General features: G+C 39.5%; 2 protein-coding genes and 1 pseudogene across 4 annotated transcripts in view; 1 reads left to right on the forward strand and 2 right to left on the reverse strand.

The window, feature by feature from the left end:
• Positions 1-2,278: 2,278 nt before the first annotated feature.
• Positions 2,279-110,585, reverse strand: JHY (junctional cadherin complex regulator). 2 transcript variants are annotated; one of them, XM_081037731.1, is made up of 9 exons: positions 110,504-110,585; positions 107,727-108,142; positions 93,906-94,422; positions 69,390-69,503; positions 31,952-32,607; positions 16,949-17,243; positions 9,377-9,457; positions 8,466-8,591; positions 2,279-2,744 (listed from the first exon to the last, which is right to left on the reverse strand). In XM_081037731.1, the coding sequence occupies exons 2-9, from the start codon at positions 108,050-108,052 to the stop codon at positions 2,547-2,549; spliced, it is 2,313 nt and encodes a 770-aa protein (XP_080893857.1). In that variant the 5' UTR covers positions 108,053-108,142; positions 110,504-110,585; the 3' UTR covers positions 2,279-2,546. The 2 variants fall into 2 exon arrangements, with proteins under 2 accessions (XP_080893857.1, XP_080893858.1); XM_081037732.1 differs by lacking the exon at positions 69,390-69,503.
• On the forward strand, positions 84,917-85,403 carry LOC308492569 (transcription factor BTF3-like; annotated as a pseudogene). The gene has a single exon. The product of its transcript is annotated as a transcription factor BTF3-like (transcript).
• A 17,691-nt stretch (positions 110,586-128,276) lies between the features above and the next one.
• Positions 128,277-144,179, reverse strand: part of CRTAM (cytotoxic and regulatory T cell molecule) — a 17,882-nt gene continuing 1,979 nt past the window's right edge. Inside the window, exons 2-5 of the mRNA XM_081037777.1 lie at positions 143,865-143,945; positions 141,976-142,122; positions 139,756-139,842; positions 128,277-130,129 (exon numbers count right to left, since the gene is read on the reverse strand). Coding sequence (XP_080893903.1) covers positions 129,999-130,129; positions 139,756-139,842; positions 141,976-142,122; positions 143,865-143,945 — 446 coding nt within the window. The 3' untranslated portion in view covers positions 128,277-129,998. The remainder of the gene's footprint in view (positions 130,130-139,755; positions 139,843-141,975; positions 142,123-143,864; positions 143,946-144,179) is intronic.

Below are 144,179 nucleotides of genomic sequence, written 5' to 3' on the forward strand. Positions count from 1 at the left end.
TTATTTCCTCCAGCTGACAGCGATTAGGCAGATTAGGCACTGTATCTTTCCGTGGCATGTGTAACATGCGGTCCAACCCAGACCCTCCAGCACTACATCACTCAAGTTTAAAGTCCTTGCTGTCTTATAGGTAGGTTGTTTTTACTTAAATATCTGAAACAGAAATACTACAAAAATTGATCACTGATCCAGTTGGGTCTATAAAAGATCAATACTATTGTTACTCATACAATTTAAAGGAGGAGCAAAAAAGTGTCTGTCATTCATTGTTTCGGCAGAATCTCTACCCTGCCTTAGTATCGTGGTAGCTTAGTGACATTCTGCTGGATCTTACCATTGTTATTTGACTGGGAGTTAGGTGAAGGCTTAATTTGATCCATTTTTAAATTTCAATCCTAAACTTTGTTTTTTAGCCAAAGTCAATTTAGATGCCACTTGTCACTCTCAGTGTTTGTGTACAAAGAACTTTGATGTTCTATAGTTTTATAGACTGGATGGTAAAGACTTCCGTTGGGAGTGAAGATCCTGTGAAATGTTATTTGACATCAACTGAATTATTTAACCTGTTTCAACTAAGTATGGCTTCTTGATAGTATGTGTGAAAGCACCTGAGGGTTTAACAATGCTTAGGCTAACAGAGAAATAGTTATGGGAAGGTTTTCAAATGTTCTGAAAAAAAAAGAAATAAAAACTGTCTCTTTTATTGGGCAACATCTAAGTTGCTATATATATCTCATAACTTTATGTAGTAATGAAGTAATGAAGTGTAGTAATGAAGTTGCCAGATTGTACATATTAAAAATATGACAAGGCACATAGTAATGCATATTTGTGAATATGGAACTTAATTATGGAAGTTCAGGTCCAAAATTGCAATTCATTACAACTACATGCTCCTTGCCCACACAGTAAAACAAAATACTTCTTCCCACAAACAAATAATCAAACAGTGCTGTCCTTGGTGTGGAAATATCGGAGTTTAGACCTGGCTACTCTCCTATTACTATCAGTAGGACTGACAGACTTCAGAGTCACTTATCCTTTTTTGATCTCCATTTTCTCCTCTAAAAAATTGTCAGGTGAGCAAGATAACCCCGTGCCTGGTTTTAAATTCTTTTAAGATACTCTAACAAAAGTAGAATATTTAAAAATTCACCTTGTCTCTAAATGCATTGTTTTATCTTCCAGAGTAAGTTTACATTTAAGATCATTAAAAACATCATGCCACACGTTTCTTTTAAAAGTCTTCACCATGTGCTCTGAAAGTTCCTCTTCTTTTACAAATGTATTTTAGTAGCAGCTTGAGCTGTGATTTTCCCGAGCTAATTCCTCATGCACGATATGATTTTCCAAATATCACTGAAGCATTATTCATCAGTTTACTATTTTATCTTCAGATACCTGTCGTCTTTCCAGAGTTGCAATTCTAATTGCTTCCAGTTTTAAGAGAAAGTCATGTACAGGCAGCTTTTATACCACAATATGGCATATGTAAAATGTATAAAACATAAGAGTAAATCTCCAAAGCTAGTCCTTATGACACCTGTGTAGATAAATAGATATGCCCTAAATTGTTTGTAAAATTGTCCATTTCTGGGTATGGCCACCTAAGTAAGGATGCAATGCCCATCTATTACTGGCAAGTAAGGAAAAAAAAATCATCCAGTATTATTTAAAGACCTGAGAATTTTATACTGTTCATTCAATTTCAAAAGATTTAAAAAATTAAAAAAAAATTAATGTTGAAATTCTGTGGTAAATTATGGAATGCTTTTGTCTTACCTAAAATTATTTTGTGTGTGACAGCATACACTCAATAATATTTTAAGATATTTGTGATGGCAAGATGCCCAGCAAATTTATATCCTTAGAATAAGTAGCTTTGAGAAAGTGTGGCTCTCAGAGTTGCTTAAGTTGGATGTTTCTGGACTTAAAGGGTTTCTAATTAATGTCTTGATGATCTGTTAGAAGAGTACTGGGATTTGTTCTGTTTGAGTAAGCACATCTAAATGTACCCTCATTTCTTTCAGTTTTACATATAAATTCTTTGGCTAAATTTTTAAATTTTAGAGATATTTTGGAATTGGTATCTCTAAGTGATTAGTGAATAGTCCAATTTGAGTTAATTATAGTAGAAACTGAAGTGTTTATACTTTTTTTTTCTTATCAAAAAGGTGAGGTAGAAAAACACAAGTTGATAAACTTATTTCTGGGTAACTTCAAGGTTTTCATTATGTAAGTTTAAAAAGGGCAGAGATCGTTTAAGAAACCAAAAGATGCAATATTACACCAAAATACTTTATTCCATAGTTCTTATTTAGCCCAAATTCTAACTGATTTGAAACTAAATAATCCAAAAGAATTCTTCCTAGAAAGTAAAATATGATGCCATAATGTAATAGAGCCCCCTGTTTTAAATCCTGTAGAAAGCAAACATGGACTCCAGTTCAATGATGACATTAGTTCATCACCCTCAATGCAGAGAGGTTGCTTGAAGTTTCTTTTCTCCATGTCCACCCTGGGTGTTTCCAGTCCCCTACCTGTGTCTATACAATATGAAGGCCTCTGAAAGCAGCCACAGCTTGTTTTTCCCTTTCGTGTCTGCTCTGCAATATTTCCAGCAGTGGGATTTCAGGTAAAGTGGCTTCTTTTCCAGCATAGGTTGACTTTTTCTTTTCTGTTGACACTTGATCAGTTAAACTGGAAGGTTTGGGTTTTGGGATGGTCTTTGCATATTCCAAAGCCTGAAAGCATACAGATAAACTCTTATTTGTAATAGGAAGTCAGCCCTGGGGTCCTTAATTCAATCTACTTTTAGGAAATGATTATTGTTAATGCAAGTGAAGAATATTGCTACAATAATGTATTAAGACATGGATGGAAATGGAGATCAAATGGAAAAGGCAAATAATGTAGCATAACACACAGTTTAAACAAAATAAATTAGCCACATAAGAATTAGCTGTGAAAAAAGAGTTGAAAACTGATGCATAGAGTTTTGCCTTTGGATGTTTTCTCTATAAAACAAAATTTTATTCAAGTGTTTGACAATAGATTTCCCATGTGTTTGATCTATTTAGCTTCTGGCAGTCTTATTAAAACCAAACTTATAATAAGGAGATATTAACAGATCTTTCTATCCAAAGGGGACTTGTTACATAACTTGAGACCAAAGTTATCACTGTAGTTGGTATAAAATTGAGCCTCCATTATTACAGCAACTATTCTTTTTCTAAAACTTTTTTTATTAGTTTCAGGTGCACAAAACAATGCAATAGTTAGACATTTATCATTTATATCCCTCACACAGTGACAATCCCCCGCCCCCTATCCACTACCCCTCTGACATTGCATACAGCCATTACATTTCCACTGTCTCTATACAACAACTATTCTTGTTCCTAAGCTCTTGGAACTCTAGCAAGTATTTATTAGAGATTAAAAGTTTTTTTTTTCTTTTCCTTAGTATACCTATATAAACCTGGATACTGAAAAATGTCAGTCTATTTTTTTCTGAGTGATGTCAGTTCTGAAAACCATTACAATAAAAATGAGATCACTAAAATACGATTTCTAAATCTGCTTTTATATCAGTTTTATATTTTAATAAGAGTTTCTTGATGGCTAAAATGAAAATGCATGGTATATTTAGGTCCTAGACGGGGAAAATCCCTTCAAAACAGAAAAACTCGACTCTCAGTATGTGTAGGTCACTTCTGTAGGAATTTCTAGTTACAGACTTGTTGCCTTGAATCTCTTCATGGAAAAATAATGGACTGGAGAAAAAAAGAAAAAGTTGCACCATGGAAACTCAATCAAGTGAATTGAGGTCTTCAAGATCTGAGGGAGAAAGGCAATAAATCAATGATATAATGATCTGCGAAAGAGAACATTAAGTACAAATTCCTACAGGCACCAAAGGGTCACTTGTCCTTCGTGCCAAGAGACCCATGCCCTTACTGGGGCTGAGGCAGAAACTTGCACTGCAAAGCTCTGTGTCTCCATAGAACATATTTCGTTCACATCATGACTTACAGTTCGATGATTATGACTCGGAGGGAGAACATTTTTTATCTTACGAAACAATTTTTTTTTGGATAGAGGAAGCTATATATTATAACCCCTTAGGAAAAATGTAGGGGAATGAACTTGAGAGAAACAATTGAGGACTTTTCTTTGACAAAGGCACCCACAAACAGCAAGAAAACACTAATTGCCTTTAAACTTATTTAATGGTAGAGAACGAAACAGATAGGAGAAATTATCAATCCTGATTAACTAAGAAATAGCGTTATTATTCAATTTTTATGTGTGATGAACTTGAAATACTATACTTGGAAGAAAACGTGGAGAGGACTAAAGACAATAACAAAGTTCAGAAAAAGAAAAAGCTATAGGGATATCATTGACAGCTATGGATAGATCATCCAAACTGAAAATAAATAAGATTTGATGTCATCAAAATGGCGGCGTGAGGTGAGCCTCTGTAAAGCTCCCCTAGAATTTACAACTAATCGAACAACAATAACTTCACAAAGGACTCCCTGCACAGAAGACAGGCAAACAAAGAGGCCCACTACTGAATTCACTTAAAGGTGGGAGAATCCCGCGAGCGGGGAAGTAGAGAAGGGAGAAGTGCGGAGACGGAGCCCCGCGGGCGCAGGATGCAGACCTAGCTCAGTGCTCTGAGCTCGCTGCATGCCAGAACTACCACAGCTGCCGGAGAGGAAAGAACTCTGACTCCTAGGGCTCCGCCTATGGCCCACAGGCCTGAGGGGGCAGCATATAACACGGCTGAACCCAATGCTCATGGCAGAGACCTCGGAGAAAAGACAGAGCGAAGAAGGCTGAAAACAGTGGTTTAAGCCCTCACTGCCGAGCAGAGAACGGAAGCCTTAGGTACTAAGACTAGCTGCCCACTTCCTACCCTCCCAGAGCTCGCCCCGCCCCCACTTGCCCGATGCTAGAAGCGGAAAAGTAGCAGTGTCAGATAAAAATAACAGAATATTTGCTGTTCTGAGAACTGTGGACCGCAGACACAGATTCCCAGCTCAACTAGTTCCGGCAAAGGAGAGGGAGCTGAGGAAGCGGGACCAGCTGTGGTGGTGGTCGCTGCCATCGCTCTGGGCCATCTCTCACAACTCACCTGGTCTCTGGCCCCACCTATCTGGGCGGATCCCTGCGGGAGTAAACAGAACTGCTGAAACATACGGGCTCTGAATCTGGTGCAGAAAGAGCTTTGGAACTTCAAAAGCCCTCGCATCCCCACAGTAACGTGGAGCCGTATGACCCAGGCAAACTGTTAACAGAGGAGAAGCCCGTCTCCCAGGGAATCCCCCCATTGTGTAAGAAGCTGGAATAGTGCAGAGAAAACATAGCACTACTGTGTGAGAGGGAAAAAAAAGGCTGCAGTCGGAGAGAAAAATAAAACATTCTACCAACAAGTATTGGAAAACAAAAGAAAGACCTCTTCCTATCAACCTGTTGCGGAACCCACTCCTGTAGATGTCTAGGAAGAAAAATAATAAATCAGGAATTGCCATGAATAACCAAGACAACAAAACAGCTCAGAAAGAAAGTGAAAAGTCTCCAGAAAAGGAACTTAAAGATAGGAAATATGTGACTTAAATGACAGAGAATTCAAGATTGCAGTTCTGAAAAAACTCAGCGAGATGCAAGAAAACACAGAAAGGCAATTTAATGAACCCAGAAACGTAATCAAAGAACATGAGCATTTTACGAAAGAGACTGAAATTTTAAAAGGAACCAAATGGAATTTCTGGAGAGTAAGAACTCAATAGAAGAAATTAAGAATGAAATAACCAGCTTAGGTAGTAGAGTTGACCAGATGGAGGAAAGAATCAGTGACATTGAAGATAGAAACCTGAAATTACACAGATGGAAGAAGAAAGAGACTTGAGATTTAAAAGAAATGAAAGAACTCTACAAGAACTTTCTGACTTATCAGAAATAGCAATATAAAAATAATGGGCATACCAGAAGGAGAACAAAGAGAGAAGGGAACAGAGAATATATTCAAACACATTGTTGATGAGAACTTCCCAAACATGAAGACAGAACCGGATCCTCAAATTTTAGAGCCCTTTGCTCTATGTACAGGAACATGACAGGGCTGTCCCCTATCACCTCTGCTTTTCAACATAGTGTTGGAAAGCCTTGCCAGAGCAATCAGGCAAGAGAAAGAAATAATAGGCATCCTAATTGGGAATGAAGAAGTTAAATTATCACTCTTTGCAGATGACATGATATTATATATAGAAAACCCTAAAGACTCCACCAAAAAGGTTTTAGAAAAAATCAATGAATCCAGTAAAGTTGCTGGGTACAAAATAAACGTACAAAAGTCCGTTGCATTCCTATATACTAACAATGAAATCTCAGAAAAAGAAATACAAAAAACAATTCCTTTTGCAATTGTAGCAAAAAGAATAAAATACTTAGGAATAAACTTAACCAAGGATGTGAAGGACCTATATGCTAAAAACTATAAGACGTTTTTGAAAGAAATTGAAGAAGACACAAAGAAATGGAAAGACATTCCGTGCTCATGGATTGGAAGAATCAACATAGTTAAAATGGCCATATTACCCAAAGCAATATACAGATTTAATGCAATCCCCATCAAAATACCAATGGCATATTTTAAAGAAATAGAACAAAAAAATCATCAGATTTGTTTGGAACCACAAAAGACCCCGAATAGCCAAAGCAATCTTTAAAAAAAAAGAACAATACTGGAGGTATCACACTCCCTGACTTTAGCTTGTACTACAGGGCTACAATAATCAAAACAGCATGGTGTTGGCAGAAAAACAGACACATAGACCAATAGAATAGAATTGAGAACCCAGAAACAAAACCACATAATTATGGACAGATAATTTTTGACAAAAATGCAAAAACATACAGTAGAGGAAAGACAGCCTCTTCAATAAATGGTGCTGGGAGAATTGGATAGCCACGTGCAAAACAATGAAACTGGACTGCTATATGTCATCATGTACCAAAATTAATTCAAAGTGGATCAAAGGCTTAGGCATAAGACCTGACACAATAAACTGCGTAGAAGAAAACATAGGTACTAAACTTATGGACCTTGGGTTCAAAGAGCATTTTATGAATTTGACTCCAAAGGCAAGGGAAGTAAAAGCTAAAATAAGCAAATGGGAGGATAGGAAACTAAGAATCTTCTGCACAGCAAAAGAAACCATTGACAAAATAAAGAGGCAATCAACTGAATGGGAGAAGAGTTTTTCAAACATTGCCTCCAATAAAGGGATAATATCCAAGATATACAAGGAACTCATGAAACTCAACAAGAAAAAAACAAACAACCCAATTGATAAATGGGCAGACAACCTGAAGAGACATTTCTCCAAAGAGGACATACAAATGGCAAATATACATATGAAAAAATGCTCAACATCGCTAATCATCAGAGAAATGCACATAAAAACCACAAAGAGATATCACCTCACCCCAGTCAGAATGGCTATCATCAACAAGACAAATAGTAACAAGTGTTGGAGAGGCTGTGGAGAAAAAGGAACCCTCATCTACTGTTGGTGGGAATGCAGACTGGTGCAGCGGCTATGGAAGGCAGTGTGGAGGTTCCTCAAAAAATTACGAATAGAATTACCATATGACCCAGCAATCCTTCTCCTGGGTATCTACCCCAAAAATCTGAAAACATTTATCCATAAAGACACGTGTGCTCCAATGTTCATTGCAGCTTTGTTTACGGTGACCAAGACATGGAAACAACCAAAATGTCCTTCGATAGATGAATGGATAAAGAAGTTTTGGTATATATACACAATGGAATACAATTCGGCGGTAAGAAAAGATGAAATAGGATCATTTGTGACAACATGGATGGATCTTGAGAGTATAATGCTAAGTGAAATAAGTCAGACAGAAAAAGCAGAGAACCCTATGAGTTTACTAATATGTGGTATATAAACCAAAAACAACAAAAGAACAAGAGAAACAAATGAGAAACAAAAACTCATAGACACATACAGTAGTTTAGTGGTTACCATAGTGTAAAGGGGGTGGGGGGTGGTAGATGAAGGTAAGGGGGGTGAAATATATGGTGATGGAAGGAGAACTGACTCTGGGTGGTGAACACACAATGGGATTTATAGATGATGTAATACAGAATTGTACACCTGAAATCTATGTAATTTTACTAACAATTGTCACCCCAATAAATTAAAAAAAAAAAAAGAAGAAAGCTAACCTTGTAGCATCATATGTATGTATCTATGACATTTTTACATCCACATCTGTGAATGATGGGTAGCTGCAGGAATGGTATTAGCTAAAACATCCAGTGTGTTCAAAAATTGTGGGGGAATTTATTGTTATAAGGTAACAGAAGTTTCCTTTTAATTCTAATTGAAAATATAACTATGTCAGAATAGTTTGTCAGAATTTTTTACCTTCTGCCGAGGGATGGCAGATTTATTCTCAGTTTTTGTTTGCGGTTTGGACAGAATGGATAGTGCCTTCTTGTTGTACTCCTTAACTTGTTTTGCATATTCCTTTTGTTGTATTAATTTCTGCATCTGTTTAGAAAAACAAAGTTACAGTGACTTGCAGGGCCTGCTAGATGTCTCTGTTCTCTATTTAAAGTGACACTTATGTTAGTGAGCTAGGCATGATCTATCAGCAGCACAGGGGGAAATGGGATTACTATCGGTAAGGTGACAGCAGTGAAATGGTTAACTTGATATTTCTCCTAGAAATAGCCTGTCTCTGAGGGGGAACATCACTGCAATAACACACCCAGTGTTCCCTTAACAGTGGCTAAATCACATTCAGCCTCTTCTTTGTTGCATTTACCCAATTTATTTTCATTTTTCTTCCAACTTTGAACTATACTCTTTTTTATGCCTTGAGTGCAACTGCAGTTAAAACACATTAAATGAAGATCTCCTTTCACTAGAGGAAAGAGAATAAAGTGGATGCACTTTTCATGGGTTGGGAAACTCTTACCCTAAGTGTCTTCTCTGTAGCTACTCTTCAAAATTATCAAGATAAGTCTATTGGGAAAGACCTACAACCACATCACATACACATCTCTTTTTCATGTGCATGTGTCCCACTTTTCTGCTCGGGCCTTCAAAACTAACGAAAAGGCAGATACGTAAAACAACATTGGCTAAGTAATTTTATTTTACAGTAAAAGAAATGCCTGGATCTCTATTACCAGTGCTATTTCAGAAGTGTCTCTATTCAGAGTGAGCCATTTGAATTAGGACTTGGTTCTGGGTGGGCATCTTCTACAGTTTTGCTAAAAGACAGCTGGGCAAATCCAAGCCTGAAAACACTATATTCACATCACACTCACTTTGTTTCTGATGGACTCAAGGTCAGGTCCAAGGCCTCCAAGCTTCACGTCTGTTTTCTGATAACCTTTCAGTTTGGAACTCTAAAAATACAATCATAGGGACAGTTTCTTTTAAGGACTTGTATGTTCTCCAAAGTTGTCACAACCACCACATAAGAAAGGGAAAAAGGAAAATGGAAGCCTGTGTGGGCTGCTGGACGGTGGGTGCATTTCCTGAGAAGTCTTCAATTTTAAAGGTAGTTATTGATAATAGTTTCTTTGGTAATTTGCAGCTGGTTAGCTAACATGTTTTGACTTTTCCATTTCTGTAATTAAAAAATTTTAAATTCTGAACATTATAAATAAAAAATTTCAAGTGAGTAAAGTACTGCTTTGTTAACATTTTTAATATTTACATTACCATTTTGCTCCTGCTGCTATTATGTCTAGGCTTGTATAGTTCAAAGAACCAAATGATTTCCCTGAAAGAGACAATCTAAATGAATCAGGTAAGCACATTACTTCAAAAAGAGAATACCTTGCCTAAGGATGTCATAATATTCAAAGGAAAGTAAACATTTAAGGGTTAAAAGTCTAGGCAAAATCTGCTGAGAAACTCATTTTATTCAGTGTGATTTGGATATTTTGACAGGTACAAATAATTTTATATAACTCTTACTAGTATTTCATCTTTAAAGGGACGGAGTAACATAATGTGGCAATGAGGCCATTTGCTTAATAGATTATGACACTTGAACATAGTGCTTTTCTGATTTTAGGATAGATTACGATATTCTTCAAACTGCTGCTTTTGACATCAAAATTGACATCCTACTTGGAGCAGATGCCCTTGTGGGGAAACCACAACCTTTTTCCTTTGAGTGTGTCAGTTCGTTTGGTTTCCTTCTTTGAGAAGGGTAAGAAGGACAAGACTAAAGGTTTGGATGGCAGTAATTAGCTCAGGGCACATCTAGGTTGGTGCTTAGAATGGTAGAATAGAGAAAGAATAGCCACACTGAAGAGGTGGCAGTGCTGGGCTAACTGTGTGTGACAGCACCTGTCTATATAATGAAGGCACAATATTTTTCTAAATTTTGAAAGCTTCTGTCAATTATTAAGTCCCAATATATACAATATATCTAAAGTGCCCTTTTCTAAGATAGAATTTGGCAGAGATAGTTCAAAAACTTAAAAAAAAAACCCAAACCATTTCATCATATTAGTTACTGCGTATAACTCCCAAACTTTAACAGTGAACTTATGTCCCCATATTGTACCAGCCATTACAAGAATGTGTTCTACTCTCAGTGGCCTATTGACTGACTACCCAGAGGTCATAGTAATGAGGTTCTCCATTGCCATTTCCCGCTGTAGAGGCTCGGAGCCAGATAGTCTTTTCCCCAGACTCATCCCAAGCACTGAGCTCTGCCCCATGAGGTATAAGTGAAAGTTTGCTGGGTTAGATAGACGGTGCAGCTTACAAAGCTTTTATTCGGACTGATGCAGCCCTTCCCCCTTTCCCTTTATCTTGCCTAGTATGTGGATGCGATACCTGAAGTTACAGGTGCAGGGGCAATCTTGTAGCCGGGAAAGAGAAAAAGAACAAGAGAATCAAACAAATACTGGTTCTGATGTTTTGAGATATAAAACCACCATGCTAGCAACTACTTACTTGTAGATTAATTGTAAGAAAAATGAGCCTCTAATTTTGAAGTTGCTGTAAATAGTAATTCTGTGACTTATAGCTGAAGGCAATATTTCTATGGCACCACAAAATTTCTATTGTACATCTCAGTGCTTCAAAGGCCAAAATCTTGTGTCATATAGGCAACACTTCCACACTGCAAGGATTAAAAGTTCTATAAGTAGAATTTGCCCAACTAGAATGTTAAACACTTATAGTCAAAACTCTTTCAGTGCATCTAATTCTAAGAGGTGAAAGAAGATCCTTTCGTAAAGAACCCTTTGAACTAATATCAGTAAAAATTAATAACATTAAAGTATATAGAAAAACTATTGTTCATTGAAGGCACTTGAAAACCATAAATCTCCTTTAAGAAAACAGTCATTACCCAGCAAAACTGCTACCAGCTGTTTCTGCCCTTTAGATCTATTTGTTCATACTTTTATAAAATTGTCCCTATGCTACAATTTACTTTGTTATTTTTTTCACTAAGCCATTAGTATTACACTGTATTTCCCATCACTAAATTGTTTTCAAAAATGTGATTTTTATGCGTAACATTCTATTGTCTAGTTACAGTTGGATTATTTAGCTATATTTTTTAAATGTTGCACATTTAAGATGTCCTAGGGATGAGTATTGTTTGTGGGCCACTCTGATGATTTATTTGAGAAAAATTAAGAGAAGTGAGATATGGAGATAAAATCATGAACATACTTAAGGTAATTAATGAATAATTACAATAACAATGTATGGGAATGCTCTTTTTGTCCAAACCTGGATTACACGGTATTATCACATTGTAAAATTTTTGCTAATTTTTAGGTGAATGAGCTCAGATATCTTATATTTTGCAATTGCAAATTTGTTCTTTATCTGAAATATGCCATCTGTACCATTGTTTTGCCATCATTAAGTTACTATCTATTTGCCAAACTAAACTAATAACAAAAAAGGAGAGAAGCCCATTCATATCCAAGTCATAAATCCAATTTGTCCAAAACTGATGAGAAAGAAATGATCAGTGACCAGAAATCACATCCTTAGTATGAAGCAGCTTAACTTTAATCATTGCACTGACTCACAAAAGATACATTGTGGAGCATGAATAATTGCTCAGGGCTCCCCAGTTGCAGTTCTATCACCTTGAATAAAAATCTTGGCTGTCATAGAAAAACAGAGCCAGGGTCTAGCATTACATATTGACATGAAGGAAACCGTGTGGCCCAAAGGGACTATCTCCAAATGACATTGACCTCTTTACAGGATAAACTGCTTCCAGCAAAGAGATATTTCTCAAGGGAGAGCGATGGCTCCTACCACTTTATTCTGGATGACTGGTAATTAAAAAATCCTGGATTTACTTAATTTTGGCTCAAGTAATCTTGACTGGTTCACAGCACTACAAGTTTGTTTGATCTCTTTCCATCAAAAATCTTTTTAACAGCTTGACTGAGATAGTTCACATGCCACAAAACTCTCCCATTTGAAGTTGTACAATTCCATGGTTATTTGGTACATTCACCGAGTTGTGCAAACATCACCACAATCCAATTTTAGAGCATGTTCCTCACCCTAAAAAGACATCCCATCCCATGCCCATTAGCAGTCACTCCTCTCTCCCCTTCCACTTCCAGCCCTAGGCAACCACTAATCTACTTTCTGTCTCTTCAAAAGGCTTTTAAAGTAAATTAATCTCTAGAATTTACTTTGATTTACCTCTCCTTGGCTGCTACAAGACTAAAAGGTCACAATAATACAATGTCAAAAAAAATCAACAAGGATAGTCCTGTTAGGTCTCCAAACACAGTAGGGAAATATAAGCATGTTCTCAACAAATCCCTGATGATTTGCAGCTAGTCTTTGTATTAGATGCATACAAATTGATATCAGTCAACCTTGCCTCTAGCTGATGATTGCTGAGACCTGACCTGCTCCTCTGAATTGGCATTTGCCATTGATCTCTTTAGCAAAGGATGGCATAGGACTTTACTGATGGACGGTTTCTGCCAGTAATTAATAATGCCAGAAGAGTGATTTTTATTGTGAACTTGGGGTAACGTATGTCCAAACTGAAAATGACATTGACTGTGTAAGAGGATGTGTTTCTACTCTGAAATGTGCCCTGCTATGGGGGACACTGTAGGGCTTTTCTCTGAAACATTCCTCTATGTGTAAATGTGAGAAAATTACTGAAAAACAGTACAAACAAGCAAACAAACAAAAAACCAATGTCTCGAATACTGGGGAATAGCAAGTGAAGGAAACTGGCTAAACTTAATCCAAATAAACCTCTTCTTAGAAGCAGTCAAGCATCAATACCCAGATTGTCTGTGACAACAAACACATGAGTTAATCACTGCAGCTCAGCTCAACAGAGTCAGCTGTCAGAGAATGCCTTAAGCAGTTATTTTGTGGTAGGTTGCGATAGATATTTTTATACTGTTTGTCATCCTTTGCACTGTGTTAATCTGTTATTGCCTGACGTCTGGATTTAATGGCATGGACAATGCTTAGTATTCATAGATCAGTCACAATAGAACTGCAAGGAGAAGAGATATGGTGTCTGGGTCTATTATCTTTACAAATCTTCAAAATTTTAATGTGATTCAAATCGATTCTCTTGGAAATCACAAGATTTGCTGACTAGTAAATGGGCATGACCTGGATAATGATTCCTTCTATCTGGTGCCCCAGCTACCTGCTGTCCTATACAAACAGCTCAGTTCTACATAATTTTAGTTTCTGGAATAGCTTAAAGGACAAAGGGGAGTTCTGTGTATTTGTCAGATGTAGGCTAAAGGTGTTGGATGAAGAAAACGGATGTGCATGGGTTGTAACATTCCTGAAAGAAGGCAGGAAGGGTGGGATTTTCCAAGTTGAAAAGAAAGTTTGGGAAGCAGTAACTGGAAGTTCTCTTTCTTCCTCTTGCTTACCCTTCCATGCTCTTAGATTTCTGGTGATATAAACTGTCACCAGGGTACTTTACCTTTTCTCAGTAAAACACGAATTCCAATTACTAAGAGAAGGAGTAAGGGAAAGGAAACGCATATTTACTTGATGTCTGTACTTTGCTAGGGACTAAGCTAAGGTTTTAATACATTATTTCAATTCATTATCATACCAAATCTACAAAAAGAACAATTCTGTTTATGCATATGAGGAAATAGGGGCTCAGGTGAATTAATGACTTGCCCAAATCATGGAGATATTAGGTGATAAAGTGGAGATGAGAATTTAGGAATGACTGCGTCCATGACTTCCACTAAATCCTGCTCACTAAGTATTGAATTGAAAAGCTTACAGTTTCGACAATAATCCATGGTTGGCAAGAACCCTAACTCAGAAGGTTTCTTCTGAGGTAGTGTGTTTGGGCTATATTTTAGGCCCTGGCAACATGTAAGCTCCAGAGTGAGCAAGTCATTCTCATCTTTGAGAATTTGTTGGTACCAAAGCTCTGGATACATTTCACTATAGAAATAATAATATGCACGGTGTCTGCCTTCTTAGTCTAGTCTACAAAACCTATATTATTTATGAAGTATTTGAAAACTAATGGTATCTCAGAACTTACCATGTAATGATGTTTTTGTGGGAAGAGAAGTTACTTGTGATCCCAGAAACACATTTCTTATTTACAATGAAACTGGAGATTATCCCAGGTCCACCCACTAACAGTGGTTTCCACAGCCTGGGCCTGGATTAGGGACCCCAGCAGAATAGAGGATATGAGGGAGTGAAATCAGAATGAGGAGTTGAAGAAGCCCTTAGGTGCGGTGTGTGAAGGAGCTGAGGTAAGGACTCCAGGGTTGTGAGTGAGCCAAAGACCCGGACTGCACAGTCCTCCAGAGTGGGAGCTACAGGAGTAGGCTGGGTGTTTCATATCCATCAGCTTCCGAGGTCATATCTCACCACAAGCCAGTCCTCCTTCTTTCTCTTTAATAGTCCAGCTTCCCTTTCTTCTTTTCAAGACCATCCTTTTCTTTTTCTCTGAGGCTCCCAGGTGAGCATCTGGTGATTTCATAATCTCCTAACTTTCTGGAATGCTTTGCATTTGCCCTGCATGCAAATCTAATTTTGATTAACATTCTTTAGTTGTGTGTCCACCCTTCCCCACAGAATAAAGTCCTCCTTCTTCAAATGATGAACAATATCTAAGCCCCTATCTACTTCTCCACGTCCCTCAACACTCTGTGCCTCCCAGTTTCAGTGAAGGCAACACTGAAATGCTGTCAGTTTCCAGCATGTTGTCTCAAGCTTCCTCATGCTGGTCTCTCTGCTTGAAACGCTCTTTCAGTCTTTTTCCTTTTGTTAACTCTCAATCATCCTCTAAGACTCAGCTCACAATTGTCTCCTGAAGCTCTGCTTGACCTCCAGGTTGGGATGTGTCCTTCTTTGTGTTCCCCAGGCATCTCTCTCCCTATTAAAAATTGTTTAAAAACAATATTATACCGAAGCCATTTATATGTGTTGTCTTCCCCAGTTTCATGTAACTGTAAACTTCTGCTGGGGCAGGGTCATGGCTCATTCTCTTTACATCCTAGCACCTACCATAATTCCTAGCTGGAATTCAACAAATATATGTTAAATTGAAGTGAGGATGATTCCCTAAATCTGTCTTATAGTGGACGCCTCTCTGGACCAAGGCCCTCATTCCCGCAGTTGCTGGAGTACTGTCTGCTATGGCTCATAGCTGAGTCCCTCCCTACGAACTGCCGTCGGTCAAATGGAGCTGCTATGCCCAAAGTTACAACCCTTCCCCAGGGGCAGCCAATAGCCAGTGCCTGGTCCATGTGGGGCACAGAAGCCTGGGTCCCTTGCCTTTGAGGGCCAACCCAACTTCAGAACCTCATGGGTTTGGCTGAGGCACCTGTTTCTCTTGTATCACAGTGCATCTTCTCCCTTGGCCTAGCCCTGCCCTGTTCACTGTTCAATAACAGGAAGCACTCCTCAATAACCCTCATGCATGCAAAGCTCCATTTTAGTGTCTGTTTCCAGGGCACCCAACTCAAAACAGGCCTATTGTTTCCAACCAGGTCTTTCCCTTTTGCCCTGTAAAACAGAATGCATTTTATAGCTATTTCCTTACTATATGACACTGGAAGCAAGTGATCTTTCCTGAGGGGATTTTATTGCCTTTAACAGTGGAGAAATAAACATAAAGGGCATAAAAAGGCTCCTTCAATGCGCCTTCAATTCTTCCTGGAAACATTCTACTTTGCTACCCTCATCCCCCAATTTCCCTTATTTAACAATATAGGCCCAGTTGGAAAGGTTTTAGTGCACGAAGGTGCTGGTAATGGTGAATCTTTCTGCAAAAACTCAGCAAAGATTAGCAAATATTTCAGAAAAAAGTGCAGTCATTGGCCATCCTAAGTATTTTACTGCAGGAGCTGAGGTGATATTAGGGCCAAGAAGAGTTCTCAGGGGGTAGGGGGTGGGGGACAGCAGTGAAAGGGTGGGGAGATGCAGTGCGGAGATTTAGTGGCTTTCACTCACTAAATCCTATTTTCTCTTCTTCTCGGATATGAGAATGTACCTGGAGACTCAGCCTGGACTAGGGGGTGAGGTGGGTGTGGGGAGCTTTCCTGAGGGTGTGATATTTAAGCTCGTGCCAAAGGAGGATTATTATCCCTCTGCAAATATAGACCATTCCCTGAGATGAGGCAAAAAGGAGGTGGAAATGGACATCCCTGACAGCAACAGCTTCCAGGAAGAAGGGGAGGAAAATTTCAGGAAGTAGCAAGGCCTTGGTTCTTTACCAAGTTCCTCAGGACTAGGGCCACCTGGTGGTGGCAGCAGCTGAGTAGTGACCATCGCTACTTCAGGGCTATAATAATGGGAAAGAAAATCAATCTCCATCCATATTATCAAAATTAAAAGGTTACTTGGTAAAAGGCTTCTATTACCTTCATGCTGCTTCTTTTCCTATGCTTTTTTCCTTTTTCCTGTTGAAGCAGACAGCCTTCAGAATTGTTACGACTAATTTTCATTTGGTTTCTTTGGCTTCTCTCTGAACTGAGTTGGGATTCACTTTTTACCCTCGACAATATGGGTGGAAAAGTGACACTGGATAAGGCCCCTTCACTGGGCTGCACCTCGGTCAGTTGCATTAAAGCTTGCTGATGCTGCTCCATGATCTGAGCAAGCCGTGAATCTGGAGACGGTCTAACAGGTTCCCCATCGGAGGAAGAATGGAATTTCCTGAATGGAAAAGAAAGCACAAATCTGTTAAAACAAACAAACAAACAAACAAACAAACAAAAACCAAAAAAAAAAACCACACCCCAAACCTGTGTACATAAGACTTCTAGAACAGAACTCTTTATGAACCATTAATTTGATGTACATGTATTTACTACTCCCTAAATCAAATCAATGCCCATTACCTTAATATTTTCATATATTAATTTTCTCATCTTAAAATGCTCCTATTTTATGGTGAAAAACTGAAGCCCTTTGCTCTACGTTCAGGAACATGACAGGGCTGTCCCATAGCAACCCTGCTTTTCAACATAATGTTGGAAGTCCTCACCAGAGCAATCAGGTAAGAGAAAGAAATAAAAGGCATCCAAATTGGGAATGAAGAAGTTAAATTGTCACTCTTTCCAGATGACATGATGCTGTATATAGAAAACCCTAAAGACTCCACCAAAAAGCTATTAGAAATAATCAATGAATACAGTAAAGTTACTGGCTACAAAATCAACGTACAAAAGTCCATTGCATTCCTATATACTAACAATGAAATCTCAGAAAAAGAAATACAAAAAGAATTCCTTTTGCAATTGCAGCAAAAAGAATAAAATACTTAGGAATAAACTTAACCAAGGATGTGAAGGACCTATATGCTGAAAACTGTAAGACATTTTTGAAAGAAATTGAAGAAGACACAAAGAAATGGAAAGACATTCCGTGCTCATGGATTGGAAGAATCAACATAGTTAAAATGGCCATATTACCCAAAGCAATATACAGATTTAATGCAATCCCCATCAAAATCCCAATGGCATTTTTTAAAGAAATAGAACAAAAAATCATCAGATTTGTTTGGAACCACAAAAGACCCCAAATAGCCAAAGCAATCTTAAGAAAAAAGAACAATACTGGAGGTATCACACTCCCTGACTTTAGCTTGTACTATAGGGCTACAATAATCAGAACAGCATGTTATTGGCAGAAAAACAGACACATAGACCAATGGAATAGAATTGAGAACCCAGAAATAAAACCACATAAATATGGACAGATGATTTTTGACAAAAAAGCTAAAAACATACAATGGAGAAAAGACAGCCTCTTAAATAAAAGGTGTTGGCAGAATTGGATAGCCATATTCAACAGAATGAAACTGGACTGGTATCTGTCACCATGTACCAAAATTAATTCAAAATGGATTAAAGACTTAAGCATAAGACCTGACACAATAAACTGCATAGAAGAAAACATAGGTACTAAATTTATGGACCTTGGGTTCAAAGAGCATTTTATGAATTTGACTCCAAAGGCAAGGGAAGTAAAAGCTAAAATAGACAAATGGGACTATATGAAACTTAAAAGCTTCTGCACAGCAAAAGAAACCATCAACAAAATAAAGAGGCAACCACCTGAATGGGAGAAGAGTTTTGCAAACAGTGCCTCTGATAAGGGAATAATATCCAAAATATACAAGGAACTCATGCAACTCAACAACAAAAAACAAACAACCCAATTGAAAAATGGGCAGACGACCTGAAGAGACATTTCTCCAAAGAGGACATACAAATGGCAAATAGACATATGAAAAAATGCTCAACATCACTAATCATCAGAGAAATGCAAATAAAAACCACAATGAGGTATCACCTCACCCCAGTCAGAATGGCTATCATCAACAAGACAAATAGTAACAAGTGTTGGAGAGGCTGTGGAGAAAAAGGAACCTTCATACACTGTTGGTGGGAATGCAGACTGGTGCAGCCACTATGGAAGGCAGTGTGGAGGTTCCTCAAGAAATTACGAATAGAATTACCATATGACCCAGCAATCCCTCTCCCGGGTATCAAACCAAAATATCTGAAAACATTTGCCCATAAAGACATGTGTGCTCCAATGTTCATTGCAGCTTTATTTACGGTGGCCAAGACATGGAAACAACCAAAATGTCCTTCAATAGATGAATGGATAAAGATGTTGTGGTATATATACACAATGGAATACTATTCGGCGTTAAGGAAAGATGAAATAGGAGCATTTGTGACAACATGGATGGATCTTGAGAGTATAATGCTAAGCGAAATAAGTCAGATAGAAAAAGCAGAGAACCATATGATTTCGCTGATATGTGGTATATAAACCAAAGACAACAAAAGAACAAGACAAACAAATGAGAAACAAAAACTCATAGACACAGACTATATAGTTTAGTGGTCATCAGAGAGTAAGGGGGATCAAATATATGGTGATGGAAGGAGAACTGACTCTGGGTGATGAACACACAGTGGGATTTATAGATGATGTAATACAGAATTGTACACCTGAAATGTATGTAATCTTACTAACAATTGTCACCCCAATAAACTTTAAAAAAATGCTCCTATTTTGAACAAGATCAACAAACAAAAAAACAAAAACTCATAGACACAGACGTTTTAATGGTTATCAGATGATAAGTGGGAAGGGGTAGTGGTAGAAGAGGGTAAAAGGGGTCAAATATATGGTGATAAAAGGAGAAAGACTCCGGGTGGTGAGCACACGATGTGACGTATAGATGATGTAATATAGAAATGTATACTTAAAACCTACGTAATTTTACTAACCACTATCACCCCAATAAATTTAATTTTAAAATAATGCTCCTATTTTTCCTTTAAGATGTTCTAGCTCCTATTTAGAACTTTCATTTAGCCCATTCAAAATAGAAAAAAACACCATTTTGAAAAATCAAAGAACTTCGCACTCCAAAATACCTGAAAATGTTGGATCACATTTTTAAAAATTCTTTTAAATATGTAGTTGAATCTGTAAAAGGCAGAGACTCTTCAAAGACCTAAACCTGAAAACAAACAAACAAACAAAACCCTAAAACTAAAACAGATTTTGGATAAGGTGAAGCTATGGCATTCTTGGTGGGAGTTTTGGACCTAAGAGCTTGAGTTTTAACATTTACCACTGATATGAGACATATGAGATCTTGGACCCATGTGGGACAGGGAATCAGAATTGAGATGACTGCATGGAGTCTGTAACCTTTAAAGAGCCACATCCTCAACAAAAAGTGGATTAGTGAAAAACTCATTCAACAGCTTTGAGAAACAATGAAGAAGCCTATTTTCCTTGGTGTAGCTCTGAATAGAAAAGAAACAAAACAAAAAACAACCCTGTGAATTACCATGGGATGATATTTGGGTTTCAAATTTACCTTACCCACATAATCATGGAAATCCAACACCAAGAAGTTAACATAAAAATTATCCCAGAGGAAAACCTCTGTAGTATATGGTAGAAACAAATATAAAAGTTCTCTGGAGGGATGCACTCCCACCCAAGCCTGCCTAAATACTGTGTTTCCCTGAAAATAAGACCTAGCTGAACCATCAGCTCTAATGTGTCTTTTGGAGCAAAAATTAATGTAAGACCTGGTATTGTATTAATTATATTATATTATATTATACTATGTTACATGAGATCTGGTCTTATATTATAGTAAAATAAGACTGGGTCTTATATTAATTTTTGCTCTAAAAGACACATTGGAGCTGATGGTTTGGCTAGGTCTTATTTTCGGGGAAACATGGTATCTACAGACCAGATGGCTAAACATAAGTTCACAACCCAAAATCCTAGGACATATGAAGAAATAATCTACCAAGTATGAGAGTCAGCAGACAAACATGCACACATATCTGAAGTTCTTAGTATATTTCAGATAATAGAATATTAGATACCATTCATAAAGTAAGCATGTTTAAAAATATTAAAGACATAAAAGAATAAATCAGAACTCTGAGAAACATATTTGGAAAAAAGAACAAGTTTTTAATCAGATCCAAATGAAAATTCTAGTCATGAAAAATATCATTGTTGAGATTTACAACTCAATGGATACATTAAAGAGCATATTGGACACAGCTGAAGAGAGTTATTGCACTGGAAAACTTATCAAAGGAAATTTCTCAGAAAGAAGCACAGAAAGGTAAAAGCTGGAAAATAAGAAACAGTTAAAAAGACATGGAGTCTAGAGTAAAAGAAGCTAACATACATCTATTTGGTGTTCTTAGAGGAAAAATAGAGCAAATATGGAAAACATAATATTCAAAGGGGAAAATGGGTGGTTATTTTCCAGCATTTATAAAAGAGTTGAATCCTCAGATTTAGGAATCACAGAAGAATAACAAGTAGGACTAAAAATTTCATACCTAGAGAAATCACAGTGAAACTTCAGAACACTAAAAATAGAGGTCTTAAAACCAATAAAAGGAAAAAAGATAAATTCAAAACAAAGGGAATGATGATCATACTGACAAAAGATTTTCAAAAGTAACACAGAAACCAGGAGATAGAAAAATAATGTTTTAAAGGTTTAATTCTTTATCAGGTGAAACTATAATTCAAGATAGAGTATAAAGTAATTTCAGGTAAGTTTACCAGTGACACACACTTGCTGAAAGAACTTCTAAAGAATCTACTTCAGTAAGAAAGAACAAAATAGAAGAAAGAATATGAAGGGGGCCAGCTCAGTGGCTCAGGCGGTTAGAGCTCCATGCTCCTAACTCCGAAGGCTGCCGGTTCGATTCCCACATGGGCCAGTGGGCTCTCAACCACAAGGTTGCCAGTTCAATTCCTCCAGTCCCGCAAGGGATGGTGGGCAGCGCCCCCTGCAACTAAGATTGAACACGGCACCTTGAGCTGAGCTGCCGCTGAGCTCCCAGATGGCTCAGTTGCTTGGAGCATGGGCTCTCAACCACAAGGTTGCTGGTTCAACTCCCGCAAAAGATGGCGGGCTGTGCCCCCTGCAACTAGCAACGGCAACTGGACCTGGAGCTGAGCTGCGCCCTCCACAACTAAGACTGAAAGGACAACTTGACTTGGAAAAAAGGCTTGGAAGTACACACTGTTCCCCAATAAAGTCCTGTTTCCCTTCCCCAGTAAAATCTAAAAAATAAAAAAGAACATGAAGCAAACACATGAACAAACAATTAGTTAAATCTAAAACAGCATTGACTCTAGATGCTGAACAAAAATAATATGGCAGAAAGAATGATTGGATAACAACAATCCAATGATTATGTGTATGTTCTGGAGGAGAAAATAAATATTAACTAGTTAAGTATGTATGGTAGAAGAAAAAAAGAATAGAAAGAATATAGATTTCCAAATGAATAAAGGGAAAACGTAACAAAGAATATTCTATCAGTACAACAGAAGATATAAAAAGAAGACACACAGAAGAAAAGGTAGATTAGAAATGACAAATTAAAATGGCAGAAATAAATCCAAATATGTGAATATCACTATAAATGTAAGTAGCTTAAAGTTGAAAACCTGCCCACAAATGACAACAAAACAAAGCCAAACACAAAATACACATGACCTAAATAGTTTTACCAGAAAATTCTATAAAACCTCCAAGTAACAGATAATTTCAATTGTAGATTAAGTATCCCAGAGGATGTAAAATGTGGGAATATTCCCCAACTCATTTTATAAGGCTGATATAATCTTTTTTAAATTAAATTTATTGGGATGACATTGGTTTGTAAAACTATACAGGTTTCAAGTGAAGGCTGGTATAATATTGATAACACATCCAGATAGGGTCAGTGGCAGATGGAAAAATTTTAAGCCAATCTCACTTCTTGCATGTGAATGTTACCTCCTAAAGAGAATGCTAACAAACCAAATCAAGCAACTTGCTGAAAATACGGTATGACAAGTTGGGTTAATCCTAGGAATGAAAGGATAGTGTAACATTAGAAAATGTTAAGAATTGGTTTGGGGAGGGGGATAGGAGTCAGCACTTTTTAAAAGCTTTTCAGATGATTCTTTGTAGAGCCAGGTTGAGAAATACAGGAATCAAAAATAGTAAATATTTTTGGATACAAAGAAAAGCACAAGAATTCATTAATATTCAAGACCTACGTCTCTTCTATCTGGGTGCTTAGTTCCAACCAGTTTCCTATGTGACTACATCTGCTAAGGAAAGGAAGATGGAGGCTTAATCTTTATCCTGGAGTTGCCAGAAGCAGCTAATGAGTGAGAGGACACAAGGGTAGAATGTTTTCCTTAATACCAGAAAATGGACTGCAAGTGAATGAAGAAACTAAGGGATCTGCCTGAGATATCACTCATGGGTGCAGAAGGGAGATCCAAAAGAGAACAGCTAAGAGACTCCTAAGAGACTCGTGGAAGGATTACTTGAAGGTGCGCAAATTGGGCGAGCAGGGGAAGAAGGAAGGGAGCAGAGTGGAAATGCGCGGTCTCGTGGTGGAATCAGGCTGGCGGCGGCTGCGGCAGCGGCGGTAAACCGCAGCTCTAAAGACACAGGGAGATATAGAACACTGAGGAGTCGTTTGCTCATCACACAGAACAGCGGGGAGACTCGTGGAGGAATTACCTGAAGGTGAGCGTGGCCGGTGGCGACTGCCGCCGCGGCGCCCAGGACGGAGCGCAGACTCGTGGAAGGTTTGCTTTGGGGTGCACTAGTTGGGCAAGCGGGGGAGGAGAGAGAGGCGCAAAGTGGAAACGCGTCCCCCCTCCACGGCGGAGCCCAGGCCTGATGGCGACCACTGCGTGAATCCCAGGACGGAGCAGAGACTCATGGAAGGTTTGCTTTGGGGTGCGCTAGCTGGGCAAGCTGGGGAGGAGCGAGGAGGGCAAGAGGAATGTGCCAGGCTCTCCTCACCCCCCACGGTAGAGCCTCAGCCCTGTAGCGTGCCCACAAAAGCAGCAGTAGGCAGCACCCGGGGCTCTAGAGTCCCACGGGAGCCCAGGGTGCAGCGGAGAGCGCAGGGTCCAGGAGGTGGGCTCTTTCCCTGCGTCCCACAGCTGATCGCTCCCGCCGGGGCGGGCAGCTCGTGGGCCCTAGGGCAGACAAAGAACTCAGACGCCACACCTGGGCAACTTACCCCACTTTTCGAATCCTCCCCCTGCCCTTCCAGAGACTTAAACTGACCCCTGAACTGAGGAGTAGTGTCAGATTACAGAGGGACGTCTGTGCTCAGGCGCTGGGAAGATTGGCAGCCAGCTCTGACCTTTGGAAGATGCTGGGAGGAGGGAATTTTCGCTGGAGGAAGAGAGAGGAGACTCCCACACCCCCAGCCACCACCTTTTCGGGCCTGCGGGAGGAGTGTGACGTGGCTGGCCTGGGAGAGAGAAGACCCCTCCATCCCCAGCCCCCACCCTTTCTGGCTGGCCTGGGGCGGGGCAAGGGCAACCGCGGAAGCACTCCCTGAGTTTAGCAGTAAGCGGCAGACGCAGCTCCCAGCTTTCAGCAGCTTAGAGATCTCCCACCCGCCCCCTCCCACACACCCACGGAAGGAGGGCCCTAAGACTCAGGAGTACTGGGCACAGGGCTGGTGGAGCTACTCTCAACGTGCATTTGTGCAGGAAAGGACAGAAACTACACGGTCTCTCTGAAAACTGTCATCCAGACCCGTCAGCCCCTCGCATTTATATCTACACTCCCAAATTCACTCTGGGCACCACGTGACCAGCGCTGCCTACGCAATAGGCAGGGAACTCTTTGGCACAGCGGAGGACAACCTGGAGATTACTTGGTGGGCTTAAGCCAAGACCGGTGCTGCTTTCTGTTTTGCTTTGCTTGGTGTTTTTTTTTTCTTTCTGCTTGTTGTGATTTGCTTTGTTCTGCCTTTATTTCTGATATCTTTGCCTATGTTGAGTGGGGATTGTCGGTTGTATTTTACATGTGAATGTACTTGATTTGTTTGTTTTTTTTGTTGTTGTTGTTGTTGTACTTGGTAACTTGATTTGTGCTGAAACTGCCCTAACAGGGCCCAGCTTAAGAGGCACAAGATTCAACATATCCAGAAGCCAACTCTGGACCAAACCAGAGTACTACTAAGTTTGACCTAAAAGTCACACACCCAGAGGGAATTCTCTGAAGGGACAAGAGCCCATAGAGGCCAAACGTCATTTAAGTGGCCAACCCTCACCCAGCAGAACACCCTGCAGTGGGCAGAGCCAAGTTTCACAACTAGACGGCCTAGGAGTTAAATCCACCTACTCACAAGCAAAAAGCAATTAAAGTTCTTCTTGAACAGGACAATATACTAAACACACGAGCCACCTGTGGAGCACATGCAGAGGAGAAGAACGAAGTAGTCCAAGTCAAATATAAAGGACACATACTACATAAGATAACCCAGCAAGAACTAAGAGCTCTAGGGGATCTTCCTAATACATCAAAGCAAACACAGAGAGTCAGTCAGAATGGGGAGACAAAGAAACATGTCCCAAATAAAAGAACAGAAGAAACCTCCACAACTGGAACCAAATGAAGCAGAGGTAACCAACCTGTCAGAGACAGAGTTCAGCACACTGGTGATAAGAATTTTTAAGGAGCTTAGAGAAGACATAAAGAAGAATATAGAAATCATAAAGAACAACCAGTTAGAACTAAAAAAGGATGTAGAAATCTTAACGAACAACCAGCTAGAACTAAAGGACACAATTACCGAAATTAAGAACTCACTTGAAGGAATGACCAGCAGGTTAGATGAAGCAGAGGATCGAATCAGCGACTTAGAAGACAAGTTAGCAGAGATCACTCAAACTGAACAACAGAAAGAAAAAAGAATAAAAAACAATGAAGATGGGTTAAGAGACCTCTGGGATAACATCAAGCGCAACAACATGCGCATCATAGGAATACCAGAAGGTGAAGAGAGGAAGCAAGGGATTGAGAACATATTTGAGGTAATAATGTCTGAAAACTTCCCTAACCTGATGAAGGAAACCAACATACAAGCCCAGGAAGTGCAGAGAGTTCCAACCAGGATAAACCCAAACAGGCCCACACCAAGACACATTATAGTTAAAATGGCAAAGCTTAAAGACAAAGAGAGAATCTTAAAAGCAGCAAGAGAAAGTCAGAAGGTTACGTACAAGGGAACTCCCATAAGGCTATCAAATGACTTTTCTACAGAAACATTGAAGGCCAGGAGGGAGTGGCAGGAGATACTCAAAGTGATAGCACACAAAGGCCTACAACCTAGATTGCTTTATCCAGCAAGGCTATCATTTAAAGTTGATGGAGAGATAAAGAGCTTCCCAGAAAAGAACAAACTGAAAGAATTTATGACAACCAAGCCAGCATTGCAAGAAATACTAAAAGGACTTCTGTAAATAGAAGAAAGATGAAAACAATTTACTACAAATTTAAAAACGGCAATAACTATGTACCTATCAATAATCACTTTAAATGTAAACGGATTAACTGCTCCAATCAAGAGACATAGGGTGGCTGAGTGGATAAGGAAGCAAGACCCTTGTATATGCTGTAGACAAGAGACTCATCTCAGATCAAAAGACACACACAGGCTGAAAGTGAAAGGTTGGAGTAAGATATTTCATGCAAATGGAAGTGAGAAAAAAGCTGGAGTTGCAATACTTATATCTGACAAAATAGACTTTAAAATGAAAGTATTAAAAGACAAAGATGGGCACTATATAATAATAAAGGGATCAATCCGACAAGAGGACATAACCCTAGTAAACATCTATGCACCTAACATAGGAGCACCTAAATATATAAAACAGGTACTGATGGACATAAAGACAGAGATCAACAGCAACACTATCATAGTAGGGGACTTCAACACACCTCTGACAACAAGGAACAGGTCCTCCAGACAGAAAATCAATATGGAAACAACAGCCTTAAATGATACTTTGGAGCAGTTGGATTTAATTGATGTTTTCAGAGCATTTCACCCCAATGCTGCAGAATACACGTTCTTCTCAAGTGCACATGGAACATTTTCCAAGATAGATCATATGTTAGGACACAAAACAAGCCTTGATAAATTTAAGAAAATTGAAATCATACCAATTGTCTTCTCTGACCACAGTGCTATGAAATTAGAAATGAACTACAGGGAAAAAAAACCAGGAAGACACACCAATTCATGGAAGCTGAATAACATGTTACTAAATAATGAATGGGTCAAGCAGCAGATCAAAGAAGAAATCAAAAGATATCTCAAGACAAATGAGAATGAGAACACGACGACCCAAAATCTATGGGATGCTGCGAAAGCAGTCCTAAGAGGGAAGTTCATAGCACTGCAGGCCTACCTAAAGAAACAAGAAACATCACTAATTGACAGTTTATCTTCACACTTAAAGGATCTGGAAAAAGAACAGCAAAATAAGCCCAAAGGGAGCACAAGGAAGGAGATAATAAGGATCAGAGCAGAAATAAATGAAATAGAAACCAGAAAAACAATACAAAAGATCAATGAATCCAAGAGTTGGTTCTTAGAGAAGATAAACAAAATTGACAAACCTTTAGCCAGACTCATTTTAAAAAGGAGAGAAAGGACCCAAATTAATAAAATCAGAAATGAAAGAGGAGAAGTGACAACAGACACCACAGAAACACAAAAAATTTTAAGAAATTACTATGAGCAACTATATGCCAACAAATTTGACAATCTGGAAGAAATGGGCAATTTTCTAGAGGCGCACAACCTTCCAAGGCTAACTCAAGAAGAAACAGAAACCCTGAACAGTATGATTACCACCAGGGAAATTGAATCTGTAATCAATAATCTCCCAACAAACAAAAGCCCTGGACCAGATGGCTTTACAGGTGAATTTTTCAAAACGTTCAAAAAAGAATTATCACCTATTCTCCTCAAGCTCTTCCAAAAAATCCAGAAGGAAGGAAGACTCCCAAACACTTTTTACGAAGCCACTATCACCCTGATCCCAAAATCAGACAAAGACACCACAAAAAAAGAAAACTACAGGCTGATATCTCTAATGAACATAGATGCAAAAATCCTCAACAAAATATCAGCGAACAGAATTCAGCAATACATTAAAAAGATCATACACCAGGATCAAGTGGGATTCATCCCTGGTATGCAGGGGTGGTTCAACATCCGCAAATCAATTAATGTGATACACCACATTAACAAAATGAAAAATAAAAATCACATGATCATATCAATAGATGCAGAAAAAGCATTTGATAAAATACAGCAACCTTTTATGATAAAAACCCTAAGAAAGTGGGAATAGAGGGATCATATCTTAACATAATGAAGGCCTCATATGACAAACCCACATCTAACATCATACTCAATGGGGAAAAGCTAAAACCATTCCCCCTAAGATCAGGAACAAGACAAGGTTGCCCACTTTCTCCACTTCTATTCAACATAGTGCTGGAAGTTCTAGCCACAGCAATCAGACAAGAGAAAGAAATAAAAGGCATCCAAATTGGTAAGGAGGAAGTAAAATTATCACTATATGCAGATGATATGATACTATATAGAGAGAACCCTAAAGACTCCACCAAGAAACTATTAGAACTGATAGATGAATTTAGTAAAGTAGCAGGATATAAAATTAATATTCGGAAATCAGTTGCATTTGTATATATCAATGATAAAATATCAGAAGGAGAAATTAAAAAAAACAATTCCATTTACAATTGCTCCAAAGACTATAAAATATCTGGGAATAAATCTAACCAAAGATGTAAAAGATCTGTACTCAGAAAATTATACGACACTGAAGAAAGAAATGAAAGAAGACATAAATAGATGGAAACACATTCCATGTTCATGGATAGGAAGAATTAATATAGTTAAAATGTCCATACTGCCTAAGGCAATATACATATTCAACGCAATTCCTATCAAACTACCAACGACGTTTTTCACAGAAATAGAACATATAATCCTGAAATTTATATGGGACCATAAAAGACCCTGGATAGCCTCAGCAATCTTGAGAAATAAGAACAAAGTGGGAGGTATAACGATACCTGATTTCAAACTATACTACAAGGCTACAGTAATCAAAACAGTATGGTACTGGCATAAAAATAGACACATAGATCAATGGAACAGAATAGAGAGTCCAGAAGTAAAACCATGCCTATATGCCCATCCAATCTACGACAATGGAAGCAAGAATGTACGATGGGGTAACGATAGCCTGTTCAATAAGTGGTGTTGGGAAACCTGGACAGACACATGCAAGAAAATGAAGCTGGACCACCTCCTTACACCATATACAAAAATAAATTCAAAATGGCTTAAAGACTTAAATGTAAGATCTGAAACCATAAAATATCTAGAAGAAAATATAGGAAGAAACTTCATGGACATTACCCGGAGTAAGATTTTCAGTGATATATCCCCTCGCGCGAGGGAAGTAAAAGAAAAAATAAACATGTGAAATTCCATCAAACTAAAAAGTTTTTTCACAGCAAAGGAAACCATCAATAAAACAAAAAGGGATCCTACTGAATGGGAAAAGATATTTGTCAATGATATATCTGATAAGGGATTATATCACAAATCTATAAAAAGCTTACTCAACTCAACTCCAAAAAAACAAACAACCCAATTAAAAAATGGGCAGAGTACTTGAGGAGACATTTTTCTAAAAAGGACATACAGAAGGCAAAAAGACATATGAAGAAATGCTCAACCTCACTAACCATCAGAGAAATGCAAATAAAAACCACAATGAGATACCACCTCACTCCAGTCAAAATGGCTATCATCAATAAATCAACAAACAACAAATGCTGGCGCGGATGTGGAGAAAAGGGAACGCTAGTGCACTGTTGGTGGGATTGCAGATTAGTGCAGCCACTATGGAAAACAGTATGGAGGTATCTCAGGAATCTGAAAATGGAACTACCCTATGATCCAGTAATTCCACTCCTAGGTATCTACCCGGAGAAATCCAAAACTCCAATTCAAAAATCAGTATGCACACCTATGTTTATTGCAGCACTTTACACAATAGCCAAGATATGGAAACAACCGAAATGCCCATCGGTAGATGACTGGATTAAGAAGCTGTGGTACATTTATACAATGGAGTATTATGCAGCCATAAAGAAGAAAGAAATCTTATCATTTGCAACAACATGGATGGATCTAGAGAACATTATGTTAAGTGAAATAAGTCAGAAAGAGAAAGACAAGTACCATATGATCTCACTTATATGCGGAATCTAAATTAAAGAATATGTGAATGAACTAATCAGAGACAGTTTTGAGGACACAAAGAAAAAACCTAGAGTTGTTAGATGGGCGGGGGCTGGGGGGGTTGGGGATAAGGGGAAAGGTGAAGGGATTAGGAAGCAGCTGGTAACCACAAGATGGCCTCAGGGTTTTCTGAAAATTAATTTGGGGAATTTATTCAATAATGTTGTAAAGATTTTGTTGGGTATCCGATGGACATGCATCCTATTTGGGAGACCACCTCAGAGATAATGTGGATGCCTGATCATGGCATTGTACACCAGAAGCTAAACATTAATGAATGCCAACTATAATTTTATATATATAATGTGATGGCTCGGTGTGAGGTCAGAGGGATAATGGATGGGGGGAGGAGGGTTCACAGTGTGAGGGATATAAATGATGAACGTCTAAGTATTACCTTGTCTTGTACAACTGAAACTAATAAAAAAAAAATAAGAAAATGTTAATACGTTTAACCACATTAAAGGATTAAAGGAGAACATTTTTCAATTGATGCAGAAAAAGTATTTGATAAAATTAAATACGCATTTATGATAAAAGTTTTTTGCAAAAGGAATAGCAACAGGAGAAATTTCCTATCTCCCCTCCCTACCTACCAAAAGTTAAATATTATTTTAATGGTAAAAATTATAGAAGCAGTATAGTGAGGGGAAAAAAATACAAGGATGTCTACTATCTGTCACTATCTCTTCTAAGAAGCTAACTCTGAATCTTACTGTACGTTTCATACCTCCACGTGTAGCACTTAAATGTCTTCTGATCAATTCATATGTGTAGAACTGTCTCCCTGCTTTGAAGCAAGCTCTGTGAAGGTACCCACGCATCAGAACACTTTTGTGTTTTCTACAGCATTTTAGCACAATATTCAGCATATACCAGGTGTTTAATAAACACATTTGATTGAATGGCATCAAGAAATGTCCCCTGAAGTGATTTAAAAATAACTTTCCTTTTTTCTGATTATAGAACTAATACTTCTACATTGTAAGGAATTGAAGAATTCAGAAAGTATAAAGAAGAAATTGAAAATAACCCCAATCTCTCCTGCCAGAGATAACTTCTATTGACATTTTGGTGCATTTTTCTTCCATGCGCATTTTAATATAGCAAAACTTATACTCTGCAGATGTAATTTTGTACCTTACTACTTTCTTTTTATAGAAGCATTTCATTATAGCCATAATTTTAAATGGTTACATGATAGTAAATGTCACAACTTACTTAGACATTTCCTTATTGTTAGATTATTGTTGTCATTTCTGTAAATGATATTTTTGTGCATACATATTTTTCTGTATATTAGATTTTTTCTTAGGCTAGGCCATTGCAGTGTTGGATATAATTTGTTTCCTGCAAACATTATTGTAACCCTCAAAACATAATGATCTTTTTTTTTTTTTTTTTTTAACTGGGTCTTTCTGTCCTTCTCCCCTCCCTCCAACTTCTGGTTTAACTACAGAAGAAAAAGTAGAGGAGACAAGGAAAAAGAAAATAAATATGTAAAAAGTGGGCTATTTTAGGTGGAAATCAGAACCAAGGATGTTGTTAGGTGAATTTTTCCTCTCCCCTGACCATCCCCATGACCCCTCGCCCACTTCCCATTCTCTCTCCGTCTTTCTCCAGCAGTCTGTCATTTTTCCTCTAGTAAACCATTTGAGAAAAAGAAATTCTTACCATAATATTTCCAAGTTCTTGTATTTTGTCTCTGTATAAGTTTGTCTGGGTTTCTTCTTATTTTCAGTTGCTCCATTACCATTTATGTTAGAAACAAACTGAAAGCCTTTCTGGCTCAGAGGCACTTGTCTCTTAGTAAGTTCATTAAGGTAGTTCAAGTCCATATGGGATAGAGTGTTGATTTGTAGCTGCTGGTATGAAAGTCTTCTCTCTTCTTGGTCTTTGCATCCTCTTTCTCTATTAAAATTCATCTCTGTGTGATATCCAGTAGAGTTTTTATATAATACCTTGTCAAAAGGCCGCCGTGGTGGAGCAAATTTATTGGAGGTTACTTTGGGATCCTGGCTCCTAAGCGCACTTGCCTGTTGCAAATCATTGTTAGGGCCGTTCATAATCCCAATTGTTTCATGCTTTATTGAAGTATCAATAGGCTTATTTTGGTTTTGTTGCCGTCTGGGAGTGTTATTCTGGTTTCCTTGACTGACAACTATCTCTTCAGTTACCAGAGACTTCAGGCCATGATTGTGCTTCTGTTGTTTTTGAATCTTGTTCTTGGCTGCTCTTCTGGAAGATTGCTGCTGGCCATTAGTGGTTTCAGAAGATTGATCTCTTGGTACATTATTTGATTTTGCACTTTCATATTGAGACCAGTGTTCCTGGTAATTACAAAAAGATATTTTTGGTTAGTATGAAGTTAAAAGATTGGTACTCTTCAGGAATTTTGAATTAGTGTTTTTCAAACTGGGAGTTGGAATTTCTAGGTAGTTGACCATGAAATTGAAAGGAGATAAAGAGAAGGTTCAGATGGTACTTTCCTAATTTCAGGCAATGAGAGAGTGATTAGCTATGTGATTCCTCCTGGCAATTTCAGATTATGAATTTTCTAAAAAGAAATAGAAAGTTTAGAATTGGCTTTATATTAAGGACAAGTCTTTGACTTAAAATGTTGTAAAATGAGGTGTTACCAAGTGGTGGTGGAAGAAGCTTTACCTCTAAAGAGTTGTGTACAAAGAAAGTGCAAATGTACATCAAAATGTACATGCAAATTTATTTTAATTAAGATGACTATTTTTAAAAATCTTAACCAGAAAGAACATCAATGATTTGCTTTACCAACAAAGTACATGGTTAATATGAAATGCAATTCAGATTATCAGATCTTCTCACTCATATAGCTCCGAAGCTAGAAATGACCTCTTCACCAGATGAAAAAATTAGATTTTATTCAGAGGATTATAAGAGTCTGTACTGTGATAACACATCTGTGAAACCACGAGAGTTGTTTTGCTTCTGTTCTTTAATATAACCTGTACTTAGGCAATCAAACATCTGGGGGAAATATTTCAATTTCACAACAGTCTTTATGCTTTTCAAAGTCTGTCACGTAACAACAAAATGTACTCCTGATATAATAGATACACTATGTAACTATATTGTGCTAAGCCATTTAGAAATACTTTCCAAGGAAAAAAGCACCCATTCCTTTGTGAAAAACTAGCTGAATTAAGAGGCCTTTGGAAAGAATGATTAAATCCTTGCTGAAGACAGTAAGATGACTATATGCATCAGTGTGTTATATAACCGCTACATATTTCTTCCTTCCTGAACACACTATAAAATACCTCTATGGCCTATACCTACGCAATGTTAATTGAAAAACACAAGTTACCTTGAAGAAAAAAACCTTGAAGTAAATAAATCATGCTTTTGCTTAAACTGTTTTAGCTTGCTATGAAGAATGACCAATGTACTGCAATGAATTAAACCTTCATTTCACTTTTCTGATACAATGGTTAAGACTCATCCTTTTCCTGTGTAATATTAAATGGTATTCTATTTTGAATGAAATCTCATTATAACGATAAGGTTGAGATGATTTAAAACAGTAATATACAATATTACTTCTTATTTCTGATTTTAAAGGAATAATGGCTTATAATTTGACATTTATAGTATGTTCTACTTAGAATTTGAGTTTTCTGGAGGATTTGCGAGATCCTGATTAGCTCCTCTAAACGTTAAATTTTACCTGTGATGCCCTAGAAAACTTCATTTTCTGTATTTCAATTAAGAAAGGTTCTTCCTTCTATGCAGTATATTGAGCTTCTGGGAAATGTGGGCAAGATGGTTCTGTAATTAGATGCCCAAGAGCATCCTTCCATGTAGTGGACCACAAGAAAACTGTAGTTTTATAAGACCATGTTTCCCCGAAAATAAGACCGAGCCGGACAATCAGCTCTAATGCGTCTTTTGGAGCAAAAATTAATATAAGACCCGGTCTTATTTTACTATAATAAAACACTGGCTCTATGTAATAATAATATAATATAATACCCGGTCTTATATCTCATATTAATTTTTGCTCCAAAAGACACATTAGAGCTGATGTCTGGCTGTTGTGTGGGGCGGCCTGCGGGGTCTCTGGTCCTGCTCCCCACATAAGAAAGCAGGACATGGTGAGGCCAAAAAGGAACACCCATGGAGCCATAAGTAGGGGAGTCATACCACTATATTCTCACCGGCGGAATCCGCCTCTCTGCAATCCGCTCTTGCTAGCCCCCATTCCTTCTGCTAACATAGCCACAGCAGTTATATTAGTGGCCAATGGCCTACGGGTTACAGCTGACGGCCAACTGATCACAGTATATGACCATTTACTACCCAAGCCATCACCTTTCCACATGAGGTCGAGAGCCTAGAAACTGCTCTCTGGGGCTCTGTCCCCACACTCCACCCCTACAGGTTCTCGCCTCACAATCTATGCGACAAGCGTCTTCCACAAGGGGCCCTGTGCGAGGAGCCTGGAGGTGAATGCAATATCCTGGACACAGCCAGGCTCTCTGAGCACAGCCAGGGTTTCTCAGGGCACCACCAGTACTTCTGGGCACAGCCAGACTTCATGGGCTTCTTAGGGTACCACCAGTCACCCTGGGCACAGCCAGGGTTTCTCAGTGCACTGCCACTCTCTCTGGGTTCAGCCAGACTTCCTGGACTCAGCCAGGGCTCTGAGGGCACTGCCACTCTCTCTGGGCTCAGCCAGGGCTCTCAGGGCACTGCCACTCTCTCTGGGTTCAGCCAGACTTCCTGGACACAGCCAGGGCCTCTCAGGGCACTGCCACTCTCTCTGGGCACAGCCAGACTTCCTGGACTCAGCCAGGGCCTCTCAGGGCACTGCCACTCTCTCTGGGCACAGCCAGACTTCCTGGACACAGCCAGGGCCTCAGGGCACTGCCACTCTCTCTGGACACAGCCAGACTTCCTGGACTCAGCCAGGGCTCTCAGGGCACTGCCACTCTCTCTCTGGACCTCTCAGGGTACCGTGCTGGAACAACAGTGGCTCACAGTCAAGGTGCCTACATATTATCAATGGTGGCCGGTCAAGACACAAAAGCAAACATCCGCCAGTTCCACTACATGGTGGTACGTTCCCAAGTAAACAGTCAAGCGGTCTATTAAAATAGGGATAGAAGGCAATTCCCCATAGTCCATAGTCATTCACCAGGGCTGTCCTGGGGGTGAGGGATGACCTTGACCTCACCCTCATCTCCCACGGAGGACTCAGCAAACATTTCCTCCTGGGACAAGTCCCGCATCCGGGCTGCCTCAGCAAGCACTTCCCAGCCCACAGGGCGGCAACAACCTTCGCTTTCTCCGGCCTCTGCTGGTTGGGGAACCATCCACGTCTTCCCACCCCTCCACGGGAATCGAGCTCTCCGGCAGCTGCTCCTCCTGGTCTTCCTCAGACTGAGCTTTTATACGCACAAACTGCTCCACTGCACTTTGGAAAGCTTTGGCCGGCACCATATACTGCCAACTATGCCATGTGTCATGCGGGGTGGCCTGAGAGGTCTCTGGTCCCGCTCCCCACATAAGAACGCAGGATATGGTGAGGCCAAAAAGAGACACCCATGGAGCCATAGGTAGGGGAGTCATATCACTATATTCTCCCCAGCGGCATCTGCCTCTCTCCAATCCACTCTTTCTAGCCCCCATTCCTTCTGCTAGCGTAGCCACAGTAGTTATATTAGTAGCCAATGGCTTACGGGTTACAGCTGACGGCCAACTAGCCACAGTTGATGGCCATCTGATCACAGCTGATGGCCATTTACTACCCAAGCCATCACCTTTCTATGTGAGGCCAAGAGCCCGGAAACTGCTTTCTGGGGCTCTGTCCCCACAATGGCTGTCTTATTTTTGGGGAAACATGGTCTTACCGGTGTGTTCATGAAACAGCGGCTTTTTTTCATGGCTGATACCACTGTTCATGAAGGGCAAAGAAGACTCCATTAGCTATTAATGCTGATAATGTCATTCATTCCAATATTTCTTCAGCTTTTCAATTGCTAGAAAAATAAGTGACCAGAAACTCTTTTTCTGCTGCCATCCGACTGTATTTGTCCCAGTTCTTTCCCCTCATTGCAACCAAGAAAGAAAAAGAACCTATCAGCAATTTTTTTCCTAGGGTACCAGACTCGAAATCTGGGATTATCAGTTGGTTTTAATCATGTTGTACCTTTGCTGCTGACAATTCAGATTATAATATTCTTCAGAGGGTGCTTTGTCAACAAGGCCAAGGACTCATTATTTTACGAAACTTCAATTGTCTCAAGTGTTAAATCCACTGTTCACGTAAATGTAAGTGCCCAGAGATGGCATTTCAGTCCCCAGAAAGAAAGACATTTATGGGCTTGATGTGATTTCTCTCACTTTCCCAGCAGCCTACTTGAGATCTGCAGTTTACTGAAGATTTATTACCCTACAATTGAGGCATCAGGTGTCACCCTTTAGGTGGCAAGACCTGAGTTCCCTGAAGTTAATATATAAAGCTATTCTCAGGCGATTTAATCTCCATCAGCAGTGAAATCCTCTATCTCATCCTGTTCACATTGGGGTTCTTTTGTTACCAACACGCACAATCAGTCCATACTACATGCACTCAGAGTAACTGCTTAATGGCGGTAGGCTTTGCTGGCACACACAGAGCAGGGTCCTTTGGCTGGAGTGTTAGCATTGGGGAATCCTGATGCCTAATGCTGGGAGGATAATTTCTTAGTAAGACTCATACTTAGTTATTAATGTTTGTTCCTACTGTGTCATCCGAGGGAGGTTCACCCTCAACCCTGTGAATGGCAGCACCCAGCGATTTCACTTTCAGGTTTTCATTTTCACCTGGCATAAGCAGAGCAGAGAATGGATGCTCTGATCTCAACCAAGAAGTTCATCTGCTTTAAAACAAAACCCATTCTTGCTCTTAAGGCGAGCACACACAGCTTTCTACTTCTCTGGCAGTTACCCTGATCAACCCTGCAGTCCTGGGGGTTGTGTCTGACCTCCAAAATGAGCGCTGACATAGAGAAGTTTCCGTTGTGTTTATTAACGATAAAACATGAGTACTTTGAGCTTGGGTTACAAATTTCATCTGATAATAGTAAGAAAACTTAGAGCACACTGTCGTGCGGGGCGGCCTGCGGGGTCTCAGCTCCCACTTCCCACATAAGAACACAGGATACGGTGAGGCCAAAAAGGAACACCCATGGAGCCATAGATAGGGGAGTCATACCACTATATTCTCGCTGGTGGCTGGGTTGGAGACACAGGAAGCAGGAACCACACTATCTGCAACCTGCCGTCTGCTTCTCTCTGCCAACCAACCCCACTTGCTAACTGCAATCTGCACTTGCTAGCTCAGCCACCATCTTCTTGCTAGCCCCCATTTGCTGCTAGGGTAGCCACGGCAGTTATATTAGTGGCCAATGGCTCACTGGTCACTGCTGACAGCCAACTAGCCACAGCTGATGGCCATCCAATCACAGTTGATGGCCATTTACTACCCAAATGAGCACCTTTCCATGTGAGGCCGAGAGCCTGGAAACTGCACTCCTGGCTCTGCCCCCACACACACATATCAACTGACTCCAATTTTTAGCAGCTCTAAGGAAAGACTCTATGTTCAGATGAAAAAGAAGCATGGCTTTTGATATTATTGGAGGCAAACTTTGGAAAGGTGGGAAGATTACTTAGGATGCAATTACAAGGACTTTGAGATTAGTCAAAGATCATACACACCGTTCACACTATCATTCCTTTTCCCTGCCTAGAAAGTCAAGAGTAATTTAAAAGTGGCAAGAAAGAAAACATCCTAGTTCATCCTTTTGGAAGTTTACTGAATTGGGGAACTTTCTGTTTTATCGACCACATACTCCTCGCCTTGGAAGGATATTCTGATAGTGAGAGTGTGCTCCCTCGCGCTGGCCGGCAAGGCTCAGGCCCTCAGCTAAGTACTGTGTGCATTTCTGGTACACAAAGAAAGTGCGGTTTGGAAAACCTGTGAAGATTTACAGGGGAGCACAGAATGATTCAGGACAAAGGACCTGGAGAGGTAATGTGAAGAGGGATTACTTGGCTTGAAGTAAAGATCTTAAGCTTGTGTAGGATGCTTACATAGAAAATGATGATGATGCCCAGCCATTCTCAATATTTTAAAGATGAAAATACACAGGATTAAATTGTCTCAGGGACCTTGCTTCTGGCATACCTCCTTTCTTTCCTAGCCCTATCTCTAGTTTCTCATTCCTTCCAGCATGTAAATGTGTTCAAGTCTCTTCTACTACAAAAATGAGAGAATTCCCTCACATGATCTCATTCGCTGGTTAAACCTCCTCCTCTCTTAATCCACAGCCAAGCACCTTGAAAATGTAGGCTGTACTGATCTTCATTTCCTCATCTCTCGTTCAGACCTCTACACCCTCCTAGAGCATTTATTCTAAACCCCACTGAAACAGCTCGGCTCAGGCCACCCACAACCTCTTACTTGCTAAATCCTATGGGCACCTTCACCTTTTTCATTACTTTTTTCTTTTTCAAACTTACAAAATCATTTAAACTCGCACAAAAATTTACAAGGATAGCACAGAGCTCCCAAATATACTTATTAAGATTTATCAGTTTTGATCATTTTGCACATTTCATCATTCCCTCTCTGTCTCTCCATGTGTAGATACACACAAATTTACAGATATATAATTTATATTATTAATGTTTGTTATTATTAGTTTTTTCTGAATAATTTCAAAATTGCATATATGAGTTGCATATATCATTCACTTTTAAAAAATTTATTGGGGTGACAATTGTTAGTAAAATTACATAGATTTCAGGTGTACAATTCTGTATTATATCATCTATAAATCTCACTGTGTGTTCACCACCCAGAGTCAGTTCTCCTTCCATCACCATATATTTGATCCCCCTTACCCTCATCTCCCGCCGTGCCCGCCCTTACCCTCTGGTAACCACTGAACTATTGTGTGTGTCTATGAGTTTTTGTTTCTCATTTGTTTGTCTTGTTCTTTTGTTGTTTTTGGTTCATATACCACATATCAGTGAAATCATATGGTTCTCTCCTTTTTTCTATCTGACTTATTTCACCCTGAATCATAATCTCAAGAACCATCCATGTTGTCACATATGTTCCTATATCATCTTTTCTTACCGCTGAATAGTATTCCATTGTGTATATATACCACAACTTCTTTATCCATTCATCTATTAAAGGACATTTTGGTTGTTTCCATTTCTTAGCCACCGTAAATAAAGCTGCAATGAACATTGGAGCACACGTGTCTTTATGGATAAATATTTTCAGATTTTTTGGTTAGATACCCAGGAGGGGGATTGCTGGGTCATATGGTAATTGAGGAACCTCCACACTGCCTTCCATAGCAGCTGCACCAGTCTGCATTCCCAACAACAGTGTATGAGAGTTCCTTTTTCTCCATAGCCTCTCCAACACTTCTTACTATTTGTCTTGTTGATGATAGCCATTCTGACTGGGGTGAGGTGACATCTCACTGTGGTTTTTATTTGCATTTCTCTGATGATTAGTGATGTTGAACATTTTTTCATATGTCTATTTGCCATTTGTATGTCTTCTTTGGAGAAATGGCTCTTCAGATCCTCTGCCCATTTGTCAATTGGGTTCCTTGATTTTTTCTTGTTGAATTGCATGAGTTCCTTGTATATTTTGGATATTATCACCTTATCAGAGGCACTGTTTGCAAAAATCTTCTCCTGTTCAGTTGGTTGCCTCTTTATTTTGTCGATGGTTTCTTTTGCTGTGCAGAAGATTTTAAGTTTCATATAGTCCAATTCGTTTATCTTAGCTTTTACTTCCATTGCCTTTAGAATCAAATTCATAAAATGCTCTTTGAACCCAAGGTCCATAAGTTTAGTACCTATGTTTTCTTCTATGCAGTTTATTGTGTCAGGTCTTATGCTTAAGTCTTTGATCCATTTTAAATTAATTTTGGTACATGGTGACAGATAGCAGTCCAGTTTCATTCTTTTGCACATGGCTATCCAATTCTCCCAGCACCATTTATTGAAGAGGCCGTCTTTCCTCCATTGCATGTGTTTAGCTACTTTGTCAAAAATTATGTGTCCATATTTATGTGGTTTTATTTCTGGGTTCTCAATTATATTCCATTGGTCTATGTGTCTGTTTTTCTGCCAATACGATGCTGTTTTGATTATTGTAGTTCTGTAGTAAAAGCTAAAGTCAGGGAGTGTAATACCTCCGGTATTGTTTCTTTTCTTAAGATTGCTTTGGCTATTTGGGGTCTTTTGTGGTTCCAAACAAATCTGATGATTTTTTGTTCTATTTCTTTAAAAATGCCATTGGGATTTTGATGGGGATTGCATTAAATCTGTATATTGCTTTGGGTAATATGGCCATTTTAACTATGTTGATTCTTCCAATCCATGAGCACAGAATGTCTTTCCATATCTTTGTGTCTCCTTCAATTTCTTTCAAAAATGTCTTAATAGTTTTCAGCATATAGATCCTTCACACTGTTGATTAATTTTATTCTGTTTGCTGCAAAAGGAACTGCTTTTTTGTATTTCTTTTTCTGAGAGTTCATTGTTAGTATATAGGAAAACAATGGAATTTGTAGTTTGATTTTGTAGTCAGCAATTTCACTGTATTCGTTGATTGTTTCTAATAGCTTTTTGGTGGAGTCTTTAGGGTTTTCTCTATATAGCATCATGTCATCTGCAGAGTGGTAACTTACCTTCTTCATTCTCAATTTGTATGTCTTTTATTTCTTTCTCTTGCCTGATTGCTCTGACAAGGACTTCCAACACTGAGGTGATAGGGACAGCCCTATGGTGTTCCTGAACGTAGAGCAAAGGGTTTCAGTTTTTCACCATTAATTATAAGATTAGTTGAGGGCTTGTCATATATGACCTTTATTATGTTCAGGTATTTTCCTTCTATACCTATTTTATTAAGTGTTTTAATCATAAATAGATGTTGTATCTTGTCAAATGACTTTTCTGCATTAATTGATATAATCATATGAATTTTGTCTTTTATTTTGTTTATGTGATGTATCACATTGATGGATTTGCGGATGTTGAACCATCCTTGTGCCCCAGGGATGAACCCCACTTGGTCGTGATGAATAATTTTTAAATGCATTGTTGTACTCGATTGCTAGAATTTTCTTTAGGATTTTTGCATCTGTGTTCATCAGAGATATTGGTCTGTAGTTTTCTTTTTGTGTGTTGAACTTACCAGGTTTTGGTATCAGGGTAATGTTGGCCTCACAAAATGAGTTAGGGAGTACTGTCTCTTCTTCAATTTTTTGGAAGAGTTTGAGCAGGATTGATATTAGATCCTCTTTGAAGGTTTCGTAGAATTCACTAGTGAAGTCATCTGGTCCCAGACTTTTGCTGTTGGGAAGGTTTTGGATGACTGATTCAATTTCGTTACTGGTGATTGGTCTGTTTAGATTTTCCAGTTCTTCATGGTTCAGCCTTGGAAGGCTATATGTTTCTAAGAACTTGTCCATTTCTTCTAGGTTATTGAATTTGGTGGCTTCATAGTATTCTTGTATGATCCTTTATATTTTTGTGGTGTCCATGATAACGTCCCTATTTTCATTTCTGATTTTGTTAATTAGTGTCTTCTCTCTTTTTATCTTAGTGAGTCTAGCCAAGGGTTTGTCAATTTTGTTAGTCTTTTCAAAGAACCATCTCTTTGTCACATTAATTTTTTCTATTGTCTTTTTGTTCTCTATTTCATTTAGTTCTGCTCTGATTTTTGTTATTTCCTTTCTTCTGCTGACGTTGGACTTCATTTGTTCTTCTTTTTCTAGTTCTTTAAGGTGTAACATGTGGTTATTTCTTTGGGATTTTTCTTGTTTCTTGAGATAAGCCTGTAATGATATACATTTCCCTCTTAAAACTGCTTTCGCTGCATCCCCAAAATTTTGGTAGTATGTATTTTCATTGTCCTTTGTTTCTATGTATCTTTTGATCTCTCCTCTAATTTCTTCTTTGACCCAGTCGTTCTTTAAAAGTATGTTGTTTAATCTCCATGTATTTGTGTTTTTTCCTGCTTTCTTTTTGCAGTTGATATCCAATTTCAAAGCATTGTGGTCAGAGAATATGCTTGGTATGATTTCAATCTTCTTAAATTTGCTGAGGCTGATTTTGTGTCCCAATATATGGTCTATCCTTGTGAATATTCCAAGTACACTTGAAAAGACTGTATTGTCTGATGTTTTAGGATGAAGTGGTCTATATATGTCAATGATGTCCATCTCATCTAATGTGTCAATTATGGCTGCTATTTCGTTAATTTTTTTCTGTTTGGATGATCTATCCATAGCTGTCAATGATGTATTTAAGTCCCCTAGTATAATTGTGTTTTGGTCAATTTCTCCCTTTAATTCTGTTAGTAGTTGCTTGGTATATTTCAGTGCTCCCTGATTGGGGGCATAAATATTGATGACTGTAATGTCTTCTTGTTGTATATTCCCCTTTACCATTATGAAATGTCCATCATTGTCTCTTGTTATCTTTTTCACCCTGAAGTCTGTTTCGTCTGATATCATTATGGATACACCTGATTTTCTCTGGGTACCATTTGCTTAGAGTGTCAATTTCCACACTTTGTCTCTTTGAGACTATGCTTGTCCTTGTAGCATAGACTCAATGTGTCTCTTGGAGACAGTATATGATTGGGTTTAGTTTTTTGATCCAATCTGCTACTCTGTGCTTTTGTATTGGTGAGTTCAGTCCATTTACAGTTAGGGTGATTATTGATATGTGAGGATTTCCTGTCATTCTATCTTTAGTTTTCTGGTAAGGCTGTGTCTCCATTGTTTCTTTGCCTTTTTGTTGTTGTCATTCTTTCTGTGTGGTGATATTGTATGATATTTCCCTCTGTTTCTTCTTTTGTTACAGTATGTATTTCAGATCTGGATTTTTTTGAGTGGTTACCCTTAAGTTTATGTAAAAGAAACTTTGATATTTAGAGTATTCCAGTTTCTTCAGCACGCTTACTTTCTCCATTCGCATATCCGGTTCAGGCCTTTACTCTACCTCTTTTTATGTTTTGGTTGCCACAAGTTGTCCCTGTTGATGATGGCTGAATAGCCTCCTTTAGTATTTCTTGTAGTGCAGGTGGTGTATTAGAAAATTCCCTCAGCTTCTGTATGTCCAGTAAGGTCTTTATTCCTCCTTCATATCTAAAGGATATCTTTGCTGAATATATTATTCTTGGCTCATAATTTCTCTCTTTCAAAAGTTTGAATATTTGGTTGCACTCCCTCCTGGCTTGTAGAGTTTCTGCTGAAAAATCTGATGATAATCTAATGGGCTTTCCTTTGTAGGTTACCGTCTTCTTTTCCCTGGCTGCCTTGAGGATTCCTCCTTTTTGTTGATTTTAGACAGCTTCAATACGATGTGCCTTGGAGATGTCCTGTTCGGATTGAGTTAATTAGGTGTTCTATTGGGTTCTTGGATTTGAGGATCCAGTTCTGTCCACAAGTTTGGGAAATTCTCAACAACAACTTGTTTGAATATATTCTCTGGTCCCTTCTCTCTTTATTCTCCTTCTGGTATGTCCATTATTCTTATATTGCTCTTTCTGATGGAGTCAGAAAGTTCTTGTAGAGTTCTTTCATTTTTTTTAAGTCTCAAGTCTCTTTCTTCTTCCATCTGTGTTATTTCCAGGTTTCTATCTTCGATGTCACTGATTCTTTCCTTTCTCTGGTCACTTCTACTATGTAAACTGGTTATTTCATTCTTAATTTCTTCTATTGAGTTTTTAATGTCCAGAAATTCTATTTGGTTCTTTTTTAAAATTTCAATCTCTTTCATAAAATGCTCATGTTGTTCTTTAATTGTCTTTCTGAGTTCATTATAGTTCCCTTCTGTGTTTTCTTGCATCTCGCTGAGTTTTTTTCAGAACTGCAATCTTGAATTCTCTGTCATTTAAGTCACATATTTCCATATCTTTAAGTTTCTTTTCTGGAGACTTTTCACTTTCTTTCTGAGCTGTCTTGTTGCCTTGGTTATTCATTGCCATTACTGATATAATATTTCTCTTCCTAGACATCTACAGGAGTGGCTCCTACAACAGGTTGATAGGAAGAGGTCTTTCTTTTGTTTTCCACTACTTGTTGGTAGAATGTTTTATTTTCTCTCTGACTGCAGCCTTTTTTTCTCTCTCACATGGTAGTGCTATGTTTTCTCTGTATTATTTCAGCTTCTCACACAATGGTGGGATTCCCTGGGAGACAGGCTTCTCCTCTGTTAATAGTTCGCTTCGGTCATAGGGTGCAGTGTCCGTGTGGTTATGCGGGGAGCTTTTGAAGTTCCAAAGCTCTTCCTGCACCAGATTCAGAGCTTGTATGTTTCAGCAGTTCTGTTTACTCCTGCAGGGATCTACCCAGATAGGTGGGTCCAGGGGCGGGGTGAGTTGTGAGAGGTGGCCCAGAGCAATGGTGGCCACCACCACCACAGGTGGTCCTGCTTCCACAGCTCCCTCCCCTTTGCCGGAACTAGTTGGGCTGTGAATCTGTGTATGCGGTCCACAGTTCTCAGAACAGCACATATTCTGTTCTTTTGATCTGACACTGCTACTGTTCCGCTTCTAGCACCGGGCAGGTTGGGGCAGGGCAAGATTCAGGAGGGTAGGGAGGTGGCGGCTAGTCTCAGTGCCTAAGGCTTCCATTCTCTGCTGGGCAGTGAGGGCTTAAATCACCGTTTTCAGCCTTCTTGCCTTAATCTTTGCTCTGAGGTGTCTGCCGTGAGCATAGGGTTCAGCCGTGTTATATGCTTCCCCCTCAGCCCTGTGGGCCATAAGCGGAGCCCTAGCAGTTTGAGTTCTTCCCTCTCCTGCAGCTGCGCTAGTTCCGGGATGCAGAGAGCTCGGAGCACTGAGCTAGGTCTGCATCCTGCACCTGAGCCGTTCCGTCTCCGCACTTCTCCTCTCCCTTCCTTCCTTCTCCTGCTCGCGCTATTCGCCCACCTTTAGGTGAATTCAGTAGTGGGCCTCTTCATCTTGCCTGTCTGCTGTGCAGGGAGTCCTTTGTGCAATTATTGTTCTTCGAATAGTTGTAAATTCCAGGGGAGCTTACAGAGGCTCACCTCACTCCGCCATTTTGATGACGTCTTTCTTTATTCACTTTTCATGGCACCTTTTTACTTGTCTTCTCTGCAGAGTTTGACCTTGTTCACCTGACTTCTCTCTTTTGAAATCTTCATGTCTCCAGCTACATGACACTGTTTTATCCTGGTCAGGTTTCTAAATCTCTGGCAATCCCTTTGTAGTCTCTTACCTTCTGCTCTCTACCTCTGTCTCTACTCACACTTAAAATTCTGCCATTTTCTATAGTGCCCTGTTCTTGACCTTTCTTTCTTCTCCCACGACCTACAATTACTGGGGCATCTCAGCAATTCCAACAGCTTCAATCCACTAGTGAATTATGATGATGGATTGATTGGACTTGCTAATATGATGATTAGCAAATGTATGTTGCTAACTCAGATATCTCTCCTGATTCCAGATCAGATTTCCTACTGCCTACCGGCAACTCCAAACATCTGGCCCACCCCTGTCCTCATGCCTTCCCCACTTTCAGCCAGCACCAAACCCCTCCTTTTCTTCCTGAGTGATATTGGTACCACTAATCAGACACTTAGAAACATAGATTTTGCTTTCAGGTCTGGCCCTCAGCCTAGACTCAAACTTGAAACCCTTTTTTAGGTTTGGAATTTCTTTTGTCAACATCTACTTTGTGTTGTGAGCAGGATTCCAAAGAAAACTACCCAGGACCCAGACCTGATGCTAGGTGCTAGGTACCAGGAGGGACCCATTATGTCCCACTGGTTTCCCACTTCACATTGGGTGAACTTGAGTGAGTTCTCTTTTGGAATCCTGGACCTTCCTGCTTTTGTTTTCAGGTCCTGACTTTGAGTTGTTCTTAGAAAATCCTCAAGGTGGCACTAAAAGATAATGGTTGTTTGAGTTGAAATTAACCCAGGGAAAGAAGGAAGGGGTTTCTGTTTTTGTGTTTCAGTCTTTCAATTGGCATTACTCTCTGAGAGTCTGAACAAAATATCTTTGCTAGTTAAATGAGAGACTGAACTTGTTCAGCTTCAAAAAAAGGGATACCTACTCCTGCCAGCCCAAAGTTGGGGTATTCTTAGGTGGCTAAGAATTATTTTGGGGGTGTCTGGGAAATCTCAAGGCATGAAGTGTTACCACAGGGAATTCCAATACATAATAATTAAATAATTGACTGGTCTATGGATACGCACATAAGGACCGGTCATCCAGTGCTCCGAGTCCTCATGGTTGTATTAGACAGCCACAGAGAGAAATTGAGGCACATAAGAGGGTTCGAGCTACTTAGGAGGTAAAAGACCTGCAGAAGTCAACCTACAAGAAAGACACTGCAACCCACAATATAATATCTCTAGAAGCTTGTTCAGACTCTATAGATTTCAAAAGGAAACTAAGTTCAAAATGGGAAATTGTGCTTCTAAGGCCAACCAGACCTAAGATGCACAGCAACCTATTAGTACTCCTGGAGGATTTATATACAATTCACACAGAACTTTCACTTGTAAGTATTTACAGAAATGGGAAGATTTAACTAAAAATGACCTTAGCTTAACATGGCCAAAATGGGGAAATTTTGATATATCCAAATTGATCTTTCTGCATGCACAGTTGGAAAAGCCAGCTATAAATTACACTAAATAAATGGGAAGCTTACTTTGATTGGAAATCAGAAGCCTCAAGGTGAGGCACAGATAAACTGTCTTCCTTCCAGAAAGTTAACCAGAAAATTTTAGAGCCTGTCTCTGAATCAAAAAGGGCTTCCGAAACTACTCACTGCCAATGACCCACTCCTCCCCCTTCTCCAACTACACTATATCCTTTATTCTCTGAGCTCCCCTATGTGGACTTCCTTTCCCTTCCCCCTCCCATCCTGTTTCCGCTCTTCTTTTCTGTTGCCTTCACCTCCACTCACTGAAAAAGAAACTAAAAGTAGCTGAACACTAGAAAGACCAGAAATTCTGGTGGCACCCTTTAGGGAAAAGCCAATCTCAGGAAGGGGAGAACCAGCAATAATTTATATTCCTTTGTTTAGAACAGAATTAAGGTATCTAACTAAAGATTTTCCTGATCCCCTTCATAACTCCATCAGATTTGCTAAGGAATTTGAGTTAGCTATTAGAACACATGATCCTGGTTTTTTAGACCTGTTCCGACTGATATACCTATTGGTTTCTGAGAGTAAGGCAACAGAATAATTAAATAAACCTTTTTAGGAAAATCATATAGAAGCTTTTTAAGACAAAGAGAAACAGATTGGGATGAGGGCAGGGAATTAGCCCACCAATTTTACCAAGCCATTCGAGAGATTGTTTCCCCCCCAAAACAGACTGGGCTAAAATCCATCAATGTAAATGAAGACCTGATGAAACTATACTTGATTTCTTTGAATGCTTTAAGAAAATTTTCAAAAGACATTTGGGATTGACTCGAACAATTTTAATTATCATTGAAATTATCTATTGCTCAAATTGACATTTTTGGAGGGATTAGATGAAGAGCTTGTAATTCTGATTACACAGCATAAATTAAATGGCCTACTATGCATACTAATAAGCTAGCAATTCTTGCTAAAAATTACCTAAAACTATCCAAAAGAAAGAAAAGGATAAAGCTACCAAAATCATGAATTTACAGCTCCAACAATTGAACAATCAAGTCAGACCTACCCTGAGGACTTTCCAACAAGGGGGACGGAGAATCTGCACTGACTGTAAAAGCCATCTTAAGAAAGACTACAGAGAGATGTCATCGAAATGGCGGAGTGAGGTGAGCCTCTGTAAACCTCCCCTGGAATTTCCAACCAATCGAACAACAACAACTCCACAAAGGACTCCCTGCACAGAAGACAGGCAAGACGAAGAGGCCCACTACTGAATTCACCTAAAGGTGGGCGAATCACGTGATTGGGGGAGGGGGAAGTGAGAAGCGCAGAGACGGAGCAGCGCAGGTGCAGGACTCAGACCTAGCTCAGTGCTCCAAGCTCGCTGCATCCCGGAACTACTAAAGATGCAGGAGAGGGAAGACCTCAAACTGCTAGGGCTCCACTTATGGCCCACAGGGCTGAGGGGGAAGCATATAACACGGCTGAACCCAACGCTCACGGCAGACACCTAGAGCAAAAACTGAGGGAAGAAGGCTGAAAACGGAATTCAAGCCCTCACTGATGAGCAGAGAATGGAAGCCTTAGGCACTGAGACTAGCCACCCCCTTCCTACCCTCCCAGAGCTCGCCCCACCCCCACCTTCCCAGTGCTAGAAGCGGAACAATAGCAGTGTCAGATCAAAAGAACAGAATATTTGCTGTTCTGACAATTATGGACCGCAGACACAGATTCACAGCCCAACTAGTTCCAGCAAGGTGGAGGGACTGTGGAAGCAGGACCGCCTGTGGTGGTGGTGGCCACCATTGCTCTGGGCCACCTCTCACAACTCACCCCGCCCCTGGACCCACCTATCTGGGTGGATCCCTGCAGAAGTAAACAGAACTGCTGAAACATACAAGCTCCGAATCTGGTGCAGGAAGAGCTTTGGAACTTCAAAAGCTCTCCACATACCCACATGGACACTGCAACCTGTGACCCAGGCGTACGATTAACAGAGGACAAGCCTGTCTCTCAGGGAATCCCCCCATTGTGTGAGAAGCTGGTATAGTACTGAGAAAACATAGCACTACCGTGTGAGAGAGAAAAAAAAGGCTGCGGTCGGAGAGAAAATAAAACATTCTACCAACAAGTACTGGAACACAAAAGAAAGACCTCTTTCTATCAAACTGTTGCAGAAGCCACTCGTGTAGATGTCTAGGAAGAGAAATATTATATCAGTAATGGCAATGAATAACCAAGGCAACAAGACAGCTCAGAAGGAAAGTGAAAAGTCTCCAGAAAATGAACTTAGAGATATGGAAATATGTGACTAGAATGACAGAGAAGTCAAGATTGCAGTTCTGAAAAAACTCAACGAGATGCAAGAAAACACAGAAAGGCAGTTTAATGAACTCAGAAACACAATAAAGGAACAACATGAGCATTTTATGAAAGAGATTGAAATTTTAAGAAAGAACTAAATAGAATTTCTGGAGATTAAGAACTCAATAGAAGAAATTAAGAATGAAATAACCAGTTTACATAGCAGAGTTGACCAGAGAAAGGAAAGAATCAGGGACATCGAAGATAGAAACCTGGAAATGACACAGATGGAAGAAATAAGAGATTTGAAACTTAAAAGAAATAAAAGAACTCTACAAGAACTTTCTGATCCATTAGAAAAAGCCATATAAGAATAAGCGGCATACCAGAAGGAGAAGAGAGAAGGGGCCAGAGAATATATTTGTGGGGACAAAGCCCCAAAAAGCAGTTTCCAGGCTCTCGGCCTCACATAGAAAGGTGCTGGCTCGGGTAGTAAATGGCCATCAACTGTGATCAGATGGCCAGCAGCTGTGGCTAGTTGGCGGTCAGCTGTAACCCGTAAGCCATTGGCCACCAATATAACTGCTGTGGCTATGCTAGCAGAGGGGAATGCGGGCTAGCAAGAAGATGGTGGCTGGCAAGTGCTGACTGCTGTTAGGCAGATTATGTAGATCCTGCTTCCTGTGTCTCCAGCCCAGCCGCCAGCAAGAATACTTTGGTTTGATTCCCCTATCTATGGCTCCATGGGTATTCCTTTTTGGCCTTACCGTGTCCTGCGTTCTTGGGCGGGGAGTGGGAGTTGAGACCCTGCACGACAAATGGCGCGGCGAGCAGGGTCCCCTGCACGACAATATTCAAACAAGTTGTTGATGAGAACTTCTCAAACTTGTGTACAGGACTGGATCCTCGAATCCAAGAAGCAAATAGAACACTTAATTAACTCAATCCCAACAGGCCTTCTCCAAAGCACATTGTATTAAAGTTGTCTAAAATCAATGACAAAGAAAGAATACTCAAAGCAGCCAGGGAAAAGAAGACGGTAACCTACAAAGGAAAGCCCATTAGATTATCATCAAATTTTTCAGCAGAAACTCTACAAGACAGGAGGGAGTGCAACGAAATATTCAAACTATTGAAAGAGAGAAATTATGTGCCAAGAATAATATATCCAGCAAAGACATCCTTTAGCTATAAAGGAGGAATAAAGACCTTTCCAGACATACAGAAGCTGAGGGAATTCTCTAATACACCACCCGCTCTACAAGAAATATTAAAGGAGGCTATTCGACCACCATCAACAAAACAATTTGTGGCAACCAAAACATAAAAAGGGGGAGAGTAAAGGTCTGAACCGGAATATGGGAATGGAGAAAGTAAGAGTGCTGAAGAAAATGGAATACTCTAAATATCAAACTTTCTTTTACATAAACTTAAGGGTAACCACTCAAAAAAATCCAGATCTGAAATACATACTGTAACAAAAGAAGAAACAGAGGGAAACATCATAGAATACCACCACACAGAAATAATAGACAACAACAAAAAAGGCAAAGAAACAATGGAGACACAGCCTTACCAGAAAACTAAAGATAGAATGACAGGAAATCCTCACGTATCAATAATCACCCTAAATGTAAATGGACTGAACTCACCATTACAAAGGCACAGAGTAGCAGATTGAATCAAAAAAAAACCAACCATATGCTGTCTCCAAGAGACACATCTCAGTGACAAGGACAAGCATAGACTCAAAGTGAAAGGGTTGAAATTGACACTCCAAGCAAATGATACCCAGAGAAAATTAGGTGTATCCATAATGATATCAGATGAAACAGACTTCAGGGTGAAAAAGATAACAATAGAAAATGACAGACATTTCATAATGGTAAAGGGGGCTATGCAACAAGAAGACATAACAGTCATCAATATTTATGGCCCCAATAAGGGAGCACCGAAATATACCAAGCAACTACTAACAGAACTGAAGGGAGAAATTGACCAAAACACAATTACACTAGGGGACTTAAATACATCATTGACAGCTATGGATAGATCATCCAAACAGAAAATAAATAGCAAATTAGCAGCCCTAAATGACATCAGACTATACATTCTTTTCAAGTGTACATTGAGCATTCTCAAGGAGTAGACCATATATTGGGACATAAAATCAGCCTCAGCAAATTAAAGATTGAAATCATAACAAGCATATTCTCTGATCACAAGGCTTTGAAATTGGATATCAACTGCAAAAAGAAAGCAGGAAAAAAAACCAAAAACATGGAGATTAAACATCATACTTTTAAAGAACGACTGGGTCAAAGAAGAAATTAGAGGAGAGATCAAAAGATACACAGAAACAAATGACAATGAAAATACATCCTACCAAAATTTTTGGGATGCAGCGAAAGCAGTTTTAAGAGGGAAATGTATATCATTACAGGCCTATCTCAAGAAACAAGAACAATCCCAAAGAAATAACCACATGTTACACCTTAAAGAACTAGAAAAAGAAGAACAAGTGAAACCCAAGGTCAGCAGAAGAAAGGAGATAACAAAAATCAGAGCAGAACTAAATGAAATAGAGAACAAAAAGACAATAGAAAAAATTAATGTGACAAAGAGATGGTTCTTTGAAAAGACTAACAAAATTGACAAACCCTTGGCTAGACTCACTAAGACAAAAAGAGAGAAGACACTAATTAACAAAATCAGAAATGAAAAAACAGAAGTTATCACGGACATCACAGAAATACAAAGGATCATCATAGAATACTATGAAGGACTATATGCCACCAAATTCAATAACCTAGAAGAAATGGAAAAGTTCTTAGAAACATATAGCCTTCCAAGGCTGAACCATGAAGAACTGGAAAATCTAAACAGACCGATCACCAGTAACAAAATTGAATCAGTCATCCAAAACCTTCCCAACAGCAAAATTCCGGGACCAGATGGCTTCACTAGTGAATTCTACGAAACCTTCAAAGAGGATCTAATACCAATCCTGTTCAAACTCTTCCAAAAAATTGAAGAAGAGTCAGTACTCCCTAACTCATTTTATGAGGCCAACATTACCCTAATACCAAAACCTGGTAAGGACAACACAAAAAAAGAAAACTACAGACCAATATCTCTGATGAATACAGATGCTAAAATTCCTAAAGAAAATTCTAGCAAATGGAATACAACAATTCATTAAAAAGATTATCCACCACGACCAAGTGGGGTTCACCCACGGGGCACAAGGATGGTTCAACATCCGTAAATCTATCAATGTCATACATCACATAAACAAAATAAAGGACAAAAATCAGATGATTATATCAATTGATGCAGAAAAGGCATTTGACAAGATGCAACATCCATTTGTGATTAAAACACTTAATAAATTAGGTATAAAAGAAAAAACCTTAACATAATATAGGGCATATATGACAAGCCCTCAACTAATCTCATAATTAATGTGAAAAACTGAAGTCCTTTGCTCTACGTTCAGGAACACGAAAGGGCTGATCCCTATCACCTCTGCTTTTCAACATAGTGTTGGAAGTCCTTGCCAGAGCAATCAGGCAAGAGAAAGAAATAAAAAGCATCCTAACTGGTAATGAAGAAGTTAAGTTATCACTCTGCAGATGACATGATGCTATATAGAGAAAACCCTAAACACTCCACCAAAAAGCTATTAGAAACAATCAACGAATACAGTAAAGTTGCTGGCTACAAAATCAACGTACAAAAGTCCATTGCATTCCTATATACTAACAATGAAATCTCAGAAAAAGAAATACAAAAAAGCAATTCCTTTGCAATTTTAGTAAAAAGAATAAAATACCTAGGAATAAACTTAACCAAGGATGTGAAGCCCCTATATGCTGAAAACTATTAAGATATTTTTGAAAGAAATTGAAGAAGACACAAAGACATGGAAAGACATTCTGTGCTCATGAATTGGAAGAATGAACATAGTTAAAATGGCCATATTACCCAAAGCAATATACAGATTTAATGCAATCCCCATCAAAACCCCAATGGCATTTTTTAAAGAAATAGAACAAAAAATCATCAGATTTGTTTGAAACCACAAAAGATCCCGAATAGCCAAAGCAATCTTAAGAAAAAAGAACAATACTGGAGGTATCTCACTCCCTGACTTTAGCTTGTACTACAGAGCTAAAATAATCAGAACAGCATGTTATTGGCAGAAAAACAGACACATAGACCAATGGAATAGAATTGAGAACCCGTAAATAAAACCACATAAATATGGACAGATAAGTTTTGACAAAGAAGCTAAACACATACAATGGAGGAAAGACAGCCTCTTCAATAAATGGTGGTGGCAGATTTAAAAAGCCATGTTCAACAGAATGAAACTGGATTGGTATCTGTCACCATGTACCAAAATTAATTCAAAATGGATCAAAGACTTAAGCATAAGACCTGACACAATAAACTGCATAGAAGAAAACCTAGGTACTAAACTTATGGACCTTGGGTTCAAAGAGCATTTTATGAATTTGACTCCAAAGGCAAGGGAAGTAAAAGCTAAAATAAGCAAATGGGAGGATAGGAAACATAAAAGCTTCTGCACAGCAAAAGAAACCATCAAAAAAATAAAGAGCCAATCAACTGAATGGGAGATTTTTTCAAGCAGTGCCTCCAATAAGGGGTAATATCCAAAATATATAAGGAAGTCATGAAACTCAACAACAAAATAACAAAGAACCCAATTGAAAAATGGGCAAAGGACCTGAAGAGATATTTCCCCAAAGGGGACATACAAATGGCAAATAGACATATGAAAAAATGCTCAACATCACTAGTCAGCAGAGAAATACAAATAAAATCCACAATGAGATATCACCTCACCCCAGTCAGAATGGCTATCATCAACAAGACAAACAGTAACAACTTTTGGAGAGGCTGTGGAAAAAAAGGAACCCTCATACACTGTTGGTGTGAATGCAGACTGGTGCAGCACTTATGAAAGCAGTGTGGATGTTCCTCAAAAAATTACGAATAGAATTACCATATGACCCAGCAATCCCTCTCCTGGGTATCTACCCAAAAAATTCAAAAACATTTATACATAAAAACACATGTGCTCCAATGATCATTGCAGCTTTGTTTACGGTAGCCAACACATGGAAACAACCAAAATGTCCTTCGATAGATGAATGGATAAAGAAGTTGTGGTATATATACACAGTGGAATACTATTCGGCGGTAAGAAAAGATGATATAGGAACATTTGTGACAACATGGATGGATCTTGAGAATATAATGCTAAGCGAAGTAAGTCAGACAGAAAAACAGAGAACTATATGATTTCATTGATATATGGTATATAAACCAAAAAAAAACCAGAAGAACAGGACAAACAAATGAGAAACAAAAACTCATAGACACACACTAGTTTAGTTGTTACCAGAGGGTAAAGGGAGTGGGGGGTGTAAGATAAGGGTAAGGGGGGATCAAATATATGGTGATGGAAGGAGAACTGATTCTGGGTGGTGAACACACAGTGAGATTTATAGATGATGTAATACAGAATTGTACACCTGAAATCTATGTAACTTTACTAACAATTGTCACCCCAATAAATTTTTTTAAAAAAGTGTTTGCAGAAAACTGAAATGGCATTTAGAAAAAGAAAGAAAGAGAAGCAAGCATAAATCCACTCTGAGGATTATGTGAGGGTATTTCCCCTTCTCCTCATCAATACTTTAGGAGAAACTGAAATTATAAGAAAGGGGAAACCTACCAGGCCCTTATAGACATCAGCGCTACTTTATCTGTTCTCAACCATACCCAATTAAATTGCCCTCTCCCTCAGAGTAAAACTTCTATACAAATGGAAGGGATATCTAACCAATCAATGTCTGTTTTTCATTCAGAACCTGCTCCCTTCCAGCTAGAGAATGTTACTGAGCAACATATATTTTTACTAGTCAAATCTGCCCCAATTTACGTGATAGGACAAGGCATTCTTGAAACTCATCACATTCGTATATCCTTTTCTCAAAAGGGCAAAAAGTATTTAGAATTAAATGAATCAGGCATTGAATTAATTGAGAAAATAATGATTTTAAAGGAATCTCAACAAGAGAAAATTAATTTTGTTTCATTTCTGATTTTGTTTATTAGTGTTTTCTCTCTTTTTATCTTAGTGAGCCTAGTCAAGCCTTTGTCAATTTTGTTAATCTTTTCAAAGATCCATTCTTTGTCAAATTAATTTTTTCTATTATCTTTTTGTTCTCTATCCCATTTAGTTCTGCTGTGATTTTTATTATTTCCTTTCTTCTGCTGAACTTCGGTTTTATTTATCCTTCTTTTTCTAGTTCTTTAAGGTGTAACGTGAGTTATTCACTTGGGATTTTTCTTGTTTCTTGATATAGGCCTGTAATGATATAAATTTCCCTCTTAAAACTGCTTTCACGGCATCCCCAAAATTTTGGTAGTATGTCTTTTCATTGTCATTTGTTTCTACGTATCTTTTGATCTTCCTCTAATTTCTTCTTTGACCTGGTCGTTCTTTACAAGTATGTTGTTTAATCTCCATGCATTTGTGGTTTTTCCTGCTTTCTTTTTGCAGTTGATATCCAATTTCAAAGCCTTGTGATCAGAGAATATGCTTGGTATGATTTCAATCTTCTTAAATTTGCTGAAGCTGATTTTATGTCCCAATATATGGTCTATCCTTGAGAATGTTTCATGTACACTAGAAATAATGTATAGTCTGTTGTTTTAGGATGAAGTGCTCTCTATATGTCAATTGTGTCCATTTCATCTAATGTGTCATTTAGGGCTGCTATTTTGCTATTTATTTTCTGTTTGGATGATCTATCCATAGCTGTCAATGATGTATTTAAGTCCCCTAGTATAATTGTGTTTTGGTCAATTTCTCCCTTTAGTTCTCTTAGTAGTTGCTTGGTATATTTTGGTGCTCTCTGATTGGGGGCATAAATATTGATGACTGCTATGTCTTCTTGTTGTGTAGTCCCCTTTTCCATTATGAAATGTCCATCTTTGTCTCTTGTTATCTTTTTCACCCTGAAGTCTGTTTCATCTGATATCATTATGGCTACACCTGATTTTCTCTGGGTACCATTTGCATGGCGTGTCAATTTCCACCCTTTCACTTTGAGTCTATGCTTGTCCTTGTAGCTGAGATGTGTCTCTTGGAGACAGCATATGGTTGGGTTTAGTTTTTTGATCCAATCTGCTACTCTGTGCCTTTTTATTTGTGAGTTCAGTCCATTCATATTTAGGGTGATTATTGATACGTGAGGATTTCCTGTCATTCTGTCTTTAGTTTTCTGGTAAGGCTCTGTTTCCATTGTTTCTTTGCCTCTTTGTTGTTGTCTATTCTTTCTGTGTGGTGGTATTCTATGATGTTTCCCTCTGTTTCTTCTTTTGTTACAGTATGTATTTCAGTTCTGGATTTTTTTTGAGTGGTTACCCTTAAGATTATGTAAAAGAAAGTTTGATATTTAGAGTATTCCATTTTCTTCAGCATGCTTACTTTCTCTATTCCCATATTCTGGTTTAGGCCTTTACTCTCCCGTTTTTTATGTTGCCACAAATTGTCCCTGTTGATGGTGGTCGAGTAGCCTCCTTTTTTTTTTTTATTTCTTGTAGTGCAGGTCGTGTATTAGAAAATCCCTCAGCTTCTGTATGTCTGGAAAGGTCTTTATTCCTCCTTCATATCTAAAGGATATCTTTGCTGAATATATTATTCTTGGCTCATAATTTCTCTCTTTCAAAAGTTTGAATATTTGGTTGCACTTCCTCCTGGCTTTTAGAGTTTCTGCTGAAAAATCTGATGATTATCTAATGGGCTTTCCTTTGTAGGTTACCGTCTCCTTTTCCTTGGGTGCCTTGAGGATTCTTTCTTTGTCATTGATTTTAGACAGCTTCAATAAAATGTGCCTTGGAGAAGCCCTGTTGGGATTGAGGTAATTAGGTGTTCTGTTTGCTTCTTGGATTCTAGGATCCAGTTCTGTCCACAAGTTTGGGAAGTTCTCATCAACAATTTGTTTGAATATATTCTCTGTTCCCTTCTCTCTTTCTTCTCCTTCTGGTATGCCCATTATTCTTTTTCTGTATTGTTCTTTCTGATGGAGTCAGAAAGTTCTTGTAGAGTTCTTTCATTTCTTTTTAGTCTCAAGTCTCTTTTTTCTTCCATCTGTGTCATTTCCAGGTTTCTATCTTCGATGTCTCTGATTGTTTCCTCCATCTGGTCAACTCTACTACCTAAGCTGGTTATTTCATTCTTAATTTCTTATATTGCTTTCTTAATCTCCAGAAATTCTATTTGGTTCTTTTTTGAAATTTCAATCTCTTTCGTAAAATGCTCATGTTGTTCTTTGATTGTGTTTCTGAGTTCATTAAATTGCCTTTCTGTGTTTTCTTGCATCTCGCTGAGTTTTTTCAGAACTGCAATCTTGACTTCTCTGTCATTGAAGTCACATATTTCCATATCTTCAAGTTCCTTTTCTGGAGACTCTTCACTTTCTTTCTGAGCTGTATTGTTGCCTTGGTTATTCATGAATCAATTACTGATTTCTTATTTCTCTTCCTAGACATCTACACGAGTGGCTTCTGCAACAGGTTGATAGAAAGAGGTCTTTCTTTTGTTTTCCAGTACTTGTTGGTAGAATGTTTTACTTTCTTTCTGACTGCAGCCTTTTTTCCCCTCTCTCACACAGTAGTGCTATGTTTTCTCTGCACTATTCCAGCTTCTCACACAATGGGGGGATTCCCTGGGAGATGGGCTTCTCCTCTGTTAACAGTTCGCCTGGATCATAGGGCACCACGTCCCTGTGGGGATGCGGAGAGCTTTTGAAGTTCCAAAGCTCTTCTTGTAACAGATTCAGAGCTCGTGTTTCAGCAGTTCTGTTTACTCCTGCAGGGATCCGCCCAGATACGTGAGGACAGGGAAAGGGTGAGTTGTGTGAGGTGGACCCGAGCAATGGCGGTGATCACCACCACAGCTGGTCTTGCTTCCCAAGCTCCCTCCCCTTTGTCAGAACTAATTAGGCTGCAAATCTGTGTCTGCGGACCACAGTTCTCAGAACAGCAAATATTCTGTTCTTTTGATCTGACACTGCTACTGTTCCTCTTCTAGCACGGGGCAGGTGGGGCCGGAGTGAGCTTGGGAGGGTAGGGAGGGGGTGGCTAGTCTCTGTGCCTAAGGCTTCCATTCTCTGCTTGGCAGTGAGGGCTTAAACCACCATCTTCAGTCTTTGCTCCTATGTCTCTGCTATGAGTGTTGGGTCAGCCATGTTATATGCTGTCCCCTCAGCCGTGTGGGCCATAAACAGAGCCCTAGTAGTCCAAGTTCTTCCCTCTCCCACAGCTGCGGTAGTTCTGGGATGCAGCGAGCTCGGAGCAGTGATCTAGGTCTGCGTCCTACGCCCACGTGGCTCTGCCATCACACTTCTCCCTTCCCTCCTCCCCTGCTTATGCAATTTGCCCACCTTTAGGTGAATTCAGTAGTGAGCCTCTTTGTCTTGCCTGTCCCCTGTGCAGGGAGTCCTTTGTGGAGTTATAGTTTTTCAATTTGTTGTAAATTCCAGGAGAGTTTTACAGAGTCTCACATCACGCCACCATTTTGATCTAATTCTCCTGAGAAAATTAATTTTGAGATTGAACATTTCTATGGCACTCTGGGCTCTTTCCAGTGGAGATATTCGCAAGATTAAGGTAGGTACTCCTATCAAAATAACTATTGACAACAGTTTGCCTCTACCTAATATTCATCAGTATGCTTTAAGACTCAATACACTGGCTGGAATTAAGCCCATTTTATAAGATTAGTTAAATAGAGAACTTATAATTCCATGCACATATCCTGGTTATACTCCTTCCAGTAAATAAACCCTATAATGGGGAAGGATGGAGATTTGTACAAGATCTCAGAGCCACAACAAAATTGTTATTCCTAGACATCATGTGGTCCCAAATCCACATGTGTGCCATTGCTGAGCATTGCCAATATTTTTTAGTAATACATTTATGTAGTGCCTTTTTCAGCATTCTTGTAGGAGAGGACAGTCAATATCTTTTTGCCTTCACCTGGGGAAGTTGCCAATTCACTTGGACTGTAATGCCACAGGAATGTATGGAGTCCCACCTATTTCTCTCAAATATGAAAGGCTGATTTAAATGATGTTAAATTTCACAGAGATTCCACTCTGATCCAATATGTGGATGATTTACTTTTATGCTCCAGGACATTATTAGACTTCCAAAAGGATACAATTTATCCATACAACAGCCAGCCGTAAAGGGACATAACGTCTCAAAAGACAAACTTCAATTCGTTTACCCTAAGTAAAATATCTGGGCCATCTTATAGCTAAAGATGGACTACTAATTCCTGAAAGACTCAGAGGAATTCTAGCCTTTCCTCTTCCCAAAACTAAGAAAAAATAACAGCTTAAAGGATTTCTAAAGCTGACTGGATACTGTTGTAACTGGGTCCCAAATTTTTCATTAATAATTCAACCTGTATATGTATTATTAAAAGCAGATCAGCCTGATCCAATCCAATGGGACCCCCCCCCACCCCCACCACCATCCCTTAAGGGAAACAATCTATAAAAGCTCTAAAGAGAGAATTATCTAAAGGTCCCATTTTGGGACACTCTAATTATAAACTTCCTTTCTTCCTTTATATACATGCAAATAAAGGAAATGATTTAGGAGTTTTAACTCATAAACATGGAGATCATCATAGACTTATAGTGTATGATAGCCAGCAATCAGACTCAATAGCAAAAGGGCTCCCTTCTTTTTTTTTTTTTTTTTTTAATTTTTAGGGCTCCCTTCTTGATAAGGGACATCTCTGCTATAGCCATGTTACACAAACAAATATAGGACATAATTATGGGCTCTCCTTTAGCCATTTATGTTCTTCATTCTGTTGAATCTTTGCTAAACTCTCATCATACTTAGTACTTCTCTGCCAGATGACTGGCTTCTTATTGACTGTTTTCTGATCTTATATTACTTTAGCTCAGAGTAACAGTCTTAACCAAATAACTTTAATACCTTCTTTATAGAAGGAAGAGACCCATAATTGCAGCTTATTTGCTGACTACCTTCTTGCTCTTAAATGATTTACAGGGAACTCCTTTGGTAATGCTGACTTAATTTGATTTATAGTTGGATCTTAGCTAAAAGATGAACAGGGATACCACCAAGCTGGATATGCAATAACTTCCCTGGTGGACATAACTGAAAGTTCTTATTTACCTGAAATAAGATCTGTCTCAGAAAGCTGAATCAATTGCTCAAACTCAGGCTTGTCAGTTGGCCAAAGATCAAATTGCCAACATATATATATATATATATATATATATATATATATATATATATATATATATATATATATATGTATATATATTTTTTTTTTTCCTGCCTGGCCTTTTGAAAAAAAAAATAAATTTATTGGGGTGACATTGGTTAATAATATTATATAAGTTTCAAGTGTACAATTCTATAATACATCATTTGTATATTGTATTGTGTGCTCACTACCCTAAGTCTAGTCTCCCTCTGTCACCATATATTTGACCCCCTTTACCCTTTTCATCCTCCCCCCACTCCCTTTCCTCTCTGGTAACCTTCATACTGTTGTCTGTGTATATGAGTTTGTTTGTTGTTTGCTTTCTGTTTTATATTTCACATATGAGTGAAATCATATGATTCTTATCCTTTTACATCTGACTTATTTTTCTTAAAATAGCCAATGTTTATACTGATAGTCACTATGGCTTTTGTGTAGCTCATGACATTGGAATGTTATGGAAACAACAAGGCTTCTTAACTTCTTCCTCAGGGCAGCCTATAAAAAATGGAAAACAGGTTGTAGAATTATTAGATGCTATACAGCAACCAATACAATTGGTAATTACAAAAATTCCAGGATATTCTAAACCTGCCACCATGAAAGCAAAAGGGAATCACTTAATTGATGCTGCAGCTCGACAGACAGCACTAAACAATCAAATTGTCCAGACTTGGGAATGTTCCCTGCTCCCTATTAAATCAATGAAAGACTCTTTTGCTGTTCCAAAGGACAGCTATAGAAGAAGAAAAGAAGGTATGGCAACAAAAAGGGGGAACTTTCAACCCTGATAAACAAATATGGTTTGGATCCAATAAAAAGCCAATCTTATCTATAGGGGCTCAACTGCTTATACTCTAACACGCACATGAACTAACACATTGGGATCCTGAGAAAATTATTTTATGGAGTAAACAAAATTATTGGAAACCTTCTCCCACTGTAGCTTACAAAGATATAACAAATATTCTATTTGTCCAAAATATAACTCTGGAAAACTACTCCATGTGTCCCAGAGTCATTTCCCACTCCCTTTAGGCCGATTTGAGGTATGGCAATTGGATTTTATCTAAATGCCACCATCTCAAGGACACAATTATGTATTAGTTATGATTTGTATGTTTTCTCACTGGGTTCAGGCATTCCCTTGCAGGAAAGCAACAGCCTTAATGGTAAGCAAGTGATTCTTGGAAAAAAATAATTTCCAGTTGGGAAATTCTCATTGAATTACATCATAATCGAGGGACTCATTTCACTGGGCAAATAATGCAATCCATTTATAACATTTGGCCTATTCTGCAACATTTTCATTGCGCTTATCACCCCTAAGCCTCCGAATTTGTGAAACATACCAAAGGTACAATCAAAACTCAACTAGCTAAACTCTCAGAAGCCTTTAGTCTCCCTTGGCCAAAAGCTGTCCCTATCGTGCTCTTCAATCTAAGATTTACCCCTTTTTAGTAAATATAGCCTTTCTCCTTATTAAATAGTTACTGGCCACCCTATGCATTTTGATGAAGGGGGATATGAACCAGCCTTATTAAAAGGAGACACTCGTACATTATTGTCAAGGTCTCATTAGCCAACTTAAAGAAAATGATAAATTAATAATTCACTCTTTTCACAGTGTGCTCTCAGGAGCTGAAGACTTCAAAGACCATGATTTACAACAAGGAGATTTTGTCTATTGGAACAAATATAAAATAAAAGATTCCCTCCAAGTTCACTGGAAGGGAACCTGCCAGGTATTACTAACTAATCCATGTGCAGCTAAACTGAAAGGAGTTAACTCATAGATTCACATTTCTCATTTTAAAAAGGCACCTGAAAAAAACCAACAACAACAAAAGGCACATGACCCTGAATGGACATCTACATACCCCTGTCTCCGACACTCACCTATGCCTGTATGAGATATCAAAACTCCTCAAAGATGAGAAGCCACTGACAACTGAAGTAAAGAACTGTTCCCAAGAAACTGGACCAAGCCTGTATCACACCAGCCTTTACAAAGACTCTTTACTTAAATTTCTTGCCTTTATCCCTTGCTGATCTTTGATTATAAGACTAGGCTATATTACAGGGAAGACTGTGAACAAGATAACAAACCCAATTGTTCCCCTTTCCCTTGCTCTGTCATTACTCCTTCTAATGCCTGGAAAGATTATACTTAGGAAAACTCTCCCAAAGTGCTGCTAAAGGACTAATTGTTGCTGCTAAAGGACTAACTAATTGTTGGGTATGTCATCAAATTCTTAAATCAATAAGAGACCAATACCACTCATTGCTCCTGTTACCAACTTTGATACCATTCCCAATATCACTGTCTTCTCAGATCAGCTCGCATCAACTTCACCTTTAGGTAGATGTTATTCAGGAACCAGGGACATCTATGCCCTGCTTGTCCCTATCGTCTGTCATCTCCACCAAATTTGAATTTAACCTTGTCCCCTCCTCGATTTCTTCCTTACTTGATCTCTAAATGGCTACATGATAAAATTGAAAAGAAAAATGTAACCAAATTATGTAAATGTGGTCCTTCCATTGAGTACCATCCTGATGAATTCTGGAAAACATGTAAACAGTTTCATCCTTGATTGAAATTCTTGAGAATACATCCTTGATTGTATTCTCTCAGTCATACTTATGAATGAATCCATAAATAAAGCTACCTTTTATTTAGCTTTATATAAAAATAGGGGGGAGGGAGGATGGTTTGTGCCCCACCAAAATTCATTTTTATTTGTGGCATAAGAGAAGATCCCCCAAGTAAAGGATGGGCACATTGATGTTTAGACAGTTGGGAAATGGAAGGACTTTGTTTATTGGGGGAAATTTGTCATTCTTTTATCTATTAATAAGAATTTCCCCACCCTCTTTGCATAGGACAAATTACTTTAACAAAAAGCTGTTTCAACAGAACCAAGAACAGATCAAAGGCCGGCTGATTAAGATGACAGTGTTGGATAAATTATACTCAGCATACTAATCCTGAGAGCCAAAATATATATCAATAGGGATATGATTAGAAATTTATCTGCCACCATTGGACTAACAGCTGAAGAGATGGCTAAGACTATAGCTGCCACATGTAAAGTCTCAATTCTCTTGCTTGGGTGGTCCTTGACAATCGCATAGCCCTTGACTATTAGCTGGCCAAAAAAGCTGGAGTTTGTGTCATCACTTATAGTACCTATTCTACATATATAAACACCTCAGAATAAGTAGAGACTTGATTAGAAAAGGTTACTCAACAAGCTAACTGACTACAAGGAATAATAAAAGATGATCCACTACAGGATTTGTTTAGCTGGCTGCCTTAAGGGGCAGGAACGTTGTTTGGATTTCTGTTACAGGTTGCTATCATGATATTGGTAGGTTTGTTGATCCTTTTTGTGGTATTCAAACTTATAGTCTATTATCTTTCTCACTGCTTGAAATCAGCTGCTCATACTAAAATTATGGTGGCACAAAGAATAGAAATGATCCATTGAATACTACATCCATTTAATTCAGAATAATTTGAACCCTTTTTCGGCTATATATAAGTTGCTTGCATAGCCATTTGGATCAAGAAGATATAGACTAACTAGGCTCATAAGTCTGGTTGCTTTTTGCCAATTACACTTGATTTACTAATGTCTGTACCTTAACTCAACAAGGTTGAGTCTGTTATCCATGGTAATATAAATGGAATCTGAAATAAAACAATGGCCAACTATAATGGGTGCAGAAGCCAAGCCAAACACCTTTGGGCCTCTTATGGTCTGCCTGAGCTTTGGAAATTTTTAGCTGCAAAATGCAACTTACAACACTGTATTTTAACAGTTCAGTTACCTCGGCTAAATCCTAAACTAAATTTTTCAATACTTCAACTGGTTGGTATAGAAACTATTAATAACACTCTAGTACTTCCAGTGGAAAACAGATGGGCCATATTTTTTAAAAATAATCGTACATGGGAACCCATCTCATTGTCAGATTATGAAAATCAAAGACGTAAATGGTTATGCCCTCAAATGATATAAAATTTTAAATCCACCCAAAGCTGGCCTATTGTAATTACTCCAACAAACATAGGAAAGGGACATTTTTGTTGGAAAATATTAGAGAATTCCTGTTACTTTAAGTATAATAACTTCTATTATAATAACTCTAAATTTATATTAAATGCTACAGGAATATGGTACAATACTGAGGTTACTGGTAAAGTGATTTTACCTGAGGTTAATAAAACTTAAAACAATATTAACGCTGAAAATCAAATGTACTGGGAGATTGAACTCAATCCTCCCCATGAAGTTTTTTCTATGGAAACTGATTGGCCAGAAGAAAAATTAGATATATTAGATCATAAAATAGCTAAAAGTCTTTGTTCATTGCGCCAACCTATCATAAGGTACAGATGGCAGTAGACGAAGGAGGAAAACACATTATTAGTATAGTAAAATATATGATGACACATGTAAAGTGTTCTTTGGCTCGCTAGGATATTTACTCCCCTCAATTTTATCGTTACCTAGTAGCAATCGTATTATTGGACCACTGTTATTATTACTCTTCTTCTTATGTAAATGTTATATTAGATGCAGAAGGATAAAGAATAAGGTAAACAATAAAACACAGATTGTGATAGCTCACAGGTTAGAAATGATCCAGAATGTTCTTCATAATGAAGGCCCATAGGATCTGACTGCCTCCCATTTACCTGCACTTTCCCCTTTAGGGAAAATTAGGCCTTAATTAACATTGCATGGTTACTGTCTTGCCCCATCCCCAATGGTCCACCATTTCAATAAGACAAAGCTGACACTGAGACTTCCTAGGAATGAGCCTTCCTGGCACCAGGGGACCATATTATCCAACCAAATGGTTGGTCATCAGTGCATCCTTTGGATCGATTTATGACTGAAAGGGGGAATTGTAAATGAAAAGAGGGCTACCTGGCAGGCCTGACAAGCACAATAATTGAAGGGAACCACACAGGATGTTCTGATCATAAAAATTCCAAACTGAGCTGGTTATAAAGGGAAGTCACATCCTAGCCCTATATGATACATTAATCTTTACATTGAGCAAGTCCTGTCCATTGTTTTTGTGCATCTAGGATAACATATTTAAAATGCCAGAATAATCTCTTTCCCAGACCTCCAGAGATAAACACTCCAGTACCAGAGAGAGAAAACCCCAATATTCCTCGTTGTTATCTTTTACCCGCATACCTCTGTAAACTATGTATGTAATTATCCTGTACCCAACAATGTAAAAAAAATATGTACCTTTCCATTTTGCTTTTTATACAATCCTAGAAATTTCACCACTTTTCTTTCTCCTGCCTGCTTAATCAGCCAATGGATTTCATGTCACCTTCCTTACGTCTTCTCCTCTGATTCTAATGTATAAAATAAATTGCAAAAGTACTATTACTTGGAGCATTTTCCCAGTTCTCTGTGATTTTGCTTTCAGATCTGGCCCTCAGCTAAGGCTCAAATAAACTCTTTAAACCTTTCTTTATGGTTGGAATTTCTTTCATAGACAAAACCATTCTCTTTCTCTTCCATTTTACCTGTATTTAAGCAACTATTAAATTTGTTAATTTCCACTTCCTGACCATCTCTAGGCAGGGGTTGAGTGGGATCAGGTACTGTCCTGAACTGCAACAAGTTTAGTCCAGCCAATGGAATGAGATATAGCCACCCTACTGAAAAGTGAACAATGACAAACACTGAGCGAGTGCAGCACTTTTCCAGTTCTCCCATCATCTCTTGCAGAAACGACAGCAAAAGTCACCTTGCTGGTTCTGCTGTCACTGCAGTCTTCTTCCCTTCCAATCTATTCTTCAGACCACGGCCAGAATGCATTTCCTAACATGCAAACCTGATTGTGTCATTAACCTGCTTAAAATTTTCAATAGCTTCATGTTATCCACAGAATAAATTCTAAAATCTTTTGATTGACATAAAAAAAAGTCTTCATAGGCCCTAGCTAACCAGCCCAGCCCCATTTCACACCACTCCCCTGCCTCATATTTTCTTCTTTAGTTGCTGAACTATGTGTAATCTGCACGACATATTATGCTCTCTTGCACTTTCATATCTTTGCCCCCTTTTGTCTCTTGGCAAATTTTGATTCATCCTTCTAGGGTCAGCTATTTTACGGAGGCTTTTCCTGTCCTTTTAGGGCAGAATTAGGTCCTCTTTTAGTTACACAGCATTTTGCACTTACTTTTATATTATTGCATTATAATGATTTTGTAACTGTCTTCCAGCTAAAGTTTTCAGCTCCTTCAGGGTAGCGACAATTTTTAAAAAAATAAACTTTATTGGGGGACAATATGTTTCTCAGGGCCCATCAGCTCCAAGTCATTGTCCTTCAATCTAGTTGTGGAGAGCGCAGCTCAGCTCCAAGTCCGGTTGTCGTTTTCAATCTTTAGTTGCAGGGGGCGCAGCCCACCATCCCATGTGGGAATTGAACCCGCAACCTTGTTGAGAGCTCACGCTCTAACCAACTGAGCCATCCGACAGCCCCATAGGGACCATTTTTTAAAAAAGAGCTTTAGTCAAGTTTTATTTATTTTTTCGAAGATTATTTTTTACCATGTCTTTTGGGCTAAACACCTAAAACCCAGTGCCTAAATATATAAGTACTCCATAAATATTTATTCTGTGAATTATTTTGATTTCATGCAAGAATATTTCTCAGTGAGAACTATTCATTGTTAGATTAGGTTTAATGAGGAATATGTAGAATCTTTTAAAGTCATCTTTCAAAAGAAATTGTCTAAGGAGACCCATTTTCACTTGGAGCTTCACTAAATGACGTTTAAATGTTTTTTTTTTAAACAACCAGTAAATATTTATTGAGCCTTAGCTTTGTGCAAAGCATTGTGCTAGGAGATGTAGAGAAAAATACAATACTAATGTTCAAGGAGCTTATAGTTTGGTTGATACAAAAGAAACACAGGCAGCAGCAGCTAATGAGACCAAATATGAGAAGCTCTGAGGGTGTGGTCCAGCCCACTGGCACAATAAGAGCTGAGAGAGGGGGCAGAGTACAAGGGTAGGAGTGTCTGGGAAATCTTCATGGGGTGGGGGGGACAGAAAGGAGCCATCGGATTTGGGTAGTTAAAGAGGAGAAAGAAAGAAAGGCAACCTGGAGTGTTTGCACACCGAGGCAGCAGGCAGTTACAAATCTTTTCTAAATAAAGGAAAATATCCCTTGGGCCACTCTGTGTTGCTGTCAGTTTAGGTTTAACAATCTTTACATGTTTGGCTCCTCAGTGCTTTCATTCAGGAGTGGGTTATATACAAATGAGTTCTAATACACACAGAATAAACAGCGTTCTTTTGGCTTTATTCTGATTTTCTTCAATGACGTTTTTACTGCCTCAGTCTAGGGCCATGCTGTGAATCAAGCACTGTGATTTCACCTTGATTATTTTATCATTGATTGAGAAGCTTACAATTTTCCTTAGTGATACTTATGAAAGCTATAGGCTGCAGGAATCTTGCATGCTTCACATATGTTTTCTATGATAATTTAAGCAAGGTCATAGAATCATAGCATTTTGCAACTGGGATGGACCTCGTAGTTGATTTTGGCCAAAACTTCATTCAATAAAGAAGAAATTTAAGGCTTGGAGGAAGTAGAGATTTGTCCAAGTGAATGGCAGGTGAAGGCTCATCTCTGCTGACTCAGTCTATCACCCATAATGCATGGCAAGCCTTAAGGTGTTTCCTTTGTCCTCTCCATGCCACTGACCAAGCTCCCTAGGCTCTCTACCAAGTTTGGGAGTAGATCCTGTCCTTTATATCCCACTACTGGGAGACACTTCAGAGTCCATCCTCTCAACTTCTGGGTGGGTCCTCCCTGGCATCAGCTTTCAGGAAGCTCTCAGTGAAGAACTGTCTACTTCTTTTTACGCAACTCTAAGAGTGACCTGGAGGCCACTGGGGAGGAAAGATGATTTGGGTAGTCCCTCTTTTCTAAATTCTCTGAAACTGGAATGAACTTCATTATTTTCATTACTACTTTTGCCATTGCACATAGTTTTAACTGATGATGTCAACAGGGTCTATAGGCTGTGTGATTTCAAAGGGCCCATTTCTTCCTAAGCAGGGATAAAGCCCATCCACGAGTGACTGCTCCACATAACTCCACACACTGGTTCAAGGAGAAATCAGCTGCCAGTGCTTTTCCTGAGTCTTAAAGAAAAACAGTCAGTGAGGACGGTTTCACACAAATCTTCCCTGAAATCATACATGATTTCAAAGCAGGAAACACATGGCCTAAAACACATGTCAGCATGTCAAGTTACTGGTTAGTAGTGAGGCTCAGGAATCACATTTAAGGGGTCATGTTCCCCTTCACATTTGGACTCTATATAACTGTCAATTCCAAAAGGAAACAGGCTTGAGAGCAGCACAGAATAGGGCAATATTTTAGAACTGTTACTTTCTTCCCCTGCATTTCCCACATGCCTTTCTTCTCTAAAGGGTTATAACTCTGAATGCTTAGAAAGTGATGTGATGGTTTTCCTCTAGGAAATAGAACCTTTGGAAAAATGAGTAGGGTTGGCTGGCTGAGCGAGCAATGGCCCATCTGAGCAGAAGCCAGTCTCACCCATAGGAGAGTGTGTAACTATTCTCAGGGACAAGACTAACACCTTAAATGATAAGCAGTCAGTCACAAACATTACTTGTATTCAGCAATAACCCTAGAAACACATTTAAAATTCAATCCAGCAGGTAACCTTTAGCTGTTGGGCTCTTTGGTGCCATTTGTCTTCAGTATCGATAGCAACATTTTCAGTCTCTTTGGTATTCTCAGTAGACGTCTTGTCAGTTACTCTGACTGAGTAGAAGATCTAAGAGGGTAAAACATATATAGCATGTTAACTGGATTCAGTTTAGTCTTAGAGCCATGAGGCTCAAGTCTGCATACTCTAGAAAGAGGTCCTGGGGGGGGGAGGTTATTTTCAGTTCATTTCAAGGATTCATCTTAGTATTCAGAGACCTGCATTGTTCCCAAGAAAAGTGGGAATACACAATGTTTTCTTTTGCAGGCATGATTTGAGAACTGGTGCTTTGAGGTCAAACTACTCATAACTTTAAATGCTTGACACGTACTCAGGGTACCTGATTTTACCAGTTATCTGAACCAGATGCTGCAACTAATGTTTGAGTATGCCAAATGAAACAATACTACACTCCGAGATGATGACAACACAATAGAAATAACAATAGTATTTAATATACACTGAATGCTCATAGTATGCTACTATCTGTCCTAAGCACTTAGCATATGATATATCAGTTAATCCTCATAATAACCTTATGTACTATTATTACCCACTTTTGGAAATGAGAAAACTGAGGGACAGAGAGTGTGGGGACAAAGCTAGGAGTGCAGTTTCCAGGCTCTCGGCCTCATGTGGAAAGGTGCTGGCTCGGGTAGTAAATGGCCGTCAACTGTGATTGGATGGCCATCAGCTTTGGTTAGTTGGCCGTCAGCTGTAACCAGTGAGTCATTGGCCACTAATATAACTGCCATGGCTCCGCTAGCAGAAAAATGGGGGCTAGCAAGAAGATGGTGGCGGAGCTAGCAAGCGCAGATTGCAGCTAGCAAGTGAAGTTGGTTGGCAGAGAAACGGTCGGCAGGTTGCAGATCATGTGGCTCCTGCCTCCTGTATCTCCAATCCAGCCACCAGTGAGACTATAGGGATATCACTCCCCTATCTATGGCTCTGTGGGTGTTCCTTTTTGGCCTCACCATGTCCTGCATTCTTATGTGGGGAGCAGGAGCTGAGACCCTGAGTGACACCCTGCATGACACATGGCACAGCGAGCAGGGTATGGTGCCAGCCAAAGCTCTCCGAAGGGCGGTGGAGCAGTTTGAACACTCAGTCTCAGGAAGACCAGGAGGAGCAGCTGCTGGACAGCTGGACCCCCGTAGAGGGGTGGGAAGATGTGGACGGTTCCCCAACCAGCGTAGGGAAGAAAGAGTGAAGGTCGTTGCGGCCATGTGGGCTGGGAAGTGCTTGCTGGGGCCCTCACCCCCGGGTTGGGGAGGACTTGGAGCCCTCGCCCTGGGGAGAGGGCACACATTGTGAGGCTAACGCACAGCCCTGGCGAATGACTGTGGACTATGGGGAATTGCCTTCCATCCCTGATTTAATGGACTGCTTGACTGTTTGCTTGGGAACATACCACCATGCAGTGGAACTGATGGATGTTTGCTTTTGTGTCTCAACTGGCTGCCATCGAGAATACGTGAGAACCCTGGCTGAGGCCAGAGAGAGTGGCAGTGCCCTGAGAGACCCTGGCTGTGTCCACTATGTCTGGCTGTGCCCATAGAGGACGGCAGTGCTCTGAGAACCCTGGCTGAGCCCAGGAAGTCTGGCTGTGCCCAGAGAGAGTGGCAGTGCCCTGAGAGGCCCTGGCTATGTCCACTATGTCTGGCTGTGCCCAGAGAGGACGGCAGTGCTCTGAGAACCCTGGCTGAGCCCAGGAAGTCTGGCTGTGCCCAGAGAGAGTGGCAGTGCCCTGAGAGGCCCTGGCTGTGTCCACTATGTCTGGCTGTGCCCAGAGAGGACGGCAGTGCTCTGAGAGCCCTGGCTGAGCCCAGGAAGTCTGGCTGTGCCCAGAGAGAGTGGCAGTGCCCTGAGAGGCCTTGGCTGTGCCAGGGAAGACTGGTGGTACCCTAAGAAGCCCAGGAAGTCTAGCTGTGCCCAGAAGGACTGGTGGTGCCCTGAGAAACGCTAGCTGTGCCCAGAGAGCCTGGCTGTATCCAGGCTATTGCATTCACCTCCAGGCTCCTCGCACAGGGCCCCTCGCGGAAGGCGTTTGTTGTGTAGATTGTGAGGCGAGACCCTGTAGAGGTGGAGTGTGGGGACAGAGCCAGGAGTACAGTTTCCAGGCTCTCAGCCTCACGTGGAAAGGTGCTGGCTCAGGTAGTAAATGGCCGTCAACTGTGATTGGATGGCCATCAGCTGTGGCTAGTTGGCCGTCAGCTGTAACCAGTGAGTCATTGGCCACTAATATAACTGCCGTGGCTACGCTAGCAGAAAAATTGGGGCTAGCAAGAAGATGGTGGTGGAGCTAGCAAGCGCAGATTGCAGCTAGCAAGTGAGGTTGGTTGGCAGAGACAAGTGGATGGCAGGTTGCGGATCATGTGGCTCCTGCCTCCTGTGTCTCCAACCCATCCACCAGTGAGACTATAGTGGTATGACTCTCCTACCTATGGCTCCGTGGGTGCTCCTTTTCGGCCTCACCATGTCCTGTGTTCTTATGTGGGGAACGGGAGCTGAGACCCTGCATGACACCCTGCATGATAGAGAGGTTAAGCAACTTGCCCAGAATCAACAGCTAGTAAGAAGAGGAGCCAGGCAGTCTAACTCCAGAGCCTGCACATTTAACAGTTTTGCTAAACTAACTCATTAGAAATATCATCTTTGACTTACAGAATTTGTAGTTTGGCCCTCAGTTAATTTGAATGATGTAGGTCCATGGTTTTTAATTTTAGGAAGATATTACAATAACCTAGGAAGCTTTTAAAAAATCAGTGCCATAATCCCATCCAAGACTAATTAAATCAGACACTGTGGGTATGGCCCCAAATACCAATATACTTTAACCATCCACCCAAGGTGGGTCTATTCTGCAGCCAGGTTTGGGAACCACTGATAAGGGCAGCCACATAAGATTTAGATCCCCAAATTATTCATGGGTTTAGGTTCCCAAATTATGTAGGCCCTTCATTGCCTCCATTAGCTACCTTTTTTAAATAAAGAAATTAGATTGTCTGTGCTATGTGGAATTCAAGTCACCAGGTAGCATTTCAGAAAGCAAAGTTAAAGTTATACAATCTTAATATTGGAAACGATTCTAGAGGAAATCCAGTACAACCTCTGGTGCTTCTGTACCATCTCTGGTAAAATGTTCCTCCATTTGATGTCTAAATACCTGCCACCTAGTGGGAGTACCTGTTTGTCAGTATTAGTATAGTTTTAAAGATCTTCTATGAATTGAGGGAGAGAAAAGAATAGAGGGCTTGCAAATAATTCCTTTCTGTAGCAGACATGGTCCCATAGAGTGAAATGTTAGACTTCTTAATGTTTCATGGATGACGAATGTGGGGGCAGAGTCCCAGAGAGCAATTTCCAGGCTCTTGGCCTCACGTGGAAAGGTGCTGGCTCAGGTAGTAAATGACCATTGACTGTGATTGGCTGGTCGTTGGCTGTGACTGGTTGGCCGTTGGCTGTAGCCAGTTGGCCAACTGACTGCTGATGTAACTGCTGTGACTGCGTTGGTTGGTTGGCTGGTTGCCAGGCAGGGAAGCGGGCGGTGGATTGCGGATCATGTGGATCCTGCTTCGTGTGTCTCCCCCGGCCACCAGCGAGAATATGACTCCCCTATCTATGGCTCCGTTTGGCCTCACCATATCCTGCGTTCTTATGTGGGGAGCAGGAGCTGAGACCCTGCCTGACACCCTGCATGACAATGAACATATAATTCCATTACTGGGCAATCTAAATGCTATAAAGCAATTCCTTATAAGAGCAGAAATATGTCTTCCTGTAATTTCTATCTCTCTTCCCTCTAAAATAACATAGAATAAGTCGATTTCTCTTTCAGAAAACAGCCCAAAACGGTGAGAAGCTGATTATAATGTTTTTCCTAAGCCTTCTCTTCTTTGGAGGACCTATTTCTTTGCCTTTCCTCCTGCGACTGGTTATTCAGGTTGGGCTCCTTTGGTCACTCTGCTTTGTCACCTGTAAATATTAGTCTCCCTCTTTCTGAACTGATGTGATTAATTTTTAAATTTAGATTCAGAACTTATACTTGTTTTATTACATCTTCCCTGATGGGCTATGTAGTGTGAGAAGCAGGAAGGTGTAACACTGGAAGGGACATGCCATGTTTGTGTTCAAACTCTCCCTCTGCTGCTTCTACTTCATACTTATGCAGACTAGTATTCAATATGGAAAGAGGCAAAAATATTTATTAAATACTAAGTAATAAATAAGCATTTGACAATAGAGACAACCTCATTCCTTACCACTCAGTGTGGCTTCCCTGGCAAAAGAAAGACATTTTGTTTCCTTTATTTTGGGTGTAAACTTATCTCTACCTGAATGCCTACTTATCACAAATACTGTATAGGTAGATAGATAGTTAGGTAGACAAGGCAAATAGATGGTGTAGAAATTTAGATACTTAAAGGTTGATCTGAAAATGGGGAAAAAATGAAAATAAAAGCTTTCCATGCTTGAATTTTCACTGAATATAAGGAGCAAAATGTACTATTTGATGATGGAATTTTTCTAATTACAAATGGAAGTAGTCAACATGTTTTGAATGATTACTTACTCTGAAAATGGAAAACTTTACAACACCATGAAACAGCTGAAGTTGTGCTGAAATGGAAAGTTTAAAACTATAAATGCTGCTGCTTAAGGTCAGGAAATATTTCTAATATTTCCATCTCTTGGTCCCTTGCACAGTATTGGTTTAAGAAACATTGGATGACTGTAAAAAGCATTAGGCTTTACAACTTTTGTCATCGTTATTACAAAGATTTTATTCTCGTATTGCCATGATGTTAAGAAGAAACAAACACAGTTCACTTTAAAGAAAAATCAACTCTGTCCTGGGGGAGAAATGAGGGCTAAGAGAGTAAAAAAATCTAAATAGGCTGCCTAAGCAGGCAAGAAAATAATCATTTTTCAAACCTCAAACAGGTGACGTCTTGGATGAACTGTTACCCAGAGGCTGGGAGAAAGAGAAGTTGGGTTTATTCCTAGATCTGCTGCTGGGAGGTTTTATTCCCTGGCTGTTGTAAAGGGGACTGGGTTTAGTTAATTCAGTTTTTCACTGGTGATATTGACAATGATGGGATCTCTTATATAGCTTTGGTAAAAAGTGTACAAATTAAAAACATATTGTCTTATGCTTCCTTCCCCAGAGAATGTAGGATGTACGATATTTCCATCCACAGGCTGTTTTGGTGGAACTCAGTGTCTGAATCACCCCAGCGAGAGTCTCTGGGCAAGTAAAGCATACTTCTACATTATCTCTTTGAAAGTGGAATGGGACACAACCTCTGCCAGTTATTTATTTATTTTTTTTTGTGAACCATTCTATTAATACCAATCAAATCGAGAAAATGATCAAATGAAATTGCATTTTGAGCATCATAAGCTGCGTAATGTCTATTCTGTTAAATTGGGGCCTATAATTGCTTCTCTACAGAAAAGATACAACAAAGACAGCAATCATGGTATGTCATTATCCCAGACTAGAAAACCGGCCTTTGCTGGGAGGACTTCAAAGGCTTGTGGTTCTCGAATTGCATTTGGCTGCTATTGTTGAAGCACAGGCAATCTTGATTAGGTGTTTACACTGAAGTAAGGCGCAGAGCAGAGAGCCTGAGTGCCTGGGTCTAGAGCCATTAAAAAATTGTACATTATGTTCCTTGCTTTGAAGTGAGGGTTTTGTAGGTAGGAAAGCAACTCCGATTGAATACAGCTGAGTTATACTGGCCTGCTACTGCTCTCTCAAAGAAACTCACCAGGTTCTTAGAGAATCAGCAGCACAAAAAAAGTTGATGCCTTACCAAGAACTACATGTAAATTAGTGTTACCTGCATAGACACACATGGAAACGTGTTTAAGTAGCATATTGCTATTAAGGTCTGACATCACTGGAGGTTTTAGTCCTTTTTCCTTTATATTGTTTTTTATTACTTATGTTTAGATGTTGTGAGGAGCCTCACATTAATTTATTAGGTTCCTATTAATTCTCATTCCTTGATGGTGCTAACAACTGGCACGTATCCAAATTAAAATAGGCCAAAGAGTCTGATTTTTTTTAAATGTAGTATTTGCTTATCATTATTCCAATAGATCTTTTTTAAAAATAGTTTTTTTTTGATTTTCATAAATTTATTCTTTTTTTAAATTTTTTTATTGGGGAATATTGGGGATCAGTGTGTTTCTCCAGGGTCCAGCTCCATGTTATTGTCCTTCAATCTAATCGTGGAGGGAGCAGCTCAGCTCCAAGTCCAGTTGCCATTTTCAATCTTTAGTTGCAGAGGGTGCAGCCCACCATCCCACGCAGGAATTGAACTGGCAACCTTGTTATTGAGAGCTTGCGCTCTAACCACATGAGCCATCTGGCCGCCTCCCAACAGATCTGTTATTTAAGCCCTCTTTGGCGGCATAATCACTGGATTCAGTGTGCATTTTTTTTGTTAAGTTAGCTAATGAGGGATCTGCAGTATTAATTTTCTGTCCTATTTCTAATACATTTTGCTCTGTGTCAGCTTATGCCCCGTAACATCTGCACTGCTGCTGCCTGTGTTTGTATGTAGCCAGCAAAAGAGGCTAAGGCATGACAATACAGTGTACCACGGTCAGGCTCCAACATGGATATTTAGCACCACTGTTTGAATTAGCTGGGGATTTGTATTAATTATTCTGCTATTTAGAGACAAAACACCTGCAATATTTTGGCTCTGATGCTGGCCACTGTCGTGCGGGAGACCCTGCCCACTGTGCCATTTGTCGTGCAAGGCGTCAGGCAGGGTCTCTGGTCCCGCTCCCCACAGAAGAATGCAGGATATGGCTAGGCCAAAAAGGAACACCCATGGAGCCATAGGTAGGGGAGTCATACCAGTATAGTCTCACTGGAGGCTGAATCCACACGACCTGCAACCTGTTGTCCGCTTCTCTGCCTGCCACCCAAACGACTTGACTGATCAACCAGCCGTGGCAGTTATATCAGTGGCTAATTGGCTAACTGGTTACAGCTGACAGCCAATTAGCCACAGCTGACGGCCATCTACTACTCGAGCCAGCACCTTTCCACGTGAGGCCGAGAGCCTGGAAACTGCTCTCTGGGACTCTGTCCCCGCAGTCACTTTCTCCATTCCTATAGAACATTTCTTAATGTGCTCAATAAGCATTAGATGACACTAAAACCTGTGGATATATTATTTTTTACATTCATCTTCCATGTAAGGTACTCAAGCCTTTACAACCCCAAAACTAATTACGCCAGTCACCTACTTAAATACACTTCACTGCTTTTCCATTGCCCCTGATATTTAAAGATTCATAAGGCACTGCATCCTCTACTCTTCAGCCCTAGCTCCTTCCTCTCTTCCTCTTGTACTTTTTCCATTCTGCTAGTGGACCACATGCACCATTATCTCTGCGTCTGTACATAGACCATTCTTTGCCTGGAAACTCCTTTCACCTAACTTATTCTGACCAATCCCATTCACTGTTCCAGCCTTGGCTGAAATATAACTTCCTCCATGAAGCATTCCCTGATACCTTAGAGGTTAAAATAGATGCACCTGAGCACGTTGCCTCCATACTCTGTACTTTCCCTTTTGTAACAAGTATCACCTGGTAATTATGTTTGTTTCCCTTCCAGACTGTAAGTCCCATGAAGACAGGGAAAGGAGGGACTCTGTGCAGGGCTGCCGTGCTGTACAGCTCCAGGCATGCTACTCACACAAGCTATGTGGTAACTGTCAGTATACCTGGCACATACTTGCTCGATAAATGTTATTGAGTGAAAAGATCAACGTGCATTGCTCACTGAACCCTCTACTTACAGTAGAATACATATGTGGTCTGACAATTAAGTTGGTGAATTTGTTGCAACAATGTTGCTAACCTTTTTTGATATCAGAGGGATTATTCATTATGAATTTGTACCAACTGGACAAACAGTTAACCAAGTTTACTATTTGGAAGTGCTGAAAAGCCTGCGTGAAAAAGTTAGATGACCTGAACTTTTCACCAACAATTCATGGCTCTTGCATCACGACAATGCACCAGCTCACACAGCACTGTCTGTGAGGGAGTTTTTAGCCAGTAAACAAATAACTGTTTTGGAACACCTTTCCTACTCACCTGATATGGCCCCCAATGACTTCTTTCTTTACCCAAAGATAAAGGAAATATTGAAAGGAAGACATCTTAATGACATTCAGGACATCAAGGGTAATACGATGACAGCTCTGATAGCCATTCCAGAAAAAGAGTTCCAAAATTGCTTTGAAGGATGGACTAGGCACTGGCGTCATACATAACTTCACAAGGGGAGTACTTCGAAGGTGACCATAGTGATATTCAGCAATGAGGTATGTAGCACTTTTTCTAGGATGAGTTCGCGCATGTAATTGTCTGACCTCATATAATCCACTTATTTATCTGGATATATTTGTGATTTATATTAAAGCGAGGTAGCCAACTGTCAACAAAATAAGGTGGAAACTAGGATCTCAACTTCTATTCCCTTCCCTTGTTCATGTGGCCCCAGGCCCACCGCCCCATGAGCCCTTCACATTTATCATTCCCTTTTCCAGGAATGCCCTTTCCTCAAATATTTGCACGGTGAGCATTCTCAGGTCCTTTGTGAGCTATTTAAAATTGCTCTCTTCATTTCTCTGCTTCATTTCTCTCCTTAGCACTTATATCACATACTAATATACTGATTTCTCTATTTTGTCAATTGTCCATCTCGTAATAGAAGGTTAGCGTGACAAGGGCTGGGATTTTTGTCTATTTTGTTCAATGATATATTCTAATGATATAGCCAGGACAACACCTGACACATAATAAACTCTTAATAAATATATACAAATAAATGAAGCATTAACCATTTTCAAAAAAGTGAGATTTTTAGGAATGTCTTCCGTAACCTATACGAAGGTTGACTAGCCAGCAAACTGCATTCTCCATAACACAATTAAGATTATCTAAGTATGACCTCTGAATGGTCACAGTATTCAAAGTGCTCCATTACTAAAATCTGGCAATGATTCCATATCATCTAGAGGAAAGACCCAACTTGTAATGCAAGGACTCAGCTCCCGTTCCCTGCACCAGGATGCAGGATATGGTGAGGCCAAAAAGGAACACCAATAGAGCATGGATGGGGGGTTCATACCACTATATTCTAATGGCAGCTTGGTTGGATGCACAATCCGCCGTCCGCTTCTCTGCCAACCAACCCCACTTGCTAGCCACAATCTGCCATCCACTTCTCTGCCAACCAACAACCCCCTAGCATAGCCATGGAAGTTATATTTGTGGCTAATGGCTAACTGGTAACAGCTGATGGCCACCCAGCCACAGTGGATGGCCATCTGATTATAGCTGATAGCCATCTAATAACTGAGCCAGCGCCTTTCCACGTGAGGCTGACAGCCTGGAAACTGCTCTCCTGGCTCTGTCCCCACACTCCACCCCTCCAGGGTTTCGCCTCACAATCTACGCAACAAGCATTTTCCACGAGGGGCCCTGTGTCAGGAATCCAGCTCATGAGAAAAAGTTTCAGTCCAGTCCAAGTAATGTCCCAGGGGGTGTCCCTGGATTTCCACCTACTTTCTGGGCACAGCCAGGGTTTCTTAGGGTACTGCCAGTCTTTCTGGGCATAGCCAGACTTCCTGGGTACAGCCAGGGTTTTTCAGGATACCATGCTGGAAAAATAGTGGCACACAGCCAAGGTGCCCACATATTATCAATGGCGGATGGTCGAGACACAGGAAGTAAACATCCACTAGTACCCCAAAAAGAGCTCTTAGTGCACCTCAGTCTGGCTGGAGACCCGGCGAGACACAGGAAGTAAACATCCACCAGTTCCACTACATGGTGGTACGTTCCCAAGCAAACAGTCAAGCAGTCCATCAAATCAGGGATGGAAGGCACTTCCCCATAGTCCACAGTCCTTCACCAGGGATTTGCATTGGCCTCATAATGTGTGACATGGCAGAGAGGGCTCCAAGTCCTCCTCAACTCAGGGGTGAGGAACCACCTTGACCTCATGCACATCCTCCACCAAGGACTCAGCAAGTGTTTCCTCCTGGGACTACATACAAGTCTGGCATCTGGGCCACCTCAGCAAGCACTTCCCAGCCCAAATGGCCACAACGACCTTTGCTTTCTCAACCTTTGTTTTCTCTGGCCTATGTTGGTTGGAGAACCACCAATGTCTTCCCACCCCTCCATGGGCCTCCAGCTCTCCAGCAGCTGAATGGCTTTTTCTATGCTGGTTCATACACACAAACTGCTCCACCGCCTTTCGGAGAGTTTTGGCAGGCACTATATCCTGCTTACAGCACCATGTGTCATGTAGGGTCTCTGGTCCCGCTCCCTGTACAAGAATACAGGATATGGTGAGGCCAAAAAGGAACACCAATGGAGCCATGGATAGGGGGTTCGTACCACTATATTCTCGCTGGCACCTGGGTTGGAGACACAGGAAGCAGGAGCCACACGATGTGCCCTCCTCAAGTGTTGCCACAGCCAGGGCGAGTGGTTACAGTGCGACAGTACTGCCTGCCAGGAGGGCAGGAGAAGACTGGTCGTACAATATTGGAATTGGAGAAGGCACATATTGTGAGGCCAACGCACAGTCCCTTTAACTCCCCAGTATGGCCTGTAAAGAAGCCAGATGGGACCTGGCGAATGACTGTGGACTATAGGGAATTAAATAAGGTGACACCACTTTTGCACGCGGCAGTGCCTTCAATTCACGATTTGATGTCCACCTGGGAATGTATCACTATGCAGTGGACTTGGCCAGACTTTTTTCTCCATTGACATTGCACCCGAGTGTCAAGAGCAGTTTGCTTTTACTTGGGACGGGCGGCAGTGGACTTTCCAAGTCCTTCCGCAAGGATACTTGCATAGCCCCACTATCTGCCACGGGCTCGTGGCCCAGGATTTGGCACAGTGGGATCACCCGTCCTCTGTAGCCTTGTTTCATTATGTCGATGATATCTTGCTAACATCTGATTCTCTTTCAGATTTAGAGCAAGCAGCTCCCTCTATTCTCTGCCACCTGAAGTCACGTGGCTGGGCGGTGAATGAGGAAAAGGTCCAAGGCCCTGGCTTATCCGTCAAGTTTTTGGGTGTTGTGTGGTCGGGTAAGACAAAGGTCATACCTGAGGTGATTATTGACAAAATACAAGCCTTTCCCCGGCTGACCAAGGTCTCCCAACTGAAGACGTATTCAGGTCTGCTAGGATATTGGTAGGTGTTTGTACCCATTTACACACATGGTGAGGCCCTTGTATAACATGATAAAAAAGGGGGCCTCATGGGATTGGACAGAGGCTATAGAGCAAGGCTTTGTTGCCACAAAACGGGCAGTGCAGCAGGCACAGGCTCTGCAAGTGGTAGACCCTGGCTGCTCATTTGAATTTGATGTTCATGTAACCCAAGAGGGGTACGGTTGGGGCCTCTGGCAACGGCAGGAGAGTCTCCGGTTGCCAGTGAGATTTTGGTCCCAACTATGGAAAGGAGCGGAGGTCCACTATTCTCTAATAGAGAAACAGCTGGCTGCTGTGTACGCAGTCCTAGTGGCCACAGAAGCCATCACAGGAACAACACGGGTGTTGATTCAAACAAACTATCCTGTCCAGGGATGGGTCCGTACGTGGACCCAGGGACCCAAAACGTGGGTGGCACAGACCACCACCCTCGCCAAGTGGGGTGCCTACTTGGAGCAACGTAGCACCCTTAGTTCAAGCCCTTTGAGCACAGAGCTACAACAGGTCCTGGGGCCTGTGGAGCTTGTAGCCCAGGCTGAGCCAAGTGCTCTGCCTAGAGGGGAGGACTTGGAGCCCTCGCCCTACAAAGAAGGACAGTCCCCAGTACCTGAGGATGCCTGGTTTACCGATGGTTCTAGCCGAGGGGCTGCAGCTGTTTGGACGGCTATTGGTGTGCAGCCCAAAACAGACACCATTTAGTTTGATACTGGGACGGGCCAGAGTAGCCAGTGGGCTGAATTACAGGCTGTGTGGATGGTAATCAGCCAGAAGCCTGGGCCCCTGGTTATTTGTACTGACAGCTGGGCGGTGTTCCGGGGCCTAACATTGTAGCTCCCTACGTGGAAACACCAAAACTGGTTGGTAGGACACCGTCCACTGTGGGGTCAAGCCATGTGACAGGACCTCTGGGACCTAGGGCAGAGAAAGGAGGTGACCCTAATGCATGTCACAGGTCACTCCCCCTTGTGTCCCCAGGTAATGATGAAGCAGATGCCTTAGCATGGGTCCGATGGTTAGAACGGGCTCCTGCCACTGATGTGGCCCATTGGCTGCATAGGAAATTGCAGCACGCCGGAAGTCGAACTATGTGGCAGCTGGCATGATTGAACGCTACAACAGCCTTTTGAAGCAAGGCCTCCGAGTGTCAAAACACCCTCCCACAATGCGTGACTGGGCCTCGTGTCTATGGGACGTCCTGAGAGTCCTGAATGAGAGACCACGGAAGGGAGGGCCCGCACCAGTAGAAGCTCTGCTACATCGAACGGCCGCTCCCATTCAATTACAAGTTACCACCAGTGAGACTCTGTTAAAGTCAGGCTACGGCAGAAATGGAAACATTTTGCTGCCAGCACCCACATGCTTGAAAGCAGGGGAACGGCAGCAATGGACTTGGCCCTGGCAGGTCAGAAGCCCCCACTGTGGATGGTTGGGCCTGATAGCCCCATGGGGGGCTAGTTTGACCCATGATTTGCAAGTGACACCAGGAGTGGTGGCTGAGTGGCCACCGCAAGTGACTGTAGTATACGGAGGTCCTGATGCCAGGATGATTTTGCGGGGAACCTATGTGCTCTCACTATGGCCTATTATGGGGACCCCTGTTCTGTTACATGTTGAAACTACGCAAGGGACCCCAAGCACTGCCATTAAGGTCTGGTACCACAAACCGGGAAAGGTGCCAGTGACAGTGACCCTCCTTTCCCAGGACAAAAAGCTAGCGTGTATCCTCCCAGATGGAAGGGATTTGCCAGTGTTGGTTCCTAAGAATACTGTTTCCATCTGTAGGTGCCTATAGGCTAATATGGCACAGGGACCCTCACAGAAGATGCTTGTCACGTAAATTGTGAGGCGAGACCCTGTAGGTGTGGAGTGTGGGGACAGAGCCCCAGAGAGCAGTTATCAGGCTCTCGGCCTCACGTGGAAAGGTGCTGGCTCGGGTAGTAGATGGCCGTCAGCTGTGGCTAGTTGGCCATCAGCTGTAGCCGGTTAGCCAATTAGCCACTGATATAACTGCAGCGGCTGCGTTGGTTGGTCAGTCGGTCGGGTGGCAGGCAGAGAAGCGGACAACAGGTTGCAGGTCGTGTGACTCCAGCCTCCAGTGGGACTATAGTGGTGTGACTCCCCTACCTAAGGCTCCGTGGGTGTTCCTTTTTGCCCTAGCCACATCCTGTGTTCTTGTGTGGGGAGCGGGACCAGAGACCCTGCAGGTCACCTCGCACAACAAATGGCGCAGTGAGGAGGGTCTCCCGCACGACAACTTCTTAAAACACAGATTTACAGGCCTCACCCCACAATTTCTGATTCACAAGTTCTGGGATAGAGCCCAAGAATTTGCATTTTTAACGAGTTTCCAGGTGATGCGGCTGCTGCTGGTTCAGGGACCATATTCTGAGAGTCCCTGCTTTAAAATGACATACAAGGACCTATGTGAAAGGAACCTGCCAGTTTTTTAGCCTAAATACCCTCACTCCCATCCTCACAATCTAGTCATATACCGCACAGCATTATTCATCTCCTTAAATAATTTAATGGATTGAGCAACAACTTTTAGCGCTCCTTTAAGATGCCCTAACTAAATGCCCATGCTGAATGCTCATGGCTGCGTGGCTGCTCACAGCATACTTCTGTTTCCACTAGTTGAGTTGTATGTTTACCAAGAGTCTTTTACATTTGTTCCCAAACCTGTTTATTCCTATTAAATGTACAGTAGTACCTCGGTTTTTGAACATCTCCATTGACGAACATTTTGGTTTACAAACCGTAAACCCAGAAATAAGAGCTTCGGTTTTCGAACACGCCTCGGAAGTCAAACATGTCAAGTGGCTTCTGCTGAATGCAAGACCCTGAGGTCTCGCTGTCGGCTATTTTCGAACGTTTCAGACCTCCAACGGTCTTCCAGAACGGATTACGTTTGAAAACCGAGGTATCACTGTATTGTTAAAATTATGAAATTTATTTAAAGATTAGATCATTTGATGAAATCTCAGTGTATAGAGTTGTTATTTTCATGAAAACTAAGTTAAATAATTTAGAATGACCCAATAAAAGCAAATGGCAAAATAACACGTGTGTGTGTGTGTGTGTGTGTGTGTGGCGGGGAGGGGAAACTGTAAAAGTTTAGTGGAAACATTCATAAAAATCTGTAAAAATTGTGTTCTTAGATTGCTTTTAAAGGCTTTTTAAGTTTTCACTTTCCTTTCAAGAAATCAGTACAAATCGTAGATGCATTCAAACTTAAAAAAAAAAAAAAAGCACAAAACAATGCAACACACCAGTCAATAGAATATGCACTGATGGAAAAGGCCTTCGCTCCTCAGTAAAAGATTGGCTAATTCATATACATATGTATATCATATATTGTAAGCAAAAATCAAATATTTAATGTATATAGTTATCATTTTTCATATATGCTTTAAACACTTTATTTAACTAATACCATAGAGGTTTTTACTGAGCAGGCTCTACATAAACAGTGTCCTTTCATGTCTTTATACCATTGCTTATGCTCCCTTTTCCTGCAATACCTTTACTGCCCACCTCCACCTGTTACCTTCCACTTCTTTTTAAAGAATCAGTTCAATGATTGCCTCTTCTGTGAAGCCCTCTCTGACTTCCCCCGACAGACTTAGGCACTTTTTCTTCTGGGTTCCTTAGGGACCTTACATGTCTAGTTATCACTTTTACTGACTGTTTACACGTCTGCTTCCCACTTGTCAGAAGGTCCTGAAGAGCAGATACACTGACAGCTACAAAAATGACTCCAGACTCATAGTAGTCTGGGGCATTTAATAAAGAAGCAAATAATCATTCCCATCACCATGGCTCCTGATTATATTAGAACAGTGCAATACAGCCTGGGTACAATAGTGCAGAATTATCGGGTACGCTAGGCACATTTTTGAAAGCTATCCTTATAAATGATTAACTATGTTGGAGTTCTAGTTTTGGAAAGGGCATGCTTTAGTTACGTGGAAAGTATTCTTTTCATAGATCCCTTATCAGTAATGTCAAATTAATGAAGTATCACTCTGTAGATCATGCACATTGGTAGTTAAGCAACTAAGTGCTGAATAGTGCATAAAAGAAAATGCCTTAAGAAATGTATTGAAGAGCTGCCATCTTGCGCCCCCGCGTGTGTGCATTTATTCTCAGCTGGTCTGCCCAAACCCCCTGAGTGCCAGCCCTATTTCCTCTCCCACAAGATGAAAGATGAAAGAAACTAGCATGAACCAGGAGAAACTCGCCAAACTTCAGACACAAGTGTGCATTTGTGGGGAAGGAATTGCTCGCAGAAAGAAGAAGGTGATTCACAGAATAGTTACAACAGATGATAAAAAAAACTTCAGTTCTCCTTTAAAAAGTTAAGGGTAAACAATATCGCTGGTATCGAAGAGGTGAATATGTTCACAAACCAAGGAAAGTGATCCACTTTAACAACCCTGAAGTTCAAGCCTCTCTGGCAGCAAACACTTTCCCTATCACAGGCCACACTGAGACCAAGCAGCTGACAGAAATGTTACCAGGCATCTTAAACCAGCTCGGTGCAGACAGTCTGACTAGTTTAAGGAGACCAGCTGAAGCTCTGCCCAAACCATCTGCGGATGGAAAAGCACTGCTTGCCACCAGAGAGGATGATGATTAAGTTCCAGATCTTGTGGAGAATTCTGATGAGGCTTCCAAGAATGAAGCAAACTGAATTGAGTCAACTTCCGAAGAAGATAAAACTTGAAGAAGTTACTGGGAGCTGCTATTTTATATTATAACTGCTTTTTAAAATTTTGTTCATGGATCTGATAAAACCTCAATCTTTAATATTTTTAAGCCTAAGGCCCTTGGACACTGCAGCTCTTTTCAGTTTTTACTTATACACTAATTATTCTTTGCAGCTAATTAAGGTGAAGAAGCTTGGGGAAAAAAGTTTGAAATAAAGTTATTTGCCTAGTAAAAAAAAAAAGAAAGAAATGTATTGAAAATTCCATAAAGTTCAATTTGAATTATGCTGTCGTAAGTAGGTGTTCTTTTTGTGGTTGCAAAAGGGAAGAGAGAGAGAGAGAGAGAGAGAGAGAGAGAGAGAGAGAGAGAGAGAGAGAGAGAGAGAGAGAGAGAGAGAAGAGAGAGAGAGAGAGAGATCTAAAAATCAATAAACATATACAGATTACTCACTTTGTAGAATAATTTTTACAAGTATAATAGAAAAGGTGAGAACACCAGCAAATTAGAAGAATTCTATTAAAAAATTTCTGTTTCTAACCAAATATAATTAGAAAAAGATTATCATAATTAAAAAAGGTAAAGATTAATTTTATAGACAAAAGTTTCACTAAATTCAAAACTACAGAAAAGGAAAGCAATATATCACTTAGATATTAATCTAATGCAGTAGGAGATTAAATTCAAATCGAACGTTCAATAATAAATAATGACATTTATACAGGACTATACGATTACACAAAACTTTCACATACACTACTTTGGTCATCCCCATAATCCTGGATCTGTGGTAGAAGGCAAATATTTGTAACTTCACTCTAATGGAGAAAAAAAAGCCTAGCAAGATTTTGTGATTTACTAACAATAATAAAAGGCTCCAATAATAGGGTTCAAATCAGATCTTTTGATGACTAATTCCAGTATTTAAGTCAACAGCACAAGCTCCAGTTAGTCTTTCTTATTTTTTCATTTTGAAAATAATAAAATTCTGGACCAAAGAAAAAGTATTTAACAATCACATCCCTTCGTCAAAAATTTACAGAGGGTTTATTATATGACAGCCTCTGGGTCAGCCCATGCCCTTATGAGCTCAGAGTCATGTAAATACATACAGACACATTAACAAAATAGTGCAATGTAGTAGGTTCTATGGTGGATGTTGCAGGTATGAGGAAGGTAGTGGGAAGGAGGATATTTAGAGTCTTCATAAAGGCAGAGAGGCCTTTGAGCTGAACTTCCAAAGGAAGGTAAGGTTGTCCGAAGCAAACAAGACTGAAAGAGTGGTCCATTAGCATGAAGAGACCCAGGCAAAACACTGGGGTCTAGGAGTTGTGAGTTCCCAGAGTATGACTAGTGCAGAGTATGCAAGGGGAAAGCCACAAAGGATGAGGCTAAATCAGCAGGAAGGAGCCAGGTCATGAAGGGCCTTGTGTATCACTCTGAGAATTTGAGTCTGAGAGATAGCATGGCAAGTATGAGATATGCCTACGTATACCCCTTTGTAGACAGCCTTTTGGGAATCACACCGTAGAATGGGCTACTAGGGTATATAGATGCTATATTTTTGGCTACACTTTGTGCTTACTCTACCTAAAATCATATCCCTTTCATTTTGAGACACTGTAGCCTGGAAAAAATAATCTGTTTAGAAAGGTCTATTCCCAGAGTGGATTCCTTTCCTTTCCTATAGCTAAAAGAATGCCCACTGGCAACAATAGCTCCCCTTTACTGAGTGTGTGCCATGTGTCAGGAGCTTTGTTTAAATTCTTCCAAGCTTTGTATAAATTCTTCCAATAGCTCTCCAAGGCAGAAACTGCCCTATATAAAAGATGAAGCAGATAAGGTTTAGAGAGTCACCTATTCAAATGTCTAGTAAGTGCTACCTCCTAGTATGTTAAAGGGCCAGGATTTAACCATGATTGTCTTACTACCAAACCAGTGTTTTGTGTTGGCTTTATTTTTTCTTGTATAACATTATGTTGCCTCCTGTGAGAAAACACTGCTATGACATCTAGGGCAAACCAATTGTCTTCCCCCAGAGCTGGCGTGCATAATTTTCTCTTTCTCATCCATTCACGTCTCAACTTGAATAATAGCTCCTCAGAGAGCCCTTCCAAAAGCACTAAGCATCCCAGTTACACCCCCCTCAGTACTTTATTAAGTAAATTTTATTCAGTCTCCTTTGAGGTGTTTATCAGTACCTGAAATTATTTTGTTACATGTTTCTTGCCTGTATCATATGACTGGAATGTAAGCTTCTTCAAGACAGGGGCTCTGTACATGTTGTTTTCTGTTACATTCCTAGCACTGGAGAGAATACCTAGCATATAGCTGGTGCTCAATAAATGTTTGTTGGCTGACTGACCTGATGCAACAACCACAAAGGGGTGCTGATCCTCAGAATGGGGAATGTTTTGTCTTGAAGACTAGGGTGATTGAATAACTTTTCTATATACATATCTGCAAAGTATCTGTGATTTCTTTCCAAGAAATTACAACGAAAGAAAAGAATAACATGTATAAAGTACTTACTACTCTTTTCTGAGCCCATATTAAATTTCACCATCATCAGCCTTCAAAGTCACATTGGAATCAAGATAGAAATGTAGATCATTTTTCAAGGTACAATTTCCTTTAATGGTAGATCATAAATGGATTCAAATTCTAATGAGTTTCAGACAAAACTTCTGGCTACTGAAGAAATCATAATAAAAGTAAGCACTGACTATTCACCAGCAATTATTGGCCAACTGTGATACTTAGGTGCCCTCTAGTGTGTGTTGGTTTTTACATGAGTTCTTGCTTCACACATCACGTGACTAAGATCTTATAATATATTCAAAGGTGATTTTTCCTGTGCATTTTAATGTACTACTAACAGATTTGTGAAAAATGGTCAAAGGACTGTGGAGCAATTGAATTTAAAAATCAATGGTTCTATTCTGAGCCATTATTTACAAGGAAAAAATGCAATTTAGGTGACCCTGAGGAATCGAGGCATGAAGTTATAAGGGTTCCTACAAAATGTTGTATACTGTAAATACATAGGCATAGTTAAAAAATAAGAGCTATGAAATGGTATAAAGTGAACAGTTGTGCTCCCACCTGTTCCCTCTCCACCCTCTACAATTAGCCATCTATATGTATTCTTTCACAGTGCTTTATGCATACCAAGCAAATATGATATATATTTTTATTCTTTTCTCTTAATAATAAATCCTGATAAGTTGTCCATAACAGTTGATGGAGAACATCCTCAATTTTTTAACAGCTAGAATTGTACACGATTCTATAATTTATTGTATAATATTGTGTACTATAATTTATTTAAGTACTCCACAAATAATAGATGCTTAGGAGTTTTCTAATCTTTTGTTATAAAATAATCTTTTACAGGAGTTATTGCAAAACTGCACATGTAACTAGGATAAATTCCTAGGGGAGGAATGTGTTGGGTCAAACAAAAATAATAATTGCTAACACTTATATAGTGCTTACTATAAGCTAGGCTTTGATCTAAAATTCTACATATAAGTATATATTAACCCATTTATTTAATCTTCTTAATAATCCTATGAGGAAATAACTATTATTATCTCCATTTTAGAGATGAGGAAACTGCAGCACAAAGGGGTAAAACAACCTTCCCAAGGTCGGAGACCAAGCAGGTGTTAGTGCCAACCAACCTGGCTCCAAAGCCTACACTCTTACCCATTACACTTTATTTTCTTAGAGTGTATGTATTTGTATTTTAAATAGATGTTATACTAATTTATACTAATTTATACTGGTTATACTAATTTATTCTCTCACCAGCTTGACTTTATGGATTTCTCAAACTTGAGGAATTTTGTTGGTTTAATTATAGTTGAAAAATGGAATCCCAATGTAGTATTAATGTGCATTTCTCTTATAATAACTGAAATTGAATCTTTTCATACGTTTAACAGCCATAATTATTAACTTTTTTGTGAATTATCTATTCATATCTTTTGTGTATTTATATATTGGAATAGTGCTCTTTTTTTTCTTTTTGATTTCTAGGAGCTCTTTATAAATTAGAGATATTAGTGTATTGTTTACAATATGAATTAGAAATATTTTTCCCAGTTCTTTATAGTTTGACTTTCTTGTGCTTTTTTCCTGCAGCAGTTTTTAATATTTATGTAGTCAAATTCATCAATCTTTTATAGAGTCTAGATTTTAAATAATTTCAAGATTATAGGGGAATTTTCCTGTTTTATCCATTTTTTTAAAGATTTATTGGGGAAGGGGAACAGTGTGTACTTCCAGGACTTTTTTCCAAGTCAAGTTGTTGTCCTTTCAATCTTAGTTGTGGAGGTGCTGTTCAGCTTCAAGTTGTTGTCCTTTCAGTCTTAGTTGCAGAGGGCGCAGCCCACCATCACTTGCAGGAGTCGAACCGGCAACCTTGGTTGAGAGGACGCGCTCCAACCAACTGAGCCTTCTGGGAGCTCAGCAGCAGCTCAGCTCACGGTGCCGTGTTCAATCTTAGTTGCAGGGGGCGCTGCCCACCATCCCTTGCACTACTCAAGGAATCAAACTGGCAACCTTTGAATCAAACTGGCAACCTTGTGGTTGAGAGCCCACTGGCCCATGTGGGAATTGAACCGGCCGCCTTCGGAGTTAGGAACACGAAGCTCCAATCGCCTGAGCCACGGGGCCGGCCCTGTTTTAACCATTTTTATGGTTTAAATTTTTAAAAATTAAATATTTGATCCATTTAGAATTTTTCTTGTATGATATGAGGTATGGGTCCAACTTTATTTTTCTCCAGGTGGCTTATCCAGTTGTTTAGTTGAATGACCCTAATTTCCTCACTGGTTTGAGATACTGCCTTTATCAAATTATAGTTTCAGATCATATATCCTCATATGAAATTTAGTGCTATTTCCAGACTTTCTGTTCTGTTCTTCCGTTTTTCTGTCTGCAGATGCATTAAATATTACCATACTCTAATTATTGTGGCATTGTAATATAACATACTATGTAGTAGGGCTATATTTTCTCATGACTATTAATTGCCAGAACTTTATTATTCATGCCTACTATTCATATGAACTTAACAATCAGCTTTCAAGTTTTGTTTTTTAAAAAAATCCTGTTGACATTTTTATTGGGATGTCATAAATTTATTAGACTTTCAAATCTTCCTAAATACAATACACTACTTAAGATCCTTAAATTAATTCAACTGGGCATGGGAGCTTGCAACAAAACAATATGTTAAAAAGCTGGGTTTTCTTGGCTGTGTGTAATGGTAATTAACAATCATGCATTCATTTAACAATAGATGTCATTTATCCTTTCCATGTTCCTAGTTATAAGACTCTTTCAAATAAATTAGAAAAGGGAAAAGAGATTTCAAATATGGAAAACTTCCAAAAGGATGCTGCTTAATCTAAAACTTGCCACCTCTAACATAATACCTCTTACTCGCCCATCAAAGGAATACTCTTAACAGCCATTAAAACCATCACAGCTCTGTAGGTACTCACTTACCCAACTTTTGCTTTAGGTTTCTGAGAAATGCTTTCTTTATGTTCTTTGTACTCTGGCACCTTGCTACTCAAAGTGTGGTCTGTGTACCAGCAGCCTTGGCATCACCTTGGAGCTTGTTAGAAATGCACTCTCTTAAATCTCACCCCAGACCTACTGGACCAAAGTCTGTATTTAAGATCCTGAGGTGGTCCAGGATCTTACCATAAGCACTTTAAAGTTTGAGAAGCAAATGATCAGTGATTCTCAAAGTGTGAGCCTGACAGAAGTGGCATCATCTGGAACCATGTTGAAAACTCAAATTCTTGGGCCGCACCCTATACCTGCTAACTCAGAAATCCTTGGGTTAGGTCCAGCAATCTGTTTTAACAAGTACTCCAAATGGTTCTGATATGCGTACACGCTAATGACGGAGAACCACTGTTCTACATCAGTGATTCTCGATCCTGGCCAAACATTAGAATTCCCTGGGGAGCTTTCACAATTCTCCGTACTTAGAGGGCACCCCAAATGTATTAAACCTGAATTTCAAAGCTGCAGGCCAAGGAAATAGCATTGTTTAAAATTTTGTAGGTGATTCCAATGTGAAGTCAAGGGTGAGAACTTCTGCTCTGTCTGGAACAATGCTTCTCAAACCTGGCTTCACTCAGAATCAACTGAGGGTCTTTTAAAAATATTACTGATGCTCAAAAAAAAAAAAAAATACTGATGCTCAAGATTTCACCTAGAGATGTAAATTGGTCTGGATGGAGCTGAGAATCACTTTTTTAAAAATTTAGTTTCTCAGGTGATTCTAACATTCAGCCAGGATTTCAAACTACTGCTCTGGAAAAACTATTTTCCTCACATAAACTTCAAGTAATACTAAAGAGAATAAAGTTTGGAGGTAATGGAAGACATACATTTCTCATTTCCCATATATTTATTGAGGTGTGTTAGTTTAGTTATGAAGATTAAAAATAAGTCCAATGCTTATTTCCTGCCAATAAGAGAATATATAATCTGTATTGCCAGAAAAGACTTGCACACCTTTCATATATAACTAAAGATTTGAAGGAACATATCATTCTAGGTTACTGACTATACTTCAATGAAACAAGTTATACACATCATCACATCACTGTTAGGCCAAACTAATTTCTATCCTTTTAAAAAGCCTAGGAGTAAAGATGAAGGAAATATATGTTGGAAATGGTTAAGAAACAATTTTGAATACAATTAGCAATCAGCCCTTAGACATCTGAACGTGGAGAAAGAAATGGACGAAGAAGTGGCCAAAGAATAATTCATGAGCTTAAAGACTCAGCAACCCTAAAATGCTTTAAAGTCTCCTCCTTGGCATAATGAAAACTATGCTATGGAATCACTGACAATCAACTCCTCCCAATGTTGTTTAGTAAATTAAGTTATAACTACTAAAAAAAATTAGCTATTAAGATATCAGTAATTAAAGAGCTTACAATAAATCTTTTCCCTTTTATTATTAAAAATATATTTATTCTGGCCTATTTGCCTCTCCTTCAATATCAGCTTCTTTTGACAACACATTTTAAAATAATGAAAGGTATCCTAGTCTGAGAGAAATAACTAGCTATAACATTTTTCACATATTTATATTTTTAAGTGAGCAATCAAAATTCAAAATTTCACATATGTTTTATGAAACAAAAATGTACATTAAACATCTAAAATTGGGTCAAACTCTTGAAAACTCTGCTTGAATTCAGCTAAGAATTTGTTTTGACAATTCAGCCAAATATACTACATCCATTTCTTTGTTTTCTTAAGTTACAAAGGCAAAGATGTGACATAATCCTTTACAACTATAGAAAGAGTTTCTTTTCCCCCCCTTTTTTTAAATTTGAAGATCTAATTGGCTTTATTAAGCAATTCATTGGGCAGCACCATGTCTAGCAACTAGAAGGGGGCTCCCTATAAAAGGAGTTTCTGAATCAAAAAAAGAAATAATCACAAATATTCATCCCACCTCTCTTGTTCCATCAGAAATTACAGGTTAGAACAAGTTAGAGCACTTTAAATAATACCAATTTAGATTTGGAATAGCTTTAAGGGCATCCTCACTTAATGCAATAACCTTTCATTCATATTTGAAAATGACCACACATTAGTAGATAATGAATTTCAAGCTGTTTCCCCAATAAGTGTGTTGGATGCACTGATACAGCCACATTCTTTTCTTGTGTCTAAGGACATATTTAATAGGAGGTAGGCTGATAGGATCTTTATGTGCGCCCATGAAATAGAACTCAGTTTACTGGTTCCAATAGGTTTTGAATCCATTGGATGAGAAAGGGAGGACATTTGCATATGGTATTAAAGGACGGTGTAGTTATTATTAATGGGGGTTGGAAAGGCAAGAGAATCACTTGGATTTTTTAAGTACCCCATGTTGTAACTTTACTAATCATTGTCACCCCAATAAATTTTAATTAAAAATTAAAAATAAAAAATAAATAAAAATACCCCATGTTGTATCCTGATCCCATCCCACTAACACCCAAAAGCATACAGAATCTGACTGAGAATCACTGTGTGTGTGAGCTGCCATTACTGAGTGTGTCATGTCATCGCCAATGTGTTGAGGGCATTTAATGGGGATGAAAACCAGTGCTGTGGTGGAACCAAAGGAAACCGACACAGGTAATCAAACCTTCAGTCCTATATTTTATCTGTTGCAGTATGTGGTTTTAAAAAAAATCCTGTGGTTCTTTGAATGGAAACATTTTGGAGATAATAATTTAATTACAGCAATAAATTATTGATGACTTATTTTGCTCTTGAGAATTTGTGGACTAATTCCCCTCATTCTTCAAAGAGGGGCATTTGATTTACTCAGCCAGGTTGTTATAATGACATCACTATCCCAAAGGAAGTGCTATTCAGCGATTTCAAACAAAGGCGAATTCCAGTTTAGTGCTTCAGAAGAGATTTTTAAGTAGCTGTTACATACCTGTTCTGAGTGAGTTTCCCCCCTTTTTTTATTGTGAAGTTGAAGATAAGAGTCCATTTTAGGAGTGGGTAATCCCAAAGTCAGCTTGTTTTTTTCCACAAAATATTGTTTGGACTTCCTTCGCCGAGGGCCACGTGAGCCTGGCAAGAAAACCTCATTATGCGAACTCGAACTCTTCAAGTACTGAGAGAGATTGCTCGACTTCTCCATATCACTGTCACTCAGGTCTGAAGACTGCTTGCTGTCATGGGCACCACGCTCATAGTTTGGGCTTAAAAATTCACTACCAAGTAAGGAGGCTTCGCTCTGTGGGCTCTTTTTCTGTTCGCCTTTTCCCCCTGAGAGTTCCATTGAAGTCTCCTTGGAAGGGTAGAGAGGATCTACAGTCAGATTTTCTATAGAGCCGTCTGCAGACTCTGGCAATGCTTCCACAGTCAACAACAGCCCTTTCTCTTTCTTATTCTTCCAGTTTGGGTCATATCGGAGACCTGAATATTTGTCTTCTTTTGGTTTTTGGCTGCCCAAAGCAGAAAAGAGATGTTAAATACTTAATCAAGATAAATTCATTATATTTAGTTGATCATTTTATTCTAAATCAATCTCAATCTTTCTCTTATAATTTTATTTTTATTATTGATATGTTAAAGACATATCCCAGGCTCAAATTAGGGCTGCATACTACACATAAGAAGAAAACAGTTCTTAATTATTTAAGTTTACTGATGGAATAAAAACGGATAATTTCAAAATGCCAGAAAACAACTGAAAAACAATGTCTATAATGTTAAACCAGTGAATGACTGTGGTTCAAGGAATGCTATTACTTATGCACACCATAAGTATTTCAGCTGGAGAAGATAAAACTGATTTCACACTTTAGTTGGTCATATATATACTATTTATCTAGGAAGGTAAATGTGATCGTCACCTGGATATTTGCCTCAATCTGCTCCATTTGAAGTGTGGGTAAAGCAAGCTTTATCCTGACTGATACCTACATAGGTTCATCCTCCTTTTCAACGATTTTACTTTTCAGTTCATTTTGTGATTGTAGATTTCATCAAATGTAGTATGGAAAGATCCCCAAGGTTTAGAACCAAAAGGAGGCTCACTGAAAAGCTCTTAGTTCTTACTCTCTTGGTTGTCAGGTCTATGCACAGAAAACTCAGTAGACAGGTCAGCATGCACCGTAAGCTGTAGGACAGTCCTATTTGAATAAAAGGTTAAGCATATGGTCCTGACTGAGGGAAGTGAAGTCATCCATAACCAGTGCATATGACCCCAAATAAAGTCTTCCCTTTTCCCCATGGCAATCTCAATTTGTAAAGCGCTTCTTAGTCTTAACCAAAAAAAAAAAAAAAATGCTGGTAATATGGCATATTTAATGGCCCTTTTGATCTTCAAAAGCTAAATGGGAGAGATTTTCCTTCCTTGAGTTCAGTAGATGCAATCCTCTAATCAAAAAGGAAATGTAAATCACCTAGGCTTTTTATGCTATTTGATATTCCCGTTTACAGGGGACATAATTTTGTGCTGGGTAAACAAACTAATGGTGCCCTTAATGCTAATTTACTCTTCTTAATGTGGACCTAGATTTCTTTGATTTGATGTAAAGCAAAACCTAGAGCAAAAAGCCAAAACTCCTATGTCTTGATAAATTGTCATTTTGAATTTTTTCAGTTCACATATTAAAATGGAAAACTTTTTGGAATAGGCTGCTCTTTCTTTTCCATCAAGGGAAGAGAAATGATAATTTCCTCTAGCAAAATGCCAACTGGAAAGGGTTCACATCTGTCAGGAAACTGGACATCAAACCATGTGACTCACCACTCCCTACACACCATGATGTCACGTGCCTCTGGAGCTTTGATGAGGCTTCTTCTGTGTGATGTCCCATCCCGTGAATGCACAGTATTGTTTGGTCCTGCTTTTCACCTGGTTCTAAGGGTCGCTGGGTATGTCTTAGGAGCACTGAGTGATCCATCAGGGCATATCTGGCCTTGGGACTAAACAGATCTGGGTTCAAGTTCTGGGTCCGTCACTATGTGTTTGTGCATCAGCTGGCTGACCATGTCATCTCCGAGCTGTTTCTCTCATCTGTACGTAGGGATAAATTACATTTTCTCTGTTTATTTCTCAGGATTGTATCTTATTCCTCTGTCCTCTGTTCCCTGCAAGTTGGCAGTAGATGCAGGGGCTTGATCATGACTGTGTTTCCTCTCTCTGGCAAGTCTGTAGGTAGTGTTCTATTCTTCCAGAAGGATTAAAATGGGACATTACACATGAATTAATGTTCTGCATTTGTGCTCATTTCACTTTTCACTATGGGGATCTTGTCTCTTCACCTATTAAGGTGGTGGGTACCTGAGGGACTGAGGGTTACCTTTTCTTCCCTAACCTCTGTCCTACAACTCTGCCCTCTGCAGTGGACAGAAAAGTCAGTAAGTGTTTCTTAAATAAATGATTCTAAAAGTACTCTAGTCAACACAAATGTAGCATTAGATATTAGTAGTAAATAGTAGTAGTAAATTAGAATCTAAATATGCAGAAAAGCTTCTTGCATTAGATCAAATTAGTGAATGAGTTTAGGGTTTATCTTGTACTGAGTTAAACATAAGATTCAACTGCTGTTGTTTAGGTAGGGAATAAAAGGTTAAGGAGTGCCTCAATTATATCTTTGAATAAACAGAAATATGAAACATTTTTTAATGAAGGTGCTACTTCATTGTATCCATGATATATTGGAAGGAAAAAGTAAATTTAACTCTACTTATTCATTCATTTGCTGGACTCAACAGAACTTAGCTTTCCTCATCTATTTGCTCACTCACTGATTCTACAGACATTTACTGAGCACTTAACAAGCTAGAGGGATATGGTGGCGGACTCACAGCCTAGTGAGGGTACGGACAAGGAAACAAGCAACAAGCAACGTCTCATTGGACTGATGAGGGCCCTGATGAGGCCATCAGGAAGCAGGAGGGACATCCCATCCCATCTTGGAAAGTCAGGGAAAACTTGCTGAAGGAAGTGATGGCATCTATGAGGCCTAACACTAAGAAGGGCATGAACTGTAAGCCAGGCTGAGGGAACAACACATAAAAAGGAATGGAGGGGAGAGAGAACATGGTGCTTTCCAAGAACAAATTCTGTGCAGATAAAATGTTGGGTGGGAGGAGGGAAGGTTGAGGAGTAGAGCTCAGAGTTAAGCAGAGGTGAGATATTAAAGGGCTTTGTAAACTCTGTGAAGAAGTTTGGCTTAACTAAGTTAACTTTAGACTCTGAATTTATTTAGCAAAAATAATTAGGGAGCAAAGACGTTAGTAAGAGAAATACTTTTGGATAGCCAAAGTGATGGGTTTTTGGAAGGAATTATCTACAGAGGCTATAAAGTCTTTTTCAGAAAGTTTTAGAACAGGCAATCCTTTGCACTTTTTAAAGCAGGGGTTGGCAACCTTTCAAAGTGACACGTCCTATGGGGATCACTGTTCTGCTACTTAGTCATGGAGTAGGATGTGGAGTGCTGACTTTGGGAAGATTGCACATATTATTGCATGCTGATCTAGGCAATGCTTATAGTGAATCTCCAGTTTTTTTCCTTAGAACAACCATATGAGGGAGGTACTATTATTACCCCCATTTAATAGATGAAGAAACTGAGGCTCAGAGAGCTTACATAACTTTTACAAGGTCACAGAGCTAACAAGCGGTAGGCCCAGTATAGTCTGTACCAGGTGGGGCCCTGGTCGTCTGTCCCAGGACCTGGCTGTTGTCCATTAAACTGCCCTGTATCTTGCAGCGGTTCCCATAGGTGGTAGTGAAGCATGCATTGTCGTAGGGCCTGCCTTACGTAAGTCAGTGAATAGATCAGTCAGTCAGTTGGCCAGTCAACGAATGTGTAGTAAGCAGCTCCCCAGGTACTAGGCACTGAAGATAGACTGGTGAGCAAAACAGAAGCAGGCTGATGGATCTTACCTGCTAGTGGGGAAGACAAGCTTTTTGCACCAACTGTAATAATCAAGTAATAAATTAAATACATAAAGGGATACAGAATATTATGGGTATTTAAAATAGGAGAACATAACCTTGTTTATCACTGAAAATATGTTAACCTCTTATTTCCAGGTTCAGTTGCTAAATAATATTTCAAAGTCGATTCCAAATCTGTTGTTCTATGATCCTATGATAAATTCACAAAAGAATCAATAACTGAGGAATGTCCACTATTTAAAAAAAAAAGGTAGTCTTCAATGATCAAAGGAAATGAATTTTTGACTTCCATCTCTGCAGTAATACTAAAAAAACTGGCACTCAGACTGGTCATCATATTTAATCAGTACCAGCTGATAATGGCATAACGTCTACAGTCATAGTTATAGACCTTCCTCAATCATATGAAATCTCCATGGTCCTTTGCTTCTCTGAAAAATAATATGGAGGATTTTGGCTCTGAGAAATGGTATAGTAGCATGTCTAAGGATAAGTAAGGATCCTGGAATCAGAATGCTTACACTCAATTCCTGGTGCTACCAGTTACTGTGTAAGCAGGGGACAAGTTATTTAACTGTGCCTCAGTTTCCTCATCAAGAAAATGGGGATAACAATAGTATTTACCTTACAGTGTGGTTGAGATATATGTATATGTATATATATATGTATATAGATACACACCAATGCTTGGAACTATGTCCTTGACACAGAATAAGGATCCAATAAGGGCAAACTATGAAAGCATTTGTCAGTGAGCTGTCACTGGTCTTAGCTTGCTGTACGTTACCTTTAGTTGCCGTGACATAACATTGTGTATTGTGCTTCCTGCTGATGGATCTCAAAGAGCTCTTCTCTCCCCAGGGATTAAATTATTTCTAGGGCACAAAGTTTTCTTGTGATGCACTAAGTGGCAACTTAGTGGCCTGAAAAAATTAACACTCATCTTTAAAAATCCAATTTTTCACCATGACTTAGGCATCATGGAGAATCTGTTTGAAGTGTGATTTAGGAAATGGGATTAAGAAATGTCAGTGTTTCCACATGATGAAATATTTTAAGAACTGCTGAAAGATGATGTGGAAGATAAAACTGGGAGAATTAAATTACTTTAGACCTTCAGAAAGAGCTGTAATTTTCAGCCTCAACAAATTTCCATTCTTAAATACCCATATGTAGAAGCAATCAAACCACTACAGGAAAGAATGATGTTTTAAGTGGAACCTAGAAAGTACAGAGGATTTTGAAACAAATCAGACAAAATGAATTGCTTTGGCTGAGAAAAATGTTTTCGAACCAATTGTTTAAAGAGAAACTTTAATGATGTATATATACAAGATAAAATCGGAAAACGTGTCTCTTAAAAGAGCACTAATTACAGTGCACCATTTACACCTGCAATGACTATCTTAAAATATCCCCTCTCTTCCTTTTCTAAATGGAAATCATATGTTGAAACAAATAGGAGGGTACATTTTGCAAAATCATGAGCATGGAAAGCTGTAATACTTCACAGAAACGAATCTAATGGCTGAAATAGAACATAATACTAAAGAACCTCATTGTACTAAGCTTGTATGCTAAGAAACTCAATTGTGTGTTGTGGTCCAGGTCAACACACTGGAACAAAATGAGTGTGAAGTGCTCCTTCATCAGTAATCATCCGCACACAAAACATGCACCTCTTTCCCTCCCTGTTTGATAGAAAGGTTATGAGACAATGAGTACGCAACTCTTTTGTTACTGTTCAGACAACAGATGCCAGGTTGCCTCTTCAGATGCCTGGGCTAGAACTGGATGCAGAAAGAAAGAGGAGGGTGGTCTCAGATGCACACGCCATGATATTTGCTGGCTTTAATGGACCATATTTGAGGACTGACTGTGACAACTTCAAACAAAATAAAAATCTCTATTTAATGAAGAGCCTCATATTCAGTATAATATTCAATCAAAAAATTACTAAAATTAGAGCATGTTTCTAGTACAATTAACATCCTTTGCACTCATAATAAAATATTCAATAACTGGCCAGTTTGCCTGTTGAGGAGGTGAATAAAAGCATTGCTATTAATCATTTAGCAGTTATTTACTTGCCACTTTATTTTAAGTAGCCGGTTAAATTGAAAATGCACATGTTATTATTGATTTAGGTTTGATTTAATCCTTTTAAACAGAACAATTATTGCCAATTTATATGCCATTAAATCTTTTATGCATATGAACAGCAAATTCAATTTCTGTTTAAGTGTAAAGTTTTTAATGCTTCTTTAGAACTATAAAGCTGACAATTGTTTCCAAGGATTTCTGAATTCTATGCTCATATTAATCTTTATATCAACAGCTTTTAAGTAAATAAAATGAAATAAACCCAAAGGATTAAAAATCACCTTTGCAAGTATGAAATAAAATGGTTCCACAAATATACTGGAATGCTTTGGGGTGGTTATTTACAATCCAGAAAATTTCATTTAATGCAGACACTTATTCTGTGAACAAAATTAAACATTTTAATAGAAAACAGGTGTTTTAATGAACTGAAAGCTAAAGACTATCCACAGAAACACACTAAAGTGAAAAGGCTAGATTGTTATCTAGTGAATTTTATTTATAGTGATTACATAATTTGGATAATTCCAACTAAAGTCCCTTCTTTTCTTTAACAACAGGTTTATGGCTGTAAAATAACCAGATATTTGCCCCAATTTATTAGACTCGTTACTACCAGTCTTGATTCAAGGACAATCTGTGAGTTAAATGAAAATGTCTAAAGAGGGCATGTTAGTGACTGCAATGTAAGATTCTAGTACCTCACTTCTTTTAAGATAATCTTATGTGAAACAAAGGCTGCATCTTCACAAGAGAAATGCTGTATGAAACAGTATTTAGAAATATAATTCCTCTTATTCAGTGAGAGTTTACAATGCTCATGCCAGATTAAAGAGGCTTGGTTGTTCTTTTCATTTTCCAGATAAAAGGGCTAAGAGTCAGGGACCCAGATTCATAAAATTTTCAGGTGTTTACACTTTCTTACATAGGATTTCTTATATTTTATTTTATTTTTTATTTTTTAAAAGGTATTTCATCGGGGCCGGCCCAGTGGTTCAGGCAGTTAGAGCTCCATGCTCCTAACTCCGAAGGCTGCCAGTTCAATTCCCACATGGGCCAGAGGGCTCTCAACCACAAGGTTGCTGGTTCAACTCCTCAAGTCCCACAAGGGATGGTGGGCTCCGCCCCCTGCAACTAAGATTGAACACTGCACCTTGAGCTGAGCTGCCGCTGAGCTCCTAGATGGCTCAGGTGGTTGGCGTGTGAGCTCTCAACCACAAGTTTGCCAGTTCAATTCCTCCAGTCCCGCAAGGGATGGTGGGCTGTGCCCCCTGGACCTTGCGCCATCCACAACTAAGACTGAAAGGACAACAACTTGAAGCTGAAGGGCACCCTCCACAACTAAGATTGAAAGGACAACTTGACTTGGAAAAAAGGCCTGGAAGTACACACTGTTCCCCAATAAAGTCCTGTTCCCCTTCCCCAATAAAATCTTTAAAAAAAAGGTATTTCATTACCTTTATTACATGAAAAACAGACAGCTTTTCCTGTATAGTACAGAAGAGGCTTTTGCTTCTAGCCTTTGACTTTCATTATAATATTCGAATGGTTTTAATGTTTGTACTTATTCTGTTTACATGTTGATATTTAATCTTTTTATCCTTTCTGAATTTCTTGTATTTTAAATCCAGATAACAATAGCATTGGAGTTGCAAGGTAGCTGTGATGTCATGGGAAAAGCAATGGACAGACAGGTCTTGACATCTGGGTCCTAGTCCAGATTTTGCCACTGACCAAGCTATGCGAACTTTAGTGAGTCTCTTAACTCCTCTAGGGTTCAGGTTCCTCTTCTGTACAATAAGGGGAATGGACTGAACGGCTCTAAGAATCCACTATTTTATTAACTGAATTGGGCTTATCATGTGAAACTTGGCAAGGTATATTAAGTGTTGGCAAAAGCATTTAGTTTAAATTCAATACATTAAAAATTTATGGTAAGCAAAGCTTCCTATATTTTCAAACTTGTTGCAGAGTGGAAAACAGTAAAGGGCATGAATTAAACGATCCCTTGGTTACAATCTTCTTAATCCTCTTAATGAACTCACAGGATTGCAGGTGATATAAATGTGAATTACACTTTGAGGCTTCGAACTCACTTTATTTACTTATTGTACCATAATAATGCATCCCTGTTTTGAAATAAGCTAGAAAGGAATTGCTGCTGGTCGTTCTCTGAGGGCCATAAACCCCAGGAGTCACTGTGGCTTTCGCATTTCTGGCGGGGACTCTGTCTTTAATAGACACAATTCATGCCCTCGCACACTCTATACTTCCTTCTCTGACTGCTCATCTGTTATGATGGCACCATGCCTGCTCTGAGAAGCTAGGGTTTAACTACAGCAGAATTTGTGAGCAAATGAATGAACATAAAACAGAAATGACAAATAACTATGGCAAAAAGTCACTTCCCTAATATAACTATTCCCATGTGACCAGAAATCAATAACTAAAATGCCAGTAGATATCCCTAAAATGCTTTGTGAAACCCCTAGAACAAGGTACTATGTAGTGTAATGTATTTGAAGAGATTGGCCAACCAATCTATCTAATAAAGACAAAAGAAATGAATATGGATGAATGTTGACTGCTAGGAACTCTCAGAATATTCTTAATAATACTAGAATATTAGACCTAGCCTCAAGTGTTGTCTTTATGCTCCCAACCAGGTGGGGGGTGGGGGGGAGAAACTCTACACCTACGAGAGAAAGTAGTCTATTCTCAGCTTAAATATTTCCAATGAGTTCTACAAAACAGTCTGAGAATTTGAGGAATAATGAAAATGCTGAGTTTTGGTTCTTACCCACTATTGATTTTGGTTATCCAGTACTGCTATTTATGTCCTAGAAATCATCATTCAATGCTTCACCTGATTCTTGTATTATTAATCTGAAACACTGTATATGAAAGCATTTAAGAGGAAAAATTATATACCACCCAAAACAATAAAAATGCAGATTGTTACTACTGAGTCCCTTCCTTACTTTCAGACAATTTTAAATATTCAATTTAACTAATAATTCCTCATCATGCCTTTCTCCCACCCAGTAATTTCTAGCACAAGGTGGTTTATTAGACAGAATATGGGATCTTTTGTAAAGGCTATGGTTGCCAGGTGATGAGAGGAAGACATCTGCAGACCTCAATGAATGAAAACGTTTCTGTTTCCCAGGAGAAGTGTGAGGAATATAGACTATGACCCTGCTGTCTGAAGTAAAATATAATTAATGTTTATTTCTTCTTAGGGCAGAGTAGCCTTTAAATATTTGTATTATTTTAATAAAATTTATAATTTTACATGCATCTGTACCCAGGCCTCAGTTTAGTATATTAAAATTATTATATCTTTAATATTTGTTAGATATTAAAATTGAATTTTTTATCAATCAGCTCTTGATCACCTATGTAGCTGCTTATAATTACAGGCGCAGGCTCTGCCTCTTAGTAACTACTTACACCTACACGACTCTCAGAGCCTTGGTTTCTTATCTGCAAAATGGGGATAATAATACCTATCTAAAAGGCTCTTGTAAGGTAAATGAGATAGTATGTAGAAAGCAAATAATTCTACAAATGGTAGCTAATTATATTTGAGTACACGTATTCTTATAAACAAGATCTTATTAAACACATATACTAAGTACTGTACTGCTGCTCTCTGATTTTTTTTTTTTTTTTTAACATATAAGGTTTCAGAAGGCCCCAGGATTGAAGAGGTTATTTCTAATGCTCTAGGAATTACATTGATCTCTTTCTTTGTGAGCGCCAAGGGTCATAAGGCTAGTTCTGGAGTGGGGTTTAAGGATTATCATGTGAAGATCCTCTCTCCTCTCTTGATTTATTCACTACAGTCAATTCTGCTCCAATTTCCATTAAGTAAAAGGTTTTCTTTAATCCATATACATTGAACTATGGCTTGACTTTGGTGAAATACAAGGAGTAATTGCTTTGAGGAGGTTCTAGTAACATCAAAACATTAAGAATGGGGCTCAAGTGATTTATCAGGAGGCTTTTAAAAGTGTTTAGAAAAGGAAGAATAAAGAGATTTTCTTTGGTTTTAAGGTAAGACTGACTAATTTTTTGAACTACAATTCCCAGAATGCCATATATCTTGCAGAAATGAAAGACTACTTTAATTTTATATTGAGAGTCTGAGATCAATTTGTTTACTTACGGCTTATAAATTCAGATCCAAGAAACAATACATCTAGACAAGCTTTCCATACTAAAGTGAGGCAGAGAAACGGACCAATAACTAAACACTCACCTGAATAATATTTGGGGGGCATTATTTGGCTAAATGCTTCAGTTCTGTTTTCCTTTGTAGTGGAGAATTGGTCCTCCTAATGTTCAATGTATGAAGCACTATACAGCCAAACAGTTACTAGGGGTATAACCCATTCTAACCCTGAAGATTATCATCTACCATTAAACATTTCCAAGGCAAATCAATCTAAGGAAAATAGTATTTTTTAAGGAACTCTGAATCAGAAGAACAAGCCCTAACCATAATTTTGATTTCGTACGTACTATTCTCTTTTAAAAATATATTTTTTATACAATCTCAACAAGGATTCACTGTATAGAAACCATGTCCAAGTCCCAGCAGACAGCTGCTCTGATGATCTTATTTCTACAAAATTCATTACAGGCTATAGTAATTAAAGTAGTCTCATGAATGATTTCATATAGAGAAGGAGCAAGATCTTAAGAGTAGAAACCTCAGATTTGAGATTTAGCTGTGCCACTTATTACCTGTGTAATTTAGTGCCACTTTTAAACCTCTCCACGCCAGTTTCCTTAGCTATGAAACAGGGATACTAATCACGTGTTTTTCCAAAATTCATCATGTTGCTGTGAGGTAAAAAAAAAAAAAAAAATATATATATATATATATATATATATATGTATATGTATATATGTATATATATATATGTGTGTGTGTGAAAATGATTTATAAAATAAAAGAACTTTATGAAACCTCCTTAAATATATATATATATGTAAATATATATATATATTTCAATTTGTAAGTATTAGTCTTTATTTTGAAATATACTAAGTGGTATTTACATTGTCTTGAGTAAACAGCAAGGTTAAAGTCAGGTCCCTGAGCATCAACTCAAAAAGGAAAAACTCAATACTGGGGAAATGAGGTCACTTAATGGATCCTTGCCTTGGTTTCTTCATCTTAAGAGTACAGACAAGAATACCTACCATCACAAAAGACCTTTCCGTTCTGATGCCCCCATTTCTGTAAATAAAACTGCTACTACTTATTACCCAGGAGACTATGACTCTCTTAGATTAGAACTACAATAAAAAACATGGTTTAAAGCAGAGTCAGACTGCTTGAGTTTTCTGCTTACTAGATACAATAAATGGGTATAATATAACCTTTTTTAAACCTCATCTGCAACCTTTAAAATGGAATCATTATAGTGTCCACCTACCAGGGCTGTGATAAGGATTAAATAATACATGTAAAGTGTTTAGCACAGTGATGTGTCCATGATAAGCACTCTATTTTAAATGCTAGCTATTGTTATTAGAACTTTAAAATAATCTTTAGCTTCTCTTGTTTCTTCAGTCATCATATCTAATCTGTCACCAAGCCCTGTCAATTCTTTCATTATTGATATAAATTATCTATGATGCAAATGAATAAAAGACTGCTAAAAAGGATATACACCGACATAAGAATATGTATTGGTTATCTCTGAGGAGGAAGACAGAGGTATGGATTTGAGATGGGGAACAAGTAAACTTTATCTGTAACATCGTATGTCTTTTAAAAAATATATCTGAAACAAATATGGCAGTAGGGATTATAAGCACTTTTCTCTGTACTGTCCTATAGGTTAGAATTTTGTCAAAATTAAAAAAACCAACATCAATAGCAAAATAACAAACATCCTCTCACAGTACTATGATATTAGACAAGTTACTTCACCTCTGTTCGCCTCATTTTCCTTATCTATAAAATGGGAATATGTAACTGCATTTTCTTGCAAGGTTACAATGAAGAATGAAGTGAAATTATAGATAGGCCTTTAAAAAGAGATGTTCTTGTTATAGTTGTCATCGTTGGAATTTTACTGCCTGGTAGTCCCTTTGTCCTTGTGTGTTTATCTTCTAATTCAAAATGTACCAGCTTGCAGAATAAAGTTCCTTAAACACTGCTTCATTTTGCTTCCCTCCCCATGAACCAGCATTCCCTCTTCCTTGGCGTACCCAACCCAGCCTCGTCAGTGTGTCTGGCTGACCGAAGTCTTCCTGAGCCCCTCCTTTGCCCCCATCACTATGTCTGCACCTTGGTGACAACACTTATCACTTGTACAGTACTTTGAGATCCCTTACAAAGCATACGAGCTTGATTCAACTCGATATTCCCAATGAAAGAAAGAAGGATAGAAAGAAGAAATGAGGGAAAAGATTCAGGACTGGGCTCAAATTCTGGCTTCCACACAAGCCCATGCTACGACTGTATTACTGGGACAAGTCATTTGAGTTCTGTGCTCAATGTTCTGTGTGTGGTGTGGGCTGGTTGCACTCCATGACAGCACCTATTCAGTCCACTTTCCCTATGCTCAGAACAGACCCTCTGCTATTATGCAGGGATCATTAATATGACACATACGTTACTCTAATTCTGTTCTTTTTTCCAAATCTTACCTTGTCTCCAAAACCCTGCCTGCCCAAGTTCTAGGCCTTCCAATAAACTTGCCTCAATATATTTCACTCCTAATTTAAAAAATAACCACTGATACATATATAACTTACAAAGAACCAGTCACTGTTCTTAGTACTTTATGTATTTTATATATATATTAATTTATTTTAGCATCACAAAAACTCTATAAGGTAATCATTATTATTATCTATTGTTACGATGAGGAAACTGAAGCACAGATTACGTAGATTTGGCCAAGGTCATACAGCTACTAAGTGGCAGAAATTGAACCCGATGGTCTGTTTCAGACTGTATGCACTTCACCACACTAAACTCCATTCGAATCAATTGCTTTTAACTTGTATACTCTAACATATCATTTATATTTTCATTAAAACTGAGTAATATTGCACTAATTTATTTTCTCTTATAGTTTTTCGTGGCTCATAGCATAAAGTTAATACCCCATCAGCACTAACTATTAGAAATTGACTCTATATGATTCTATAAGTCCTGGGAAGTAGACCTCTACTAGCTCAGGTAGGATTGTACTCCCAGAATGTATTTTACTGACATTCATAGCAATGCTGGGAGATAGGCAGGCTGGTTCATTGGACAGGTGAGGAAAAGTGATATGCAAAACAGTTAAGTGACTTACTCCAAATAGTATACTAAACAGCAGCACCTGGACAGAATCAAGACTACCTGACTCCAAGTCATGGCACTCCTCTATACCAGCCTTTCTGAGATTTCTCCAAGGTGAGGTCATAGTAGTGGAGACACTTGAAATATGGACAGGAAATAAGGAGCATAAGAAAAGCAAATGCCTTTATTAATACTTCTCTTCGTCTTTCACATATTGTTTTAAATACTGTTAAAAAGAATGTGGCAAAAAACCTATCTCCAAAGTGTCCCTAGCTGCATGGAGACCTGTCTCACACACATTACAAGGTGCTCATTATGAGGGCCTGTCTTTGCTCTCACTTGGAACAGTATCAGTGATTATTTAGCAACGCATTTCAGAAATCACTGTTATCTTAGGCAAGCCAGTTCCTTACCTGTTATTTGTGGCATTGTCCTGGGTATGGAGGTTGTCCTTGCTGTCCATCTCAGCTGCTTTTCTGCTTGCTTCCTCTTCTGTTTCACTCAAGCTATCCTCCTCCAAGCTGTCAGGCTCCATATTGTTGTCCTGGATTAGGTCTTCAAGTTCAGATAGGGCCTTAATCTCTTGAGTGAGGCTTTCTGAATCAGATTCCAAGGAGTCTTTTGAAATCAGATATAAGTCTTCTTTCTTAAAAGGTGGTTCTGTGGACTGAAACTTTAAGTTGATATGATGGACAGGAGATTGAACAGAGAGCTTGGGAATTAATTTACTATGACTCATCTTGAAAAAAATACAAAATTTAACAGGGACACTCTTGTTGATAGGAGTAGTTGGCTGAATATTTAAAGTTGTGGTTCACAAAAGCATTACCTAAAAAAATTATATTTATGTTACTCTGTGACTACTGAAATCTTTCTAATTGCAATGTTAAAAATTTAAATGAGTACAAGAACCTTGTTAAACTATCTGCAGGCTTTCGTGTACACGTTTTGTGTGTGTGAGGATGGTCTATTGGAAAAACTATTGTGTTTTTCTCTCTACAGGAATACATCTGACATAGAACTCCTAACGAGCCTGAGTAATTGAGGGCAGCTTCATTGAGGAAATCAAATGGCTGTACAGAAGCACATTCCTTTTCCAGCTTCCAAGGGCCTGTGATAGGTAGTCCTGGAAGCCAAGTGGTAATTATGGACAGGACTTCAATGGCCTTATTTCAAATACCCAGGGCACTGATTCAAATATATCATTGTTCGGTAATATTCATGGATAGAGAAAAACAAGTTAATGGTCTACCTTGTGGAAAACAAAGGAGGGAGGGAGGGGAAGAGTGTGGTTTCCATAATCAGAACTGTAAAGAGAGAAGCTGTTTTGTTCCTAGACCTACATTTGGCTTCGTCATTTGGAAGACTTTTTAATACTCAGGTTGCTACTAAATAGAAATGCGTAGTTTAGGGGGCCATTACATGGAGATGAACCTCAGAGCAGTATGAAAAAAAAATGATTAAAAACTATTCAACCAAAGATTTGGAGGCTTTGTGAACTCCGCCACTGAGCAATTCGTAGCAGAGGCTAGATGGCCACCTACCTGGAAGGCCTCTGTCCTGGGGGTGTAGGGTGGATGGGAGATTGGCCTGAGTGACAGCTGGGTCTCTTCTAACTCCATTAAGAGTATCATTCCAAGTGACTCCTCCCTTTCTCAAAGTGCGGTTATAAAGACCAATAAGATGGTTTATGGAAAGGATGCTTTGAGTTCATATCACATTGAAAGGAGATGATGTTTTTGGATTGTGCCTCCTTTCATCTCCACCTAGCATTTCTCTTTCCTCTGTCTTCTATCTCACTGCCTTTATGGCTTTTTTTTTCAGATAACAGAAACCTTCACCACCACAGATTACCGTAAAATTTGTTTAAAGGGCTTGCTCTTGTTGTTTTGGCAGATCCTAACTTCAATAAAATAATACGATCTTATTCCTAGCATTGCTTATAATGTTGATCTTGTTGCTAAGGTTCCAAGGGAACAGCATCAACTCCTTGGAGGAAAGCACTTGAACAAACAAAGCAGACAAAAGGTAACATTCATATTTAAATACATATGAACTGGTTTTCTTCTTAATTCAAAGTTGTCTCAGTTGGTGGACTAACATTATTGTCTAACTGTACAGACTGGTTTGCTATATTAAGTCTCTTATTTTAAAAATACATCTATTTCATTCTACTGTGTTATTTTAATATTGACAAGCTGATTAATTGTTGCTTTTTTGTATATCTTTAGAAAGCAGCAAATTCATCAAGTGCTAGCCCATTGTAACTGAAGGTTTTTAAACATCAGTTTTACTGAAAGGTTCAAGTCGTTGTACTAGGGAACTTAAAGAAAAGGCTTAAAATAATGATATTTCAATGTAGAATTGCTCCTTTATGCAGTTATTCAGTCTCTTCAATTTACCTTCTTTTCTTAAATGCGGTAGACTAGCGCCCCTAGGAGTTAACTTAAATTTTAAAAGTCCATAGAAGATAATACTTCTGTTGTTAACATATTAATGGAGTTTGGGAGAGTATAAAGAGAGCAAAGCCACAAAAGCTGGGTCTTCCGTGGAGGTCCGGTTTTATAAAAGCATGGGATTAAAGGAGGGAAAGCTGGTAGCTTAACTAAATGAAAGAGTGGGCATTTCAAATGTCATGAAAGTGGCTCCCTAGTGGCACAACAGTTTTCCATTGAAATTTCTGACCAAGAAAGGCAAACAAATCTCCCAAGGAGAAATGGCCAGTTCCCTAAAGAACTAACCTTGGGTCTAGTCCAGTAGCACTGGGAGAACCGAATTTCCTCTGGGGGGTGAAAAGGAATCCTGCCTGCGCTCACCAAGATGAGTGGTACTGAAAACTGGGCCGTGTTTTGGAACAGGCCAGGAGCTGCCCCCGTCGGTGTTCAGTTGCTTTTCTCCCTTTGCCTGGTGTCTGAGGGACGAGACCGGGCAGCGAGGGGCGTTCTGAGGCCCGGGAAGTGACGGGTCCCGACGGCTCCGGGGGTCTGGGCGCCGACCCCGGCCCCGCCTCGGCCGCGCTCCGCCCTTCCGGCCCTGGTCCCTAATGCTGCGGGCGCGGGCGCCTTTGGGTTCTCCCTGTGCCGACCCAGCTCCCCCGGGACGTCTCCCGCCATCCCCAACCCGAGTCCCAGCCCTTCCCGGCCCCTCCCCGGCGTGCCGCCCGCCGGGTCCGGGGGCAACCGCCAGTCACCTGCCCGTCGCTCCGCCGCCGCCGCGACGCCGGCGGCCCCGCATCCTCCTGCGCCGCCGCAGCCGCCGGCCCGCCCGTCCCCGCCCCCGCCCCCGCCCCGCTCCCCGGCGGCGGCGTCGCCCAGAGCTACCCCGGAGCCCGAGGCCGCGCGCGACTCAGGCCTGGCACCGCCGCGGGCGGGTCACACCGGGAGGGCGGGGCCGGTGCGGTCGCGACTACCTCGTCCGGTGACACCTCCAGCTCCGGCGGGGAGGGCGGGTGGGAACGGCTGTGAGGGTGGCCTCGGGGCCAGACCCTCGGCGACCGCGGGAGTTCTGCTGCGCCTGTCGTCGGGCCACTCTGACTTTCCAACGTCGGACAGCGAGGAAAGGCAGGCCACCGGGTGGGAGAGGGTGTTAGCAACAAATGCTGATAAGAATACTGGAAGGACTCCTACAAATCAAGGAAAAGAAGCCACTTAAAGAGTGGGCAAATGACCTGAACAGCGATTTTACAAAAGAAATCCAAACAGCCAATAAATATTTGTTGTTGATTTTAAAGGCACTTAATTCATAATGATCAGAAGAGGGCAAATTAAAACCATAGTGGGTATGACTCCATACTCAGCAGATGAGCATAAGAAGTATTGGAGGGTGCCTGGGGTTGGGAAGGATGATGTAGGGCAAAGAACCCTCATCCTGCAGATGGGAGTGTGAAGTGGTGCAACCGCTTTGGAAAATGGTATGACATTAGCTAGATGTGTGTACCCTATAATTCAGCAATTTTACTTTTAAGTATTTACTCTAAAAACATTTGTGCTGATTTGAACCCAAACTGGAAAAAACAATAGAATGGTTAATTAAATTGTGGTATTCCATACAAGCATAGTATACAATAATGAAAATGAATGAAATACAGCTACATGAAATGATACAGAGGCATTTAAAATATATAATATTGAGTTAAAAAAAAACAAAACAAACACCCCAAAATACATATTGTATGATTTTGTATACAAAAATTTAAATGGACAAAATTAAATTATGTTTATGGATGCATTCTTAGTGGAGGAAACCACGAATAAAAGCAAAGTAGTGATTCTCATAAAGTGAGGATCATGGTTAGCTCTGGCAGGCAGGGTCAGGGTTTTTTGGGGGAGAGTGCTTTTGAGATTCTATTTCCTGATTTTTTTTTAACTTTTATTTATTTTAAGTGTGTTTTTCCAGGACCCATCAGTTCCAAGGCAAGTAGTTCTTTCAATTTAGTTGTGGAGGGCACAGCTCCCAGTGGCCCATGTGGGGATCAAATCGGCAACCTTGTTGTTAAGAGCACCACACTAACAACAAACTGAGCTAACCGGCCGTCCCCTATTTCCTGACTTTTAATGCTGGTTATTTTATAATAATTAATTAAGCTATACATTTATGTATGTGTAAAGCAGTTCGCTATAAAAAAGCCTCGAAGAAAAGTAAAGAAAGGAAGTGTTGGGGATTATACTCACATTAAAATAGCATTAAAACCACAAGTAGATTTGAATAACTGTCTTCAACAAGGCAAGAATACTTCAATACCAAAAAGCTAATAAACAAAAGGGAACACAGAAAATTAGAAAATATCTTTACTACTCAATTTACCATTTTTATTCTGCTTTTTATTGAAATGACTTTTCTTTTTGTTGTTTTGTGTGTGTGTGTACAGTGACTGTATATTTGATATAAAAGAAATATTAATTTTAAAACCATTTTTTAATAATAAAACAAAACAGGTGTAGAAAACTACTCAAAAGAAATATATAGTATAATGAATTATGATAAAGCGAATGCTCTTACAATTTTCACCCAGGTCAAGAACTAGAAGTTAGCTAGCCACCCTGCAAGGCCTTCATGTGCTCTATCCCTATGGCAGCTGACTTTTATCCTCCAAAAGGAACCTTCTCGATTTTTATTGGCATCACTTGCTGTGCTTATTTTATTGCCCAAAGTATATCTCCACAAATAGAGTGTGGTCTTGCCCATTTAAAAATTTTTTGATAATTTTTTGTGTGTGTATGTAGGGGGTCTTTTAATTTACAGGTTTTTTTTCCCCTTCGCTTTCTTTTCTGTTGAATAACTCAAACTCTTTGCCCTATAAATTTTTTCACCATCTACATTTTGTTGATCACATTCGCATGACGCAGTTCATCTTATTCCTCTGTCCTCTGTTCCCTGCAAATTGGCCGCTGGATCCAGGGGCTTGATCATAATTGTGTTTCATCTCTTTGGTAAGTCTGTAGGTAGTGTTCTATTCTTCCATTAGGAGGCACCTCTTTTTGATTTTGCAGCCATTAGTGCTTTAGCTTAGTCCATTAATTCTTGGGGATTATAAAGTGTTGACTCTCTGATTCTGTTGTTTCTTTTTCATATGTTCTTGGAACATGGATATAAAGAGCCAAACATCCTCCTCATCTGGTACTATTTTGTTGTATTGTTCAAATAGGGTAGGCAGAATACATGTTTGGTTGATTGTTTCCTTTTATACAAGGTTTCTGAATGAGTGTGAGTCACTAGCATCCATTTTTTTTTAATTTTTTTTTTTACATTTTTTTTTTTGCCTTTTTTTTTTTTTTGTGTGTGTGTGTGTGTGTGTGTGTTGAGAGCCCACTGGCCCATGTGGGAATCGAACCGGCAGCCTTCGGAGCTAGGAGCATGGAGCTCTAACCGCCTGAGCCACCGGGCCGGCCCCCTAGCATCCATTTTTGACCATTTGCTTTTTTCAACTTTGTTTTTATTGTGGTAAAATATACAGAAAATAGAATTTATCATCTTATCCATTTTTAAGTGTACAGTTCAGAGGTATTTAGTACGTTCATATTGTTGTGCAATCATCACCATCCATCTTCAGATCCCCTTTCCTCTTGGAAAACTGAAATTTATATCCATCAAATAATAACTCCCCAGTCCCCACTTTTTGCCCCCAATCCCTGGCAACCACCATTCTACTTTCTATCTCCATGAATCTGCCCATTCTAGATATCTCATATAAGTGGAATCATGCAGTGTTTATCCTTTTATATTTCATATAGCATGGCTTATTTCATATAGCACGATGTGTTTAAGGTTCATCTGTGTACCAGAATTTTATTTGTTGTTATGGTTGAATAATAGTCCATTGGATGCATATAACTCCTTTTGTTTATCCATTCATCTGTTGATGGCCTTTTGGATTGTTTTGGCCTTTTGGTCGTTGTAAATAATGCTGCTGTGAACATTGGTATACAAGTATCTGATTGAATGCCTGCTTTCAATTCTTTTCAATATATACATAGGAGTGTGATTCATGGATCATACGGTAATTCTATGTTTAACATTTAAGGAACTCCGAAACTCTTTTCCGTAGCAGCTGCACCAGGAATGCATCAGGATTCTACTTTCTCCACATTCTTGCCAACACTTTTTTTTTCCTTCTTTTTTTATTTTATTAGTTTCCGGTAACAAAACAATGTAATAGTTAGACATTTATCATTTATATCCCTCACACTCTGTCAACCCCTCTCCCCCCATCCACTATCCCTCTGACATCGCACACAGCCATTACATTTCCACTGTCTTCTAATGCTGTACTCCGCTGCTTGTAACTATATACATATATATATATACATATATATATATATAAATATATATATAAACTTATAGTTGACATTCATTATTGTTCAACTTCAGCTTCAGGTGTACAACGCAGTGATCAGGCATCTACATATTCCCTGAGGTGGTCTTCCAAACGAGACAAGTGTCCATTGGATACCCTACAAAATCTTTACAACATTATTATTATTATTATTATTTTATTTATTAGTTTCAGGTGTACAAGACAAGGTAATACTTAGACGTTCATCATTTATATCCCTCATACTGTGAACCCCCCTCCCCCCATCCACTATCCCTCCGACCTCACACTGAACCATCACATTATATATATAAAATTATAGTCTTTACAACATTATTGATTACATTCCCCAAATTAATTTTCGTCATCCCTTGGCAATCTTGTGGTTACTGACTGTGCTTTCTAATCCCCTCACCTTCCCCCTATCGCCACCCCCCCTCCCATCTAGCAACCCTCAGTTTTTCCTCCCTGTGCATGAGTATGGGGGTGGGGTGGGGGGGCGGGAGATTTCTGAGTTTCTGAAAGCCCAGAGCTGTGTCTGCCGCCTACTGCTGATCCCTGGGAGTGTCTCCGTAATTGTAATTGCCCTGCCGTAGGCAGGCCAGAGGGTGGGGGCTGGGGATGGAGGGGTCTTCTCTCTCCCACCCCAACAGGGTCACACTCTTCCTGAAGGCCAGAAAAGGTGGTGGTTGCGGGTGGAGGAGTCTCTTCTCTCCCAGCCCAGCAATATCACACTCTTCCTAGCCTCTTCCCTGGGTCAGAGCTGCACTCCGGTATTCCGATCCTGAGCACTATGACTCCTCTGTAATCTGACACTACTCCTCAGTTCAGGGGCCAGTTTAAGTCTCTGGAACGGCGGGGTTAGGATTGGGAGAGTGGGGGGAGGGGCCTAGGTATGGAGTTTATGTCCTTTGTCCGACTTAGGGCCCAGCTGGAGGTCTCAGCTGAGGTTACAGCTTCAAATGCTGGATATGCTGCCCCTTCGGCGGGAGAGATCAGCTGTGGGATGCAGGGAAATAACCCCCCTCCTGGCTTTTGTGTTCTCTGTTCCATCCTGGGAACCCTCTGCGTCTCTGTAGCCATGGATGCAGGCCGGGCCGCGTCTCCACTCTGCTCCGTTCCCTCTTCCCCTGCTCTCCCAATTTACCCACCTTCAAGTAATCCTCGTATGAGTCTCTTAGCTGTTCTCTGTGATGAGCAGAGTCCTTTGATGGGTTATAGAAGTTCGGTTTGTGGTAAGATCCGGAGGAAAACTCAAGAAGTCCACCTGGCTGCCGCCATTCCTGTGACATCACTTGCCAACACTTTTTGCTTTCTGTTTTTTTAATAAAGTTTATCTTAACGGGTGGGAAGTGGTATTTTGATTTGCATTTCCCTAATGAAAAATGATGTTGAACATCTTTTCATGTGCTGTATATTTTCTTTGGAGATGTAACTATTTAAGATCTTTACCCATTTTTTTAATTGAACTTTTGGTTTTTTTGTTGTGGTTGAGGTGTAGTACTTTATGTCCTTTAGACATTAATCACTTATCAGGTATATCCTTTCCAAATATTTTCTTCCATCCCATGGGTTGCCTTTTCACTCTGTTGATAGTGGCCATTTATACACAGAAGTTTTTAATTTTGATGAAGTCCAATTTATTTTTTCTTTTGTTACCTGTGCTTTTGGTGTCATAGCCACGTAATCATTACCAAATCCAAGGTCATAAAGTTTTTGTCCTGTGTTTTCTTCAGAGTTTTATAGTTATAGTATTAGCTCTTAAATTTAGGCCTTTGATCCATTTTGCACTAATTTTTGACAATGGTGTAAAGTAAGAGTCCAAATTCATTCTTTTACATGTAGATAACCAGTTTACCTAGCACCATTTTTGAAAGACTGTCCTTTCTCCATTGAATGGTTTTGGAATCCTTGTTGAAAAATCAATTGATTGTATATGTGAGAGTTTATGTCTAGGCTCTCTATTCTATTCCATTGGTTTACATGTTTGTACATATGTCAGTACTAAACAGTTTAAAAAAATATTTATTTACTTTTTTCAATTATAGTTGACATTCGATATTATTTTATATTAGTTTCAGGTGTACAACATAGTGGTTAGACATTTATATTATTTATGCAGTGATCCCCCTGATTAGTCTAGTACCCACCTACCACTATACATAGATGTTTCAACATTACTTACTATATTCTCTATACTGTATTTTACATCCCCATGATTATTTTGTAACTACCAATTTGTATTTCTTAATCACTTCACCTTTTTAACCTAGCTCCCCAACCCTCCTTTCTGCTGGTCACCATCAGTTTGTTCTCTGTATCTATGAGTCTGTTTCTGTTTTGTTTGTTTGCTTATTTTGTTCTTTAGATTCCACATATAAGTGAGATTATATGGTCTTTGTCTTTCTCAGTCTGACTTATTTCACTTAGCATGATACTCTCTATGTCCATCCATATGGTTGTAAATGGTAAGATTTTATTCTTTTTGATGGCCAAGTAATAGTCCACAGTATATCTGTACCACATCTTCTTTATCCAATCACCTATTGATAGGTGCTTGAGCTGCTTCCATATCTAACTATTGTAAATAGTGCAGCAATGAACATAGGATAGCATATAACTTTTCAAATTAGTGGAGTTTTTCAGATAAATACCAGAAGTGGAATTATTGGGTCATAACTATTTTTAATTTTTTGAGGAACCTCCAAACCATTTTCCAGAGTGGCAACCCCACCAACTGTGTATGAGAGCTGTCTTTTCTCCACATCCTCACCAACATTTGTTGTTTGTTGATTTATTGGTGATACACATAGGCATCTGACAGGTGTGAGGTGATATCTAATTGTGGTTTTAATTTGCATTTCTCTGACAATTAGTGACATTGAGCATCCTTTTCATACATCTATTGGCCATCTGTATGTTTTCTTTGGAGAAATGTCTATTCAGGTCCTCAGCCCAGTTTTTAATCGGATTGTTTGGGTTTTTCAGTGTTGAGTTGTATGAGTTTATATATAAATTTTGGTAATGTTGGCCTCATAAAATGCGTTAGGGAGTACTGACTTTTCTTCAATTTTTTGGAAGAGTTTGAGCAGGATTGATATTACATCCTCTTTGAAGGTTTGGTAGAATTCACTGAATTCTACCACTGAAGCCATCTGGTCCAGGACTTTTGATTTTGGGAAGGTTTTTGATGACTGAATCTATTTCGTTACTGGTGATCGGCCTGTTTAGATTTTCCAGTTCTTCATGATTCAGCCTTGGAAGGCTATATGTTTCTAAGAACTTGTCCATTTCTTCTAAGTTATTAAATTTGGTGGCATATAGTTCTTCATAGTATTCTTGGATAATCCTTTGTATTTCTGTGGTGTCCGTGATAACTTCCCCTTTTTCATTTCTGATTTTGTTAATTAGTGTCTTCTCTCTTTTTATCTTAGTTAGTCTAGCCAAGGGTTTGTCAATTTTGTTAATCTTTTCAAAGAACCAGCTCTTTGTCACATTAATTTTTTCTATTGTCTTTTTGTTCTCTATTTCATTTAGTTCTGCTCTGATTTTTGTTATTTCCTTTCTTCTGCTGACCTTGGGTTTCACTTGTTCTTGTTTTTCTAGTTCTTTAAGGTGTAACATGAGGTTATTTATTTGGGATTTTTCTTGTTTCTTGAGATAGGCCTGTAATGATATAAATTTCCCTCTTAAAACTGCTTTCGCGGCATCCCCAAAATTTTGGTAGGATGTATTTTCATTGTCATTTGTTTTTATGTATCTTTTGAGCTCTCCTCTAATTTCTTCTTTGACCCAGTCGTTCTTTAAAAGTATGTTGTTTAATCTCCATGTATTTGTGTTTTTTTCTGCTTTCTTTTTGCAGTTGATATCCAATTTCAAAGCTTTGTGATCAGAGAATATGCTTGGTATGATTTCAATCTTCTTAAATTTGCTGAGGCTGATTTTGTGTCCCAATATATGGTCTATCCTTGAGAATGTTCCATGTACGCTAGAAAAGAATGTATAGTCTGATGTTTTAGGACGAAGTGCTCTATATATGTCAATTATGTCTATTTCATCTAATGTGTCATTTAGGGTTTCTATTTCGTTATTTATCTTCTGTTTGGATGACCTATCCATAGCTGTCAGTGATGTATTTAAGTCTTCTAGTAAAATTGTGTTTTGGTCAATTTCTCCCTTTAGTTCTGTTAGTAGTTGCTTGGTATATTTCGGTGCTCCCTGATTGGGGGCATAAATATTGATGACTGTTATGTCTTCTTGTTGTATAGTCCCCTTTACCATTATGAAATGTCCATCTTTGTCTCTTGTTATCTTTTTCACCCTGAAGTCTGTTTCATCGGAAATCATTATGGCTACACCTGATTTTCTCTGGGTATCATTTGCTTGGAGTGTCAATTTCCACCCTTTCACTTTGAGTCTATGCTTGTCCTTGTAGCTGAGATGTGTCTCTTGTAGACAGCATATAGTTGGGTTTAGTTTTTTGATCCAATCTGCTACTCTGTGTCTCTTTATTGGTGAGTTCAGTCCATTTACATTTAGGGTGATTATTGATATGTGAGGATTTCCTGTCATTCTATCTTTAGTTTTCTGGTAAGGTTGTGTCTCCATTGTTTTTTTGCCTTTTTATTGTTGTCTATTATTTCTGTGCGGTGGTATTCTAGGATGTTTCCCTCTGTTTCTTCTTTTATTACAGTATATATTTCAGTTCTGGATGATTTTTGAGTGGTTACCCTTAGGTTTATGTAAAAGAAAGTTTGATATTTAGAGTATTCCAGTTTCTTCAGTACGCTTACTTTCTCTATTCCCATATTCCAATTCAGGCCTTTACGCTCCCCCTTTTTATGTCTCGGTTGTCACAAATTGTCCCTGTTGATGGTGGTCTAATAGCCTCCTTTAGTATTTCTTGTAGTGCAGGTCATGTATTAAAAAATTCCCTCAGCTTCTGGATGTCTGGAAAGGTCTTTATTCCTCCTTCATATCTAAAGGAGATCTTTGCTGGATATATTACTCTTGGCTCATAATTTCTCTCTTTCAATAGTTTGAATATTTGGTTCCATTCCCTCCTAGCTTGTAGAGTTTCTGCTGAAAAATCTGATGATAATCTAATGGGCTTTCCTTTGTAAGTTATCGTCTTCTTTTCCCTGGCTGCCTTGAGGATTCTTTCTTTGTCATTGATTTTAGACAGCTTCAATACAATGTGCCTTGGTGAAGGCCTGTTGGGATTGAGGTAATTAGGTGTTCTATTTGCTTCTTGGATTCAAGTATCCAGTTCTTTCCACAAGTTTGGGAAGTTCTCATCGACAATTTGTTTGAATATATTCTCTGTTCCCTTCCCTCTTTCTTCTCCTTCTGGTATGCCCATTATTCTTATATTGCTCTTTCTGAGGGAGTCAGAAAGTTCTTGTAGAGTTCTTTCATTTCTTTTAAGTCTCAAGTCTCTTTCTTCTTCCATCTGTGTAAATTCCAGGTTCCTATCTTCGATGTCACTGATTCTTTCCTCCATCTGGTCAACTCTACTACCTAAGCTGGATATTTTATTGTTAATTTCTTCTATTGAGTTTTAATCTCCAGAAATTCTATTTGGTTCTTTTTCAAAATTTCAATCTCTTTTGTAAAATGTTCATGGTGTTCTTTGATTGTGTTTCTGAGTTCATTAAACTGCCTCTCTGTGTTTTCTCGCATCTCGTTCAGTTTTTTCAGAATTGCAATCTTGAATTCTCTGTCATTTAAAGCACCTATTTCCATATCTCTAAGTTCCTTTTCTGGAGAATTTTCACTCTCTTTCTGAGCTATCTTGTTGCCTTGGTTATTCATGGCAATCACTGATTTACTATTTCTCTTCCTAGACATTTACAGGAGTGGCTTCTGCAACAGGTTGATAGGTATGCGAAGAGCTTTTGAAGTTCCAAAGCTCTTTCTGCACCAGATTCAGAGCCCGTTTGTTTCAGCAGTTCTGTTTACTCCTGCAGGGATCCGCCCAGATAGGTGGGGCCAGGGGCGGGGTGAGTTGTGAGAGGTGGCCCAGAGCAATGGTGGCGACCACCACCACAGCCAGTCCTGCTTCCACAGCTGACTCCCCTTTGCCGGAACTAGTTGAGCTGCGAATCTGTGTCTGCGGTCCACAGTTCTCAGAGCAGCAAATATTCTGTCCTTTCATCTGACACTGCTACTTTATCGCTTCTAGCACCGGGCAGGTGGGGGTGGGGCGAGCTCTGGGAGGGTAAGGAGGGGGCGGCTAGTCTCCATGCCTAAGGCTTCTGTTCTCTGCTCGGCAGTGAGGGCTTAAACCACCGATTTCAGCCCTCTATCCTCAGTCTTTGCTCCGAGATCTGCTGTGAGCGAGCGTTGGGTTCAGCTGTGTTATATGCTGCCCTGTGGGGACAAAACCCCAAAAAACAGTTTCCAGGCTCTCGGCCTCACATAGAAAGGTGCTGGCTTGGGTAGTAAATGGCCATCAACTGTGATCAGATGGCCAGCAGCTGTGGCTGGTTGGCCGTCAGCTGTAACCCGTACGCCATTGGCCACTGATATAACGGCTGTGGCTACGCTAGCAGAGGGAAATGGGGGCTAGCAAGAAGATGGTGGCTGGCAAGCGCGGACTGCTGTTAGGCAGATTATGTAGATCCTGCTTCCTGTGTCTCCAGCCCAGCCGCCAGCGAGAATATATTGGTTTGACTCCCCTATCTATGGCTCCGTGGGTGTTCCTCTTTGGCCTTACTGTGTCCTGCTTTCTTGGGTGGGGAGTGGGAGCGGAGACCCTGCAGGACATGCCCCCTCAGCCCTGTGGGCCATAAGCGGAGCCCTAGCAGTCCGAGTCCTTCCCTCTCCCGCAGCTGCGGTAGTTCCGGGATGCAGTGAGCACAGAGCACTGAGCTAGGTCTGCGTCCTGCGCCCGCGCGGCTCCGTCTCCGCACTTCTCCTCTCCCTCCTCCCCTGCTCGCGGGATTCACCCACCTGGAGGTGAATTCAGCAGTGGGCCTCTTCGTCTTGCCTGTCTGCTGTGCAGGGAGTCCTTTGTGGAGTTATTGTTGTCTGATTTGTTGTAAAATCCAGGGGAGCTTTACAGAGGCTCACCTCATGCCGCCATTTTCCTCCTTCTCCCCGTATATAGGTATTTATAACCCACTGCCCTTTCTCAGATTAAAGGAATCTATATACTATCTCCTGTACCTTGCTTTTATTTTATTCAATAATAACTCTTGGAGATGACTGTATAGAAATATGTAATGAAATTTCTTCGCCATTCCTTTTCATAGTTGTATGAAACTCCACTGTGTATATAACTGGTCTCCTATGGACAGATACTTGAGTTGTTACACATGGTGCTGCATTGAATAGCTGTGATATTGTGCTATAATAAGAAATATGTATTTAGTCTTCATCCTGGTACTCGGCACAGGACTCCTAAAACCCTTATAATTTCCTAAGTGAGGAGAGTGACAGGAGCATCCTTTATTATATTTGGTCTTTGTCCATGGTTCCTAACACAACAGCTTCTAAACCCCATGGAGTGTCCTGAGTGAGAAGAGTGAGAGGAGCAGCTTTTGTTGTTCCTAATAAGTGCCTTTCACCCCTGTAACTGAGTTTATGCCGATGAGGTGACTCTTACTGGGCCCTTAGAGAGCTTCAGGATGGGGGCTGGTTGCCAGAGGCATCGACCTTGTGATTAGGGTGTTAGAAGTTCCAGCCACACATCCCACCCCCAGGAGAGGGGAGAGGGGCTGAAAAATGAGTTAATCACCAGAGGCCAATGATTTATGTAATGGAATCTCTATAAAATCCCCTAAATGATGGAGTTCTTGGAAGTTCCCAGATTGGTGAACTCATCCATGTTTCAGAAGGGTAGTGCAACCCAACTCCATGGGGCCTGAAGCTTCTGTTCTCTGGACTCTTCTAGAACTTTCCGTATGACTTCTTCATCTGGCTGTTCATTTATATTATTTATAATGTCTGTCATAATAAACTGTATTAGTATAGATCTGAAGATAAGTAAATTTGAGATACCGCCTCTATTCTATGCAAAATTTTTATTTTTATACCATCTATATTAAAACATATTCCTGTAATTGTTACTGATTTGTTTTATAAGATGAGGCGATCAAATTCATTAAAAGTCTTTTGGGGGCAGCTGGATGGCTCAATTGGTTAGAGTGCAAGTTCTGAACAACAGGGTTGCCGGTTCGATTCCCACATGGGTCAGTGAGCTGCACCCTCCACAACTAGATTGAAGACAACAAGCTGCTGCTGAGCTTCTGGAGGGGCAGCCGGATGGATCAGTTGGTTAGAGCGTGAGCTCTCAACAAGATTGCTGGTTCAATTCCCACATGGGATGGTGGGCTGCGCCCCCTGCAACTAAAGATTGAATATGGTGACTGGACTTGGAGCTGAGCTGTGCTCTCCACAACTAGATTGAAGGACAATGACTTGGAGCTGATGGGCCCTGGAGTAACACACTGTTCTCCAATAAAATTTATAAAAAAAGAATTAAAACAACAGTCTTCAGTCCCACTGAGTCCTTCCCGCTGAGTCCTTCTGTGAGTCTTCAATAGCAGTCCCTTCGTGCAGTCCCTATTAGCTTTCAAGTTAAAATGACGCAGATTCTCTTATAGGTCCATTTATCAGGGTGTTCTCAGTAAATAATCTGGACTCAGTGATCTCCATGCCACTGTATAAAACTAGTACACGGAGAAAACAATAAATTTAAGGTGGAAAAGAAAAACACTAGCATTTGTTGTATACTTATTACATGTCTAATACTGGGCTGGACAGTTTATCTGTGTTATCTTATATCTCATTAAATCCTCACAAAAATCCTGTGAAGACTGTTATCCCCATTTTGCAGATGAGGAAGCTGAAGGTACAAGAAATTATTCAGTGACCCAAACCAACTAACCACAATTTAGGAATAAGGAATTGGGGGAGGGGGAGGAGAGAGAGAGAGAAACCCCTCCCCCCCCATTTTAAAAAGTCACATTTATTTATTTGTTTTATGATTGTTTCCAGTAAAGGGGGTAATTCGATTAGAAAATTTGGTCTGGATTACTGAGGCTTAGTCTCCCTTAAACCACATTGGAAATCATAGAGTTTAGTATTTTTCTAATGGGACACAACTTTTATTTCACAAATCAAGACTTCATTCAAAAGAGGTGTCCTGTCGTAATTAAAATTTGTGACCCATTGTTTCATGTGACTGTACAAGACCTAGCAGAATTATTTTCTCTTTTTAAGTGTCAATACAGTGTACTCCCACAAAATTAGGCTTCTGTACAATTAGACAAGTTATTTTTTTTAAAAAAAAAAAACTAAACTGTGAGGCATTTGAGGAGAATATAAGAAGTTTTTGCTGCCTTAATTTTGGTTTGCTTCCATCTGAAAATGAGATATACAACAGGAAAGGTAGGAAAAAATTAACATATTTCCACAGGTCTAGAGTAATGATTGGTGATGACAAATTTGCTTGTGAATGCATTACAGGAAGGAAAAGGGCTTCTCTCTTAGAGGTGTAACATTGTAAAAATACAGCTACATTTCATCCAGATCAAAACCCCACTATAAGTATAGCAAATTACCATGACTTCAACCAGGGCAAGTAATGAGATTATGTTGTTCAATTAAACTAGTGGATTCATGAACGATCAGCAGTTCAAACCACCTTCTTCATCTGCAGGGAGCCTCACTACTTGATGTATGCTCTGTTAGGTGGCATCATTTTGCACACTTTTATGTTCCCTTAAAGATAGAGAGTACAGCTGATGCTCGGAGCCAGAGAATTTTGTTTTGGGTGTTTTGTTTTTTTTGAGTAATTTGAGAGAAAGTAATGCAAGCATTCTTTTGACTTAGTTCCCAAAAGGGAAGATTAAGAAGGATCATTAAACAGAGATTTCTCAGTTGTTCTTTAGCTCTGTCCTCCAATAATCAAGAATAAGTGAGCATGAAATGTTCTCTTGAGGATTTAAGTTAGGAAACAGGAAGGAAAGGGACAGGATCCTGCTTTGGTCTCCTTAGGAGCCAGGAGACTGAAGTTCTACTCTCAACAGTCTTAACAATTAGTTGTGTGGTCGTTGATGTCTGCTGAAACCTCTCTGAGCCTCAGGTCCCTCATCTACAATACAAAAGAATTGCTCTAGATTAGTGTTTCCCAAATTGTGTTCTTTAGAACACTAATGTTCCCTAAAACAACTATTCTATAGTTTAGGAGCTGAAAGTAATCTAAAATCCAGATCACCTGGCTTAAACAACAGTGTGGGGCTCTTTATCTCACTTTATAAGAAGTTCTGAAATATTCAGCAGCTTACTGAAACTATCAAGGAGTCTGTGTAACTCTCTCTTTTCTATGGCACCCTGACCATAGAGGCTCAGATTCCTTGATGGTGTGGGTTGTGTGGCGGGGATGGCGCTGGCAGTTCCAGACATCACTGGCTGTTATGACAATGGCATGCATGAAGCAGGATGCTTTCTATCTGAGTGACTCTTTTTATCATTAAGAAACATCTTTCCAAGATATCTGCTAGGAACTTCCACTCCTGTCTCAATGGCCAGCAATGTTTTGTGTGCCCAAGCGCAAACTAACCACCAGCAAGGGGAATAGGACCATGACTGGTTCAAACAAATCATGATTTCTCCTTTTAGGTAGGGATGAGGCCCATCTCCCATGAAGTACAGGAGTGCTGGGGGTGGAGAGGGCACATACTAGAACAAAACACAGATTCACTAGCTAGGAGGAAGACATTGACAAATGGTCGTGGGTGGACAATAATTGTGAATTGCTCTAGATGGTTAAGTTTGAGCTTTGCTGGACTAAATAAAGCCAAACAGATTCCTTTATAAGGAGGCTTTGAAAGCATTTCCTATGGTAATGTGCATCACCTCTATGAAGGAGATATAGTGTTCAACATTTTTCAAACTTGGCCTCAGAAAACTTTTTGTTTCTCCCCCACAGAATACTTGTTAACTTTTCTAGTCCACCAGTGTTCCTCAAAATGTATTCTAGGACATGCTTGAGGTGAACTCTAAGATCTTTTCTTATTATAATATTTCATGATTATCTATAACACTTGATTCACATTTGTTGAGATGCAAGAAATCTATAAATATAGCTGTTGTATTGGTTAGGGTCTCTGCAAGAAACAGGTGATATACTCACATTAGGCAATTTGAGATTTAATAAGTGAACTAGTTACAAATCTTTGTGGGAACCACAAAAGACAGTGCAGGATCCATATAGGCTTGATAAAGTAAAGGAAACACATAGATTCCAGAACCAGAGAAAGAGAGAAATGCCTGCTACCTGACCGGAGCTGTGACCTCCAGTCAGGGGACACAGTCAGTCCCTAGCAAACTTGCACGCACATTTTCTGCTCACCGGCTGTTACTCCACATTTCCCAGCTGGAAACCAGAGAGAAGGCAAGGGAGCCCTGCTGATGTATCCCAAAGTGCCAGTGCCCTTGGACACCCAGCAGGTAGAAAAGGGTGGAGAGCGTGGAGGGGCAATTGATGGCTCCCCCGGCAGTCATCCAAATACAGCAATTGAAGGCACACAGGACTGAAGCCAGACAGAACCACAGCAGCATCTGGGTTCTCCCCTTAACTGGTTACATAATTTTGGTAGTCTCCTAAGCCATTTTGTAGAGTTTAAAGCATCTTTTATGTGCCAAATGTACATTATAATACCTACTTTGCAAGATTTTCGTGATGATTAAATTAGATTACCCATAAAAAGTGTCTGCTTCACAGTAGATCCTTTACAAATGCTGTTTTGTTTTGTTTTCCTGTCTTCCCTCTACTATTTACTAAATATAAATTGAGAAACTACCACCGGCTAGGCACTATGCAAGTTGGGTGTTCTGTATCCACAGAACATGTTTGGCCTGTGTAATGGGGGTATGGTTCTATACCAGATAGGACTACATCACTCATAAGGTCCTACTGTCTCCAGTGTTTCTAAATATTATTTCTAATTCAGCTTTAATGATAACATTTCTACTTCAGCTATGATTTGAAGAAATATTTGCTTTGTGCTATACAGGGCACCCCTACCTACTGGGACTACTCAGGGAGCTTTAAAAAAAAATGCAGACACCAAAGCTCCACCTTTAGGTCTGCTGAGACCAATCTTTGATGATAAGCCTGGGAATCCCTCTTATATGAAATCCTCCCAGTTGATTCTGACAATTGGTTGAGTTTGCTTACCTCTGCTGTGCATGGTGCTGTAATGTTGGTACATTAGTTTGGCTTCTTGATTAAAAGGCTCTGGAGCACTGGAGGCAGTCCCAGTGGCCATCACATCCTTCATAGATGTGATGCACATTACCATCGGAAATGCTTTCCTGCATACATGGACTCAGAGCAGCACCACACAGTAGGAAGATTTGATTGGCCATGACAAGCATCATCTATGAAGTAAAACTGTTCTTCCTTCTGCATTGTTTTAGACTATGAATAGCTTGGTGAATGATTTCTGTCTTAGTTGCTACAAAACTATAAATGACAGGCCTCACTTTGATGTCTTTACACATTAAAACTCTCTTAGAAATCCAGACATCTGGCTCATTCCCCTTCTCCTAACTCACTTCCTTTCTATCCAGAAACAGTTCAGTCCTGAAGTCCTTAGGTGGAGTACAGCAAAGTAGGCATCCACAGTGGTGCTGATGGGGAAGCTGTGGAGGCCCGGAGAGGGAGTCTGAGCGCCAACCCCCTCAGGGGTCAGTGTTCCTCGGAGGCTGCCCAACATACAGCATCCAATTCTGAGCTGGGCACAGAGTTACCATGCAGCAGTGCATGTTTTAGTGTGAGGGCAGGGTTTCTACACAGTGGGGCGACCTGTGTGGGGTGTCAGAGTCTAAGCTTGGTGAGGAGAGCCTCCACATGATGGTATGGTAACACAACATGGGGAGTCAGAACTTGAGCAGCAAGTGGAGGACAATCTCAAGGAGAGTGGGATGGTAGCAGAGATCCTAGGCTGCTTACATAAGGGCATTGAGCAAATAAGTAAATAAATATGTTAATGAAAGACAGGTTTCTCAGAAAAGGTGGTTACAAATACAGAAAGGAAGAAAACTAGAATAAGCCTATGATTTTCAATAGATGGAGTTAAATATATATATACACACATAGACACATATATACATACATGTATAAGTATATTCCCTAGTTCTATCTACTGAGCTGACTTATCCTGACATTAAGTCTGTGCTTCAGCTTTAGCTTCAGTGACCTTTCCATGATGGAGTTCTCTTTCTGCCCAGAGTCAAGGTTGTGATTTGGGATGAACTGATGCATTTATTTAACACAACTGTCTTCCCTGGTCCAGATGACCTCTTTTTGTGTCTGAAGGAATGGCCCAGTAGTAGATCAATAGGTCTCGAGCTTCTCCCTGCATTCTGCGTGGAAATTACTGGTTTCCAGCCGTGAACCCCACACAGGACTTCCCAGAAACAACTTAGCAAGACTCCAGAGCTGCGACTGGGAATGAGGTGGCCACCTGCAGGCTGGGGCCTTCGTGTTCCTGCATTTCTCATTTGGTTAATCAATACTATTACATAATGGAGGGAGGGACACTTAGGTGGGAAAAGCTCCGAGGAGAGGCCTTTGCATTCTCAGACAGAGAACTGAGAGCTGGTAGGAAGTAGGAGTCTTATGATGTAGCTATTCAAACATATATTTGCTGCCAGAACTGCTCCAAGTCACTCAGACGTCTTCCCACCACGTCCTATGTCCACACAGGAAGAGGTTACACACCCTCACTCTGACAGCACGCATCCTGGTCGGTTCTAACACGGTCCAACTCAACTCGGTGGACACTCCCTCTGGCATCACTCGTGCCACCTACTTGTGAAGGAGATCAGCCTTCCTGACAGAGGTAGGAAGGAGCTGCAGTCCCAGGAAATATGTGCTAAGCCACCAACAACCCCAGGCAGGCAAAACATAACATGTAACCCAAAAGCATGTGATATCCCAAAAGCAATGGGTACACCTAGCCTTTGAGTATTAGATTTTAAATACCATTTTCCAGTAAATGGAACCAGGGATCCTTGGAGAAATAGCTGATTACAGGGCTGAAGCAGGAAAAACTTAAGATAAGCCTGGAATATCTTGTATCAGAAAGCAAAAAAGTGCTCAAAGATTGAGGACAAGAAGGACACAAGCCTGTTTCCATAATTTGATCATCGAATTAACAACAGATTAATTTGATAATAACATTGAATAACAAAAGAAACCATGAGTCCATAAATAAATGAATGACGTGAGAGTATGATGAGAAACAAATAGCTACATAGTTTTAAAGCATCTCCCCACAAAATATTATCTTAGAAAGAAGACAAGAGGAACTTTATGTAGAGAAATCTGGCAGACACCACCTTAATCGAGTGATCAGAGTAAACATCATTAATAATTAAATAAATCAAATGCAATGTGATTAAAACATCACTTCTGCAATAGTCCTGTCAAAATTGCATAACCTGAATTTAATCACAAGGAAACATCAGACAAAGCCAGACTGAGGGGCAATCTACAAAATAATGTCGGTAATCTTAAAAAATGCCCAGGTCATGAAAGTGAAGGAAAGATTGAGGAACTGTTCCAAAATCTATGAGACTATTAATAAAATGAAACGTGAGTCTGAACTCAACCTTCTGGGACAATTGGAGAGACTTGAATGGAGTCAGGACTGTCAGTAGAAATACATCAATGTTAATTTCCCGATTTTCATGGTTGTATTGTGGTTATAGAGGAGAATGTTTTGTTTGTAGGAAATACACACTCATGTATTTGGGGCGACATGTCAAGTTACTCTCAAATGGTTCAGAGGGAAAAATGTTTTGCTCTCTGTACACCTTTCAGTAATTTTGTGATTTAAAAAAAAATAAATTACCAAAAGAAAAAAATCAGCACAGCTGTATCTGACCCCTGTAACAAAGTACAAACTCGTAACATGAGTGTGTGTGGTAAGCTGGGGGGTTATTACTTTAGACTTAGTTTATTCAGGTCCAAACAATGAGAAATGTCATAAATAAATGTCAGAGTTTGCACTACCTTAATTAAACTGATAGGGGGGAAAAGACATGTCACATGCCACTTTCACATGTGAAAGTGAAAGTAGGAAATAGAACTTGGAACACAACCACTAGAAAAACAAACATATGCATATTCAAGTCCTTGTTAAATAATTTTTTAAAAAACATTCATTACATCAATAATCAGTAAGTTAAGCTCATTTTTTATTTTGTACATGTTTCTATAATGAAGTGTCATTAAAAAAAAAAAAAACAACTTTGTCACCAGGTCAGCTTTTGTGATTTAGCAAGAAAATCGAATCTTTGGGCCGACCTTGAACTCATACGTGTCTCAGGGTGGTGATGCTCATCTGACTCATTCATTGTTTATGTGCCATTCTCCCCTGACAGTTTACCTGCTGGTTACATTTTAAAGTTGTCTTGAAAGTAAGCTCCTAGGACTAGAGGACTTTTTTATGTCCTTTTCATCCCAAAGCTCTTTATTTGGAGACCAAAAGGAAAGATTAAATAAAATTAATTTAGTTCCACTACTTCCATTTGAAAATTCCTGCTCCCTTCACAGTAAGATGCTAGTTGGTCACATTGACCTAGATCCCAAGGCTTAGTAGAATCTTCCTGCTCTGAAGTAGTGTCAGGCGTAACAGGTTATCTTATTTTTTAAAATACGAAGCCTTAAGTCCATGGTTTGGTCTTCATTTTGCTGCTCTGAATCCGGGGCAGGTTACCACGGGAGGATACCAGGTTGCATTGCACTCAAAGTCTGTTTTTCCTGTCACAGTAATCATGGTCCTTCCCATAAGGTGTCCACTTAGGTAACGATATGGTTGCCTTGAAATCATATTTTCTATTTCAGGGAGCCCTACACAATGCTCTCTGGTATATGAGCATGTTCTCCTTTTAACTTTAAATGTTGTGCATTTTTCTTCTTCTTTGTTTTTGATTCTGAGTACAACTGTGTGATGTAGTTCATGCAGCTCTTAGAATGGGAAGCTGAAAAAAAATGTCATAGACGAAAATTTATTTTGAACAGTATTGCACCCCTTTATTTGAAACACTGATTGCATATGGTATTTTTAGGTCCATATGTTAATGTCTTTAAAAATCAAATATGAAATTCACTGATGCTGATAAATAATCTGAATGCCTTGTTATAGTCCAATTTTTAGAAAGTCTTGTTACATAAACAATATACTCATAAACCTGACATAAACTATATAGACATTTCTGCTATAAAAATAACATGTGTTGGTAGGAAAAAAACACATTGCCTTCAGCAAAATTTCGTACTATAAGTAACGGGGTTTATGAGGAAAATAATGTTGGGGCAGACCTCTCAAAGCCTCTGTAACTTGGTACACAGAGACTTGAGCAGCTCCAGAAGGTATCTTTGAAGTGAGCACAACTGATATAGTTGAAAAGCTGGATTTGAGGGCATTAAGGAAAGGAGGATGGAAGTGGGTATAAGAGCCCAGGAGAAAGTGAACCTCCACGAGCTGTGGCAAGTCCCTGGGGACCTTTCTGGGTCCTGGTAGGGAGTCCTGAATGCAGGTGCTCGCTTTAAACTTGCTCGCTTTAAACTTTCTTTCTTTTTTTTTTTTAAATTACAAATAAAAGAGCAGCAGAATTTATTTGTAAGCCTAAGAACGTTAAGTAAAACAACAATATAAAGCATAATGAAAATGACAAAACACAAGATTAAAAATAATAATGGGGCAATAATAGATATAGAGGAAATAAAACTCTTAAGAAAAGTAATATTTTATAAAACTCATTCAAATATGTAAAATTATCTGTTTTCTAGGTATAGTTAAACTAACCAAAGAGAAAAGATGAGAAAACAAAGCTGATGATTTTATTCCTGGTAACTTTTAGATATTAACTAATTGTTTTATAAATTTTTCAGTTGATTCCACTGGATTTACTAGGAATACAAGTATATAAGCAGCAGCTAATAATACTTTTTTTGTCTCATCTTTACCAGTATTTATACCTTAAATGTTCATTTCTCAATTCAAATTGCATGTGCTCTTTCTGGAACAATATTAATAGTGGGGATAATAGGCATTGCTACCTTATTCTTGATATGAAAATAATGCTTTCAATGTTCTACGTTTAAACTTGATGCTGGCCATAGATCAATGGAACAGAATAGAGAGTCCAGACGTAAATCCATGCCTATATGCCCATCTAATCTATGACAATGGAAGCAAGAATGTACGATGGGGTAAAGACAGTCTGTTCAATAAGTGGTGTTGGGAAACCTGGACGGACACATGCAAGAAAATGAAGCTGGACCACCTCCTTACACCATATACAAAAACAAATTCAAAATGGCTAAAAGACTTAAATGTAAGATCTGAAACCATAAAATATCTAGAAGAAAATATAGGAAGAAACTTCATGGACATTACCCGGAGTAAGATTTTCACTGACATATCCCCTCGCGCGAGGGAAGTAAGAGAAAAAATAAACATGTGGGATTACATCAAACTAAAAAGTTTTTTCACAGCAAAGGAAACCATCAATAAAACAAAAAGGGATCCTACTGTATGGGAAAAGATATTTGCCAATGATATATCTGATAAGGGATTAATATCACAAATCTATAAAAAACTTACTCAACTCAACTCCAAAAAAACAAACAACCCAATTAAAAAATGGGCAGAGGACTTGAGGAGACATTTTTCTAAAAAGGACATACAGAAGGCAAGAAGACATATGAAGAAATGCTCAACCTCACTAACCATCAGAGAAATGCAAATAAAAACCACAATGAGATACCACCTCACTCCAATCAAAATGGCTATCATCAATAAATCAACAAACAACAAATGCTGGCGCGGATGTGGATAAAAGGGAACGCTAGTGCACTGTTGGTGGGACTGCAGATTAGTGCAGCCACTATGGAAAACAGTATGGAGGTATCTCAGGAATCTGAAAATGGAACTACCCTATGATCCAGTAATTCCACTCCTAGGCATCTACCCGGAGAAATCCAAAACTCCAATTCAAAAATCTGTATGCACTCCTATGTTTATTGCAGCACTTTACACAATAGCCAAGATATGGAAACAACCGAAATGCCCATCGGTAGATGACTGGATTAAGAAGCTGTGGTTCATTTATACAATGGAGTATTACGCAGCCATAAAGAAGAAAGAAATCTTATCATTTGCAGCAACATGGATGGATCTAGAGAACATTATGTTAAGTGAAATAAGTCAGAAAGAGAAAGACAAGTACCATATGATCTCACTTATATATGTTATCTAAAGAAAAGACTATGTGAATGAACTAATCAGAAACAGTTTTGGGGACACAAAGAAAAAACCGAGAGTTGTTAGATGGGTGTGGGGGGGGTTGGGGATAAGGGGAAAGGTGAAGGGATTTGGAAGCAGCTGGTAACCACAAGATGGCCTCAGGGTTTTTTTGAAAATTAATTTGGGGAAGGTATTCAATAATGTTGTAAAGATTTTGTTGGGTATCCGATGGACATGCGTCCTATTTGGGAGACCACCTCAGGGATACTGTGGATACCTGATCACGGCATTGTACACCAGAAGCTAAACATTAATGAATGCCAACTATAATTTTATATATATAATGTGATGGTTCAGTGTGAGGTCGGAGGGATAGTGGATGGGGGGAGGGGGGTTCACAGTGTGAGGGATATAAATGATGAACGTCTAAGTATTACCTTGTCTTGTACACCTGAAACTAATAAAGAAAAACAAAACAAACAAACAAAAAAAAAACTTGATGCTGGCTATTTATTTGAAAAATATATGGCTTTAAACTTTCTTAAACTTGAACTGCAAGAATTTCTGCTTCTTCAGTAGCTGAGCTGAAAGAGCTTTTCTTTTCCTGCTAAAGGATGTAATTCTACTGTTTTAGTTACCCTTGCCCAGGAAAATTGGCATAAGAAGCAACACAACTTACACATTATATTGACATCATTCTCTTATATGCCAGTCAAACATGATGTGATTGATGTTATAGAAACATGGGTTGTAATACAACAGACTATATGTAGCTTATATACAATTGTCCCTCCAACCCCCAGTTCTCCACACTCTGCTCCCTCGTGCCACATTCCCTGCTAGTACAGCTATTCTCCCTTTCCATTTCACATTCTGCTAGGTCAAAACAAGCAAACAAAAAAGGCAGAGGTGTTGTAAAAGGCATGCTTCCTACAAAAACCTCAATAAAAACAATAGAAACTAGTGGCAAAGCTCACTGCATTTCTTGCAACCTCCTGCCTGGTAGAATATATGCATGGAGGAAACAAATGGTTGGAAAGTATAAGATTCTTGCTTTTCTACAGTTCTAGCTCCTGTCTACTGCATCTTTGTCAAGAATTTCTCTCTCTCTCTCTTTCTCTCTCTCTCTCTCTCTCTCTCTCTCTCTCTCTCTCTCTCTCTCTCTCTCTCTCTCTCTCCCTCTCTCCCCATTCCATTCCTTTCAGACTCTTTTCATTTTCTTTACATGTTTTGATTGAGGAATTGCAATGAAGTCATGCAAAAAATCTGAACTATTTCTGCTTGAATTAGTTAAGCCTTGTATTCACTTATTAAATACATATTTATCAAACATTCCATTTGTGCCAAGTCTGTGCTAGGATCTGGGGATATACATAAAGTAAATCCGATTATTCACCACGTGAAGGAGCACTGTGGTAGCTAAATCAACACACCAAAAATGACAGCGTGGCATGGAGGTTTTTCATTGGCAGAAATGTATATAGGATACTCTAGAGTACAAGAGGGACATATAATCCAGAGCTGTGCCTGTGTGTGTCAGTGAGGACTCAGACATGGCTTGCCACAGGGGTATACCTTCAGTTAGATGGATTTTTGTTTATTATGTAGATCAATTTATTTGTTTTTAATTAAAGTTTTTTGGGGTGACAATTGTTAGTAAATTTACATAGATTTCAGGTATACAATTCCGTATTACATCATCTATAAATCCCATTGTGTATTCACCACCCAGAGTCAGTTCTCCTTCCATCACCAAATATTTGATGCCCTTTACCCTCATCTACCACCCCTCTCCATCCTTACCCTCTGGTAACCACTAAATTATTGTCTGGGTCTACGAGTTTTTGTTTCTCATTTGTCCTGTTCTTTTGTTGTTTTTGGTTTATATACCACATATCAGTGAAATCATAGGGTTCTCTGCTTTTTTTGTCTGACTTGTTTCGCTTAGCATTATAATCTCAAGATCCATCCATGTTGTCACAAATGTTCCTATATCATCTTTCCTTAACGCCGAATAGTATTCCATTGTGTATATATACCACAACTTCTTTATCCATTCATCTATCAAAGGACATTTTGGTTGTTTCCATGTCTTGGACACCGTAAACAAAGCTGCAATGAACATTGGAGCACACGTGTCTTTATGGATAAATGCTTTCAGATTTTTTGGGTAGATACCCAGGAGAGGGATTGCTGGGTCATATGGTAATTCTATTCGCAATTTTTAGAGGAACCTCCACACTGCCTTCCATAGAGGCTGCACCAGTCTGCATTCCCAACAATAGTGTATGAGGGTTCCTTTTTCTCCACAGCCTCTCCAGCACTTGTTACTATTTGTCTTGTTGATGAAAGCCATTCTGACTGGGATGAGGTAATATCTTGTTGTGGTTTTTATTTGCATTTCTCTGCTAATTAACGATGTTGAGCATTTTTTCATATGTCTATTTGCCATTTGTATGTCCTCTTTGGAGAAATGTCTCTTCAGGTCCTCTGCCCATTTTTCAATTGGGTTGCTTGTTTTTGTTGTTGAGTTGCATGAGTTCCTTGTATATTTTGTTCTCTGCATCCCCAATATTTTGGTAGGATGTATTTTCATTGTCACTTGTTTCTACGTACTTTTGATCTCTCCTCTAATTTCTTCTTTGACCCAGTCGTTCTTTAAAAGTATGTTGTTTGATCTCCATGTATTTGTGTTTTTTCCTGCTTTCTTTTTGCAGTTGATAACCAATTTCAAAGCCTTGTGATCAGTGAATATGCTTGGTATGATTTCAGTCTTCTTAAATTTGGTGAGGTTAGTTTTATATCCCAGTATATGGTCTATCCTTGAGAATGTTTCATGTACGCTAGAAAAGAATGTATAGTCTGATGTTTTAGGATGAAGTGCTCTATATATGTCAATTATGTCCATTTCATCTAATGTGTCATTTAGGGCTGTGATTTCGTTATTTATCTTCTGTTTGGATGATCTATCCATAGCTGTCAATGATGTATTTAAGTCCCCTAGTATAATTGTGTTTTGGTCAATTTCTCCCGTTAGTTCTGTTAGTAGTTGCTTGGTATATTTCGGAGATCCTTGATTGGGGACATAAATATTGATGACTGTTATGTCTTCTTGTTGTATAGTCTCCTTTACCATTATGAAATGTCCTCCTTTGTCTATTGTTACATTTTGCACCCTGAAGTCTGTTTTTTCTGATATCAGTATAGCCCATCGGTACATGATTGGATTACGAAACTGTGGTATATTTATACAATGGAGTATTACGCAGCCATAAAGAAGAAAGAAATCTTATCATTTGCAACAACATGAATGGACCTAGAGAACATTATGTTAAGTGAAATAAGTCAGACAGAAAAAGACAAATACCATATGGTCTCACTTATATGTGGAATCTAAAGAAAAGAATAAGTGAATTAACTAACCAGAAACAGTCTCAGAGACATAGAGGAAAAACTGAGGGTTGCTAAATGGGAGCGGGTGTGGGGATAAGAGGGAAGGTGAGGGGATTAGAAAACAGTTAGTAACCACAAGATGGCCACAGGGTTTTGAAAATTAATTTTGGGAACGTAATCAATAATGTTGTAAAGATATTGTAGGGTATCCAATGGACACTTGTGTCATTAGGGAGACTACCTTAGGGATGATGTAGATGCCTGATCACTGCATTGTACACCTGAAGCTGAAGCTGAACAATAATGAATGTCAACTACAAGTTTGTGTGTGTATATATATACACACACACACACACACACACACACACACACACACACACACACACATATATATTTGCAAGAAGCAGAGTACAGCATTAGGAATAGAGACAGTGGAAATGTAATGGCTCAGTGCGATGTCAGAGGGATAGTGGATGGGGGAGGGGGTTCACACCGTGGGAGGGATATAAATGATAAACGTCTAAGTATTACTTTGTCTTGTGCACCTGAAACTAATACAAAAAAAAATCAAACTTTGGATGTCATCAAAATGGCCGTGTGAGGTGAGCCTCTGGAAATCTCCTCTGGAATTTATAACAAATTGAACAACTATAACTCCACAGAGGACTCCCTGCACAGCAGACAGGCAAGACGAAGAGGCTCACTACTGAATTCACCTAAAGGTGGGCAAATTGCACGAGCAGGGAAGGAGGGAAGGGAGAAGCACAGAGACGGAATTACGCGGCCTCAGGATTCAGACCTAACTCAGTGCTCCTAGCTTTCTTCACCCTGGAACTACCGCAGCTGTGGGAGAGGGAAGAACTCGGACTGCTAAGGCTCCGCCTATGGTCCACAGGGCTGAGGGGACAGCATATAACATGGCTGAATCCAATGCTCATAGCAGAGACCTCGGAGCAAACACTGAGGGAAGAAAGCTGAAAACAGTGGTTTAAGCCCTCACTGCCAAGCAGAGAACAGAAGCCTTCGGCATTGAGACTAGCCGCCCCCTCCCTATCCTCCCAGAGCTCGCCCTACCCCCTCCTGCCCAGTGCTAGAAGCGGAACAGTAGCAGTGTCAGCTCAAAAGAACAGAATATTTGCAGTTCTGAGAACTGTGATCCACAGACACATATCCGCAGTCCAACTAGTTCCGACAAAGGGGAGGGAGCTGTGGAAAGAGGACTGGCTGTGGTGGTGGTGGTCGCTGCCATTGCTCTGGGCCACCTCCCACAATCCACCCTGCCTTTGTCCCCAACTATCTGGGCAGATCTCTGCATGAATAAACAGAACAGCTGAACCACAGGGGCTCTGAATCTGGTGCAGGAAGAGCTTTGGAATTACAAAAGCTCTCCGCATACCCACACGGATGCGGCACCCTGTGACCCAGGTGAACTGTTAACAGAGGAGAAGCCTGCCTTCCAGCGAATCCCCCCATTGTGTGAGAAGCTGGAATAGCGCAGAGAAAACATAACACTACAGTGTAAGAGAGAAAAAATGGCTGCAGTCAGATAGAAAATAAAACTTTCTACTAACATGTACTGAAAAACAAAGGACCTCTTCCTATCAACCTGTTGCAGAACTCACTCCTGTAGATGTCTAGGAAGAGAAATAATAAATCATTAATTGTCATGAATAACCAAGGCAACAAGACAGCTCAGAAAGAAAGTGAAAAGTCTCCAGAAAAGGAACATAAAGATATGGAAATATGGTACTTAAATGACAGAGAATTCAAGATTGCAGTTATGAAAAAACTCAACAAAATGCAAGAAAACACAGAAAGGCAGTTTAATGAACTCAGAAACATAATCAAAGAACAACATGAACATTTAACCAGAGACTGAAGTTTTAAAAAAGAACCAAATAGAATTTCTGGAGATTAAGAACTCAATAGAAAAATGAAGAATGAAATAGCCAGCTTAGATAGAAATAAAAGGCATCCAAATTGGGAAGGAAGAAGTTAAATTGTCACTCTTTGCAGATGACATGATGCTATATATAGAAAACCCTAAAGACTCCACCAAAAAGCTATTAGAAACTATCAACGAATACAGTAAAGTTGCTGGCTACAAAATCAACCTACAAAAGTCCATTGCATTCCTATATACTAACAATGAAATCTGAGAAAAAGAAGTAAAAAAAACCAATTCCTTTTGCATTTGCAGCAAAAAGAACAAAATACCTAGGAATAAACTTTACCAAGGATGTGAAAGACCTATATGCTGAAAACTCTAAGACATTTTATAAATTTGACTCCAAAGGCAAGGGAAGTAAAAGCTAAAATAAATGAATGGGACTATATCAAACTGAAAAGCTTCTGCACAGCAAAAGAAACCATTGACAAAATGAAGAGGCAATCAACTGAATGGGAAAACATTTTTGCAAACAGTGCCTCCGATAAGGGGTTAATATCCAAAATATACAAGGAACTCATGAAACTCAACAACAAAAAAACAAACAACCCAATTGATAAATGGGCAGAGGACCTGAAGAGATATTTCTCCAAAGAGGACATACAAATGGCAAATAGACATATGAAAAAATGCTCAACATCATTAATCATCAGAGAAATGCAAATAAAAACCACAATGAGATATCACCTCACCCCAGTCAGAATGGCTATCATCAACAAGACAAATAGTAACAAGTGTTGGAGAGGTTGTGGAGAACAAGATATCCTCATACACTGTTGGTGGGAATGCAGGCTGGTACAGCCCCTATTGAAGGCAGTGTGGTGGTTCCTCAAAAAATTACGAATAGGGGCCGACCAGGTGGATCAGGCGGTTGGAGCTCAGTGCTCCTAACTCTGAAGGCTGCCAGTTCGATTCCCACATGGGCCAGTGGGCTCTCAACCAAAAGGTTGCCAGTTTAATTCCTTGAGTCTCTCAAGGGATATTGGGCAGCGACCCTTGCAACTGAGATTGAACATGGCACGTTTAGCAGAGCTGCCTCCCAGATGGCTCAGTTGGTTGGAGCACGTCCTCTCAACCACAAGGTTGTCGGTTCGACTCCCGCAAAGGATGGTGGGCTGTGCCCCCTGCAACTAGCAACAGCAACTGGACCTGGAGCTGAGCTGTGCCCTCCACAACCAAGATTGAAAGGACAACTTGAAGCTGAACGGCAACCTCCACAACTGAGATTGAAAAGACAACAACTTGACTTGGAAAAGAAAAAGTCCTGGAAGTACACGCTGTTCCCCAATAAAGTCCTGTTCCCCTTCCCCCCCAAAAAAAGTTACGAATAAAATTACTATATGACCCAGCAATCTCTCTCCTGGGTATCTGCCTAAAAAATCTAAAAAAAATTAGCCATAAAGACACATGTGCTCCAATGTTCATTGCAGCTTTATTTACAGTGGCCAAGACACAGAAACAACCAAAATGTCCTTTGATACATGAATGGATAAAGAAGTTGTGGTATACATACACGATGGAATACTATTCGGCGGTAAGAAAAGATGAAATAGGAGCATTGTGACAACATGGATGGATCTTGAGAATATAATGCTAAGCGAAATAAGTCAGACAGAAAAAGCAGAGAACCATATGATTTCACTGATATGTGGTATATGAACCAAAAACAACAAAAGAACAAGACAAACAAATTAGAAACAAAAACTCATAGACACCGACAATAGTTTAGCGGTTACCAGAGGGTAAAGGGGGGTGGGGGGTCGTAGATGAGGGTAAAGGGGATCAAATATATGGTGATGGAAGGAGAACTGACTCTGGGTGTGAACACACAACGGGATTTATAGATGATGTAATACAGAATTGTACACCTGAAATTATGTAATTTCATTAACAATTGTCACCCCAATAAATAAATTTTTTTAAAAAATCACATTTTGATTTTTTTACCCCACCCCTTAAAAACAACAAATTAATGAATCTCAGTTTTCAAATCTCAGGTCACATCATTGACTTACTTTGGTCATGTTTCTCTTGGGATGATGTTTCATCATTATTTGACCTTGACTTGTAACTTTCTAGGGTGTGTTCTGAAATTTCATTTTCTGCAAGAAAAGAAAACTAAATTAACTTGAGATGCCACAGACACCTGAAAATGTGTTTGAATAAGATGATACCTCTTATTGTTACCTCTATTGTTTTTATACAATGGTGGACTTATCATTCCACCTCCCACTCCTTATGTCCTCATTCATTCAACAAATAATTTTTTATTCTTTACTGTGAGTCCTACAGGCACTGTGTTGGGCAGTATAAGAGTTGAAGAAGTCAAATGACACCAGATTAGAATCAGATACTGTCCTTTGGAAAGGAGCTGTTTCAGTAGCCCTTAAAGAATCGTGGGGGTGAACCATTAATGGGACATTTTGAAACAATATGATGGCATTTGCCTATTGTGCCAATATAGCTAAAAAGCCAGACCTTATTTCTAAGTTTAGTTGTCATGAGAATGTTAGTCCATCTGAAATCTAGAGAGACTGATATTATACCCAGAGAAGTTGTACTTTTAAGAGGGTCAGAGCTCTTCCAAGATATAGCATTTTGCATTGAGACATAATGAATTCTCTGTCACTGCAGGTGTTCGAGCCATGTATGGCTAAATCAGTACGGTCCAATAGCACAGTAAGGCAAGTTAAACGTGTAATTTTAATTTTTGTAGTAGCCATGAGCAAAAAGTAAAAAGAAGCAGATAAAATTAAGTTAATCATGTATTTTTCATTTAACTAGTAGATCCAATATGTTATTCTTAGATATATTGTTGTGTGTGTGTGTGTGTGTGTGAGTGTGTGTGTGTGTACTGAATCTTCAGAAGTAGGTGTGTATTTCATCCTTAGTACACATCTCAAGAAGGACTAGTCACATTGCAAGTGCTCAATAGCCATATGGGGGGTGGGGCAAGCATAGGGTAAACAAGGCTAAATAACAACTCAGAATTAAAGAGGGGATTTAATTAATTGCAGCTTTATTTACGACGACCAAGACATGGAAACAACCAAAGTGTCCTTTGATAGATGAATGGATAAAGAAGTTGTGGTATATATATACAATGGAATACTATTTGGCGGTATGAAAAGATGAAATAGGACCATTTGTGACAACGTGGATGGATCTTGAGAGTATAATGCTAAGCGAAATAAGTCAGACAGAAAAAGCAGAGAACCATATGATTTCACTGACATGTGGTATATAAAACTGAAAACAATAAAGGAACAAGAAAAACAAATGAAGAAACAAAAACTCATAGACACTGACAATAGTTTAGTGGTTACCAGAGGGTAAGGAGGGAGGGGGGAGGGAGATGAGGGTAAGGGGGATCAAATATATGGTGATGGAAGGAGAACTGACTCTGCGTGGTGAACACACAATGTCATTTATAGATGATGTCATACAGAATTGTACACCTGAAATCTATGTAACTTTACTAACAGTTGTCACCCCTATAAAGTTTAAATAAACAACAAAAAAAATAGAGGAAATTTAATCCAGGCACACATTCATGGAATGAATTGAGTAGATAATTATTCTGGATACTTCTAAGTTCCCTTCTAGCTCTGATATGTGTTGAGTCTACATATTTTAATAAGCATCTTCTATGTTAGTTGTATAATATTTTTTTGTTTCCAATGATAACTTTTTAATCAGAATGCTTAAGAAAAAGTTACTAACGTTGTGGTTGAGGGAAATTGAGTGCATTCTTTCAAAGTAAGAATGGGACTGAAACAGTCTATTATATTCAACCCTTGATTGACCACTCCTAGAATACGAATTCCTTGAGAGTAGGGACCTTGTCTGTCATATTGACAGATGTGTCTCCAGTACCTGGAACACTGCCTGGCACACAATAGGTGCTCAGTGAATGCTTACTGAAAGGATGGATGGATAAATGAATGAATGAGTTTTCTATTTTATATACTTTTGTAAATAGAAGCTTCTATAATTTAATTCCAATGCCTGGAGCCACTCTAGTTTCTTTTGGTTATGCACTCTTTCATTATACTTCCTGGAAATTCACATCCCATGTTTACTGAAAAGCAAACGATTCCTTATTTGAGTGACAACACTTACCAAATAGATTGTACAGCACCTAACAGTAGAGCTTTCATTGACAGAATTTTCCCTTTTCTAGCCAGTTGTTTCAGCATCCTGCAGCACCAGCATCAGGTTTTCTGCCTGCTTACCTTTTTTCCAGATCACGTGTGCTTTCCGAAGCTTCATTATGAAGAGCTGGACGATAATGAAGAGTATGAAAATAAGGAAGGACACGAGAGTGAGCAGCAGTATACCACTTTTCTTCCTCATCAATCCTAAATACTGAGGATTTGCTCCTGTAAGGAAAATAAAAGGATTTTAGACAGTTTGGGTTTTTTGTGCGTGTATGTGTTACTGAGGAGTATACACAACTCTTCAAAATGTGGTGTAGGCGAATAGACAGCTCAAATGAAAAGATAAAGGAGAGTTTTACCCCGAAGGTAAAGAGGTTCATACTATTTATTCTCGGAAAACAAGAATACAAACAAAGCAATTTTGTGGGATGATTTGAAAATGGTTTCTAAGTTACATAGATATTGAACTAGTTATTTTTCATTTCTGGAGAAAACGTGAGAATATTGACTTAAATTATAGTCAGTCAGGGGATTCAAAATAGCTGTAAGGAATGATTTTTTTGAGCAAAGTGTAGTTTAAGCAGCAAGAGAGGTTGCTAAGGAGTTTGAAAAATTATGCAAATAAAATGAATATTTATTAATCTTGGCTAAGTTTAATGTGGTTCTATATGAAGGCATTTGGAGATAAACTAGATGAGCCCTTAAAGGTCTTTCTATACCTAGAATTCTGATTCTGTGAGCTCTCCTTTTCTTGAATGTCTCTGTCTCCTCATCTCAACTAAGAAGCACGTAAGGAGTGCCAGCTATGTGAGAACATTGTGCTCAAAGCTGCATAAGACACAATCCCTATGAAATAGGGGATAGTTCTCCAAATATGTAAACAAATAGATTAATAAAAACAAACAGAAGTAAACTATGCCAAAACTTAGATCTATATGTGTTAGTATAATAATGTGTTCAGGGATTCAGAGGCAGGAGTGGTTCCTGAGTTGTTTAGGGAATTTTTCAGTGGAGACATTGACCTTGAAGGAAGTGTAAAGAGACGTGTGATGATGACTTTCTTTTCATCAGGGCCAGTTAGGGTAAATGAGGGCAAGGCAATCAAAGTAAAATAACATTTTCAGGAAAAAAAAGTGTATTCTTGACCTGCTGGGGGGTCTAAGGCTTATGTTCTGCACTGTAGACCACGGGAAGTCACAGGTGTACTGTGTGTTCTGAACACAGGTGTAAAGAGTGAAAAGGAATGTTTTGATAGTAAAGTGCTGAAAATGGATTACAAGAGGAGAAACTGGTTATAATATTGCATTCAGGAGATGATGAGGGTCTGGATCAGGGTGGTAGCAGTGATAGTGGACAAAATACCTGAGGGGAAGACTCTTAAGTCCTTGGAAACTGACTTAATTTATATGTGTGTATGCACACACACACACATACACATAGTAGTAAAGGATGACACCAATGTTTGGGCCTCTGTGATGCTTTAGTGGGAAAAAAATGCTGTTCAGTTTTTAGCAATGTTGAGTTTGAGGAGATGGCAGAAAATTCTAGAAATATGTAGGAAATGGAAGGAAATGGACTAATGCTCAGGAGAATGTCCTGGAAATATAGGTATGAAACTCTCCTGCCTGGTAGCAAGAGGAACAATCTTGGGAATGGGTAAACTCCTTAAGAATTGGGGGAAAAAACAAGGATGGAGAAGTAAACCCAGAAACATATTTATATATAAGAACTAAGAGGAGGAAGGGAAGTTAGCTAATGGATGTTGAAAACGAGTAGTTAGCAAAAAGTAACAGGACCAGGCAGAGTGTTTCAAGTAAACCAGGGAGGCAATTAAGTCAAGGAGCAAGGGAGTGATTAACCAATAGAAAGGTCAAAAAAAATATGGACTGAAAAAGACTTTGGATTTACTGATTAAGAGGCTAAAATGTCAAGTGTTTATTCTAAATGCGGCGGGGGACACTCACCAGTGGTCAAGTCAGGGTCTTGTGTGGTTTGTTCTTCTCTTTTGTCATTCTCTGATGTACTAGAATCTTCTAGTACTGCAACTAAGGTGAATGAAACACATGACATACACATATGACTATGTATTTATAATGTGTATATATACACATAGTCATTCAAAACAGCAAAGCAGGTCTAGAAACCAAATTAAATGTTCCTCATTAAAAAAACAATGAGGTCATTTTTAAACTACTGACTTCTCCCCAAAATGATTGCAAACGGCCAGGCTCACTTTGCCTTATTTTTCTCAGGTAAACCTTTATTGAACATTTACTTTG

Source organism: Rhinolophus hipposideros (assembly GCF_964194185.1).
Source record: "Rhinolophus hipposideros genome assembly, chromosome: 24".
Classification (NCBI taxonomy): domain Eukaryota; kingdom Metazoa; phylum Chordata; class Mammalia; order Chiroptera; family Rhinolophidae; genus Rhinolophus; species Rhinolophus hipposideros.

Coding starts and splice junctions, on each gene's coding strand:
- JHY (XM_081037731.1), bottom strand. CDS start 108,052: ATGAGTCATAGTAAATTAATTCCCAAGCTCTCTGTTCAATCTCCTGTC. Junction 69,504..93,905: donor GGGAAACTCACTCAGAACAG/GTATGTAACAGC, acceptor TTACCCTCTTAG/ATCTTCTACTCAGTCAGAGT. Junction 32,608..69,389: donor AAAGAGCCCAACAGCTAAAG/GTTACCTGCTGG, acceptor TGTAATTACCAG/GAACACTGGTCTCAATATGA.